Below are 144,179 nucleotides of genomic sequence, written 5' to 3'. Positions count from 1 at the left end.
GGATGCTGCCTTTCCCACTCTCATCACTGCCCTCCCCACCATTCCTCTTTCTTCTCTGATAAAGAGGATATTCAGTATGAACATAAGTTCAGGTCATGTGTATAAACTAGGACCTAGGAATTGATCTACTTGTTCAGCCAGCCCTACTGGATCTTTTATTAGTGATTTCAACTCCTTTTTGAAGGTTCTTACTTAAGTACTTGTCAGTGGGGCATTTACATAGCCAATCTCCCCTGGCCCCATTGGTACTTCTCTCAGTGGATACAAAGACTCAGTGGAATTTTGTTCTTTCACTCTCTTCTCCTCAGATGCTCTGGGGAATGGAAAATTTTGTGTATCTTTCTTACACTGTTCCAATTCTTTTCTCAGATGTTGGGGGGTTGTAACCCATGGGGCTGTTGGCCCTGCTTGATTCTCTGGTTCCCCAGGGTTTACAGTGGGTTCTATTGGGCCCTCCAAGTCTAAAGGCCCTTCTCCTGGGAGGGGAGGGGGAACTTAAGGAGTAGGGAGATTAGACAGGGGCCCCAGGGTTTAGTTTCTACAGCTTTTGCTTTTGCAGCCTTAGTTTCTATAAGCCTAGTCTCAGGTCTAGATTTTCAGCTTTTATTGGATAGAAAGTGGCCCCCTTTCCCTTTAACCAGCACATGGCACAGTCAGACTCTTCTTTGGAGAAGGGTGTTTTTCCACTAACATACAGTACAAGGTCAGCACAAAGCCAATCCTCATTTGCCCAGTATTTTGGCCAGAATATGTCAGGTGGTAAAATACTTCCCTTGGTCCAGATATAACATCAGTATTCAATCATTTTCTTCTTGTCTTTTCCCTTGATCTCATCATTGTCAGTCCAATGCCTTAACATTCTCCCTAATGGACTATCTGAAGGAATGTCTCCATCTTCCCTAATGGACTATATGGAGGAATGTCCCCTTATTCTTTTTCCCAGTCAACTGACTGCCTCTATTTCCCATTCTGAATCTTGTCTGGGTCTCTTTTTCTTGAATCTTTTGCTTTGTCTATCTCTGGCCTTTTCCCTCACGGGAGAAGGAAAATGTGAACTGGGACTCTGCACTCACTTCTCATCATATGTCAGGTGTCTCATGCATGCACAGTTAACCTCAGACTCATCAGAATTCCTGACCACCAAGGTAATACTTAATAGCTTTTGTTCTTACTTTGATCCGTGCATGGAGTCATCTGGTCAACAAGAGGCAGATTTTCCCTTCACTTTTTCTCATCCATAATCAGCAGATCTAAGCATCTGTTCTCGGGTCTCTTGGCTGTCAGAGGCAAGGCCCCAGCCGGTAGAGTCAAAGACCGCTTAAACAGTGGGGCATGCCTCCCTATCTTCCACCCCTGAAGCTTCAGAATCCTGGGTGAGCCCCAAAGGTGTAAGAAAGAAATCTTCTTCTGGAAGAAAATAAGGTTCACCCAATTGTGGGGAAGAAAAAAATTTATTCTCAATCTTATAAGAAGGGGTGCACAACCAGAAAACATGGCTGGCACCCGGAACAAAGAAGAATGACACAATTTATACCTGAAAGCCTAGCAGACAAGCCCTTTCTCTGTTTCTCCATAGACTGGATACTTCAGAGGTTACAACGTATCTGAGAAGATCTAACTTTCCTGTGCAAAAGTTTGTGATTAACCACTTCCCCCATTACATTCCAACCATTTCAGTTTTTCCCTGCTTCCCTTTTCCAAATAAGGAATGGAATTTAGTCCTGAATTGGTATTGACTTAGCTCTTTCTTGGGCGTCTTTTGGACTGCCTATAGGACTGGCTTAAGCTGGTTTCCTTTATTCCTATTTAACCTGGGAGTGGGAGACTGAGACAGTAGGCTGCCAGGTTACATTAATTAATATTTTCTTCCTTTATGTGAAAACTAGACTAACTGTTTTTTACAATTAGCTAATCTGTTGGCATGCAGTTTTTCTTAATATCTTCTAAGAGTCCTTATTTATTTCTGTGTTAATGGTGGTGGTGATGCCCCCCTTTTTAATTCTGATGTGAGTTATTTGTGCTTTCTCTATTTTATTCTTAATCAGTCTAGCTAAAGTTTGTCATCATTACTTAGTCTTTTCAAAGAACAACCTTTAGTTTATATTGATTTTATCTATTTTTAAATTCTATTTCACTTATCTCTGCTCAAATCTTTGTTATTTTGTTACTTCTACTTGCTTTGTGGTTAATTTCCTATTCATTTTCTTGTTTCTCCAGTTCATTTTGTAAAAATATTGATTGATTGGTTGATTTTTGAAGATGCTTTAGATGACATATTACATCAAAAATACAGAGGATTCCCATATAACCAGCCCCATAGTTCTCATACAATTTTCCCATTTACAACAGCTTTCATTAGTGTGATACATTTGTTACAATTGATTAACACATAGTAAATTATTGTTCTACCAGGTATTATAGCTTACATTATGATTAACACTTTGCCCTTCATAATTTTATGGGCTTTGACAAAATGTATAATAGTCTGTATCCATCATTGCAATGTCATGCAGGACAATTCCAATGTCCAAAAAATGCACCCATGTCACACGTATTCTTCCCTCTCTCTCCCCTCAGAAACTCAGTTGGCCACTGCCTTTGGAACAATGATATCAGTTCTTCCCTTGCTAGAATAATAAGTCTACTTAAGTCCATATTTCCTTCCCACCCTTATGTATGGTCATTTTTCAATCTTGAGGAATTTGGGATGTTGATGCCCTTCCTGTCTCTGACTATGAGAGCACTTAAATCCCATGGGGCAGATGGATGGAACTATCTGGCTTGCAGTTGTAGATACTCTCTGTTTTTTCAGACAGGTATTTTCCATCATCATTCTTTTATTAGTTTTCCTGAGCAAGTCCAATGAACTGGAGAGTAGGTGTTTCTACTTTGCTGAGATTCAGAGCTCAACCAGCATATGAAGAGACTGAAGATTTAAGACTTTGTGACATGTATTTAACAAGTATAGTGCTAATTATTCCTTAGATTGTCAGCCCTGTCTATATTGTCTAGATGTTTCTAGAGTCCTCAGGAGCCCTGCTTTTTAAGACAGTGTTTATTATAGCAGTTAATCATATCCTGCTGACATGTGCATAAGCATAACCTCTGGAATTACCTCCTAACTCACTTTGACGTCTCTTAGCCAGAAAAATTCCTTTGTATTTAATATTATTCTAGCAATACAAGAACTCCTATTACTGATATAAATGCAGTGGCCACTGGAGTATCTGAGGGCTAGGAGAGGGAAGAATAGGTGTAATATGGTGTCATTTTTGGGACATTGGAATTGTCCTGCATGGCATTCTTCCATTGCTAGAAAATTAATGTCTGTAGTAGAACAATAATGTCTACTTTAGTCCATTGTTCAATCTCCAATCGTGAGGATTTGGGGATGGTGATACCCACTCTGTTTCTGATTGAGAAGGAACTTAGCTCCCTTAGGGCAGATGGATGGAATTATCTTCCTTCAGTTACAGACACTGTCTGTTCTTTGGGATGGGCATTGTCCCTCATCTCCTTGTTACCCATCTTGGGTTAGTCCAAAGTTTTGTAACAAGTTTTTTATTTAAAGTCCATTTCATGTGATATGAAATGGCTACCCCAGGTGTCATTTTATTTCTACTTGCAAGGTATATATTTTTCCTCATCATTTTATTTACAACCTCTTATATCTTTGAATTTTAGGTGAGGGTTATAAACAGTATATATTTGATATATGATTTTTATATACTCTGGAAATCTGACTCCTTTGGATGCAGGGTTTAATTATTTTTGCATTCAAAGTACTGATAATGCAGGACATTCTTCTTCCATTTTGCTATTTATTCTTTGTAATCCATAATTTTTGAACTTCAAATTTCCCCTTAATGCCTAACTTTATAGTTATTTAATTTTTGTATTATACTATATTGAATATATTTTCACTTCTTTCTGGACATATTTTTCATATATTTTCTAAGTGTTTTCTATGGAATTAAAATATAACAACTTAATTGTATCTACTTTTATTTAATAACACCTTAATTTTAATGGCATACTCATACACTCCACTTACACTCTGCTATCCCAGCACCTTTTTGGGTACTTGTTTCAAATTATATCTTTGTATCTTTTATGTACAAAAGCCTAGATTTATCATTATATTTTATAAGAATCAAGAAGTGGAGTTATATAAAACCAAACATACATACAATATTAATTGCATTTATAATTACCCAAATGGTTAACTTTAACACAGTTCTTTACTTATTAATGCCACTTTGATCCTTTTCTATTGGTCTGAAGAACTCCCTTTAGTATTGCTTGTAGGACATACTTAATGTTAAAAATCTTCCCAGGGTTTTTTTTTTTTTTCTTTCTGTTATTACCTTAATCTCTCCTAATTTTTTTAAAAGGAAGACTTACAGGATATGAAATTCTTGATTTACAATTTTTTTTAAAGGCTTTAAATATTTCCACCTACTGCCTCCTTGCTTCCATTGTTTCTGATAATAAACTGGTACCTAATGTTGGGGAATCTTTTGTTTGGGACAATTGCTTTAATCTTTCAGCTTTAAGTACTCACTTTTGTCTTTTGTATTTGACAGTTCTGAAGAGAAGTATATTTCTCTTCAAGCTTATCTAATTTAGTCCTTGATGAGCTTTAAACACTAAATTAGATAAATATTGGTCACATATTTTACCAAATTTCAGAACTTTATGTCATTTCTTTGAATATTCCTTCTGCTCCTTTCTGTTTCTTTTCTCTTTGGTACTCCCATAGTACACATATTGGTATGCTTGATGGTGTCCCACAGGTCTTTTAGGCTATTTGAGATTTTTATACTTCTTTTACTTTTTTGTTCCTCACTTTTGTCTTTGAGATCACTCTTTTTTCTTTCAGCTCCAATCTGGTGTTAAGTTTCTCCTGGGAGTTTTCAATTCAATTATTATAGTCTTCACCTCCAATATTTGTTTGTCTTTTTTAAAAAGGAACTCAAATCAGTCATTCCTAGCCAGAACAAGGCCAAGGTTTCACAAAGGGAGCATTATCTTGTTCCAAACTGCCCTGGGAAAGGAATGAGGGAGAGACCAAGAAGGGTTTTAGGATCCTGTCATATCATTTTTTGAAGATGCATTTTCTTGTTTCCACACTTCTCCAATACATGCAGCTCTTTAAGTGTATTCTGTGGTATTGAAGAAGTGTACTTTCTTTAAGTCTCTCCTGCTACTTTTGCCTGAGGTTTAATTTGTAAAAGCACCTGACCTCAGAGGCATTCTGCCAGTGATCTGAATTAGATAATTAAAAGCAGTGATCAGTGATATGACTTCACATCCCTATTCTTAGAACTAAATCTGCATATCCCATTCTAGCATCAGCAAGCTTCAACAGGAGATGGAATTGAGTACCTCACTGCTGCATGCCAGAGGTTAAAGGGATGAGTGACAGTGGCCAATGCACTGTAAATACAATACATTGGTATTTACTGCAGTTAACTAGTTCTTCTCCCACTCTTTTGGGGCTTATGTAGTGTTCTACTAGACTCTGCAGTTATAAAAATAATTTATTCTTTGAATTCCTGGCTAATTAATAGTCATTCTGGTGGCGGATGATTCTTATTCCATTATCTTCCATCAATTCTCTGCACAAAACCTTTCTCAAATTTTACTTATATACTAAATATGTATGTTAAAGTACTAGTGAATGTTAAACATAGCTTATATTATTTTGTATTTGTATAGAATATGGTAATTTAAGAATAGTTTTTTAAATTATCATGTGCAAGTTGAGCTGCATATTTCCAAAAGTTAAGCAGATAAAGATATATAGCTTGTATTGATGAGAAAAATAGATTTCAGAGAAAGTGTAAAGCAAGAGCACATTCAAAATGAGCATAGGAATAGAACCAGAGGCCATATATACTAGATTACAATTTTTAAAAAATTAACTTTCTCATTTCATTGTCTCCACATATGCACCTTCCCATAATTTACTAGCCTTTGCCAATTGAAAAAATAGGCAATATGAAGAAAACTGTGAAAAATGGCCACAACTAATCCACCTATGTAGAATGTACACAATAAGCATATAACATCTTATACTCTTTTGAGCACAAAATTTATATATTTATGTTCATTTACAAAACAAGATAATTTTCTGAACATAACAAAGAAAAATAATTGTTTTCCTAGAAATGATAAAAAAAATACTGACACAAACAGCAGTATGAATATGAAAATTAAAATTGACCATAAATCCAATGCTTACAGGCACTAGTAAAAACAATTTGGTTTATTTTTCATGGTCTTTTTAAACATGCCTCTTTTCTATTGGATCTATGGAGAGTGATAGTTTTACTTCTTCCCTGTCATTTTTGATAACTTCTATTTGATTTATTTATTTATTTCTCTCCCCTCCCCGCCCCTCCCCCCTCCCAGTTTTCTGCTCTCTGTGTCAATTTGCTGTGTATTCTTCTGTGTTCGCTTGTGTCAGCAGCACCTGGAATCTGTGTTTCTTATATTGTGGCATCTGTCATCTTGCCGCATAAGCTCTCTGTCTGTGGTGCCATTCCTGGGCAGGCTGCACTTTTTTTGCTCTGGGCAGCTCTCCTTATGGGGCACACCCCTTGTGCATGGGGCTCCCCTATGCAGGGGACACCCCTGTGTGGCATGGCACTCCTTGTGTGCATCAACATTGTGAGTGGGCCAGCTCATCACATGGGTCAGGAGGCCCTGGGTTTGAAACTTGGACCTCCCATGTGGTAGGTAGATGCCCTATCCATTGGACCAAATCTGCTTCTATTTGTTTTTATTCCCTAATTGCCATCAGTAAATCATCTAGTGCAACAGTTAATAGAAGTGTTGATAATTGTCACCCTTGTCTTATTCCTGATCAAAGGTGGTAAGCTTTATATATTTCACAATCAAATATAAGAGCAGCTGTGCATATTGCATACATGACTTTTGTCAGGTTTAGGAAGTTTCATCTGTCCCTAGTTTGTGAAGTGCTTTCATAATGAAAGAGTATTGAATTTTGACAAATGTTTTTTCTGCGTCGATTGAGATAACCATGCTTTTCCATTTATTTTAAGAATGTGATGTGTGATTATATTTTGAGTGATTCTTATATATTAAAACTCCCTTGAGGGAAGCAGACTTGGCCCAATGGATAGGGCATCTGCCTACCACATAGGAGGTATGGGGTTATGTTTATGTGTGCAAGGAGTGCCATGCCACACAGGGGTGTCCCGCACATAGGGTAGCCCATGCGCAAGAAATGTGCCCAATAAAGAGAGCCGCCCAGGGTGAAAGAAAGTGCAGCCTGCCCAGGAATGGCACCGCACACAGAGAGAGCTGATGCAGCAAGATGATGCAACAAAAAGAAACACAGATTCCTGGTGCCGCTGATAAGGATAGAAGCAATCACAGAAGAACACACAGCAAATGGAAAGAAATAAAAAATATATCTTAAAAAAACACAACTCCCTTGAATTCCTGGAATAAATCCAAAATCATCATGGTATATAATCATTTTAATAAGTCACTGAATTCAGTTTCCTAGTATTTGTTGTGGAATTTTGCTTTAGATTAATATGGATATTTTTCTCTAATTTACTTTTCTTCTCATATAATTATCTTGTTTGGGTATCAGGATAGAATCAGCCTTACAGGATGGGTTAGGAAAAGATTCCCTTTCAATTTTTTGGAAGAGCTTGAGAAGGGTTGACATTAATACTTCTTTAAACATTTGATAGAATTCAGTAAAATTAATTGTCCTTGGATTATCTTTTGGGAAGGTTTTTGGTCACAGATTCAATCTCCTTTTTCCCTTGACTTGGTTTTGGGAGTTTGTATTTTCTAGGAATTATCCATATCATCTAGGTTTCCTAATTAGCTTTCATAAAATTCCTCACACTATCCACTTATAATACTTTTTATTTCTTTAAAGTCAGTGGTAGCACCCTAATTAATTTCTGATTTTACTTATTAGAGGCTTCTCTTTTTTCTTTCTTTTTTCTTATCAGTTTAGCTGACAGTTGAAGAAATAAATAATTTTGTTTATATTTTCTGTCTCTTTGTTATCTATTTATATCTCCATTAATATTTAGGTCTTTTCTTTTATTTTGATTTCTGCAAATTATGTAGTTAATATTCAGTTAAAACTGGAATGTTTTCCATGTAAATTAAAGGCAAGTCAAAAATTATGCATTTCAAAATTTGTATTCAACATTTTATTGCATATTCTATTTAGCACAGTAAAGAAAGTAAGGATAAGAGATGAAACTAGATTCAACAATATAGAAACAACTTCATATTTTTTTCACAGAGAACATTAATATTTAAGAATCCCTGGAATATAGAAATAAACTATTACAAGTAGTGTGAGTTTAGCAAGTTTATAGGCCACATGATCAATGTACAAATAATAAGCATATATGCTAACAAAAAATCAGAATTTGATATTAATAAAAACAATATAACTTATATTAGACCAAATCTGATGGAAAGAAACAGCAGTAAAACTGACAAAATATGAGGTAGAACTTTCTTCTGAAAACCAAAAATATTGTTAAGACAAACTAAAGAAGACAAAAATATATTGATGGATAGAACTTGTCATGAGTTGTAAGACTCAATGTATTTAAAATCTCAGTATTCCTTAAATGACTAGATACTTATCCCAATTCTAATTAAATTCTGAACAAGTTGGTTTTTGGGGAAGGGAATTGACAAGTTAATTCCAAAATTCATATAAAAATGCAAAAAGATTAATATAGCTAAAGTCATTTCTACAAATACATTCAAGTTAGATGATTTAAAGAATCTCACTTAAAAAGCTTTTATTATAAAGGTATTGTATTGAAGGAAATATGGCACTAGCATTGGTGATGGACAAATAAATTAATGGAAGCCAAATGAGAGCCCAGAAAGAGAATTACATTTATGTGGTCAATTGATTCCCAACAAAGGAGCAAAGGCAAAAATGGAGCAAAAGTAGTCATTTAGCAAATGGTGCTTAAACAACTGCTAAAGCCTCATGTATAGGAAGAAATTTGGTCCATACTTTATACTATATAAAATTTTTCAAAATGAATTTTAGACTTACATTTAAAACCTAAAATTTTTGAACTTCTTTAAATATACATACAGTATAGTAAACATGGTTTATACCAGAGTTTGGAAAATTAAGACTCATGAGCCAAACCTTGACTATAAACTAAGTTATTTTGGATTTCACCCATGTAGACATCAGCTCACAACCTTCTTCTTCCCACCAATTTCCTGTAAGCCTATCATCCAGTCTCTAGCTCTCTGAGAAAGCTGGGTTTCCTTACATCATATCATAGAGGTCATGTACTAGTTGTCCTTTAATACCTGGCTTACTTCACTCAAAATAAGGTCCTGAAGATTCTAGAGCTGCAGGGTGCCTAAGAGTTACCTTCTGAGAATCTCCATGTTGCTCAAAACTTAAAGTACTTACTCTCTGGCCCTTTGTAAAAAATGTTTTCCAAACTTGGGTACAATAAATATTCCTGATATATTACATGAAAATTATTACTTAAAATTTTTGATAAATTGGATATTGAAAAATATTTAAATAATCTGCATTACAAAAGATACATTTAACAGATAAAAATAGTCATTGACTAAGAGAAAATTTTTGTATATTATATATGTGATAAAAGTTTTGTAGCTGGAATACAATTGTTTCTTCAGACTCAATAATACAACAATATCTGCCTAATTAAAAGTGGACAAAATATTTTATTATAAATTTCTTTAGAGAAGATGTACAGATGGAAACAGAACACATTAAAAGATATTCAACATGAAATAATTTTACAAAAAGTATCTACAACTGCAAACAAGACAGTTCCAACCATCTGTCTATTGGATGAATGTGCCACAATGATGAAAGACGTTTTTGGTGTGGGAGGAAGCAGAGTGGGCATCACCCTCCCCAAATTCTCATGATAGAGGATTAAACAAACATAAGGAGGAAATGTAGCTATGAACTAAAATAGACTTATTCTAGTAATAGTAAAATATGCAACATTGATATAAAGGCAGTGGTTCCCAGAGGTTCTGAGGGGAGGGAGAGGGAAGAAACAGTGCAACATGGGGTATTTTTGGGACAATGCAATTGTACAGTATTATATTGCAATGATGAATACAGGCTGTAGCACTTTGGTAGTGTGTATGAATTCCAAAAATAGGTACTAGATTATGTTTGTAAACTGTTCTGTTCTTTGGGTGTATCATATTATATTGGTATTCAGTGGTTTCACTTTTATTTAATTAAACAATTATTAAGGCTTTGATTAGACCACATTGGTAGGACATTGATTCCCACCCCCTTGGTTGGTGGGGACTCGCAGGAAACTACATGGCAGATATGTGAGTAGGTGTTTTGATATTGGATCCCTTGGAGGTTGATTCGGAAAAGCAGAAATGTGAGGAAAGAAAGAAATCTCCATTGAACATGGCAGGGGCCCTAGAAAGAGAGATGAGCTCTTTGCCTGATAATATACAGCCTGTCTTATGGAGAAAGCAGAGCAAATGAACCTGAACAGAATTGAGCCCTGGGAAAGAGATGAAAATTATCCTAGCCTAAAGTGGATATTGGAAGAAGGTGGGACCATGTAGTGTTAAGAGGAAGAGAAAGAGGAAGCCTGAAATCTTGCACATGTCAGTAGCCATCTTGTTCCAACATATGACAATTGACTTTGGTGAAGGAAGTAACTTATGCTTTATGGCCTGGTAACTGTAACCTTCTACACCAAATAAATACCCTTTATAAAAGACTAGAGATATCTGGTATTTTTTATCAGCACCACTTTAGCTGACTAATACACAGGATTTGATATATTTTGTCAAAACCTATAAAATTGTGCTGGGCAAAGTATAAACCATGTGTAAAGTATAGATCATGGTTAGTGGCAATACTTCAATATTTGTTCATCAATTGTAGCAAACATATCACACTAATGAAAGATATTAATTTGCCTTGAATGTCAAGGTATTTGGATGCATATGTACAAGGTTAGAGCCTAACAAAATGTACACTTTAAATAAGTGCTGTGTGTAGTAGTTCTGTTATATTGAATAGAATTTTTAAAACAAATCAGGGAAGTAAAAGTACATAGTACATTCAAAGAGCTATAATAATACATATTACATGTATTATAATGTAACTCTTCAACAGACACAAAGAAAAGCAGAATATAATAAACTAGAGATTTGAAGTGAGTAATGTCCCTCACATTTAAAGGTAATATTAAAATATTTTTGGATACAAAAGCAAGATAAAATTTCATTAATAATTCCCAATTGTGCCTAGCAGCAATGATGATATCACCTTACAGCTGCTAAAAGGGACTGAGTGTGAGTGTGCACCCTGGAATTTTACAATAACCTGCCAGTAATAAGATGGTAGCCTCTTCCCTTACTAGAACAGCATTTAAATAAGCCATTTAAATCAGGTTTAAATAACATCTAGAGACTCATAATAAATTATTGAAAATGTCCACATTTCTTTTTAAAATCACTCACTATGCCAAGAACTGTGAAGATCTCAAACTGAAACTTTTGGAGAAAATACAGCACTTACTGGGACAAGGAGACTGATTTTGCTATAGATAAGGAATGTACTGAGAAGCTCTCCCAATGGAGGGGGACTGAAGAACAGACTTCAGCCCCCCCCCCCCCGAACAGTGTGGTGGGTGTCTCAAGAGAGACTTCAGCCCACTCCTGGAAGGGGGGAATTTGAACTTATACAGAAGTATCCTAGGTGGGGAAATGATAATTGGTGGGAGGGGTTGAGGGTCTGAGGGGGGACAGGGACCAATAGGAAGCACTAGAAGTGAAAACTTTCCCTGATAGTGATGAGAAGATAGTGGGTTAGGGAGTTATGGTTTCTTGGAATGCTGCAGGAGCAGAAGTTTCTTTGATCTGTAGGGATTTTATCTCCCTCTGATATTCAGCTAGGAAAGGTTTTCATTTCCCTTTACTCCCGTCTCTCTGTGGTTTCTTTGTTTAACTTGTGGGGAAGTGCCTTGCCCTTGGACATGTAGCCTTATGGGGGATATCTACTAAGCTACAGCTTGTTAATTATTGTAAGCCTCTAACAGAAGCATAAATACAATCAATACATATCAGCTTTGAGATGACAGAAATAATATTGTCTGAAATAGGTTTTGATGAAGCCATCATAGCAATGTTACAATGAAACATTATTAGCAAGCATAAAAGAAATATATTTTTAAAGAATAGTTTTAGCAAATAAATTGAAAATATCATCTTAGAATTAGAATATATGTAGAAGAACCAAGTGGAAATTTTAGGAGTGAAAAATACACTAATCTAATAAAAATCAATAGAACAGAGGACAAACAAAAATGTATCAGTGAACATGAAAAAAGGAAAAACAGCAAATATTTAAAACAGAAAGTTTATAGGCTCAAAAGAAAATTGAGAATCTTATGAGCCTGTGGAATTAAAACAAGAGTAGAGATTTGTATCATCAGAGTAATGAAAGGAGAGGAGGAGGAAGAAGAGCTAATAAAGAATTCAAAGGAATAATGCCTGGCAAATTCCAAAATCTGGATAAAACATTACATCAAAAGATTCAAGTAGGATAGTAAATGTGAACAGAAAAATGCAAAAGAAGTTCACACAAACACCATATCCAAAACAATATTCTGAAAAATAAGAAAAAAATTGAACTCATTGCCTCCTCTTGATACAGATGTGGAGTGGATATAACCATTCCAGGGTCCACAGGATGGAGGAATACAGTATGGATTAAAGTGGACTTACTGATATTCTATTCATGAACTATTGTGATTAATAATCAAAGAAAATGTAGCATTGATGTGGAGAAAGTGTGGCCAGGATAGCTGCTGAGGGTAGGGTGTGGGGAGAAGAAATGTGATGTGGGGCATTTTCAGGACTTGGAGTTGTCCTGGGTGGTACTGCAGGGACAGTTACTGGACATTGTATGTTCTCCCATGGCCCACTGGGTGGACTGGCAGAAAGTATAAACTATAATGTGGACCATTGACCATGTAGTGCAGCAGTGCTCAGAGATGTACTCAGCAAGTGCAATGAATGTCCCATAATGATGTAGGAGGTTTTGGTTATGGGAGGAGTGGGGTGAGGTTGGTGGGGGTATATGGGGACCTCATATTTTTTAATGTAACATTAAAAAATAAATAAATAAAGACAAAAAAGATAACAGAAAAAAATTCTCATGCCTGTGAATTCCTCTATAGAAACAATGGAACTTTGAAAATGTGTCACAATACATTTTGAATGCTGAAATTTAATAAATTAACTCCAGATCCTATGAACACTGAAATGAACCTTCAACCATAAATGAATATCAAGATTCTGAAATGAGGAAACTAATGAGAATTATTCAACAGCAAACTACAGTAACAGAGTAGCTAAACAAAATTCTTTAATAAGATAAACAATAAAAGAAGTAATCTTAGAACAGGAAAGACAGGGAGGAGGAAAAACCAAGATACTATAATACAGGTAAATAAAATATAATTTCATTCTCTTCTTGAGTTTATAAATTTAAGTTTATGTAGAAGAAATCCTTAAGGATACTATTTTTTTTAAGATCTTAACTAAATTAATTATCTGAGATCTGCTTAATAGGTATGCAAGGAGAATTTTGGTTAAAAAAAAAAGAAAGTATTTTGTCCTAAAGTAAATAGACTGATTGTTGCATTGTTAAAAACAGGGAAGTAGAAGATAAAACCTGAATATATATAAAATTGTAGATGACTTGTGGAAATCCATCTTGGTCAATGCTGACTAAGATTTGATATGTTTATTTATGAGATATTTAAAGAGATTTCATGTCAAACGTATTTGCATAAAACTAGAATTTGGTTTTCTGTTAAAATGAAATTTTCTTCGATTATTGGTATTATCTTAGCCAAAAGTCAGAAAAGGGTTTCCATAATCATCAGAGGAATCTGCCTAGAAAACAAAGATTCTATGTCTTGTCAGAATAATATCCTCTGTTACTTATATTGACCTCATCATTTTTATTCTTTATGAGAACAAGTATTTTCATTTTAAAAAAATAATTTTTGTTTCCTTTTGTATAAAATCATGTTAACTCCTATATTTTCATTACATATCTTTTATTGTCACTTTAGCTAAAGATGTAACCAATTGTTTTTATCAGTGACCTATGATCCTAGTTGACCAGGTGTTCAAACCATCTGAGAAATTTTCAAATTTTGCTTTAACAAATTCATACATGAGATGATATATATTTTTAAATTACAGACTGTTTTTCGGGTTCTCCAGAGGTCCATAGGAAAATCACAAAGCATTTTTCTTTCTCCCATAACAACAAAAGTTATATATATATGTAGTCAGTTTCATTGGATGAGTCGCATGAGAAGTGTTTTCAAATTAAAGGCAATTTTTTAACTTTCTTTTGGTTAAATTTAAATGACTATAATTTTATAAATTATATAAAATTTCTGGAGATTTGACAGTATTTTCATTGTCCATGACATGTTCTGGTACTGATATGCATATTAATAGAAAATACTATAATGTTATTGGTCAGTAATTTTTGTTATTTTTTAAATGTTACATTCCATAAAACAATCAAATTTCCTTGTCAGTTACATTGGTTTATTCTAATGTTTCTCTGAAAGTATTTGCAATCAACAAGTCAGAACTTCATCTTCACCAAGAAAAGGAATGGAGGAATTGAATGAGAATAAATAAGACTTTATAAGTAATGACCCACCTGTCAATTAACATAACATTTGTAAAACTGTAAAAGTGGGATATGGTCAAATACATCAACTGAAAGGGCCTATTTGGATATCTTCAAATGAACTTTATACAGCCACCCTCTCTTATGATATATGTATATGAACTTAATTTCTATTAGTATGGTGAAAAAGTAATTGCGGTTTTGCCTTGTTGAAACTTGCTGTTTGAGATTAGAATACATTCTTAAGTAAATGTGGTTATGTTATACATCATTTTAATGTACATTTCTCATTTATGCTTTTTTGCTAGTGGCTTATTACTTGCTCTTTATTTTATATTTATTTTAGTCTATGGGAATGATGTTAGAGAAAAAGAAATTCAAGCAATTTTCTTATCTGAGTTCAAAATGGATAAAAAAAGCAGTGGAGACAATTCACAACATCAACAAAATATTTGGTCAGGCACTGCTAATGAGTGTACAGTGCAATGGTGGTTCAAGAAGTTTTGCAAAGGAGACTAGAGCCTTGATGATGAGGAGCATAGTGGTTTGCTATCTGTAAGTTGAAAATGACAAATAGAGAGCAATCATCAAAGCTGATCCTCTTACAACTACAAGAGAAGTTGCCAAAGAACTCAACGTCAACCATTTTGCAGTCATTTGGCATTTGAAGCAAACTGGAAAGGTAAAAAAGCTCAATAACTGAGAACCTTATGAGCTGACCAAAAATTTAAAAAAAATTGTTGTTTTGAAGTGTCATCTCCTCTTATTCTATACAGCAACAACGAACTATTTCTCAACTGGATTGTGATGTGTGATGAAAATTGAATTTTATGTGACAACCAGTGATGACCACCTTAGTGGTGGGAACAAGAAGATGCTCCAAAGCACTTCCCAAAGCCAAACTTGCAACATAAAATGTTATGATCTCTGTTTGGTGATCTACTGACTGTCTGATCCACTCCAGCTTTCCAAATCCCAGTGAAACCATTGCATCTGTGAAGTATGTTCAACAAATCAGTGAGATGTGCTGAAAACAGTAATGCCTGCAGCCAGCATTAGTCAACAGAAAGGGTCCAATTCTCCACAACAATGGCCAACCACATGTCACAAAAAAAAAAAAACACATCAAAAGTTGAAGAAATTGGACTATGAAGTTTTTCCTTATCTTCTATATTCACCTGATGTCTCACCAACTTACTACCACTTCTTCAAGCATCTTGACAACTTTTTACAAGGAAAACACTTCCACAACCAGGAGGATGCAGAAAATGCTTTCCAAGAGTATGTCAAATCTGGAAGCATGGATTTTTATATTACAGGAATAAACAAACTTATTTCTCATTAGCAAAAGTGTGTTGATTGTAATGGTTCCTATTTTGATTAATAAAAATTTGTTTGAGCTTAGTAGTAAAGATTTAAAATTCATGGTCTGAAACTGCAATTCTTTTTCATTTTTTTGGATGGATAGAGACTTTTGTTTAATCAAAGCTACTGCCATCACAGTAACTTAAAAAAAAAAAAGTAATACTATTAGACTTTGTTTTGCTTTGCCACCTGGGAATTCTTGCTATTTTCTCAAGTGATAGAGGATCCCAGGGAATTTTTGTTATTTTCTCAATTGATAGAGGATCCCAGTTCTTAGAACTTTAATTAAGGAACTATGCAAGGTCTAACAAAGCAATAAAAATTTCACTGTCTTTTACATTCTTCATTGTGAGGAAAGGCAGGAAGAACAAATGGTATAATATAACTTTTACTAAATATCTGTATCCCTCTCTCAACCTATGCCTACACTTCTTCCTTTATTCTTTACATGGTTTACATAATATTTAGCCCTTTGTGAAAACACCTACTAACCTCCTATGAAATCATAATAGAAGACCCATGAGGCTTATTACTTGGCCTACTTTACTGAACTTCATCTTATTAAAATGTGAAATTATTGTAAGGAACCAATTTCATATACCCACTTCCATCATTCATAGAAATAAGCAGCCTTTCCTGTGATTCTTGTACAACTTTATCTACAAGACCTTCAACCCAGAATTTAATATTATGGAAGAGACATCAGCATAGTCTGCTTTAGGTCCTAGATTGAAAGGACCTTCTCATCTTATTGACCAACACTATGACAGTGAAAATACAGAGATTTGTTCTCTGAGTCTACCTACCAAAAATAAAAGGTGCTCAAAATACTTGAAGGTTACTCCAATTTCTGACCATAAGCTAAAATTGACATGAGGATTCCAGAAGCAGATTGTATCTGATACAGACAGCTTAGCTTCTGTACCAGATGTTGGAAGAAATAGATAGTGCCCGAGATCATGGATCAAGACACACATTAATATCCTTATCATATTCAATATCCCTTCCTTTATATCATCTATTTAACATTCTGTTTTTCATCCTATGTATCTTAAAATGCCCAAGCTCTATTCCCCAAACTCTATCCCTGATATCCTACATTCAACATGACTTTCCTTTATCTCCTCTTTACCCTATTCTGTCCTATTTACCCCTCCCTTGAACAAATTTCCTTTGTCCTTCTATCACACCATACAACAAATAAAACCAATGAGACTAACTTCTGGGAGTGTGACTATATGCCACTTAATCCCAAAGCAAGTACTCCCCCCTACACATATATAATGGGCCCTGACAGGAAACATCAGATATACCTAATCAAAAAGATATCTTTTTGATGTTTTGCCTTTCATCACTGCTATAGGTGTTTGTACAGCGATAAGGCAATTTCTTTCATTTTTTCCCTCAATGTCTACATCATTTCTTTATTCTTTTTTTTCTAATTTTTAATTTTGTTTTCACAAAAGTTTTAGATCATAGTAATTCACATATACAATATAGGGGACTCCCATTTATCCAACATCAACCCTTTTCCCCCTTCCCAGCAATGATCTTTTTACTTGTTCATGTTAAATTTGCTGCAGCTGATGTGCAGATATAGAAACAAAGCTTTCAAACATGGTTCCATTTTCGTTTATGTTATGATTTATATTTTATACCGTACAATTTTCTAAATTTTTAGTTACCTTATATTTTACATTATAGTTTACATTTTAGCCTATAGACTTTTATATATTTTTGGTGTAATTTATCATGTCTTATTTCCATCATTGCATGATCTTGTGGAACACTTCCATCACCCCTCAGTTACACTGATTCCATCTATTCTATACCTCTCTCCCCCTCCCCACAGGTCCCATAGTGACAATCAATCTTCACTCCCTTAAGGACCAGATTCACAGATACTTGCAACAATGCTGAGGGCTTGACATACTAGACTGCCCTAACCCATTGGGAGCCACCAGTTCTCTCTCGAGACACACTTTCCTCTGTTTGAGAACATCAAGCCTCCCCAGGAGCTGGAAACACCTTCACACTCATTGTATGGTTTTCCATTCAATAATATAACACTCTGACAAAATGAGTACTCACACAGTCTATAGAATCCTGCCCCTATGCCAGATGCACCCCCTTAATCACCTTAAACAGATAATCCTTCCTTATTATATTTTCTAAAGAATTTTCTCAAAGTTATAATTTCAAACACATACCTAACAATCTCTCCTGTTCAACTGTTCCCCCCAACCTTCTCCCCAAATCCTTGGACAATCTGATCCATCCTCCTAACCCTAGACCCTTCAAGCTCACAAAACCCCAGCAAAAGTATCCCTATGCCCCCATTTTATCACTTCCCTGTACAAATACTTACCTCCAGCTTATCATAGATTTCACCCATGTAGGCATCAGCTCAGAACCGTCCTCTCCAGTCAACTTCCTATCAGCCTATCATCCAGTCTCTAGCTCTCTGAGACAGCTTGGTTTACTTATTTCATATCACAGAGCTCCTGTAGTATTTGTTCTTCAATGCTTGCCTTGCTTAAATCAACATAAGGTCCCCAAGATTCATCCATGTTATTCCATTTGTTTGTACTCTATTCCTTCTTATAGCTAAATAGTCTTCCATTGTATGTATATACCACATTTCATTTATCCATCCATCTCTTGATGGGCATTTGGGTTGATTCCAACTTTTGGCAATAGTGAATACTGTTACTATGAACATTGGTGTGCATATATTGGTTTGTGTCCTTGTTTTCAATTCTCCTGGGTATATACCCAGCAGTGGAATTGCTGGGTCACATGGCAAATATATAACTAGTTTTTTGTTTTTTTTTTTTTTTTTTTTGAGAAAACACCAAACTCTCCTTCAGAATGGCTGGATCCCAGAGACAGCCAAAGTAGATACAACGCCGTGTACTGGTTTTCCTGAGGGCAAAAGAGATCTACAAGTTCTATGGTCATGGCAGATGGCTCTGGAGTTCAGTGCCATGTCAGTGGGCCCTGCTTTGGAATTTGTGTTTCTGAGTGTGATGGTGTTGGACTCAGATGTGACCTTTAGCCACATGCATTTTCTGTCACTTTTATTGAATGTGCGTTTGGCGGTAGGGTTGGTGTATGCTGAGGAGATTTTAATTTCTGGACTGTCCATGTGCCAGCTGGGCTCTGAGCCTCAGCAGAATTGCAACTCCTACCCTCTGGTTCATTGGACTTACCCAGGTCAGCTAACAAGGTGATGAAGATGGTCAACCTCCACACCAGGGAACTGAGAGTGATTACTACTGCAAGCAGGAGAATTGCATCCATAATACATGTGGAATCTAAGCCCCCTCTTGATATAGAGGTGGAACAGATATCACCATCCCAGGGACCACAGCATGGAGGAACAAAATATGGGTTAGAGTGGACTTACTGATATTGTACTATGGAACTATTGTTCCATAGAAGAAATTGCTGGGGGCAAGGAGAGAGAGAAAGAGGTGTGGTGTGGGAGTGTTTTCAGAACCTGAGTTGTCCTGGGTGGTTTTGCAGGGACAGATGTTGGACATTGTGTATCCTGCCATGGCCCACTTGGGGAGAATGTGGGCTGCAGTGTTGGCTGTTTTCCATGTGGTACAGTAGTGCTCTGGTGTGTTCACCAGGTGCAAAGAATGTGTCATGATGGGGGAGGTTGTTGATGTGGGAGTTGTGGGGTGAGGGGGGTATGGGGTGTATGGGAACTTCTTATATTTTTTTAATATGACATTTTCTGTGATATATTAATTTTCAAAAATACAATTAAAAATTGATGAGGGTGGGGTGGTGAGGAGTGATGTATATGGAGCCTCTTACGGTTTTTTTGTGTGAAATATTGACTTTAAAAAAGATAATTAAAAATGAAAATAAAATAGATTTTAGCAAATGTTAAAAAAAGATATGTTTTAAGATATTATTCTGGGCTTCATCTTAAGAGTCTCTGAGACTGGGGATAAGTGCAGACTCTCTGACCTAAGGGATATGGTGCTTTTATGAGAAAGAAAATAGTTTAAAAAAATGACAAACTTATAGAGTATAGTAAATGTTCAGTTTCTGCATGTCAAGTATCCTTTTACTTTCAGGAGACAAGACTATATTGTTGCGGTGAGAGTCCCCTTTAGAAGTACATTTTCCTCAAGCACCTTAAGATTTTAATAAAATAAGTAATTATTCTACTCAAGGTACCAATTTCTGGAGGCTGAAAAGCCAGGCAAAGGATAATGTTGGTTAAGTGGGACTAAGAGGGAAAGGCGGGGTAAGATGGCATCTGAGTGAGGCCACCTCATAATCTCTCCTGCAAAGAAGTGGCTAAGTAAGGTTAGAGTCCTGCTGGACAGGGCTGTTTTGGGTGTTTGCAGGGCAGGAAGTGTCTGGATGTCGATTTGGTGGGATGGTGACAGAGGAGATTCTTGCAAGAGGTAGAATTTTGGGTCTCTTGCATGGAGGTCAGAGGTTTTGGGTGGGACCCTTCCCCCTGGGGCTAGTGGCCCAGATGTGGTGATTCCTGAAGGCTTTGTTGTGCTGGAGTGTTCCCCAGCCCTGAGCGGGCTGTTTGGGGGGCCTGCAGGGTGGGAGGTGTCTGGATGTCGATTTGGTGAGACAGTGATGGAGGAGAGTGTTGTGAGAGGTGGAATTTTGGGTTTCTGATACAGAGGTCAGAAGGTGTAGGTGGAACCCTCCACCTAGGGCTGGCAGCCCAGCCACCATGATCCCTGAAAACTTTGCTGTGCTGGGGTGTTCCCAAACCCTGAGTGGGCTGTTTCAGGGGCTTATAGGGTGGGAGATGTTTGGATGTTGATTTGTGAGACAGTGACAGAAGAGATTCTTGTGAGAGGTGGAATTTTGGGTTTCTGACATGGAGGTCAGAGGTTGTGGAAGGGACCCCTCCCCCTAGGACTGGTGGCCTGGCTGCAGGGATCCCTGAAGGCTTTGTTGTGCTGTGGTGTTCCCAGGCCCTGTGTTAACCAGATGCGTAGTTCCCAGGCCTGTGTCCCCTAACCCCTGGTAGCCCATGCTCCAGAGACTCACATAATTTGAGTCTCATGGACTTCCCATCCCTGAATCCACCACACCCTGAGGTCCATCTGAGGTTCTTGTTTGCCTTAGCCCTCCAAGTTTTTTGTTGTTGTTTTTTTTCTCTTTCTCTCCTCGAGCTTGGAAGAGTGTACCAGTTGACTTGGGGAGAGTCTGGGAAGAAAGGAGAGGCAAATCTGCTGAGAAAACCCAATTTACCTAAACATCCTGGGATCAGAAACTTGGTCTTGGAGAAGGGGGAGTCAGAAATCAATTAGACCTCCCCTAGCACACCTAAGGGGGAGGGACTGTAGGAGGTGCTATCCAAGCTTCCAATAGCATATCTGGGGTTTCTGGTGAGGTGTAGGTGCTCTCACACTGGAAATAAAGAGTCAATCTTCTGTGTTAAGTTGGTTCAACAAGGACCTACTTGTATCTCCTACCGGACCTCTCAGGCAGCTTTCCTGAGCCTCTGGGAGAGAGAGAAGTGAGGAATGGAGAAAGGGGGAAGGTCAGATCCCTAAGCATATTATTTAACTGCAAATTTGGTCTTTTCTCCCATTTTCTCCCCCAAGGTCCTTTTTCATTTATTTAGGTTTTTATTTCTCTTTTTCTTTTTCTTGCTTGTTCCCCCCTTTTCTTTGCCCCCTTCTTTTTCTCTTCTATTTTTTTCTTTTCTCTCTTTTTCTTCTTTTTTATTTTACTTTACTTTTTTTATATAATAGGTGCTGCAGGGAGGACTTCACATTTGCTGTGTTTTTCATCCTCCATTTCCTCTTTTCTGTGTGTATTGATTTTGGCCACCTACACTATCCCCTTTCCCCTACATCTTTCTATCCTCCATCATCTACTGTTTCACTTACATTCCACCTCCCTATTTTTGGCCCCCAGATTGTCTGACATTTTATTCTAATACATTTGTTCTGTTTTCTGTCTTTAATCCACTCTTGACATTATTGTCTTTCATTTCTCTTTCCCTCTCTCATGAAAACACTGACCTTTTAATTCATACTATATTCCTCCCCATATTCAGTTGACTGTCTCATTATAGATACTCTACTTACTGCTATAACTCTAAGACAACTTACATGAGTCTAATATCCATTCTCCTAGATCTCACATTGTTGCTCTGTTAGCATTTATTACCAATAATACTTTATTGATTTTCTTTTCTTGCTCATCTTGCTTCCCCTGGCCCTAATATTTTCCTTCAAAGTGAAATTAGCCAGCAGCAAGAAAATAGAGTAAGAAGAACAAAGTGACAAAGAGAAGACATAACACACATGAAAAACAACTAATTAATCCCCAAGACTAGACAAAGAAGCTAAGGAACTGATTAAACCCTTCAAGATAAAATGATGACCAGACAGCAACAAAAAACTACATACCAAACCAATAATCAGGAAAATATGGCTGAATACAATGATCAAACTAAAAACCAGGAAAAGGAGCAGAACATCAGACAAGAAATGAAAGATCTCAAAACATATATTAGAGACCAATTTAATGAAGTAAAGGAAGAGATTAACAATATGAAGAAAACACTTGGAGAGGAAATTGCAGACATATGCAAAAAGATAACAGATATAATGGTGATGAGCACAACAGTTCAAGAAATAAAAAACACATTCTCAGCAAATAGCAGCAGATTAGAAGAGGCAGAGGAGAGAATTAGCAACATGGAAGACAGTACATCTGAAATCAAACAGATAGTAGAACTGATAGGTAAAGAGAAAGAAAAAATCCAGCTAGGACTTAGGGACATGAATGACAATGCAAAATGCACAATCATATGTATTATTGGCATCCAGAAGGAGAAGAGAAGGGGAAGTGGACAGAAGGTGTATTGGAGGAAATAATGGCTGAAAACTTCCCAAATCTACTGAGAGAGATGGATGTACATGTCCTGGAAGCACAACACACCCCAAACACCATAAAAACCAACAGGTTTACCTCAAGACATATACTTGTCAAATTATCCAATGCTCAAGACAAAGAGAAAATTCTAAAAGCAGCAAGAGAAATGAGAACCATCACATACAAGGGAGCCTCCATAAGATTAAGTGCTGATTTCTCATCTGAAACATGGAGGCATGAAGGCAGGTGTTTGACATATTCAAGGTACTAAAAGAAAAAAAAAATTCCAAACAAGAATACTCTACTCAGCTAAGCTAGCATTCAAAAATGATGGAGAGCTCAAAATAATCACAGATAAATAGAAATTAAAAGAGTATGCCAACAAGAACCCTACCCTTCAAGAAATACTAAATAAAGGGAGTTCTGCAGGAAGAAAGAAAAAAACAGGAGAGGCAGAGTTGGAGGAGAGTGTAAGAGCAACAAAAAAGACAAAAGAGAAGGAAATAAACTAACAAAATATGACAAACACAAGTCCAAACAAAATATGGCTAACATCAATAATTCCTTGAAAGTAATAACACTGAATGTCAATGGATTAAACTCACCTGTCAAAAGATTCAAACTGGAAGATTGGATAAGGAAATATTTATGCTCCTAACAAGGGTGCCTCCAAACACATGAGGCAGACACTGGAAAAACTAAGTGAAAGAATAGATGCCTCTACAATTATAGTGGGAGATTTTATTACAACATTATCAACTTTGGACAGAATATCTCAAAAGAGAATCAACAAAGAAACAAAATTTTGAAAAGTATATTTAGAGGAGCTGGATCTAATAGACATATACAGATGATTATCTCCAAATACAGCAGGATATACATTTTTCTCAAGTGCACATGGATCATTCTCCAAGATAGACCATATGCTAGGCCACAAAGAAAGGCTCAATGAATTTAGAAAGATCAAATCATACAAAAAAAAAATCTCTGAACATGGTGGAGAGAAGCTGGAATTCTGCAAGGGCCAGAGGGTCAGATTTCACACCAAAATATGGAAATTAAGCAGGACAGTCTTAGAAAAGCAGTGGGTCAAAGAGGAAATCTCAAAAGAAATTAATAACTACCTTGAAACTAATGCAAATGAAAACACAACATTTCAAAATTTATGGGACATAGCAAAAACAGTCCTGAGAGGGAAATTTATAGCCATAAATTCATAAATCAAAAAGAAGAAAAAGCCAAAATTGAAGAACTAACTGCACGTTTGGAGGAATTAGTAAAAAAACAATAAAATAACCTAACAGGAAGAAGAAAGAACAAAGATAAGAGCAGAACTAAGTGAAATAGAAACTTAGAAAGCACTTGAAAATGTGAACAAAACCAAGAGCTAGTTCTTTGAGAAGATCAATAAAATTGACAAACCCTTAACGAGACTAACAAAGAAAAAAAGAGAGAAGATGCAAATACACAAAATAAGATATGAGAAAGATATCACCACTGACCCCACAGAAATAAAGACTATCATAAGAGGATACTTAGAAAAACTGTATTCCAAAAAAAAAAGACAATTCAGAGGAAATGGATAAATTCCTAGAAACACATAAGCAGCCTATATTGACGAAAGAAGAAATTGATGATCTCAACAAACCAATCACAAGTAAAGAGATAGAATCAGTCATTAAAACCTCCCAACTAAGAAGAGCCCAGGGCCAGACGGCTTCACAGGTGAATTCTACAAAACATTCTGGAAAGAACTAATGCCAATCCTGTTGAAACTCTTCCTAAATATCAAAACAGAAGGAACATTACCTAACTCATTCTATTATGCCAACAATACCCTAGTACCAAAGCCAAACAAAGACACCACAAGAAAGGAAAATTACAGACAAATCTCTCTAATGAACCTAGACGCAAAAATCCTCAAGAAAATACTTGTTAACCATATTCAACAACACATTAAATGAATTATACACCATGACCAAGTGGGATTCATTCTGGGTATGCAAGGATGGTTCAACATAAGAAAATCAATCAATGTAATACACCATATAAACAGATTGAAGGACAAAAAGCACATGCAGAAAAAGCATTTGGCAAAATACATCACCGTTTCTTGATAAAAACACTGAAAATGATTGGAATACAAGGACATTTTCTGAACATGATAAAGAGTATATATGAAAAACACACAACTAACATCATTTACAATGATGAAATCCTAAAATCTCTACCTCTAATATCAGGAACAAGAAAAGGATCACCTCTTCTAATTAACATAGTCTTCTATCACCTCTTCTAATTAACATAGTCTTAAAAGTACTTGCTCGAGAACTGAGGCAAGAACCAGATATAAAAGGCATTCAAATTGGAAAGGAAGAAGTCAAAATTTCATTATTTGCAGATGACATCATCCTATACATAGAAAACCCTAAGAAGTCTACAAGAAAGCTTCTAGAACTCATAAATGAGTTTAGGGAAGTCGCAGGTTATAAGATCAATGCACAAAAATCAGTAGCATTTCTGTACACCAATAATGAGCAAGCTCAGGAGGAAATCAAGAAACAAATACCATTTACAATAGTAAATGAAAAAAATCAAATACCTAGGAATAAATTTAACTAAAGATGTAAAAAACTTATACACAGAGCACTACACAACCCTGTTTAAGGAAATCAAAGAAGACCTAAATAAATGGAAGAATATTCCCTATTGATGGATAGGAAGACTAAATATTATTACAATGTCTATCCTACCACAACTGATCTACACATTCAATGCAATCCCAATAAAAATCAACACAGCATTCTTTAAGGAACTAGAAAAAGTAGCTATGAAATTTATTTGGAAAGGAACGAGGACCTGAATAGCCAAATACATATTGAAAAAGAAAAATGAAATTGGAGGAATCACACTACCTGACTTCAAAACATACTACAAAGCTACAGTAGTGAAAACAGCATGGTATTGGCACAAGGAGAGACACACAGACCAATGGAAGCGAATTGAGAGTTCGGATATAGATCCTCATATATATAATCATAGAATATTTGATAAAGCCACCAAACCCTCTCAACTGGGAGAAAATGGTCTATTCAACAAATGGTGCCTGGAGAACTGGATAGCCATATGTAAAAGAATGAAAGAGAATTACCAACTACAAATTATACAAAAATCAACTCAAGATGGATTAAAGACCTAAATATAAGAGCCAAGACCATAAAGACTTTGGAAAGCAGTGTAGGGGAGCATCTAGAGGACCTTGTAATGGGAAATGGCTTCATGAACTTCACACCAAAAGCACGAGCAGCAAAAGAACAAATAGATAAATGGGACTTCCTCAAAATTAAAGACTTCTGCACCTCAAAGGAGTTTGTCAAGGAAGTGAAAGGAGATTCTACCCAATGGGAGAAAATATTTGGTAAGCATATATCTAATTGGAGACTTATCGCCTGCAAATATAAAGAACTCCTATACCTCGAAAATAAAAAGACAAACAACCTATTTTAAAAATGAGAAAAAGATTTAAACAGACACTTCTCCAAAGAAGAAATACAAATGGCCAAAATGCACATGAAAAAATCCTCCAAATCTTTAGCTATTATGGTAATACAAATCAAAACTACAATGAGAAACCATCTTACTCCCATAAGATTGGCAGCTATGAATAAAACAGAAGACTACAAATGCTGGAGAGGATGTGGGGGAATAGGAATACTCATCCACTACTGGTGGGAATGCAGAAGGATCCAGCCATTCTGGAGGACAGTTTGGTGGTTTCTCAAAAAACTAGGTACAAAGTTTCCATGTGACCCAGCATTTCCACTGCTTGGTATACACCCAGCAGAACTGAAAACAAGGACACAAACTGATATATGCGCACCGATGTTCATAGCAGCATTGTTTACTATCACCAAAAGTTGGAATCAACCCAAATGCCCATCAACAGACGAATGGATATATAAAATGTGGTATATACATACAATGGAATACTACTCAGCTTTAAGAATGAATACACTACAAACACACGTGATCACATGGATGAATCTTGAGAATTTTATGTTGAATGTAGTAACACAGGCACTGAAGGACAAACACTACATGACCTCAATGATATGAAATAAGTAAACCAAGCTGCCTCAGAGAGCTAGAGACTGGATGATAGGCTTAAAGAAAATTGGGGAGTAGAGGAAGGATGTAAGCTGACACCTACATGGGTGAAATCTATGATAAGCTGGAGGTAAGTATTTGTACAAGAAAGGGATAAAATTGGGGAATAGGGTTAACTTTGGGTGGGGATTTGTGGTCTTGAGGGGGGCTAGGGATGGGAGGATGGGTAATATTGCCCAAGAAATTGGGGGGAGGGTGGGGCAACATACAAATATAGGAGATTGTCAGGTATTTGGTTGAGAGTATAATGCTAAGAAAACTTTTTCAAAAATATATTGAGGAATGTTACCTGTTTAAGATGCTTAAAGGGGATAATCCGACTCAGGACAGGCTCCTAGGGAGTATGTGAGTGCTCATTTTGCCATAGTGGGTTATATCATTGGATAGAGACCTATATAATGAGAGTGAACGTGTACCCACATTCTGGAGAGGACTGATGTTCTCAGATATAGGGAATTGTATCTTTAGAGAGAAATGGTGGCTCCCAATGCATTATGGCAGTTAAGTATGTCAAGCCCTCAACACTGTTGCAAGTATCTCTGAACATGGGCCCTCAACAATGAAGATTGACTTTCACAGTGGGCCCTAAGGGGAGGGAAAAGAGGTATTGAATAGATGGAATCAATGTAACTGTGTGGGCAATAGAAGTGTTCCACAAGATTATGCAAGGATGAATATAAAACACGTTAAAATACACCAAAAATATATAGGGGCTGATAGGCTAAAATGTAAATCATAATGTAAAACATAAGATAACTAAAAATTTAGAAAATTGTATAGTCTAAAATATAAACCACAATGTAAACACAAACGTTACCTTGTTTGAAAGCTACTGTCTCAAAACCTGCACATCAGTTTCAGTAAATATAGTATGAACATTTAAAAAGATTATTGCCTTGGAAGGGAAAAGGATTTTATGTTGGATATGTGGGAGTACTGTATATTGTATATATTAAATACTGTGATCTAAAACTTTTGTGAAGATAAGCTTAATAATTAGGGGAAAAAAAAGAAAAAGAAAGGATGTAGACACTGAGGAAAAGACAGAAGAAGTTGCCTTGCCAATTTGCATACAGGGCAACACTTATTGCTGTGATGGAAGGCATATTATCAAAAACAAAGATTTGATTTTTAAATTTTTTGATACCCCAATGTATTTTTCCCTTAATTTTCTAAATTAGTATGTATTCTATATCTAACCTTTAAACTCATCACTATATTCCATTTTACTACTAATGGAACCTGGCAATATATTTGGGCTTCATTTTTGAAGAAGTTTTGGATCACAGAGAAGTTCAACAAAGGCAGGGGAGTAATACTGGTGTGGGATGTTATTGACAGGGGAGTTCTTCAGGGCATATATCCAGGGTACATAAAAAGGTCTGGATATTTTCATAGTGGATACGATTGAAAACAGCAACTGAAGGGAGTGTTGAGTTCCTAGCCAGGTCAACTCTATCACAGTCACTAAAGGAACAACAAAAATCCCCCAAGTGCAATGGCAAAGAACAAAAAAGAAGGAAAGTCCAACAATGAGCCCTTGAAACTAATGACTATGCTTATAAGCCTGTGCACCTGAAATAAGAACAAGGCCTAGAGCTGCAGGGTGCCTAAGATTTACCTCTTGAGAGACTCCATGATGCTCAAATGTGGCCAGTCTTGAAGCCAAACTCAGCATGTATGGCTTCCCCCCAGCGTGGGACATGACTCCTGGGATGAGCCTCCCTGGAGCCAAGGGTTTACTACCAACTACCAGCTGATGTTGTAACTAGAAAATGACCTTGAATAAAAGGGTCAACTCAGACCAGCAGAATATCTCAGTCTACATATAATACCAGGAGTTAAAATGCTTTTTGACCTGAACAAAAGGGGAAATGGAAAAGACAAATGATTTTATATGGCTATGAGTCTTCAAAAAGTGCTAGGAGGTAATCAGAGGGGTTACACTTATGCACACCTCAGAAGAGTCCCAGAGACAGATAAAGTAGATGTAACCCCTGGTATTGGTTCTTCTGAGGGCTACAGAGACCCACAGGTTCTATGGTCATGGCAGATGGAGTTCAGTGCCATGTCAGTTGGCCCTACTTTGGAGTTTGTGTTTCTGTGTGATGGAGCTGGACGTAGATGTGATCTTTGTCCACAAGTCTCTCCTGTTAATTTTACCAGAACTGTAGTTGGTGCTGGGGTTTAATGTATACCCAGGGGATCTGAATCTCTGGACTGAGCATGTGATAGCCAGACCCTGAGTAGAATTGCATCCAGCATCCATGTGGAATCTAAGCCTTGTCTTGATATAGATGTGGAGTGGGCACAAACATTCTAAGGTCCACAGGATGGAGGAATAGAGTATGGATTAGAGTGGACTGATATTCTATTCATGAACTCTTGTGATTAGTAATCGAAGAAAATGAGGCATTGGCATGGAAAAAGCAGCCATGGTGCCTGCTGGGGGTAGGGAGTGGGAGGAAGAGATGAGATGTGGGGGCATTTTCGGGACTTGGCATTGTCCTGGGTGGTGCTTCAGGGACAGTTACTGGTCATTGTATGTCCCCCTTAGCCCACTGTGTGGACTGTCCGAGAGTGTGGGCTGTGATGTGGACCACTGACAATGATGTGCAGCTGTGCTCAGAAATGTATTCACCAAATGCAATGAATGTCTCATGGTGATTGAGGAGGTTGTTGTTATGGGGGGAGGAGTGGGTTGAAGGGGATGGGGGGTTTATGGGGACTTCATATTTTTTAATGTAACATTAAAAAATAAAGACAAAAAAATCTTTAAAAAAATAAAAAATAAAACCCTCCGAACTAAGAGCCCATTACCAGATGGATTCACAGGTGAATTCTATCAATCATTCCAGAAAGAACTAAAACCACTCTTGCTTAAAATTTCCAAAAAACAGAAATGCAAAGAATATTGTCTAACTCTTTTTATGATGCCAACATCATTCTTATACCAAAGGCATATATAGATGCCAACAAAAAAGGAAAACTAGAGACTAATCTCTCTAATGAACCTGGATGCAATATACTTGATAAAATACATTCTATTCATACTCAACAACACTGAATAAATTATACACCATGATCAGGTGGTTTTCATCATTGGTATCCAAGGACGGTTCAACAGTAGAAAACCAATCAATATAACAAAACACATTACAATTCAAAAGAAAAGAAATATGATCATCTGCATTGATGTAGAAAAATCATCTCGATAAAGACACTTTAAAAGATAGTGTAATAGAAGGAAATTTCCTCTACATAATAAAGGGTATATATGAAAAACCCACAGCTAACCTCTTATTCAACTGTGAATGCTAAATTCTGTCTCTCTAAGATCTGGAACATGACAAGGCTGCAATTGTGACCACTCCTATTTAACAATGTGTTAGAATGACTTGCTCAAGCACTTTGTCAAGAAAAAGATATAAATGGCATCCTAACTGGAAAGGAAGAAGTAAAAAATTCACTATTTGCAGATGACATGATCCTACACATAGAAAGCCCTGGGAAACCTACCACAAAGCTCTTAGAAGTGATAAATGAGTTAATTAATGGGACAATATATAAGAGCAACATGCAAAAATCCATAGCACATCTGTACACAAATAATGAACAATCTGAAAGGAAATCAAGAAAAAATTCCGTTTACAATAGCAACTAAAGAATCAAATACCAAGAAAGGAACTTAACTGAAGATGTGAAGGACTTGTAGTCAGAAAACTACACAATAATGTTAAAGAAAATTAAAAAAAGAACTAAATAAATAGAAGAATATTCTGTGTACATGGATTGGAACACTGAATATCATTATGATGTCTGTCCTACCCAAATCAATTTACAGATTTAATGTTATCCCAACAAAAAAGTGCAAAAACATTTTTTAATAAATAGGAAAAGGTAATTATGAAATTTATTTCAAAGTCAAAGTACCCCAAATAACCAAAAACAAACTGAAAAATAAAAAAATTGGAGGAATAGTGCAACTTGACTTTATAGCAAAATACAAATATATAGTGCTTAAATCTGCATGGTATTGACACAAGGATAGACATACTTACGAATTGAACAGAATTGGGAGTTTTGATATACATACTTATATATACAGTCAAGTGGTATTCAGCAAGGTCATCAAGAACATTTGTCTGGACCCGAAGGGTCTCCAGCTATGTTCTCAATTGGAGGGGCAGAAGTCTCTCGTGACCATAGGCAGTGCCTTAAAAGGAAGGACAGGCCAATAAGCCAAGTCCTCAAAGTTGTTGAGAGTAACTATGAATCTTGTTGTTCAAGGACTGAAGCTTGGTGGTTGCCATGTGTCCCAAAGATAGGACGGAGGAATAGAATAGATGGAACATGGGGAATATCTGGGGTGATGGATGTGCGCTACATGATCTTATAATGATAGATCCAGACCATGTTAAATTTCACCAAAATTAAGAAAATTTTATGACACAAAATGTACACCAAAATGTAAATCATTGACCATGATTTGTAGCAATGTTTCAATACTTATACATCAACTGAAACAAGTGTACCATCCACATGTAAAATCTTATTAATAGGGGGATGGTGGAAAAGGGGAGAATCCTCTAATTCTGTACATGCCTTTTCTGTAACATAAAGCCTCTTTGAAGACAAAAAAAAAAAAAAGACACTGGGGGAATAAGCAGAATAAAATGTCATTGTATATACAAGAAAACAGATCTTACAGTGATGAAAGATATAATATCAATATTTAATTTTACATTTTAAAATTATTGCAATTATTTTTAATTTTTTGTATTTTTAAAACAATCATTTTTATTTAATTTTCTTATTAAATGTGTCTGGCTATTTTCTTATCTTCATTTTTTAAAAACTTGGATCACAGAAGGTTTACAACTATGACAGGGATTGATCACTGGTGCAAGGTGTCAGTGAAAGGGGATGCATGAAATGAAGTTCACCTGGGGCATACCTATAAGGCATATAAAAGTTTTTAAGCATCCATGGGACATTGTCACAATGGGCAGAGATTCACACAACAGAAAAAATATCAAAATCCTATCTTTGGGGCGGCGGACTTGGCCCAGTGGTGAGGGCATCCGTCTACCACATGGGAGGTCCGTGGTTCAAACCCCAGGTCTCCTTGACCCATGTGCAGCTGGCCCATGTGCAGTGCTGATGAGCGCAAGGAGTGCCATGCCACGCAGGAGTGTCCCCCAAATAGGGGAGCCCCACGTGCAAGGAGTGCGCCCCGTAAGGAGAGGTGCCCAGTGAGAAAGAAAGTGCAGCCTGCCTAAGAATGGCACCGTCCACACGGATAGCTGACACAAGATGACGTAACCAAAAGAAACACAGATTCCCATGCCTCTGACAACAGAAGTGGACAAAGAAGACACAGCAAATAGACACAGAGGACAGACAACTGGGATGGGGGGGAAGGGGAGAGAAATAAATAAATAAATCTTTTTAAAAAAAAATCCCATCCTTGGGAGCTCTGCCACTTTCTCTGATGGGACAGCAAGAGTCCCCCAAGTACAGGGCAATGACTAGTGAAGGAAGATGACCATTTATGGACCCATGATATTGATGACTGTACTTATGAACCTTTACTATTGAAATTGAAACTTATCCTAGTATTATAGGATGCCTAAGAATTACCTCCTGAGAGTCTCCTTGCTTTGCAAATGTGGCCTCTCTCAAAGCTGAACTTAGCATATAAAAATGCATTACCTTCCTCTCAATGTGGGGCATGATTCCCAGGGATGAGTCTCCCTGGCACCAAGGGATTACTACCAAGTACCAACTAGCAATGCAACTGAAAAAGACATTGACCAAAAGTGGGAAAGGATAAATACAAATGCATTTATATGGCTAAGAGATTTCAAAGTGAAGCTGGAGGTCATTCCAGAGAGTATGCTTATGCATATTTCAGCACTATCTCTTTGACTGTCAAAGTAAATTCTCCCTCAAATAGTGAAGACATTCAGAAACTATAGGCAAGGTTGACAGCTCAGGGGTTCTGTGCCTTGCCAGTGGGCCCTAGTTGGGAATTTATGCTTTCCAGTGTGGCAAAGCTGGACTCACTTGTGGTTTCCCTACACATGGTTCTTCTGCCCCTTCTATTTGAACCAATGTTAGTGCTAGAGTTGATAGGTGTATGTAAAAGAGACATATAACTTTGTGCTGACCATGTGTCAGCTAGGCCCTGCATTTCAATGGAGTTGCAACACCTACTCTCTAGTTCTTTGGATTCACCCATGATAACAAGGAGATGAAAATGGACAACAAATATCTCAAGGAGCAGAGAGAGAGTCTGCAATTGCAAGCAAGGTCTTCCTATTCTTCTGCCCTATGGGATCAAAGCCTCCTCTCAATTAGAGGTGGCGTGGGCATCATCACCCCAGAATCCTCAAGATTTGGGAATGTATGATGGACTAGAGTAGACTTATTGATAATCCAGTCAAGGTGCTTTTGTGATTCTAACAATGGAAGTATTTTTTTGATGTGGAGGCAGTTGTCACTGGAAGTTCTGAAGGGAGGAAGAGGGAAAAACATGTGTAATATAGGGATATTTTTGGGACTTGGAGATTGTCCTGAATGACACTGAAATGACAGATACAAGCCATTATATATCTTGTCATAACTTACAAAATTATATGAAAGAGAATATAAACTACAATGTAAATGATAATCCATGCTTAGTGGCAATGATCCACAATGTGTTCATCAATTTTAACAAGTGTACCACAATACTGTAGGATGTTGTTAATGTGGGAAAATGTGGTATGGTAGGGAGTGGGGTATATGAGAAACCCTAATATTTTTATGTAGAATCTATGCAATTTAAGTATCTTTTTTTAAAATAAAAAATTTATATTAAAAATGGTTCTTGGAGAACTAGAAATCCATATTTGAAAGAATGACAGAGGATCACCATTTCACACCCTATACAAAAATTAACTCAAGGGAAGCAGGTGCAGATCAACTGATAGAGCAGGGTGCAGGGTTCAATACCCAGGGCATCCTGACCCATGTGGTAAGCTGGCCCATGTGCAGTGCTGCCACACACAAGGAGTACCATACCATGCAGGGGCACCCCATGTAGGGGAGCTCCATGAGCAAGAACTGTGCCCCACAAGGAGAGATACCACACATGAAAAAAAGTGCAGCTTGTCCAGGAGTGGCAACACACACATTGAGAGCTGATGTGGCAAGATAAAGCAATAATAAAAAGACAGTTTTCCAGTGCCACCTGACAATTCAAGAAGATGCAGAAGAACAACAGCAAATGGACACAGAAAGCAGAAAGTGTGTGTGGGGGGGAAGGGGAGATAAATAAATAAATTAAATCTTTAAGATGGAGCAAAGACATAAATAGAAGAGCAAAGACCATAAAATTCCTAGAAGATAATGTAGGGAAACATCTACAAGGTCTTTTAGTAGGAAATGGTTTCATAAACTTTAAACCCAATGCAGAAGCAATGAAAAATAAAATAGATAAATGGGAACTCCCCAAAATTAGAAATATTTTTCCTTAAAGGAATTTGCGGAAAGGGAAAAGGCAGCCTACTCAGTTTGAGAAAAATTTGGTAACCATCTATCCAATAAAGTCCTAATATCCAGCATATATTAAGAAAGCCTATATCCTGGAAATAAAAAGACAAAACAAAAAACAAAAAAAAAAAAAAACAAAAAAACCAACAACACTAAAAATGGGCAAGAGATATGAATAAACAAGTATCCAAAGAAGAAATGTAGATGGCTAAAATACACATGAAATGATGATCAACATCACTAGCTATTAGGGAAATGTAAATCAAAACTTCAGTGAGGTATCATTTTATGCCTATTAGACTGGTGGCTATTAATGAAGCAGAGGCTTAAAAATTTTGGAGAGGATGTGGAGGAATGGGAACCCTGAACCACTGCTGGTGGGAATATAGAATGGCGGCCAGTGAGGCAAGTCCTCAAGAAACTAACCATAGAACTGCAATAAAATCAGCAATCCCAGTTTTGGGTATATACACAGAAAAATTAAAAGCAAGGACACAAAACGATTTATGTACAACAATATCATAGTGGCATCATATAATATTGCCAAAAGTTAGAAGCAGACAAAGTGTCCATTAACAGATGAATGGATAATCAAATTATGGTATTTACATACAATGGAATATTACTCAGCTCTAAGAAGGAATGGACTATTCACACATGAGACAATGTGGTTGAACCTTGAAGACCTTATATTGAGTGAAGTAAGCCAGTCACAGAAGCACAAATATTGCATGACCTCAATTATATGACTTAAGCAAATTAAGCAGATGAGCTAGAGTCTGGAAATAAGTTTACAGGAGACAGAAAAGGGGTAGAAGGTGGTGGGCAAATAATACAGACAAAATCTGTGATTAGGTGGGAAAGGGTGGTTGGGCAGTAAACTGGGGTGATAGTAGTGCAGTGATATGATTGAGTTTAAGAGTGCAAGAATGTGAGGGATAAAAGATGGGGCTTGGGTTTTACTCTCCATGGAACTGTGGGTATGGTTGTAGGAAAGAGCAGACAAGCTCTGGGGTTTTGTATGTCTGCTGTCAAAACTGCAGTTGTGAGAATACTCTTTTGGGAAATAAGGCAGGGGAAGGTTACTGGAGCAGGAAGTTGGGGTGGGGGCATATGTGGGATAGGGCACCTGGGGCAAACCTCTGTGGAATATGAAAGTGCTACCCTTGTCATAAGGTGTTATCTCATTGGTTGGAGACCTATACAATAAACAAGAATATATACTCCTACCCTGGGTAGTCCTATGTTCCAAAGTAGGGGGGCATGAGCCTCTTGAGAAAATTGGCAGTGCCTGATAAAAGAAAACACACCAATAGGTCAAGACTCAATATTTTTGCATGTAGCTATAAATCTTATTCTTCACAAATTGAAACTTAGTGGATATCATAGTTTCTAAGGGGAATGGGAGGGAAGAATAGAATAGATGGAACATAGAGCATTTTTAGGGCATTGGAATTGTTCTGAGTAATCTTGCAATGATGGATACAGGCCATTTTAAATTTTTTCAAAACCCATAAAAGTGTACTGATTAAATGTAAACCATAATATAAACCACAGACCATTGTTAATAGCAATGCTTCAATATTTGTACATCAATTGCAACAAATGCATTATAAACATGTAAAATTTTATTAATAGGGGTGTGCCAAGGATTTGGATATAAGGGAATTCTGTATATTTTTTTTGTGACTTTTCTATAACCTAAGATTCTTTGAATATGAAGTTCAAAAAAAAAAAGAAGCTTGGGGAATATATAGAAAAAAATATCACTATACATAAAAGATACCAGACCTTAGAGCAATAAATGATGCAATATTTTTCAATTTATTATTATTTTTCTTTTTAATTTTGTTATTTTAATTATTTTATTTCCTTATTACTCATTATTGTTTACTTTTTGGCTTTGTTTTGGGCGATGTTTTTGATTACAGAAGTATCACAACTGTGGCAGAGGAGCAACACTGGTGGGGTGTGTCAGTGATGGGGGAATATCTGGGGAGTAATGTAACTGGGGCATGCCTCTAGGGCCTATGAATATGTTCAAGTGATCTTGGGGCATTGTTTTGGTGAGTGGAGTACCTACACAATAACCAAAAGCATATTTAATTCCCATACTGGGAATTCATGCCACATTATCTAATAGAAGATCAAGAATTTACAAATGCATGGGCAATGCCTAGTGAAGGAAGATAAACCATTACACCCAGCCCTTGATATTGATGATGGTACTTAAGAATCTTTTCATGTGAAATTGAAACATAGCCCAGTATTATATATTGCCTATGTGTTACCTCCTGAAAGGCCCCTTGTTGCTCAAATGAGGCCTCTCTCTAAACCAAACTCAGCAAATAAATTCACTACATTCTCCTTATCATGGTTCATGTCTCCTGTGAGTAAACCTCCCTGGCACAAAGGGATTATTACCAAGTACCAAGTATCAACTAGTGATGCATTTGGTAAAAGACCTAAATCTAAAAGGGAAATGTTAAATACAAATTATTTTCATGGCTAAGAGGTTTTTAACTGATTCAGGTCTTTCCAGAGGTTAGCCCATGCATATCTCAAGAGCATCTCATTGACTGCCACAGTAAATAGTGTACAAAGCAAGGGAGCTCCTGAGAGCTTTAGAGACATCTAGATACTATAGGACGAGCAAACAATTTCAGGAATTTGACCCCCTCTCAATGGAACTTATTTTGGAATATATGCTCCCCAGTGTATCAGAGTTAGACTTATTATAATTGCCCTACACAGGGCTCTCCTGGCCCTTTTATTTGAAACTATAGTAACACTATACTTGCTAAATATATGCCCCAGAGACCTAAATTTTTAGTCTGTTCTTATGTCAATTGAGCAGAGTTGCAATACCTACACTTTAATTCAGTGGACTCATTCAGGACAACTAAAACAAAAAAGGATGATGATGGATAATACCCATCCTGGAAGTGGAGAATGTTTTCAACTGCAAGCAATACAGTTCTATCTATCTGCCCCATCAAATCTAAGCTCACTGTCACTTGGAGGAAGGGTGTTCATCACCATTCCAAAGTCCTCAAGATTAAGGAATGAACATTTTTGCAATCAGCATGCTAAATTCACAAGTTTCTCTGGTCTAAATATACCATATATATTCTAATTCAGAGTGCATCATGATATTTAAATGCAAGCCTTTAGTGATACAGGGAGAGAGAGAGAGTTCATTATTTGTCCCTGCTCCTTATTAATTCAGGGATATTTAGCAATTACTTCACAATTTTACATACAGTAAAAAACCAGAAAGATTGGGCTACCGATTTCTCTTTAATTGTTAAATATATGAAATGCAAGTGCATATTATCAATCTTCATAGAGAGTAGGTATTTTCTAATACCTTGCAAACAAATAAAAGAGATTGTTCATAGTAAAAAAATCATTGGACATCTTGAGGTATGTGTTCATATTATAAGAACTATTTTTGCTTAAAAGGATTGATTTCCATGAAATTCTTTGGTCACTCACAGTTGCCTTTGAATTTCTTATTTGTCCTTTACAATCTTCAAGTAATATTTAATTCCTAGTGCTTATGCTACTTCAATTTCTTGGTAATGTCTGTATCTTTATATTTTCAGTATTGGAATATAGTCAATGGATTGCATTTGTAGCATCAGGTACCATTTTTAAAACTAATCACCTATAATAAAACAGAAACTTTCAGACTCTCTGTAACTATCAATTTATAATATGGCACAGAAAGAGCTAAGTGTACTAAAAGTCTTCAGAACTATAACTGTTATGTCAGTGATTTTTCATTAGTCCTTTTAAAGAAACACAAATCAAAGCACAAAAAAGTACCTGAAATATTAGTAAACATGTTTATCTTCTGAAAGTGAATATGTCCTTTGCATAAATATAGACATTTTATAAAATCTCCACTTCTGCTTCACACTTTGAGGAGTCACTTCCCTAGGAAATGCATATTTACCCATAATCATAGTTACAATTGTGATTCTATATTCTTTATAAATATTGTTATTCTTTAGGGGGAACATGTATGGTCATACTTCTCAGGAGCCCCAGGGAAAACCTGATTACACCATCTTGAAAGGCCAGTTTTCTTCTAGCTTCTGAAGGCCAAAGATTCTTTAAGTATACTCTTGAGATTAGTTAAATTTGTAATAGTGTTATTAGCAATAAGATTTCCAAATGAGTTTTTTTTTAACCTGAAACATGAGACGTATTCAAAACATTACATATTCACCGTTTATTCAATATATTTTCAATTTTATGTCAGATTATAAATATAATTTATTCACATTAGAGTAAATCCATAAGGTCATTCAACCCCTATAAAATTTTATTTTTAAGGTATGTCATGAAGGAAAATCATATAATGTAAAAAGCTAGCAAGAAAAATAAATTGGCCAGTAGTTACTAAATTCAATAAAAAATAGGATTCATTCTAGAATTTATTATAAAACAAAAGCAAGGAAAAGTAGTTGTGGCATACAGTAGAACTCTTACCAAAAGAGCTTTAAAGTGATCTTGAATGTGGAAGAGAACAATGATTTTAGGTAAATCTTAGATTGTGAATTATTGCCCCTACAAGCAGGTCAGAGCAAAGTTGCCCATTTATCATTATTCATAAAATATTTATTAACTATTGCCAGTCAAGAGAGTATCAGAACATGGCAGAGGTTAAGAAGAAATAAATAACATCGATTCTATGCTTTGGATAGATAATATGGAATGTGAATATATCTCAATAAAATGCTTAATGAATAAACAATTGTGCAAAAATAAGCAGAAGTAGCAACTATCTACAGAAGAGGAAGCATAGAGAGTTTGACAGGTGAAGGATTTTCTTGTTTGTCTGTTTTATTGCTAACTATTATTATTGAAACAATGAAAATTCTCTAATGATGATTGAAGTGATGAATGCACAACTATGTGATTATTCCAAATACTATTGATTGCACATTTTGGATGAATTGTTTGTTTCATTAAAATCTATCAATAAAATTGATTTGCTTAAAAAAGAATGTCTTAGAAATGAATGCTCTAAAATACAAGTCTGGGGTGTGCATAGGGGAAAGTGTAAACTATAATGTAAACCATCATCTATGTGGTGCAGTGGTGCTCCAAAATGTATTCACCAAATGCAATGAATGTCCCATGATGATAAAAGAGGTTGTTGATATGGGAGGAGAGGGGTGAAGAGGGTGGGGGTTGCATGGTGACCTCATATTTTTTTAATGTAACATTTAAAAAAAATAAAGAGAAAAAAATTAAAAAAAAGAAAAAGCATGTATAAGAAAAAATTAATAAATAAAATAAAATACAAGTCCAGGGAGTGGTTGTGACTCAAGCAGTTGTGCACCTGCTTCCCACATTGGAGGTGCCCAGTTTGCTTCCAGTGCCTTCTAATAACAAAGACAAACAACTAGCAAACAAATGAAAAAATCAAAGGGAAGTTGATGTGTCTCAGTGTTTGAGCACTGGCTTCCCACTTACAAGGTCCTTGTTTCATTACCCAACCCTGTTACCTCACACACACAAAAATGGAGTCTCCACAAAGAGCTACAATTTGTCATTACAGTTACAAAAGTTTTTGGGGTAAGTTTGGTGAGTGGAGGTAAAACGTCAATTCTATGAAAGCAGGAATCTCCCTTGACTTAGTGTAGGACATTTTTCTCTTCATCAAAAACACTCACAAAGGGTTTCAAAAACCACAAGCTCATCTTCACCAACTTTCATATTACTCCATGTTCTCAGTCTTTATATGTGAATTTTTGGCAAAAAAGCAAATTTATGAAAGATTGCTCAGCTTAACAGAGGCTACAGAAAATGTCCTGATATGGCAAGGATATTCAATGTGAAACAAAACAGAGCTGGGATGTTTTGCCATCTGGAGATCACTGAGGAAAAGTGATAACTAGCATTTAAGGAAGCCATAGTACTATTTTATGAAATATAGCACTCAGAAAAGAGTAATTATAGGAAAAATACACACAAAAGTATATTATTTGAGCTTACTTGAAATTTAGCAGAACCTAATTTAACTGAATTTACATAATCATCTGGTCTTATGTTTCTGTTTTGTTTTGTTTTGTTTTTTTTGTTTCAGGGTTGCTTTTTACTATAAAGATTATTGAAAACCTAAATAATTTTAAAGTATATAGTGTATATCCATGGAGAATTACCATCTTATTAATTAAAGCATACATACATAAATATATTGAAATTATTTTAAAAATAATAATAAATCTTTTAATGCTACACTACAATTAAAATATGCTAATTTGCAAATAAAAATGATTTTTTTGAGATGGAAGAGATTATTTCATCCTTTTGAAAATCTATTTTATTTGAGCTTACTGGGAAATAGCTGAATTCTCATATCTGCATTTTCATTTATTTCAATCAAATTCTGGTTTGATTGCAGAATATAAAGAAAATATGGCCTCACACAGATATACAGTTTGAAAAGAGAAAGTATTTAATAAGAGCTTTAAGACAATCATTAATATTCTTCTTTAATAATAATATTCTGCAGTAAAAATCCACAAATTGTGGTTTCTTGAAAAATAGGTTCAATTTGGAACCTGAAAACTTATTAATAAACCTTTCCTCATCTGCTAGATTTAGATATATTATTTATTTTGCAATGGCAATGTGTTTTGCCCTTGCATAATGTTGTAACATTAAAAAGTGTTTATCTGGAAAATATAGGTTCATGGAATTATGCAGATATGACAAAATTTATGTTTCATTTCAAAAATAAATAGTGTATTAAATCACCAACAATCGTGCCAAATACATATTGAGAATCTCAAGTTCATTTTTTTAATTAAAAATTTTAAAGTACTTTTTAAATCTATTTGTTACTTGGAATGCAAATTTTAACAACTAATTTTACTAGTTGTTTACATTATAGTCATGTTATTTATTGGGACAGTTGTTGGTTTACATATAGTAAATAGTTCTCATATACCCCTATATGCAGTTCTCCCTACTTTTAGCATTTTACATTAGTTTATTATTTGTCCTCTATTTCTCTATAGACCATCAGTCTAGATGTTCTATCCATTACTGAAAGTGTCTTATTGATGTCTCCTACTATTATTGCATAACCATCTATTTGTCCCTTCAATTCTGCCAATATCTTCTTCTCATATTTTGTGGCTCTGCTCTTAGATACACATATAATTATAATTGCTGTATTCTTATTTAATTGAATATTTAGCAGTGTGTAGTGTTGTTATTTGTCACAGTGAGCAGTTTTTTTCTAATTAGAGCAGTTATGGATTACAGAAAAATCATGCAGGAATAACAGTTCCCATATAATCCCTTCACTCATAAACTCTTTTTTTTTAAATTTTTTATTGACTTTGTAATAATATTACATTAAAAATATATATATATGAGGTCCCATTCAACCCCACCCCCCCACCCCACCTCTCCCCACCCCAGCAACACTCGTTCCCATCATCATGACACATCCATTGCATTTGGTAAGGACATCTTTGGGCACCTCTGCACCTCATGGTCAATGGCCCACATCATGGCCCATACTCTCCCCCACTCCATCCAGTGGGCCCATCCAGTGGGCCCTGTGAGGATTTACAATGTCTGGTGATTGCCCCTGAAGCACCATCCAGGGCAGCTCCACATCCCAAAGATGCCTCCACCTCTCATCTCTTCCTGTATTTCCCCATACCCATCAGCCACCATGTCCACTTTTCCCAATCCAATGCCACCTCTTCTATGTGGACATTGGATTGGTTGTGTCCATTGCACCTCTATGTCAAGAGGAGGCTCAGATTCCACATGGATGCTGGATGCAGTCCTCCCACTTTCAGTTATAATCACTCTAGGCTCCATGGTGTGGTGGTTGTCCTTCTTCAACTCCATCTTAGCTGAGTGTGGTGAGCCCTCAAAGGAACCAATATCTGGGGGTTGTATCTGCTTTATCTGTCTCTCTGACTCTGCTCAGTTGTGCATAAGGGCAATCTTTCTGCCAGCCTCCAGACTCTTTTTTAGAGACACGTAGCCATATAAACTCATTTCTCCTTTCCATTTCCCCCTTACATTAGGTCAAACAGCATTTTAAAGTCATGTTATTTTATGTAGACAGGGATATTCTGCTGATCCACATTGAACCTTCCGTATAAGGTCATTTTCCAGTTGCATCATCAGTTGGTAGTTGATAGTGGTCCCTCGGTGCCAGGGAGGCTCATCCCTGGGTGTCATGTCCCACGCTGGGGGGAAGGCATTGCATTTACATGCTGAGACTGGCCACATTTGAGTAACATGAAGGCTGACAGGAGGAAATTCCCAGGCACAATGTTGCTCTAGGCCTTGTTCTTATTTTAGGCTTATCAGCTCACAAGCATAGTCATTAGCGTCAGGGGCTCACTGTTGAACCCTCACTCCCTCCCGGTCCCCGCCGCTGCACCTGGGAGACTGTCGCTGCTCCCCTAGGGACCACAACAGAGCACCACTGGCCAGGAACCCAGTACCCCCCTTGCTGTGGTTTTTAATTGTTGCCACTTTGAGTATATCCAAACATTACCATGCACCCTGGACATATGTTCTGTACAGCTCCCTGTCAGCCATATATCACCTGTCAATGGCATCCCATACCCGTATCCCTCCATTGCCATTGTTGAAACACTCTGTGATCCAGAACTCCCCGAAATTTGAAGCCCAATATAATGTCAGGGTCCCTTACTAGGGAATGGCATATAGCGATGGGTTTAAAGGTTAGATAAAGAATACGTGTTGACTTGGAAAAAATTCTACATCCTATCTTTTTCTTTTTTTTTCCCTAATTATTCAGCTTCTCTTCACAGGAGCCCTAGACCACAGCAATGCATATATATAATATACAGCACTCCCATACATCCACCACAAAACCTTTTCCCTTCCACAGTGATATTCTTACACCCTATTCACATCATATTTACTTAACGTGATATACAGAGTCTGAGACACTAGCTTTCTAACAAGGTGACATCTGTGAATATTATGAATAAGCAGCATCAATTTGAATTTTTGCAAAATTATAATTATAGTTTTAAATATTTTTATTTTTAAAAGGCTTTAGATTATATAAATGCTACATAAAGAATATAGCAGATTTCCATATCCTTCACCCATTCTATTCCCACATTAAAATCATTCATTAGTATGGTGCATTTGTTACAATTGGTGAACATATATTGAAGCATTGCTACTAACCATGGACTATAGTTCATAGTTTACATTCTGCCTGCACAGTTTTATAGGTTATGACAAAACATATAATTGCCTGTATTTGTCATTGTTATATCATGCAGGATAATTCCAATGTCCCAGAAATGATGCCATTTTACACATACTACTCCCTCTCCCTCTCCTCAGAACCTCTGGTGGTCACTGCTTTTATATCACTGATAAAAGTTCTTCCATTGCTAGAATAATAAGTCTATAATAGAATAACAGTAAGCCTACTTAAGTCCATTGTTCATTCCCCAATCTTGAGGATTTGGGGACGGTGATGCTCACTGTGTTTCTAATTGAGAAGGGCTTAGATCCCGTGGAGCAGGTGGAGGGAACTATCTTGCTTACAGTTGAAGGTACCTTCAGATCCTTCGGATGGGCATTGTCCATCATCATCTCCTTGTTTGTTGTCCTGAGTGGGTCCAATAAACAGGAGAGTAGGTGTTGCAACTCTGTTGAGATTCAGGGCTTAACCAGCAGATGAATAGACCAAAGATTTAAGTCTTTGGAACATATATTTAATAAGTATATTGCAAGTTATAGGTTCAAATAGAAGGGTCATAAGAGCCATATGTAGGGAAATTATAAATGAGTCCAATTCTGTTACACTTGGAAGCATAAATTCCAAAGTATGGCCCACTGATAGGGTGCTGAATTCCTTAACTCATCTGCCCTCTATAGTGTCTAGGTGCCTCTAATGCCCTCAGAAGCCTGGCTGTTTGAGGCACTGTTTACTGTGGTAGGCAATGATATCCTGCTGAGAGGTGCATAAGCCTAACCACTGGAATGACTTCCATTCACTTGGCAATCTCTTAGTCATAAAAACTGAAGTGTATTTAATATTTCTAATTTATGCAAACACTGTCCTTATACCTTTCACCTGCATTTTTGTCATACTTGTTACATAATGTGTCTTCATACACTGAATAGCCAAAACAATAGATTTGTCAATCTCTTAGCCATAAAAACTGAAGTGTATTTAATATTTCTCAATTATACAAACACTGTCCTTATAAATTTCACCTGCATTTTTGTCATACTTGCTACATATTGTGTCTTCATACATTGAACATCCAAAACAATAGATTTGTCATTACTTTTCATTTACTCAAATTTTAGACTTGTAAGTAGTAAAAAGTGGAGTTAAAACCAAAAATACCATATAATATTACTGGTATTTACAATTACACCAAAGGTTACCCTTACTGGAAATCTTGATTTTTTGTATGCCAATTTGAACCACTATACTTTCCTCTCAGTCAAAAGAACTCACTTTACAATTGTATGGCAGATTTTGTGCTGACCAACTCCTCCCTTAGCACTGAAAAAAAAATTGGGAATGCCTTATTAATTTTCCCTTATTTTTGGAAGACTATTTCACCAGGCATAATATTATTAGTATTTTTTAAAATATTATTAGTATTGTAGTCCTTAATATCAAGTATTTTCTTTCAACACTGTAAGAATTTCATGCCTGTGTTTTTTTACTTCCATGATTTCTGAGTGTCACTTTTTTCTTTTTGAACTTGCTTGTATGAAATGCATTGCTTTAATCCTGCAGCTTTCAGAACTCTTTCCTTATCTTTGCCATTCAATGGGATGATTACCATGTGTCTGTACACATTCCTCTATGATTTTATCTTGTATGAGTTTCTTTGAGCTCTTCTAAGGTGTATAGATATTGTTGATTAATTTTGGAAGTTTCTATGCCATTATTTGTTTGACTATTCCTCCTGCCCCTTTCTCTTACTTTTCCTTCTGTAAACACAGTGTGTTTTTTGGTGTGCTTGCTATCAGCTTGTTTGTAACATGGGCTCTGTTCAGTCCTTTTTCATTACTTTTTTCCTGTTCTTTAGTCTAAATTGTTTCATTTGTCTTATATTCCAGCTCCTTGGCTCTTTATTCTGCCAGCTTTAATCTGCTTTTGATACGGTCTGGAGATGTTTTATTTCTGTTATTTTGGTATTCAACTACAGTTTTCTGTTTGCATCCTTCTCATTTGGTTCATTCTTCATATTGTGAGAACTTGTAGTGTTTTTTTCCAGAATATTTAGAATATTTTGAAGCCTACTTGGTTTTTTTTGTTTGTTGCTTTGTTGATTATTTCTTAAGTTTTATCTTTTTCTTTGGATGGAATATTTCCTTGTAAGCATAATGTGAGCTTTTATTGTATACTGTACATTTTCATATTTCATCTTGTTACTTCTTGGATACATTCCTTCAGAATCTGTCCAGCCTCCTTACCAAGAAGGTCAGCCTTAGATAAAACACTGGCACCTCTCAGTCTTTCTGAGTCTGTTTCTCATCCTTGGCATACGCTCATGGCCTTAGCAATTTCCTGTACACTGAAAACTCTCATTAACTTCATTTTTGACAGAATGTCTGTCAGGCATGTAAATTTCAGTAGCATTAGTCTTTTTTTCAATAAAAATTATTTAAATCTTGAAACTGGAAAAAAATTTTCAATCATTTTTTTGAAGATTTATTTATTTACCTCGCCTTTGCCGCTTGATTGCTGTCTGCTCGCTGTGTCCATTCACTGTGTATTCTTCTGTGTCTCCTTGTCTCCCTTTGTGACATCATCTTGTTACATCAGCACTCTGCAGGTGTGGGCTGTTAGCTCTCCACGGGCACAAGCTGTCAGCTCTCTGAAGGCATGGGCCATCAGTTCTCTTGGCCTCAAGCCAGCTTGCCTTCACAGGGCAGCCCTGGGAAGCAGACCCAGGACCTCCCATGTGGTAGATAGGAGCTCAATTAGTTGAGACACATCTGCTTCCCTGATATCGGAAATTTTAAATTATCCTCTATTATTGATAAAAATAAGTTGAAGTTATCATTTTGATATTCTAAGAAAACTTTTGCTCAATCACTTTATACCTTTGCTTTTCTATTTTCTGTATCTCCATTTTATGCTCTTTTCTTTAGTATTGACTTATTTTTTATAGCTGGGGATCACTTTGCTCTTATTTTCCTGGCTTCTTCTGTTTGAAATCCAAGAATGTAGGTCATTTTTCTTTAGGTTTTTCTCATTTTTAATATAATCACCTAAAGTCTTAAACTCTCAGTGCTGTACTTTATTCTATTCCATCACCGTCATTCACTATCATGCAAATCAAAATATTTTTAAATTGTCTTCTAATTTCTTTTTATTCAGTTGTTTAAAAATGCTATGCTTAATTTTAAAAATTGCTGTTGCTGGTATCTAATTTATTTGCATTATAGTTAGACAATATGCATTAAATATTTTCTAAATTATGGAGCCTAGATTCACATTTTAGTATACCATTCCTATTGGAATATTCTCAAGGAAAATGACAATTAAAACTACAATGCTTGTGACTACATGTCTCCAGAATTTAAAAATTAACAATTATGAGAATTTTGCTCAACCTAAACTCTCATGCATTTTGTGGCTAGTGTGATATTTTTAGTGTTTTGCAAATGATAAACATTTTCTCATAAAAAAAAAAAGATCATCTATCCTGTGTTCAAACCAGCAATTTCAGCCTTCATTATTTATCCAAAAATTAAAGCTTATTTCCAAAGGAACATGTTCCAGATTGTTCATAGCAGTTTTTCTTTTAAGATTTATTTATTTATTTATTTCTCTCCTTTCCCCCCTGCCCTGGTTGTCTGTTCTCTGTGTCTATTTGTCCTGTCATCTTCTCTTGTCCGCTTCTGTTGTTGTCAGCGGCATGGTAATCTGTGTCTCTTTTTGTTGCATCATCTTGTTGTGTCAGCTCTCCGTGTGTGTGGCACCATTCCTGGGCAGGCTGCACTTTCTTTCACATTGGGCAGCTCTCCTTATGGGGCACACTCCTTGCGCGTGGGGCTCCCTACGCGGGGGACACCCCTTTGTGGCACGGCACTCTTTGCACGCATCAGCACTGCACATGGGCCAGCTCCACATGGGTCAAGGAGGTGCAGGGTTTGAACTGTGGACCTCCCATGTGGTAGGTGGACACCCTAGCCACTGGGCCAAGTCCGCTTCCCCTGTTCATAGTAGTTTTATTCTTAAAAACTAAAATGTGGATAAATCACAGGTATCCACCCAAGGAAAATTTATAAGCAAGCAGTCAAATATTTAAAATATATACCATTACTCACAATTTAAAACCAAAAAAAAAAAAATACTTGTAGATTCAGTAACATGGATATCAAGAAACATTTAATGTTTGAAAAAAGAGCCTTGATCAGAAGATTGACCATTTCATTACATAAATCCTATAAAGGCTTAGAGCAGGAAAATTAAACCTATGGCAATTAAATGAATAAATGGATAGACTAGCAGTAGTTTCTTAGAAAGGAGCACAGTGACAATTTATTAAGAACAATGGACATATACTACACATTGTAAAATTTGCATATAGGAGTTTTATACTTGAAAAATTTATTGAATAAAATGAATTAAATTTTGTTTCTTGTATTAAATGTTGTAAAAAAAATAAAAGAACCACACTGAAATAATTAATTCAGCAGCCTGAAGTGTTTAAAGGAATACTGTTGTTTTTTCCAAATTGCATAAAAATGTAAAGTTTAGAGAGGAAAAGAAAATATTTTTGGATTGATATAAAGAAGGATTGAGGTTAAATATATATACAATAGAATGAATATAGTAAAGTGTTCATAGTACATGAGCTAATTTCATTTGTATATGTGTGTTCACTGTAATTCTTCCATCTTTAATATTTACAAATATTTCTTCTTAAAATTGTTTCTCAAATAGGAAAAAATTAACATTTTAAACAAATATGAGAAGTGCACAACATATTTTGAGAATTTTTTATTAATTTTCAAAGTTATGAATGGCACATTGTTTATGCCATATTAAGGTATCAATAATACGAATTCTACCTAACACACAATTGGGAAATATATTGAATTTCTCTTTGGAAGATTGTAACATTTAAAAATTACAGACATACACAAAAATATGTAGAGAAAAAAACATGAATTGAGAAGAAATTAAAGAGAAAAATACTCAGATTTACAAATATGATATTTGAAATAAATCAAATGCAGGAGAGGAAATTATTGTGGAAAATATTTACAGAACTAAAGATAATAAAAGGCAGGAAAATAGAAGATAATAGAGATTTACTGTAACATTGAAATAGAATTGCCCATATCTGAAAACAATAAGAAAATGGAGGAAATGGGGAGAATATTGCAAATAAATATCAATAGTATATTTGTAAGAAAGACATATTCTTCCTTTTGAATACATATACATAAACAAAACAATGAAGTATAATTACTTACACAAGTAATTATTATAATACAGGCAGTAAATGATTAAAATATGTTAAAGGGTAGATCTCAAATAGGAAGTAGATGAGAGGACCTAGAATTTCAGAAATGTCAAGTATCCCACTCCCTAATGCCCACTTACAAGTCCTTTCTCTACTATGTGAACGAAACGACTAGGATGATCTCTTTTAAATGAATATTTATGGAAAGAATTAGCGTGATAGATATACATAAATGATATAATGTAACAATTTAAACCTAGAAGAGGAGGATAGAAAGATTTGGGAGGCAGTTTGGTAGATAAACAGAACTTAATACAAAAGAAGAGGATATGTGAACGAAATTAGATACTTCAACAATATACAGGCATGTTTCTAAACATTCTATAAAAATACCTGAGTGATGAAAAATACAATATATCATGATCAAGGTATATTTATCTCATTAATATAAGTACTTTAACGTTAGAAAATTAAACATAATAATTTCTCAAAGTTGAGGTATGAATAAACATAGATGGGGAGTGTAACCACAGACAAAAGTAGTTTATTGTTATTGTAGTTATTATCTTGTGATAACAGAGTAACATATATTATTGACAGAAACACAGTGGTTTCCAGAGGTTCAGAGGGGAGAAGGAAGAATGAAAATGTGGAACACAGAGTATTTAGGGCAGTGGAAATATTTTGTATAACATTGTAATGAAGGATCCATGACATTATACATTTGTCAAAGCCTATAAAACTGTACAGTTAAAGTCTAAAACATAATTAAAAATTATAGACTTTGGTTAGTTAAAAAAAGAAAGATAATTTAACATACTAATTCAACACTAGAGAAATTAAAATTTAATTACTGCGTGACAATTCCTTTTTTGCAAATTGATTTGTTTCAATAAAATACTTATTCATTATGAAGTCTATTATCAAAGATTTAGAACGAAAATTCTTACTTTGAAAAAGGTAATTATTGAAAACTCCTCATTCAGACATCATAGAACTTAAAACATATGCATAAGGGATGCATCCTTTTATACAGAACAAAAGAAATAAACACAATTTCAGAAAAGAAATTAAGTATGTAAGAATCAGTAAAGATGTATCATTTACATTAGCACTGGATTATCTGTGAATGTGAAAGTGAAAGAGAACCAAGGATGATATTTGAATATGATGTCAGAAGAAAAATTGGATGAAAAAACTCAATAAAGATATATAAATCACCTATAAAATAGTAACAATATGTAAAATGGATTCTAAATGAAATATAGGAAATATGTAACATGGATATACAAGATCTTACAGAGAAAATTTTAATAGAGAAATTAAATAAAAACAAACTAATGGAGAGACTGACCACATTTATTGATTGGAGGGCAGGATATTATAACTTTTTTAACAATAGCAATTAATAAGATGATACCAGAATTTTTCAAAAGACACATTAAATTTTCTTAATAAGTTAGCAAATTGGCCTGAAAATCCCTATTATGAAAAACTCCAATAATATATTTATTCATAAAGGAAAAAAAGTTATGAAGATTAACTTAACAAATATAAAGTCTTGCTGTATCATAGTGATTAAACATTGTAGCTTAGGAACAGAGCAGACAACAAATCACTGCAACAGTATAAAAGATACATATAGGAGACTCAACAAATTACAGATGTAACATTTTACTGTGGGGGAATTTTATGTACATTTCAGTTAATGGTGCCAAGAATTGGGCAAAAGTATTTGAGAAATGAAATTGCATTTATATTTTTTGAACATATACAAAACAAATAGAAGTGGAATAAGAAAAAAATATATGAAGAAAAATATCATAAATTTATGAAGATATCTTCACAACCATGAATAGGGAAATGATTTTTATGAGAGGAGGGAAGATAAAAGATATAAAAATAAATAAAATGAAAATATTGTTTTTGAAATTGATTACAATTAAATGAAGAATTCTTGTCTCTAGCCCCAGGACAAGAACATAAATATGCAGACCATGAAGTGAGCAAAATACATGTAACTCATAATACTTAAAAAAGAGTTTCTGAAAAGGAGACGCTTAAACATTTCACTCATATATGACAGCTTATACTGCACCATTAGAACTAAAAGAAAATAAACTGTATATCCAAAATGAGATATTGGCACAAATTCAGTAGATTAGAGAATACAAATCAGGAAGTACCAATTGTTGGTGTGGATGTGAGGAAAAGAATATGTTTTTTATATTACTGCTGTGTGTGCTTAAGTCATATAGTTGCTTTGAAAAGTTATTTGATTTCCTAGCTCACTTGCTCATAAATGAATGTAATTTTGTTTAAAGTTAGTAAGGGAGAATGTAGTCTTAAGGAGATAAAGTTTTATCCTCTACCACATCAGAGTTCCCTTACAGGAGTTACCAACAAGACAGCAATGGCAGAGAATGAAGGGCAATGGCTACAGCAGAGGTGACCCCATCAGAGTTTAGCAAGGGGTTGCAGTTCATACAGATGTGCACTCTCAGCACTGTACTATATGATGTGGGGATGTTGAATTTCCTTGGGTTTAGACACCCAAAATTACCAGAAATCCCTGCCTCCAAGATTAAAGAGCACAGAGAGAGATGAGCTGCCTAAAACTGACTCCATCCAATCAAGAAACTCTCCAGGAAGGAAAGGTGTCCATGTCACCTGGTTGCAGCTTTGTAGAAGCCTATGTCTCCACTGAGAGAGGACTGAGAGCTGCACAAAACCAGTAGAATGCACCTTGGGAGCCTGAGCTGGGAAACAGCTCTTCTGCCTTCGCACAAACTGGTGTGGTCCCCACCATGTTCGCTCCTGTGACTGACATGAGGGTGGTGTTTCCCTGTGTCCCTTCATATAAACCTTGGGATGGGTCAGAAGGCACAACAGTACTTTTACCTGGACTTCCACTCCAGAGGTCTCTCTATCTCCAGGGGTGCAAAGGCACTATATTAAGGTTACAGGTCAATGGGAGAGTGGGGGGAAATTTTTCATTCTTAGACCTTTTAGATACCTGTGTACTGTGGATCTAACTCTTGAGAGCAAGATGAGGGTAAATCAGATAATGCTCTTTGATTTTAGTATGAAGGCACCACCACTGAGACACTTGCCAAGCCCAATTATGGAGGGTGGAGGGTCCATGATGGACGCTGCAAACCTCCACTGTATAATGCCAATTACTGGTTTACTAAATTCATTCTTGGTATTGATCTATTCCATGTGCACCCTAGCTAAACTTCAGACCCAAACTCAGATGGGAATTGAAGTAGTTAAGGACATTCTGGTGGGGGCATAGAGTGACTATTAAACTCACTGACTCATTGGCTTGGCCATTATGTCTGGTCACTGGAAAGCCTTGGGCAAGCATATAATATAGGGTTCTTTATGGGGATGCTGCATTTGGATGAGTCAGCTCTTCTTCTAATATGTTTTTTTACTAGAATTTTTTTCTTTCTAATGTTTTTCTTCCTTTTTTAAAAATGTTACTTTCAAAAAATATAAGAGGTCCCCATATACCCTCCCCACCCCTCACCCCACTCCTCCCATATCAACAACATCTTTCATTATCATTGCACATTCATTGCATTTGGTGAATACATTTTGGAGCACTGCTGCACCACATGGAGAGTGGCTTACATTGTAGTTTACACTCCCCTTCAGTTCACCCAGTGGGCCATGGCAGGACATACAATGTCCAGCATCTGTCCCTGCAGTACCACCCAGGGCAACACCAAATCCTGAAAATGACCCCACTGCATGTCTCTTCTTCCCTCAGAAGCTACCATGGCCACTTTCTCCACATCAATGCTACATTTTCTTCCATTATTAATCACAATAGTTCCATAGTAGAATATCAGTATGGGATATTATGGGATCGTTATGTCCATTCCACCTCTATATCAAGAGGGGACTTAGATTCCACATGGATGATGGATGCAATTCTCCTGCTTGCCGTTGTAGGCACTCTTGACTCCCTGGTGTGGTGGCTGACCTTCTTCACCTCCCTATTAGTTGACCAGAGTAAGTCCAATAAAACAGAGGGTAGGATTCACAAGTCTGCTGAGGGTCAGGTCCTGGCTGTCACATGGACAGCCCAGAGATTCAGGTCTCCTGAGTAAACACAAACCCCAGTGTCAACCACAGGTCCAGTAAAAGTGACAGAAGAGGCATGTGTATAAAGGTCACATCTGAGTCCAACTCCATCACACTCAGGAACACAAACTCCAAAGTAGGGACACCTGACATGGCACTGAACTCCAGAGCCATCTGCCATGACCATAGAACTTGTGGGTCTCTGTAGTCCTCAGGAGAACCAGTACCAGGGGTTGTATCTACTTTGGCTGTCTCAGGGACCCTGCTGAGGTGTGCATAAGTGTGACCCCTCTGATGACCTCCCAACCCTTTTTTGCAGACTCATAGCCATATAAAGTCATTTGCCCTTTCAATTTCTCCCTTTTATTCAAGGTCAAAAAGCAGTTTTTAACACCTGATACTATATGTAGGTTGAGACATTCTGCTGGTCTGAGTTGACCCTTTTATTCAATGTCTTTTTCTAGTTACATTGTCAACTGGTGCTTGGTGGTAATCCCTTGGCACCAGGGAGGCTCATCCCCAGGAGTTACGCCCCATGCTGCAGGGAAGGTAATGCATTTACATGCTGAGTTTGGGTTAGAGAGTGGCCACATTTGAGCAATGTGGAGGCTCTCAGGAGGTAACTCTTAGGCACCCTACAGTAACATTTTTGTTACTCATGTGAGTGTTCCCCAGGAAGGTTCCTTACTGATTAGGGTTACCATAATCCAAGCAAATCTTGAATCTCAGTTGTGGAAACTAAGTAGTTCAGATCAGCAGAGTTTTGGCCAAATAACTCATGGATATAAAATAGAACAGTCTGTGGAAATTCAGACACCATCCTAGACTTGAATGTAATGGTCATCAGAAAACAACTGAACAAAATGAAAATGTTGTCCCGTCTGCCAAACATTAACTAAGGATATAAAAACTGCCTGGAAACTTCCTGAGCCAAATAGCCAGGAGGTTCTGAGCAGGTAGATCTTTGGGTCTGTCATCCTATTTAAAGTGTAGTGTGGGATCCTGGCCATAGAGGATGCTTTCTCCAGGTTGGGTGTAGCCATTTCCATTTGTTCCACTGATTCAGGCCACACTGTTCATGCCCATCAATACCACTTTTGTTTCCTGTTTGATTTTCCTGGCCATATCGCATCTGATAATGGCCCAGATTTGACACAAGCTGCTCATTGGTGGGCCCAAACATGGGACATCCAATGGACATTCCATTCTTTATATCACCTTTGAGCCACAAGGTGATTGAATGATTTATTGAACACTTAAATGATGGATTTAAGTAATTGACAGATGGGGACAATTTAACACAAGTCTGAATTACACATTACAGGTAATCAGTCTGGGATTTCAATGCAGGAATTCCCCAAATGTTGCATTTCTTATTTGCATTATATGTTTGCTCAGACTTTCTGATCCTTCCTTCAATTTACACTTTTCTTTCCAGTTTTTGAAAATTATTCCTGTGAGGTGCCCTGAAAAGGACTTCCATCCCATCTAAACCATAGAAAAGAATTAGACTAGAGAACCAAATGCGTGGCTCCTGTATGCCACATCAAAGATCACCTGGGACTCCTCAGTTCTGTGTTATGCAGAGTTGTCCAAGGAGCCACCTTTTGCCCGAGACCCCATCAGTCCTCCTGGGGGCTATTGCCATAAGGGCCCTCGTCCATGCCTCCCCTCTAGGATTCAGGGCTTTCCCTAAACCAACGGCCTGTTTTCCCACATTGGGGGTAGGGACAGGGGGGCTCCCTATAGGGTTGTGGTTATTTAGGGCAGCCTTTCTTCCAGGCGTCAATCTGTCTATGGTTGAAGCAGGATCTCAAAGCTTTGGAACCTGGGCCAGGGTGACCCCAAGATGGCAGACCAATGCCCATGGTGACTGCCACAAGGAGGTACAGGGGATTGAATCCAGGACCTCATACATGGGAAGCAGGTACTCAACCACTTGAAGTACATCAGCACCCCTTAATCTTCTTTTCTTGAGTGAAAACTAATTACTCAGTAAGCTGCCACTTACTGGCAGAGATCTTTTAGAAGATATTTTAAAATTTACTGGGCCTGTTTTTTGATAGTACATAGGGAACAGTCAGCCTAGCTCAAAATGTCAACTAAGACACTGCTTGTAAACAGAATCATATAACCTGGGACTTATTGAGTTCACAGGAACCAAATAAAGTAACTGCTTTTGAAACAATGGAAAATTAAAATCATAGAATTTTTGGGAACTATTTAAAATCTAGTTTAACAGTTCATGGTACTTTGACATTTTGGCAGGTTACATTGCTGGTTAAAATTTTTCAGTGCTTTATGGGTGAGGAGGAATATATTCACTGAACATTTGGCATGTCCTAGAGAAAGACCCTGTGACCACATTCCCAGAAAGTTTCACTGTAAGTGGTTAATTTGTTGCAGCAAAAGAGATGCTCAAATCCAGAATGAAATTCTCTTAATTTTAGCCTTGCCCCAATGCTTGAGCCTCAGTACAGTTGGTCACGATGACTCTGAACCAACCCTGTTAATACTCCTGTTTTGCCTTTCCCCTGCTTAAAAATCATCCTTAAAATAGTAATTCATGGCATTATCATTTTATAAAAATTAGAAAAGTTTGATAAACAAAAGTAGAAAATGAATATGCCTTATTATCTCATCCCTCCAGGAGCAAACAGGGTTTGGTAACACGGCACATATTTTACCTCTATGCTGATTAGGAAGTCTTCTGTCTTGAAAGTTGTATGTAGCACATCATTTTTTATTGTACAGTGTATCATGATCACCTTTCAACCCAGGAAGTGGTCTTCCTCTGACTCTGAATGCACTCCCTGCACACCCACAGCTTATATAGGAAATTTGCCACCAGACCTATGGAGTGTTCCCAGATTTTTACTTGAATTAATCCTGCAAAGTTTACCCTCCTACCAAATTCTTTTGCACACACTAAGCCATGAAGTCAGAAATGTTTCTTTCCAGGTAGCCCTGGCCATGCTTTAAAAGCTAGTACAAAGCCTCCATTTTCTCACCTTGAGGTCTTTCCTGCCTTTGATTTTCTCCCTAAAACTGCAAACCCCACAAGGGTGAGTCTGGTATGCACTAGGTTTACGGTTCACATATTATCTAGTAGATGTTTCAAGCCAGGATTTTAGCAGTTTAGCAATTATCCAACAATTACTTGACTAGACTTCATAGAACCATTAATGTCCCCAGGACATCCTCAAGCCTCACTCCCTTCTCTCCATTGTGCAGCGGAGCCTCCATGCCCAGGGTCAAGGAGAGGTCAGGTCTTCAGGGAGTCAGGGCAAAGCTCAAAGGCTCCAAGGTAGCTGGGGTTTGGAAAAAGGTCAGGCCTTCCTGCCACTCACAGTTTGTCCATCAGGCCACCCCCACACAATCCCTGGAGTGGAAGGACCAGCATCTTCCACAGGATCCTCTGCTCAGATGTCCCACTGCTTCCCTAGGGTCCTGGGTTTACAGAAGTGCTCTCCTCCCCCTATCCAGCTCCTGGGAGTCAGAGGGGGTGATGTGGGCTACAGAGAGCAGGGGGTGCCCCCACCACGTCACTGTGGACCAAGGAATTTCCTTTTCCAGCCCCTTGTACAAACTAGCATCTCCAGAACCAACCTTGCCTCTGGAGAGTACCTTGGGGTCAAGGGAGTGGGATTTGTTCAAAGTTCATACTTCTTGCTCCCATCACCCCATGCAGGGGTGGGAGTTCAGGGGCTCTGTCCTACTAGCAGCCTACTGAGTTGTGTGTACTTCTGCTTCCACCTCCCAACAGCATCCACTCCCCAGGGCTGGAGTCCAAATGTGTGCTCCTCTTCAGGGCCCTGAGGATATGCCTCCCACCAGCAGGACCCTGGCCTGGCAGATTGCAGGAGTGCTTAGGGTAGGGATATAGAGAGGGTGTTGGAGGGTACACGAGCACAAGTGTATGTGGGCCAGACCCAGTGCCCTTCATCACAGGGTCCAGAAGCTCTTGTAGGAAATTTCCAGCCCCTTCCTGGGTTTAAAGCAATGTCACAGAGCTTTGCAAACTGCCAAGGGGGCCCCCATATCACAAGCACAGGAAGCAGTGCAAATCTTCATTGGGGGGTGGGTTTGCCATCCTGGGCAGGATTGGAGCAGGGGCTTAGCCTACATTTCTAGAGCTAAAGTGCCCGGCCCTTCTCGACTGGGCAGGCAGAGAAATCTGGGGCACCTACTCAGGCCTGAGGGTATAGAAATGGCTAAGCCAGGAGCAGCTGAGCATGGGACCCCTGATTGAGTCTGGGTCGGGGGAGGGGGGCCTGGGAAAATTGCTAGAGGCAGAGGACAAGAAGAAAGCCCCGCAGAGCTGAGAAGTGGGACCCCCACAGCAGGATGTGTAGGGATGCCTGGGCCTTTCCATGCAGCTCAGTGTGCCTGCCTCAGTAGAATTCGAGGTACTGGGCAGGAGGCAGTCCCCTACAGCACAGATGCCCCGCAAGTTTCCTCCACCCATTTCCTTCTTTAAATATGCAGGCCTGGAAAGGCCACCACAATCAATCCATTTCAGGTCTTAAATTCCTGTCTCTGGGTCAGACTGCTCACCTGTAGTGGAAGTCTTGCCTCCAGCTTCCCCTCCCTGTTCTCCCACCTCGTCCAAGGGTCCAGTGGTCAATGGTCTGTGCTGAAGCAAATGGGGGTGGTGAGAGGACACCTCCCCAGTGGAAGTCCCAGAAACAGTTCTTTTGAGGACCTTCTGCAGTGGATGAGGTGTGCAAAACAGCATGGTCACCCCTGGGCTGCCAGTGAAAGTCCAGAGTCAGGGTCTGGGGACAAGTGTGACACTAAGACTGGGAGGTGAAGGTCCTGCAACTAGGAGGAGTCTCCCTGTGGGGAAATGTGCTGGTCGGGGCTAGCAGGAACCAGCCTGAGAATTCCAAGGGCACCTGCCAATGGTCAGCCAGAATGGAGAGAATAAGAAAAACAGAGCAGACAACTGGGCCACGGGGAGAGACTGGCCCAGCCATGTGCCCTTTATGGACTTGTAGGTTGTTGCTGCCCTTTGGAATGCAGTTTGGCCATATCAGTGAATAATTTTGATTTCCATATCCCCCTTCACTTTAACTTCACTCCTGGAAGTCCATCTTATAGAAAAAAAAGTGTTCAGATGCCAACATATTCATTCTGTTTGGAAAGGCAGGTGCTAAGATGTGCTTAAGTGCCCATGGGGGAACACGCTTCAGCAAACTGTAGCCCTCCTTTGATGGAACACGTGGCAGTTCTGAGTATATGGGCAAGGCCATGGGTGTGTTATCAGGCAGGCTCAGGGAACAGAGGGAGTCAGTTTCTCTCTGATTCTGATGTGAAGATAGGTGTATTGCACATTGTGAGGTTTGTATAAACTGAGGAAAATGCAGAAAACCCAGCAGTTCCACCAGCTTGTTCTTAGCTCTGGGGAGAGGAGTAGAGGGTCTGAGTGGGGAGAACCTATGGCTCCCAAGTGGTGGTGTGTCCTCTGGATGTAGATGGGGTTGTTCCCTGGGCATGGAGGCCAGCCTGCTGGTGTCAACTGCTTGGAAACTGTGGAAGTTGCCTGGACTCTGAGCAGAAAGAGGCTTGGTGTGCTCATGCTGACCCCCATGCAGAGGTTCTGCTGCAGGAAAAAGTGTGCATGGGTTGTGGCTTTATGCTTACCACATGGGTCTTCCCCACTACCCAGGGGTTGAGATTGCAGAGCTGGGGATATGGGGCAGGAGAAACTGATGGGCAGGAACAGTCAGAACATTTCACAAGTGTTGCCTTAGCCAGTGTTTCTCCAGCACCCATCATGTGCCATCACTGAGCCAGGGCTGTCACCTGCTCTGCCAGCCAAGGTTGTGGCTGCAAAGGCAAGCCTCTCAGAACAGGGCACCAATGCAGTTCCAGGCCACTCCAGGCCCCCCACCCCCAGGGTCCTGCCCCACTCAGGTCCTGCCTGGAAGCAGCATCCAGGTGCCTCTGTCATGTGGGCTGGACTTGTTCAGTTGCCCAGGACCCAGAGCCACTGTGGTCACTTGGAGGGGTGGTTCTGCCTCAGAGACTCCCATGCTGGGGTCAAGAAGGAAACTCCTGGGGGAGCAGTGAATGAATAGGCCACATAGCCCATCAGGCTGTTCCTCTTCCACAGGACAGAGCTGAATGCCAAGCTTGTGTATGGGGAGTGGGTAGGGTCTTGGGACCCCATAAAAGGGCTGGGTTCAGAAGTGCACCCTGTGAGCATCAGGAGTCCTGTTATGGCTCTAGACCTGTGGCTTTCACCTGGGGTCAGCAGGTGGGCCGGCACCTCTGCCTCTGCACCTCTGAGTCTATGGGGGGCAGCTGGTCACACCTTCTCCCCAGACTGAGGACAGAGAGGTAAGGGGTAGAGAGAATAGCTTGAGCGTTGCTCCCTGGGGGTCCTTGAGGAAGGAGCAGATTTGGGGGTCCCTGTTCTCATTACCTTCCTCTTTGCTATCATTTTCCAGGCATCCACTGCCATTCTCCCTCTGCCTAGAGGGGCTAATGAGCCAGAATTTCTGAGAGGTTCACCAGAAGTGGCAGGATTTTGCCTTGGGTATGGGCACCAGCCCCAACAAGGCCCAAAAGGTGAGAGCAGAGGGTGGGGCTGTTTCCCCCAACTTGTCCCCTCCCTGGGCTGCTCCTCTCCAGGAAGCTCCGTAGAAAACTCTTACCTAGACTGTTCCTCTCCATGATGCTCCTTCTCCTGAAGGATGCTCCCCTTAGCATGCACCCCATGATGCTGCTCCCCAGAATAGAATTCTACCCAGGGGAAGCTCCCCATAAGATTCACCCCAAACCAATCCCACCCAGGAAGCTTCCCCCGTTTCACTCCTGCCCTGAAATTCATCACCACAGGATGTCCCCACAAGCCTTCCTCTCCCCCAGGATGTTCATCCTTCAGGTTACTTCCCCCCCCTAGGCTGTCCCTTTCCTGGGGATTTCCCTTCCAGAAGTCTGAAGCCCAGGATGTTCCCCCAAACTGCCTCTACCCCAGGATACTCCCTTTAGCGTTGTCCTCAACAGGCTGCTCACTCACCCAGGCTGTGCTGCCAGAAGTCTCCCCTGTGGGGGCTGCCGCAGGTATCCTGAGAATTCCCCAACTACTGTGTGCTGGGGGTCCCAGGACAGGGGCTCATTAGCTGATATGCATCATTGGCATGAAGGGACAATCTGTATACACAGAGGCTTTGTTTTGCCATGTGGAGTCAAAACATTGTCAGTCATGTGGCTTCAACCGATGCACCTTAAGCATCTCCTGTGTGCAGGCCCTGATCACTTAAAAAGGGACAGATGGATACCAAACAAGGCATCACCAGGAAAGAAGCCCACACAGGGAACTGTGAGCCCAGCAGATAGGGGTCCTGCCCACCAAGGGCCAGGAAGTGGCCATTGTGCAGGGGCAGGAGTAAGCATGGGGTGGGTAGCCAACACTGGAGGAGAAGGAGGACCCCTGCTGGGACACCCAGGCCTCAGTGCCTGTTTGTTCTGCCCCATCCCAGTTCTCTGAGCTCTGGACCTTCTAAAGCAGAGAAAACTCACCAGAGCAGTTGTGGAGCCCCTGGGAACTAGCCTCACTGGGGGAGATCCACACACAGACAGAAATGCACCCCACTGGGGAAAGTTTGTGGTGTCCAGAGGAGAGTGGCTCTTCCAGCCCCAGGATACTGGGATTTTTAAAATGGCATTTACAGCACTATAAGGAAACCACCCACCTGAATCCTGGCCATTCTCAGGGTCTTTTGCTGGACGTGTGAACCTGGAGTTGCTCTTAGCAGACCTGGTAGGACTTAAGTACATACAGCAGGTTGGAAAGAGTGAGGGCTGGGGTCTCCCTGGTGGAGACCAACTGTCTCCCTGACCTTCCATCCATATGAGGTTCAGAGGGCTACAGGGATGATCCCCACCCCCAGAGACCCTCTGGATGTCATGTGGGAGGTGGGCACCTGGGCAGCAGGGGCTGCTCCATAGACTGCTGATTGCCTGTTCCACACAGCAGGGGCTGTGCCTCTTGTTCACTGCTAACCCCACCTGTGCCTTGTCTAGAAGAATGCTTGGTAGCAAACAGATGATCAAGCAGGTGGCAGCTCTCAGGTACACCCGGGCACTGCCATAGCTGTCCTTCTAGAGACAAGGGTGGACTTGGGCTGACTGGGTATCTCGGTATCCTGGACAGGAATGCCTGGCATTGGAGATGAGCTTGATGTTCAAGTAAGTCTGCAACTGGACTGACAACTTGCAGTGATGGCAAAGAACCCTCATCCTGAGCCTGGTGCAAGGCCTGCCAGGGCCATCAGCTCAACCCCATGTTGACATTCAGTTTAGGAATGGCCTGCATGGTTGGGTGAGTGGCCTGAGAACTCAGGCTTCTCATGGTTTGGGATTGGGCTGCTGGCTTCTGACACACTTCACTTTCTCCCTGGGTCTGGTTATGTAGGGGAACTGTGCCATTTTCAAGTTCCAAGAGTTTTCCCTGTGGTTAGAATTCACCATATTGTGGGGTCAATATGACATCAGGGAATGACAGTGCTGTAGCTGAGGTTGTTGTAAGATTGGGCTCAGAGGCTCCTCAGTGGACAAGTATTGGCCAGGTGGGGCTGTGGCAGCCACTCCGTGTTGAGAAGTTAATATGCAGCCAGGGCCAGGAGTTAGGCAGGAGAAAGGGCCATCATGTGGCCAGAGGGAGGGAGCTGGTGAACCACGTATCATGGTTTGTGGGTGTCCTGCATTCATAATTTTGGAGAGACCAACCAATAAAGAATAGTAGAATATTGGATTGAAGCAGTGCTGATGCCCTCTCCCGACAAGCAGGTGCTGTTATATTCTGGGAAGCTTTTGCTTTTCTGGTGTAAGGATGCTGGGCACTAGATCTCCTAGCCTCGCCTCCTTCTGACTCTGTCTTGCTTTCAGTAGGAAGTCAAGGAATTGATGCCCTGCAGTCACAGAGACCACCTAATGTCTGCAGGAGCCACTGGTTCTGACAACAGAATTCACTGGAAATGAAACCCTCTCAAAGCCACTGGCTCCCAGGTAGTGTCATTTCTCTAGCTAGCAGGACCACTTCACCTGCCCAGCCCCTGCCTTCCTCTAACATCAGGTGAGCTGAGCTGGCAAAGGATGATCAATGGCAAACCACATCATAGACAGCTGTGCCCTGGGATAGAAGGAATCCCCATGACAAAAGGTGGGGGAAGCTTCCTTCTGACAATTGGATAGCCAGACTTAGAAAGAAGTATAAATTGCAGCTGCCATTCTAGTTTATTTCTAGCATTTTTTTTTTCTTTTCAAGTGCCATTGAGTTAGTTACAAGCAATGGTTTCCCAGTTCCTCCTCTGCCCTAGGTGCTCTTTCTGAGAACCATACCTGCACTCTTTGCTCCCCTTTTGAGGAGCATGAAGATGATGGAACAATATGGAGGGTGCTGGCACTGCTCATGGCTGGCCAAGGCAGGGTTGGAACACCAGCCTGGGCAGAGGACACTGTCTTGGTTTCCCCATGCCACTATTGTGCATCTGTTCCTCCATTTCCTTTAAATGTTCTCCCATCGGAATCTCTCATGGCTTCCAGGCTGGTTCACTTGCAGTCCAGGGCCCACCCTGCTGTGTGACCTATGGTAATTTCAGCTGACCTCTGTGCCTCTGTTTTCCAACATGTGAAATGGGGCTAGTGATGTGAACTGCTAAAAGGATTTGCTGCAGAGATTATCTGGAATTAACTAAAGGCTTGGAGCTCAGTCTGACAGACAGTGAACATAGGATGAATATAATTGTGTTAATTATTAGTTACTTGCTGCCTGGTGTTGCTCGAATGAATCATCTTTGTTGACTCTTCTTTGAGGCTGTTGCTAATCCTTCTCAGATTTCAATCTTGTACCAGTGCTCCATTTGCAGCCATTGTAAATACAATTGCTAATGAGTTTCAGGTTTCCAACAACAATATTAATTAAGTGTCCTTGGGACCAGCCCCTCAGGCTCAGTCTCCAGTCTCTCATCTTGCATGCCACAGGAGAAGAGGGGAGCACAGTGTGACCCTGATGTATGGGCCCCACAGCTGGTCAGGGATGAGCCCAGATGGGAATCCCCATTCCAAACATGACTGGAGTCCCTTCCCAGGTGCCAGCCTGCAGGAGTCTCTGTCCACCAAGTAATGGTGTATGTTTGTCCCACAGGCTTCTGTAGGCACTGAGATTTTGGTTAAGGATTTGGGCTTCTGCATTGACTCCTAGCCCCTGATCTGCCCTGGACCTGACCCCTGCCCTCTGATTGCCAGTGGCAACTTGAGGGATCCCACACTGGCCACCTCAGGATTGTGACTGATGTCCCTCACACTGGTGTCCTCCATGGAAGTTTATTTCCAGAGTGGGCAGATGGTCCATGGTCAGGAGATGGACCTCATGATGCCCTATCTTGAAACAAATGCAGCTGTGCCTCACCACCCTGGAGGATCCCAGCCCCACAGGTGGGTCTGCTCTAGACATGACAATTACTTTTGCAACAGATGCCATGATCTTCTTGCCTCTTGTTTCAGGGTGCAGAAGGGTAGAACAGTCAGGATGTTCACTTTCGTCCACTGTTGTCTGATTAGACCCAGAACCTGTGTCACTGGAGCAGAGGCTCTTCCCAAAGTTATTTCTGATTAAATTTATTTTACACAATGAAATATGCATATGGATAAAGAGTAAGAAAGTGTAGAAGTCATTAAAATGAAGGAAACAGCTGCTGCCCTTCTGGTCTCTGCTCCAGTGCCCCCTGACCTCACTTGTTACCACCTGTTGGGCAGAGAAAGAGTGAACTTCTTAGACTCGCCAGCTCTCCTGCCCCCTCATCCCATGGGAGAAATAGAGTTGCTATAGTTTATTTCCTATTTATCATTGTAGTGTTGATGTCCTTAAAATATAGAAAAATCTTCCAGCTTCCCACCTTGTCAGGAAGATACTGGCACTATCAATTCATCCTGTCACCTAAATGCCCTATTATTCTAAGGTTTTATATATGTGTTTATTTTTTTCTCTTCAACCTTTTGTTTTCCTGAAGTTTTTCATTGCCTTTCTTTTATCTTATCTACTATGGTTACATCTTTAATTTCTTTCAGCATTTTGAGCTTTCAATCTGGGCACATGGTTACTAGTAATGCTTCCATACGTATTCATCAATTATAACAAATGTATACTGTAATGAAGGATGTTGTTAATGTGGGAAAGCACAGGAATGGGAGGGAGTGGGGCATATGGAAATTTCCTATGGGATATGAATATGCCTTAGGGGATATCCCTATGAGATAGTTTGGCACTGACATATGTTCACCCCAGTATGCTTATAGAAGCCACATTGCTCCCTCTGGAACAAAGGTATCCAAGTGAGAAAGCCAATGCATTATATCCTGTGTGGTAAAGGAGTGTGGGATGAGCCAGCAAGGGATCCAGGGAGAATTCATAGGCTTTTGTTTTGTTTTATAATTATTTTTTTTATTTTTAAAGGAGCTTTAGATTACATAAATGTTACATAAAAATATAAGGGATTTTTAAGCTTTGGTTTATCAATTCAGAATTTGCCCATTTAATGGAGCACTTTAATATTTTTCATAGTTTGTGAAAGGTTACTGACTTAAAGATTTCTCTCCCACCTTTGTCCAGTGCAGTTTGGAGAACTTGAGAAATATTGAAGAGGATGTGGAGAAGTAGGAACATTCATTCCTTATTGGTGGTTATGTAAAAGAATGCAACCACTGTGAAAGGCAGTTTGGCAGTTGCTCAAAAAGCTAAGTATAGAATTAGTATATATTCAAATATTTCAAAACAGGAATTTAAACAGATATTCACCCAGCAATGTTCATAGCAGCATTATTTGAAATTACCAAAAGATAAAGCAACTCTATTGTCTATCAACCAATGAGTGGCCAAAAATTTGTGGTGTATGCAGAGAATGGATAATTATTCAGCAATAAAAAAGAACAAAGTTCTGATATATGTAACAACATGGATGAACTTTGAAGATTTCATGTTGAGTGAAATAATCCAGGTATAAAAGGAAAAATACTATATGACATCATTGATACGAAATAATTAGAACAAGTAAACTCATAGAATCAGAAACTAGAATATAGATTTCCAGAGGACAGGGTGGAGAAAAGGAATAAGGTGTAATACTTAAGGTGTATAGTGTTTCTGTTTGGTTTATTGTAGTTTGGTAAAAAATGGTGGTGATAATAGCACATTGTTAACATAGTTAACAACACTGAATTATATATGTGAATGTGTTAAAAGAGAAATTTTAGGTTGTTTATAGGGTAATAGAATTTAAAAAATTGAAAAATATCTATGAAATTGCACTATACAATGAACCATAAATTAAACTATTGAATATTGTTAATTGATCAGTCATAAAAATATGGTTCTATTAGTTGTAACAAATGTACTACACTAAGGCAAAGTGCTAATAATAGGGTGGTATGTGGGAACTCTATATTTTATGCATGATTTTCTCTAACCCTACCTTGTCTGTCATAAAAATAGCAGACAGGATAAAAATCAAACTTTGGATAAAATAAAGATTATAATAATAATACTAAAAGAGCAACATTTAAGACAAACATTAATTAAAGCAAAGATGCTTATTTTTTATTAACAAAGAGAAGTCATCATTAAGATATAGTATTCTGGTACATTTAGAGGTTGAATAATATCATGTCAATACATATGAAGAATACGTTTAAATGCTATGGAGAAAGTTATGGAAGCACAATTGTAGGGTGAGTTTTAACTCATTGTCTTGAAATGTCATAGCAAAGGAAGCTGTAATATAGAGGATCTGACTAATATAATATAAAAATTTTTAAAGTTTATTCAATAGAAATAAATGGCTACAAAATTTGTCAGAAAGTCAGTTCTTGACAGAAATAATTTGTTTTAAATGATAACAAATAAAAGGAGAAAATTGGGTATTGTAATAAATTTAATTAGTATATTCAAAGAGGTAAAGAATTATTCCGCATATGTATTATGCTATGAGAAAAATGTATTGTGTGGTAGAGTGAGATAGACTCCTAGATGGAATTATGTGTGTGTCTATGCAAAATTCCAAGCGTTCATCTTTTTAAAAAACTGTTTTCCAGAGGTTTTTAATATTTTTTTAGGAGACACTGGAGATTGAAACCAGGACCTAATAGATGGGAAGCAGACATCCAACCACTGAGCTACATCCACTACCCTAAAATCAAGGTGCCTGATAGATTGAGCCTGGAACCTAATTTCTGGGAGGCAGGAGCTCCACTACTGTACTACATCAGCTCTCCCAAATAGCAAGCCTCCCAGTGATCCCCTGAGAGCTAACAAGAGACAATTGTAAGACATTGCTCTGCAACACCTGTAGGTTTATATTACTTTTTAAAATATTGGCCATTCTAGTAAGTGTGAAATGATATTTCATTGTAGTTTTGATTTGCATTTTGCTAATGGCCAATGATGTTGAATATCTTCTCATGTGTGTTTTCACCACTTGCATTCCTCTTCAGAAAATGTGTATTCAATTATTTTGCCCATGTTTTAATTGGTTAATATTTCCTTTTATAGTTGAGCTGTAAGGTCTCTTGCTGTATCATGGATTTTAATCCCTTGTCAGATGTGTGATTTCCAAATGTTTTCTCCCATTGTGTAGGCTGCTTTATAAAAATATAGACTGACACTTTAATATACTCTGTCAATAATGGATAAAATGACTAGGAGGAAGATGAGCAGGAAAATACAAGACCAGAACAACACTATAAATCAATTTATCATAACAGACATCCAAAGGTAAACCCACCCAATAAGAGTAGAATATACATTCTTCTCAGGTTCACAAGGAACACCCTCAAGAATAAAACACATACTAAGCCACAAAATAAATGGCAATGCATTTAAAAAGTTCAAAAATCATAACATGTTCTCAAACCTCAATGGGATGAAATTAGAAATAAACACCGAAAGAAATTAAGGATTTTTTTTTTTTGGTCATTGTTTTATTTTTTGCCTGTTCTATTAAGCTGCCTTTTTACCTTCTTCAAAAAATCCTTTGAGGTGCAAAAGTGTTTAATTTTGAAGAAGTCCCATATATACTTCATTGTTCATGCTTTCATATAAGGTTTAAGAGATACCTACCACAAGATCAGCAAGTTGCTTCCCTTCATTATCTTCTAGGCATTTTATGGGTTCTGGCTTTTATGTTTAGATCCTTGATCCAATTTTACTTGATTCTTGCATAAGGAGTATAATTGGGGTCTTCTTTCATTCTTCTGGTTATAGATATCTAATTCACCGGCATCAGACAATGTTTCTATCTCTATGCCCAATTCCATGGTGTTTTGAAAAGACAACATTGTAATAAACTTTAAAGTAAGGAAGCATGATTCTTCCAACTTCACCCTTCTTTTAGTAAGATTTTGGGTATTTGTGACTCCTTTGCCTTTCAAATAAATTTTGTAATTGACTTTACTATTTCTGTAAAGCAGACTTTGGGAATTTTGTCTAGGATTGCATTGAATCTATAAATAACTTTAGGGAGAATTAACATCTTCATGATATTTATTCTTCCATTACATGAACATGGAATGTCCTTACATTTGTTTAGTTTCCTTTGATTACTTTAGCAGTATTTTGTTTTGTTTTGTTTTTCCCTGAAAACAGATCCTTTACATCTTTGGGAAAATTAATTCCTAAATATTTGAGTCTTGTTGATATTGTAAATGGAAATTTTTTTATTTTCACCTTTTTATTCATTGTTTGTATAAAAAACAGTATTGCAGTTTGCATGTGGAGCTTTTACCCTGCCAATTTGATGAACTCATATATTCATTCTAGTAGCTTGGTCATAACTATTTCTGAATTTTCTAAATATAAGATTATGTCACTTGTGAATAGAGAGAATTTTACATTCTCTTTTCTGATTCAGGTTCTTTTCTGAATCAACTGAGATGATCATGTGTTGTTTTTCACTCTTCAGATTGTTTATGCGATATATTAATTAATTATCCTTTGTTGAACCACTGTTGCATACAAGGAATAAAAACCACTCGATAGTTTTATATAATTCTTTTAATATGCTGATGATTTCATTTGCACGTATTTTGCTTTGAATTTTTATTTCATTATTATTATTTTTTAAAGATTTATTTATTTATTTATTTATTTCTCTCCCCTTCCACCCTACCCCACCCCGGTTGTCTGTTCTCTGTGTCTATTTGCTGCGTCTTCTTTACTGCTTCTGTTGTCAGTGGCACAGGAATCTGTGTTCCTTTTTGTCGCATCATCTTGTGTTACCTCTCCATATGTGCAGCACCATTCCTGGGCAGGCTCTCCTTACGGGGCACACTCCTTGTGCGTGGGGCTCCCCTACATGGGGGACACCCCTGTGTGGCAGGGCACTCCTTGCGCGCATCAGCACTGCACATGGGCCAGCTCCACACGGGTCAAGGAGGCCCAGGGTTTGAACCACGGACCTCCCATGTGGTAGATGGATGCCCTAACCACTGGGCCAAGTCCACCGCCTTGCTTTGCATTTTTAAAATCTATGTTCATTAGAGAACTTGATCTATAATTTCCTTCAAGTGTAGAATCTTTAACTATCTTTGGTATTAGGGTGATGTTGGCATCATAAAATGTTTTTTATGATGGGTAATTTTCCCATCTCTTCAATTTTGGAAGAGGTTAAACAGTATTAATATTATTTCTTCTTGAAATGTTTTATAGATTTGACCTTTGAAGTCACCTGGTCCTGGACATTTCTTTATTGGAAGATTTATGATGACTGATTCAATGTTTTTACTTCTGATTAATCTGTTAAGGTCTTCTATTTCTTGTAGTGTCAATACAGGCTTTTTGTGCATTTCTAGGAAATTGTTCATTTTGTCTTGGTTGCCCAATTTGTTGGCATATAGCTTCTCAAAATATCCTCTTATGATCCTTTTTATTTCTGTAGTTTGAGTCTTAATGTTCCTTCTTTTATTCCTGATTATATTTACTTACATCTTCTCTCTTTTTTTCTTTGTTAGTCTTCCTAGGGTTTGTTCATTTTATTGATCTCAAAAAACAACAACGAAACAGGCAGCTGATGGCTGTGTAGATATTGTTGATTATGGCTCAGGCAAAGGAAAAAATCGAAGCCCCAGTTGAGACACAGTACTCGAAACAACTAATCATTGATACCTCTATATTAACACCTAGTTCAAACAAATATAAATCAAATCAAGAGTTGAAGGACAATAGGACTACACACATAAAAGACATTAAGAAGACACTGGGTGGCCATAAAGCAGAATTTGAACACTTGAATAGATAAATAATAAAGCTTAAGGGAATGAAAGACCTAAAAGGAGAGATTATGAATACACTAGATGCACACAACAGTATATTTGAATTCACAGAAAAAAGAATCAGTGATGTAGAAGATAGACCAGCAGAAGTTGAAAAGGGAAGACAGAGATAAAAGAATGGATAAAGAAAAACAGAGACTATTAGGGTAGAATGATAACATGAGGCATACCAACGTATTTGCCATGTAGTTCTGAAAGAGAAGGGAAAAGGGACAGAAAGAACATTACAAGAAATAATGGCTGCACATTTCCCAACTGTCATGAAATAGACCTCTTCAAAGACACATCCTATTCAAAACATCAAATACCTGGAAGAAAGAGAAAATTCTGAAAGCAGCAGTAAATAAATGAAACATCACATACAAGGGATGTCCAGTAAGACAATGTGGATTTCTCCTAGAACATATGGATGCAAAAACATACTGGTATAATATAATTAAGATACTGAAAGAGAAAAACTGCCAGCGTAAAATACTTTGCCTGTCAAAATCAACCTTAAAATATAAAGATGAGTTTAAAATATTCATATAAACAGAAACAGAGAGTTCTTAAAACATGCAGTTCTGCATGAAACAGAGTTCTGCAGCCTGAAAAGAAAGGTAAGAAGAGACTTTGAGGACAGTGTAGAAGTGAAGAAGATCAGAAAGAGTTGTCAAAAGGATAACAAGAGAGACATAAATAAGATGACATATGAAAAATAAAAGCTAAAATGATCAAAGTAAATCATACCTCTACAGTAACAACATTGAATATTAGTGGATTAAACTCCTCAATTTAACACCAGGGAATTATTATCAAGGACAAACTATTGATGCAGCTGGAAAACGACTTTGACAGAAAAGGAGAAATATTAAATACAAATGAGTTTTTATTGCTAAGAAATTTCAAAGTAAGATAGGAGGTCATTCATGTCTCCTCATGATTTCACTGATTACCCCCATAAACAACCCCTCAAACACAGGGGATCCTGAGGGATCTAGAGACATCTGGACACTACAAGCAGGTGGACAATATCAGGAATTTTGCACCTTGTTGGTTAGCATTGCTTTGAAATTTATGTTCCTCAATGTTACAGGGTTAGACTCCTTTATAGTTTCACTACACATGGCTCTAGTGTCCTTTTTATCTGAAGCTTTAATTAGCATTGTATTCAATTAATATATGACCAGAGACTAAAATCTTCAGTCACTTCATGTGCTGAATCTCAGCAAAGTTGCAACACCTACCCTCCAGTTCACTGGACTCACCCAGGGTAAATAGCAACAGGAAAGATGATGGACAACACCCATCCAAAGGAACAGAGAGTGCCTCCAACTGCAAGCAAGACAGTTCCATCCATATATCCCATGGGATTTAAACTCCCTTTTAATTAGAATTTATGTGGGCATCACCATCCCAAAATCCTCATGATAGGGGCATGAGCAATCCTAGAAATGAAATAACTTGGATCATTGCTATGAAATCAGTGGCCACAGGAGGATCTGAGGGGAGGGACAGGGAAGAATATGTTTTAAATGGCCATTTTTGGGACATTGGAATTGTTCTGTGTGACATCACACTGATAGATACAGATCATTATACAATTTGTCAAAACATATAAAATTGTGCAGGGCAAAGTGTAAACTGTAATCCATGGAAAGCAGTGCTTCAATAAGTGTTCATCATTTGTAATAAACGTAGCACATTAATGAATGACTTTAATGTAGGAAAGTGTGGGACAGGGAGGGAGTGAGGTATATGGGCATCCCCTCTAATTTTATGTAACATTTATGCAATCTAAAAATGTCTTTTTAAAACATTTAAAAAAGAAACATGAAGGGGCCAAACAACAACCAAAAAGACAAAGACTGGCAGAATGGATCAAAAGGTATCACCTATCTGCATGCTATCTACAAGAGACTCATGTTAGACTCAAGGATAAAAATAGGTTGAGAGTGAAAAGTTGGAAGAAGATATTCCATGCAAAAAGTAACCAAAAAAGAGCAGGAATAGGTATACTAATAATATTTTTTAAACTGACTTTAAAAGCAAATATATTAAAATAGACAAAAGCCATTACATATTAATAAAAGTGACAATACACCAAAAGAAATATCAATTACAAAAATCTATATATTGAATAAGGTGTCCAAAAATATACAAGACAAATAATGACAAAATTGAAGGGTGAAATAGATAACTCTACCATAATAGAGACTTCAATATACCAGTCTCATCAATAGATAGAACTTCTGGTCAAAGGATCAATGAGGAAATAGAAAACCCGAATAATAGAATAAATGAACTAGATCTAACAGACATACAGAGTATTGCACCCCCCCAACACACACACACACACACACACACACTAACAGACTGAAATTTTGTCTTAAGTGCTCACGAATTATTCTCAAGGATAAACAACATGTTGGATTACAAAACATATTCAATAAATTTTTAAAAACTGAAATTACATTCCAGACTTTCCCTGGTTATAATGCAATGAAACTGGAAATCAAGAGGTGGAGAAGTGGATAATTCACAAATATATGGAAGTTAAACAAAACACTCTTAAGCAATCAGTAGGCCAGGGGAGCTCTATCACATTCCCAAATGGAACAGCAACAATCCCCCAAGTGCAATGACAAAGACCAATAAAGAAGGATGGTCCAACAATTAGCCCTTGGTACTGATGACTATGCTTCTGAGCCTGTGCACCTGAAATATGAACTAGGGCTAGACCTACAGGGTGCCTAAGAGTTACCTCCTGACATCATCCATGATGCTCAAATGTGGCCAGTCTCAAAGCCAAACTCAGCATGTAAATGCATTATCTTCCCCCTAGCATTGGACATGACTCCCAGGGATGAGCCTTCCTGGTGTTGAGGGATTACTACCAAGCACCAGCTAATGATGTAACTAGAAAAAGACCTTGAATAAAAGAGTTAACTCAAACAAGCAGAACATGTCAGCCTATATATAATATCAAGTGTTAAAAACTGCTTTTGGGCCTTGAATAAAAGGGGGAAATGGAAAGGACAAATGGGTTTATATGGCTATGAGTCTCCAAAAAAGAGTCAGGAGGTCATCAGAGGGGTCATCCTTATGCATGCCTCAGCAGGGCCCCAGAGACAGCCAAAGTAGATACAACCCCAGGTATTGGTTCTTTTGAGGGATAAAGAGACCCACGGGATCTATGGTCATGGCAGATGGGGTTCACTGCCATGGCAGATGGCCCTTCTTTGGAGCTGGTGTTTCTGCATGATGGAATTGGACTCAGAGGGGATCTCTTTTCACAAGACTTGCATGCTACTTTATTGGAATTGTAGTTGGTGCTGGGGTTTAAGATATATTTAGGGGATTTGAATCTCTGGACTGATAATATGACACCCAGGCCCAGAGCCTCAACAGACTTCAGCTCCTACACTTTGATTTATTGGACTTACCCCACTCAGCTAACATGGAGTTGAAGAAGGTCAACCACCACACCATGGAGCCTAGAGTGTCTACAACTGAAAGCAAGAGGAGTGCATCCAGTATCCATGTGGAATCTAAGCCCCCACTTGACATAGATGTGCAATGGACACAACCAATCCAATGTCCACAGAGAAAATGTGGAATGGGTGTGGGAAGGGTAGCCATGGTGGCTGCTGGGTTTGGGGAATGAGAGGAAGAGATGAGATGTGGAGGCGTTTTTGGGACGTGGAGTTGTCCTGGGTGGTGCTTCAAGGACAATTACGGGACATTGTAGATCCCCCCAGGGCCCACTGGATGGAACGTGGGAGAGTGTGGGCTATGATGTGGACCATTGACTACGGGGTGCAGTGATGCTCAGAGATGTACTTACCAGGTACAATGGATGTGTCGAGATGATGGGAGAGAGAGTTGCTGTGGGGGGAGTGGGCGGTGGGGGCGGTGGGATTGAATGGGACCTCATATTTTTTTAATGTAATTTTTAAAAATAAATAAATAATTTATATAAAAAAAACATGGAGAAAAGAAAGAAGTGACACAATATATTTAAAGTATTAAAAGAAAAACTGTCAGCAAAGAATTCTGTATCTGACAAAGCTGTCCTTCATAAATGAAGGGGAGTTCAAAATCTTCACAGGCAAAGATAAACTGATAGAATATGTTACCAAAGGATGAGAAATAAAAGATATACTAAAGGGATTGCTGCAGCCTGAATGGGAAAACAAGAGAGAGTCTTGAAGAGGAGTGCAGAAATGAAGAATTTTAGAAAGAGTTAAAAGATAAACTATTGTTTATCATATATATACATCATATATCATATAGATATGACAACAGAAAGCCAAAGGACAAAATGGCTGAAGTAAATAATGTCTTTACAGTCATAACATTGAATGTTAATTGCTTGAACTCCTTGATCAAAAGACACAGACTACTAGAATGGATTAAAAAGTATAACCCATAATGAAAGTTTGGAAAAAATATTCCATGCAAATTGTAACCAAAGAAGCTAGAGTAGTGAAACTAGTTGTTGAAATAGATTTTAAATTCAAAACTGTTATAAGTAATGAAGAAGGTCATTATATATTAATAAAAGTGTCAATTCACCAAGAAGAAATAACTATACTAAATATTTAAGCACCTAACCTCAGTGCCACAAAATATATGAGACACACACTGGCAAAGCTAATGGGAGAAATAGATGGCTCTACAATAATAGTTGGAGACTTCAATGCATTTTCAGTACTAGATAGAACATCTGGACAGAGGAGAAATAAAGATCAGAGAACTTGAATAATATAAATGAACTAAAACTAACAGACATCTATAGAGCATTGCACCCCGCAAAAGCAGGTTATACATTCTTCTCAAGTGCTCATGGATCCTTCTCCTAGATAGACCATACACTAGGTCACCAGACAAGTCTCAATAAATTTAAAACAATTAAAATTTTACAAAACACTTTCTCTGATCAAAATGGAATGAAGCTGGAAATCAAAAATGGACAGAAAAAGGGAAAAGTCATAAATATATGGAGATTAAATGACACACTCTTAATCAGTGGACCAAAGAAGAAATTGCAAGAGAATTCAGCAAATATCATGAGATGAATGAAAATGAGAACACAATGTATCAAAACCTATGGGACAGAGTAAAGGCAGTGCTGAGAGGGAAATTGTAGCCCTCAATGCTTACATTAAAAAGGAAGAAAGAACTAAAATTGATTATCTAACTGCACACCTGAAGAGCAGAAAAAGAACAGCAAACTAATCCCAGCCTAAGCTGAAGGAAAGGAATAGTAAAGATCATAGCAGTAATAAATGAGATTGAGAATAACAAAAAAAAAAAGTAAACAATAGAATCAGACAAACCAAATGTTAGTTGTTTGAGAAGATCAACAAAATCAACAAACCATTAGGTAAACTGACAAAAAGTGACTCAAATAAATAAAATCAGAAATGAGAGGAGAGACTTTAACACTGACCCCATAGAAATAAGTGAGTTCATAAGAAGATATTGTTAACTACTGTATGCTGAAAAACTAGGAAATGTACAAGAAATGGACAAATTCCTGGAAACACATGAACCACCAACACTGTCTTTAGAAGACAACCAATCACAAGTGATGAGATTGAAACAGTCATCAAAAACCTCCCAAAGAGGAATAGCCAGGACCAGATGCCTTCACAGGTGCATTCTACCAATCATTCAAAAATGAACTAATACCTACCTTGCTCAAGCTCTTAAAAAAAAAAGAACAGGAAAGAATGCTACTAATCTCATTCTGTGAAGCTAACATCATCCAAATACCAAAACCAGATAAATCTCCTATGACTAAAGAACATTGCTGATCAATATCTCTAATAAATATAGATGCAAAAATCTTCAACAAAGTACTTGCAATCAGAATCCAAAAGCACAGTAAAGAATTATACACTATGATCAAGAATTATGCACTATGATCAAGCATTGTGGTCAAGAATTATATACTCTGTTCAATAAATACGTATCATATCTTGCATATGATACTTGCAAGATCATACAGGTATCATATCCAAGAGGTATCATGCATATGATACCTGCCTAATCAAGGATATGCAGATATCAAATGCAGGATATGATACCTGCATATCCCAGGTATGCAAAGGTAGCTCAACACAAGAATATCAATTAGTGTAACATACCACATTGATAAATTGAAGAAAAACCACATGATCCTCTCGATGCAGGAAATGCATTTGACAAAACACATCATCCTTTATTGGTAAAAACACTCTGAAGGATAGAAACAGAAGGAATCTTTCTCAATATGGTAAAGTACATGTATGAAAAAAACCTACAGCTAGTATTGTACTTAATGGTGAAAGATTGAAAACTTTCCCTCTAAGATCAGGAACAAGACAAGGATGCAAACTGTCACCATTATTGTTCAATATTGCACTAGAATTTCTAGCTAGAAGAATTAGACTAGAAAAAGAAATAAAAGACACCCAAATAGAAAAGGAAGAAATAAATTTTTACTATTCACTAATGGTAAGATCCTATATCTAGGAAATTCTGAAAAATCCACAACAAAGCTACTAGAATTAATAGATGAGTTTAGCAAATGGTGGGATACAAGGTTAATATGCAAAATTCAGAGTTTCTATTACTAATGTTTAATCTGAGGATGAACTCAGAAAATGTCAATTTATAATAGTGACTAAAACAATCAATTATTTAGGAATAAACTTAACCAAGGATATAAAAGATATGTATTCAGCAAGCTACAAGATATTGCTAAGAGAAATCAAAGAAGGCAAAAATAAATGAAAGGGCATTTTGTGTTCAAGGATTGGAAGACTAAGTATCATTAATATGTCAATTATACCAAAACTGATTTATAGATGCAATGCAATCCAATAAAAATCCAAATAGTCTTTTTTTCAGAAATTGAAAAGCCAATAATAAAATTTATTTGGAGGGGTAAGGGGCCCTGAAAAACAAACAAACAAAAACTCTTAACATAGAAGAAAGAAGTTGGAAGACTCTCACTTCCTAACTTTAAAACATATTACTTAGCTACACTAGTAAAAACAGCATGGTACTGGCATAAGGACAGACAGATTGATGAATGGAACTGAACTGAGAACTCAGAAATTGACCCTCACACCTACAGTCAAGAGATTTTTGACAAGGTCGTTAAGCCCACCCAGCTAGGCAAGAACAGTCTATTCAACAAAAGTTGCTGGGAGGAATGGATAGTCATATCTAAAAGGAAGAAAGAAGACCCCTATCTCACATCTTATACAAAAAATGTATTCAAAATGGATCAAGAACTTAATTATAAAACAACAACCATAAATCTCCTAGAAGAAATTGTAGGAAACATCTTCAATATCCTGTGATAGTTGGTAGTTTCTTAAACCTTACCCTCACAGCATGAGTAACAAAAATAAATAAATAAATAAATAAATAAATAAATAAATAAATAAATAATGGGACCTCCTCAAACTTCAATACTTTTGCACCACCAGGGACTTTGTCAAAAGGGTGAAAAGGCAGCTGACACAATGGGAGGAAATATTTTGCAATCACTTATCTGATAAACATTTAAGATCCATGATATTAGTAGATAATACAACTGAATAATAAAAATACAAAATATCTGATTAAAAATGGGCAAAAGACTGAAAAGACAACTGTCTAAAGAAGAAATATACAAATGCGAGAGAAACACATGAAAAACAATGTTCAACATCACTAATAATTTGGGAAATGAAAGAACTACAATGAGATATCATTTTGCACTTATTCGACTGGTCACTATTAAAAAGTCAGAGAATTGTAAATGTTGGAGAGTATGTGGAGAGATAAGAATGCTTATTCACTGTTGGTGGGAATGTAGAATGGTAGTTACTGTGGAGAACTGTTTGACTGTTCCTAAGAAAGTTGAATATAGACTTGCCTTGTGACAGGGCAATATCATTGCTAGGTATATAGCCAGAAGAACTGAGGATATGGACACAAACAGATATCTGCACACTAATGTTCATAGCAGCATTATTCACAATAGCCAAAATTTGGAAACACCCCAGATGTCCATCAACTGATGAATGGATAAACAAATTGTGGAGTATACACACAATGAAATATTATGTAGTGGTAAGAAGAAATGAAGTCATGAAACATATGACAACAGAGATGAACATGTAGGACATTATGTTAAATGAAGTAAGCCAGAAAAAAGGGACAAATATTATATGTTTTCCCTATTATGAACTAAATATATAATATGAAATAGAAATATATTATATGAAATATGTATATGCATGGAATTGCATATATAAGACCATTTTTCTTTGAGGCTGAAAAATGTAGTCAGTAGTATTAAATGTTCACAGATGAAAAAAATATGTACTAAGTGGAGAACAGACACAGACTCATACAATATATTATACAATATATTATACATATTGTATGAGTCCATCTATATAAACTGTAAATATAAATACATTTATGAAGATAAATAGAGATTATTGGTTATGCAGGTCTGAGGAAGGAATGCTAAAGTGTGTGGAGTCTTTCTTATTGGAGTAATGAAATTGTTCTAAAATTTTAGAGATGATGAATGTACTACATTATGATTATACACTTTGGATATAATACCCAGAAGCAGCAGCTATGTACAGTTTGGGAAACATAAATGGATTGAGAGGTAGGGAATTTTCTTGTTTGTTTGTTTGTCTATTTATGTTTATTATTATTATTGAAGTAATGAAAACCCTCATAATGATTGAAATGATGAACAAACAACTGTGTGATTATAGCAAATACCATTGATTGTACAATCTGGATGAACTGTATGTTTATTAATTATGTATTAATAAAATTGAATTGGTATTTAAAAAGAATTAAATCATCAGAAAGCCGGGAAATTCACATCAAGTGATCCAAGTTAATAAATAATTTTCTACATTTTCTATATTTTCTGCATCATATGTATTATATAATTGATCATTTCTCACTTTAATATTTTTAAGAAAAAGTAAAGTATAGTGAATTATAAGAGAAGATAGATACATTTAAAATATTTTTAATTGAAAGTCAGTATTTGGCTGAAAGGGCTAGTCTGTATGTAAATGTCAATTAAAAGGAAGCTAGAATAATATAGGAAATATATAACAGTAATTCTGGTGGTCTTACAAATACAAAGGTTTAAGAACATGGTGATATATGGGAAAATTACAACTAATGGAACTTAAGGAACATAGTAATATTGTAATAGTTTTGTAGCAGTGGTAAAAAAGTTTTCAATTTTAAGGGAGAACAAGAGGGAGGTATAAGGTTGTAGGTATTTTTACATTTAGAGTAATGAACATGTCCCAAAATTTACTAAGGTGATGACAGCATAACTCTGATGAAAATGAGAGCCACTGAGTTTACACTTTAAATGGATTGTGCAAAGCAAGGGACTGTATAACACAGGGCTTCCTGTGGTGGAAGATGCACTGTGATTAACAGAATATGAGAACATTCTCTCCTGAACTATAACAAATATATACCATTAATAAAAGGAATTATTAATTAGGTGGGTTGGTAAAAATACACCAAATGTAAGATATGGGCTATAGTTAATCACTGTTTGTAACAAATGTTTCACAACAATACAGGTGTTGGTGGTGTGGTGACATATGTAGCCCTTAATGATGATATGCATGTTTGTTTTCTAAGTACACAACTTTTACTGTGCAATTGCTGTTTAGGTAGTTTTATATATGTATAATACATTTCAATAAAATTTCCTTTTAAAAAATGCCAAAATATAAAAAATAACTTTAAAAAAACACAGTTGAAGGGCTCACACACAGTTGGAGGGCTCACACAAATCTACAGTGGTCAAAACAGCATGGTACATGCATAAAGATAAACCTATAGTTTGGCTTAGAGACAGGCCACATTTCAGAAACAGGGGAGCTTTCATGAGGGAACTCAGGCAGTATATAATACTAGGCTATTTTTCAATTTCACAAGACAAGATTCATAAGCACAATCTATATCAAGGACCTGGTTTAGTGACCTGTCTTCCTTCACTAGTCACTGAAATTGCACTTGAGGGATTCTTGTGGTCCTATTTATTAGAGAATGTAGCAGGCCCAGATGGGAATTCAATATTCTTTTAGTTATTATATGGATCTGCACCCATCAAGACAATACTCCATGAACACTTGAACATATTAATATGCCTTAGAGGCATGCCCCAGGTGAACCCCTTCCCATGCATCCCCCATCACTGACATCCTGCACCAGTGATCTTCCCCAGCCACTAGTTGTGACCTTTCTGTGATTCAAAACTTCCCCAAAATGATGCAAAGAAAATAACCAAGTGTAATTTATAAGAAAATGAAAAAATTTTTTAAATAAAATATACAAAATGTTTGAAATTAAAAAAATAAAGAATATTTTTAGACATTGTATTTTTCACTACTATAAGGTCTGTTGTCCTGTATGTACAGTGGCATTTTCTTACATATATTTCCCAGTGTCTTTTTTTTTTTCATTTTCTCTTCAAAGAAGTTTTTTTTTATTTTATTTTATTTTTATTTTATTGACTTTGTAATAATATTACATTAAAAATATATATATATGAGGTCCCATTCAACCCCACCACCCCCACCCCACCTCTCCCCCCCAGCAACACTCATTCCCATCATCATGACACATCCATTGCATTTGGTAAGTACATCTCTGGGCACCTCTGCACCTCATGGTCAATTGTCCACATCATGGCCCATACTCTCCCCCATTCCATCCAGTGGGTCCTGTGAGGATTTATAATGTCTGGTGATTGCTGCTGAAGCACCATCCAGGGCAGCTCCATGTCCCAAAGACGGCTCCACATCTCGTCTCTTCCTGCCTTTCCCCATACCCATTAGCCACCATGTCCACTTTTCCCACTCCAATGCCACCTTTTCTCTGTGGACAGTGGATTGGTTGTGTCCATTGCACCTCTATGTCAAGAGGAGGCTCAGATTCCTCATGGATACTGGATGCAATCCTCTTGCTTTCAGTTGTAGGCACTCTAGGCTCCATGGTGTGGTGGTTGTCCTTCTTCAACTCCATCTTAGCTGAGTGAGGTGAGTCCAATAAATCAGATTGTAGGTGCTGGAGTCTGTTGAGGCTCAGGATCTGGCTATCACATTGTCAGTCCAGAGATTCAGATCCCTTAAATATATCTTAAACCCCGACACCAACTACAACTCCAGCACAGTAGCATGAAAGTCTTATGAAGAGAGATCCCATCTGAGTCCAGATTGATGCATGCAGCAACACGGATGAACCTTGAGGATATTCTGTTGAGTGAAATAAGTCAGATACAGAAAGACAAATAATGTATGCTCTCACTAATGTGAACTCAATATAATGAGCAAATTTTTGGAGTTTATATCTAGAATGTTACCAGGAGACAGAATGATGGTAGAGTGGAGTTCTGATCCTTAATTTGTGAAGAATTTTTAATAAGGATGATTGTAGGTGTCTGGTAGCATATCGTGAGTGTAATTAGCAGTGTTGCATTTTGTGTATGATTGTGGTTGAAAGGGGAAATTTTGGATCCTTTATGACACTAGAAGGAAACCTAGAGAATGAAACATGGGAGTATATAACATTGAGCCCTGTTGTGGATGATGAATTTGGTTAATAGTATAAATATATGACTGTTCTTTTTTTGAACTAGAACATATGTAACTATCACAAGGTTTTAATAATAGAGTGGTAATGGGGAAAATACGCCTGATGCAAATTATGCCCTATAGTGAAAAGTAATAATTTAATATTCTTCAATCAATTCCAGCAAATATAAAATTTCAATTCTAAGTGTCAATAAAAGAGGGGATGAGAGTTTTGTTTTGTTTTGTTTTGTTTTTTGAGCAGTGAAAATGTTTGAAAAATGATTTTGGCAATGAAAACCTAACTATGTGATCATACTAACAGCCATTGATTGTACTGTCTGGGTTGAATTTTTTGTGACTAAAACTACTTTTTAAAAAAGTAGGTTAGGAGAATTGAAAGGGGTAATACCAGTGCAGGAGAGTAATAAAGCTAACCAAAACTTCTCTGACCAGAAAGGTGGGTACAGCTATCCAATTCCAGCTATTTTGGGTTTGCTCCATTTAAGGGTGAGACCCTGGACCAGGATACAAGTCCCTCAGTCCCACAGACAGACTTATGCCCTTCCTCTGGCCTCTGCATCTTTCCGGTATTTTGGGTACAATTCTGGTTCTGTTTAGTTTCTGGGTAATGTTCAGTTTCAGTTTAGACCTAACATTGTAAACTAACTTTGAAATATAAACAAGACGATTTACTTAGGATATTTAATTTTCACTAAACCAATTGTTCAATATAAGCCTGCTATTGTAAAGTTAATAGTATTGGTATTTGTGAAAACAGGGAGTATCAGTAGTATCCCAGAAAGCAGTCCATTAGACTGTATTTTACACAATTAGACAACATTTAGTTACAAGCCCATGAAACAAAACATAAACTGATTATATTGTGTAATACAGCCTGTCCTCAATATAAATTAGAATCAGGAGCAATGACTAGAAAATTGTTTTCTTAATTATATTACCATATTACAAGATTTTTACTGTAAAAGGGAAGAGAAAAAGAATGAAAATCAAATGTTCAATCTTTTATATATTTGTATCAGAATAAGATTTTACGAAAAAATAAGTGCACTTATTTTGTTCAAATCAGCAAGTTTTGTATTGTTCTAACTTAAGTTCTAACTTAAAGATTTTAATTGAAGCTATAGGCTTTTTCTTTGTGTCCCTCTTGTAATTTGATATATATTCTCCTATCCCTGATGGTAATATTAAAAATTTTCAAATAAAAATTCATAAAAGAGCTCTATAAAATTAGTTTAAATGTAAATAAGTACATTTATATCCTTGAGTTCCAGAAGGTGGGAAAGTCAAGCTTCTACTGCTCTTGGAACTTCCCCTGTCTCCCCACTTAGTGTTCTGGCTTAGCCTACCTCCCATTTCTACTCAGCTTATTTCACAAAAAAAATTTCAATCTTATTTCAATCTTATGAGATTGAATACTCAGATTTTGTCAATTCATTTATAGAATCGCTGGTGAAGGTCATGCAGAAACCTGGAAAGAAAATCATTTGTAAGAAAAAAAACTGAAAAAAAAAATCCTCCCAAGGTAAAGCTACAGCTCAAAAACTCCTCCAAAAAACTACAGCAACAAATTCTATTCCTATTATTGTTTCTATGATAGTTATTGAAACAAATAACTTTATTACAAAAAAGACTGAATAAAAAATATTGGTTGCTTTTATTAGTCTGCAATTAAATTATGGCTTTAAATTAGCTCTTCCTGTTTATGCCCAAAAAAACCTTTCAGAAATTTGTCCTTGTAAATCTTTCATAATATCTCACTGAAATACTGATAAAACATTGAACTGAAGAAAGCAATATTTTTGAAAACCATCTTGTAGGCATTATCAATGTTAAATACAAACACACAATTTTATTTTACTGAGGTATGTTCTTCCTAAATGTATACAAGTTTAGTTATCCAAATATTACTATTACATCTACAAGATGGTAAAATGATAAAATTATGTTTGCATTTAAACAAATTGTGTCATTATGCTGAAAAGTTTGACTTTGACAGAAATTGAATGTTGAAAGATGTTTGCTTGAAGACATTTTACAAAATAACTTTGGTAATTAATTATGCAAGGTATACAAGGTGTATTTTTATTTAACAAAAGGAAAGTAATTTTGTCCTAAAATAAAATGAATGGTTTCTATAAAATGAAAAAGAGGAAAATGTAGGATGAAACATGAATAGATATAGAATTGTGCAGATGGTTTGTGGGAAAAAATTTCTTGTTTTCAAAGTTAGGTAAGATATGATGGTCTGTCTATAAAAACTTCTACTTGGTTTTATTTTATTTTTGTTATTTTTTTATTTTTAAAGCAGCTTTAAATTACATAAATGTTGCATTAAAAATGGAAGATATTTTGATATGCCCCACCCCCTCCCCTTCTCACACTTTCCCACATCAACAGCATCCCTCATTAGTGTGGTACATTTGTTACAACTGATGAACATATATTATGTATTGCTAGTAACCATGGATTATATTTTACATTAAATTTAAATTGTCCTGCACAATTTTGTATGTTATGACAATATATACAATGGCCTGTATCCATCACTGAAATGTCATGCAGAACAACTGCCATGCCCCCAAATGCCCCCATATAACACCCACTCTTCCCTCTCCCATCCCTCAGAACCTCTGATGGACACCGCCTTTATATCCATAATAAGATTTCTTCCTTTGCTGGAATAATATTGTTTATAATAGATCAATAATGTCTACGTTAGTCCATTGTTCATTTCCCAATATTGAGAAATTTGTGTTGGTGATGCCCAGTCTGCTTGTAATTGATAGGGAGATGAGATCTGATGGGGCAGATGGATGGAACTATCTTGCTTGCAGTTGCACAGACTCTGTTCCTTGGAATGAGCGTTGTCCATCATCATCTCCTTTTTAGTTGTCCTGAGTGAGTCCAATGAACTCGAGAGTAAGTTTTGCAATTCTGCTGAAATTCAGGGCCCAAATGGCATGAGGACAGAGAAAAGATAAAAGTCTCTGGGACATATAGTTTGTCTACAAATCTTTTAAGAGCCTTAGTATCAAATAATATATGGATCCTAATCTAGAAATTAGTTTTTTCTCTCTGTTAAAGTGGTTTCATTTTCTTGGATTTTTGGTCTTCTTTTAGTAAGAGACTACAAAGGGTTTTTTTCCTGAGGAATCAATGTAAATTTCAGAAAGTCTGTCTTTTATAAGAATTTATTTACTTTATGATAGCTTGATCTAGACTTTGGTTATTTAAGAAAAATAAATCTCATTGTAAAAAGAACTAGGTTTTTTCTTAGCTTTGATTAAATAGGGAGCCAAATATTTTTTCACTATAACCCATTTTCTTGTTTAACATAATGTTCAAATCTTACTGTTTTTGACATTTTGCCTTCTCATGTAAAACACTAAAGAATACATTTATATTTCAAAATGCCTTGGGCTCTTCCAGTAGTTCCATGGAAAATCACAAAAGATTTGTTCTTTCAACTTTTTTTTAAAAAACAAAAAGGTGCTAAAAGTAATTGAGTTCATTTGATGTGTAAGGAATTGTATGAGAAATATTATAAAAATTAAAAGAAATTTTCTAACCTGTCGGTTAAATTTGTATGGATAAAATATTCATATAAACGTTTAAAGTGTATACAAAATATCTAGAGCCTTGAAAAAATTCAGAATGTTCACTTGATGTTCTGATACTGATCTAGGTGATATTAGACAATTGCATAAAGATATAGGCAATAGATTTATTTATTTATTAGAATACATTATATATTACAGAAACAACCAAGTTTCCTTGTCACTTGCACTCTTAGTCTTATGCTTCTCTAAAAGTACATGTAGTTGGTTGCAGGTTAAAGCTTCATCTTCAGTAAAAGTCTCTAAACAAGAAGCAATACAAATTTTTAAATTATATTCTACCTGTCAATTAATGTAACCCTTGTAAAAATGTAAAAGTGAGATAGGAAAAACCTTCTGCTATGGTTTATTATTGATTATCTCAATATGTTAATTTTTAAATGTTTTGTTTCTAGAAATGGCTTTGAAAAATACTAATGAAAAGAATTTAGGCTGATATTGTAAGCTATTGCAGCAGTCACATTTATTCCTGGACTTTATTATTTCTAAATTTTAAGGTGCACTTTTCATGTAATCTGTTTGCAACCTGAAGCTGAGTGTTTGTGAGATGCCTGACACCTGAAGTTGCAATTCACAATCTCTGGAGATACTGAAAGAGCTGATGAAGAGACCAAACTTAAATTAAAGATATGAGTGGGATTGACCTTGCTAAAACTAATGCATATCAAAATGAAGGGTTGACAGTAATATTGCCAGTATTTTGTGACTTTAATTTCTATATGAAACCAAAGGGGGACAGATTAACTTATCTAAGATTTAAAATCAAGCAGGCAGGGACTCAAAATCCTATTGATGTGAATGAATCAAAATGCCAATCTTACTTTAAACAAGTAAAAGTGAAACCTCTGAACCTAATACATTGTAATATGCTCAGAGGAACAAACCAGTTTACAAATATAATCTAATATCTATTTTTGGAATTCATAAAAAATATCATATTGCTCCGCAATTTATCTTAAAAATTAGCTTTAAAAATCCCTTACCCTACAACTCAGGGAGAGAGATTTGAGCTTTACCTCCTGTCTCTTTACTTGGCAACTTGTAATAAAGCTTTTTTTCTCTAGAGTAGTAGTATATCACAAAACTGGAATTTTGTACATCAGGCAGGGAGCCCATTTAGATATGCAATATTATCTCATTATATTCAGAAAGTGTTTACTTCACAATTTTCTTGTGTGAATTAAACATAGTAAAATACCGAGCAGGGTTGTTATTTTCTCATCTATTGCTATGTAGGACTGGGGAAGGCATGCTAAGGGTATGGAGGTTTTCTTTTTGGAATAATGAAACAGTTTAATTTTTTGTGGTCATGAATGCATAACATTATGATTATACTAAAAGCCATTGATTAAACACTTTGTTTTAATTAATTCATTAATTTGTGTGTATGTCTTTTTTGAAAGATCCATAGATCACAAAAAATGTTACATTAAAAAGTATAAGAGCTTCCCATATATCCACACTCCACCCCATCACTATCCTTCCACATCTACAACCACTTTCATTACTGTGGCATATTCATTGCATTTGGTGAATACAGTTTGGAGCACTGCTGCAGTGCATGAATTATAGTTACATTATAGTTTACACTCTCCCCCAGTCCATTCAGTGGGTTATGGCAAGATATATAATGTCCAGCATCTGTCCCTGCAATATCATTTAGGACAACTCCAAGTCCTGAAAATACACCCACATCATATCTCTTCTTCCCTCTTCCTGCCCTCTCGTGGCCACTGGGGCGGCCTGATGTTCTCAACGTAAGGAATTGTGTCTCTTGAGAGAATTGGTGAATCCCATGGGGGAGGACAGGCTAGTGTGCCAAGTTCTCGGCATTGTTGTAAGTATCTGTGAATCTGGTCCTTCAAGCAGTTAAGCTTGGTTGTCACTGTGGAACCTTAAGGGAGGAGAAGAGTGGAATCGAATAGATGGAAGCAGGGTAACTGGGGGACAATTGAAGTGTTCAAAAGATCATGCAATGATGAATATAAGACATGTTAAATTTCACCAAAAATGTATAAAAGTGTATAGTCTTAAATGTAAACCATAATGTAAACCATAATGTAACAGAAAATTTAGAAAATTGTACAGTCAAAAATATAAACCACAATGTAAACCAAAATGGACCCATGTTTGGTAGCTATGTTTCAATATCTGTACATCAGCTGCAGCAAATATAACATGAACATGTAAAAAGATCATTACTGGGTAAGGGGGAAAAGGATAGGATGTTGGATATATAGGAGTCCCCTATAATGTATATGTGACTTTACTGTGATCTAAAACTTTTTTGAAGACAAAATTCAAATTTAAAAAATTAATAAGATGTAGACACTGAGGAAGGTTTGAAAGAAATTGCCTTGCCACTGTATATACAGCGTAATACTTAAAACAGTGATGAAAAGCAAAACATCAAACACAAATTTTTATGATTTTTTCATTCTTTAATACCTCAATTTATATTTTAATTTATTTTAGTTTTTCTAAATTAGTATGTATTCTATTTCTAATCTTTAAACCTATCATTACTGTTTCATTTTCTTACTAATTGAATTTGGCAATTAAAATTTTTTAAAATTTATTTTTAATGTTACATTAAAAAATATAAGGCCCCCACATACCTCCACCCCCCTCACCCCACTTCTCCCATAACCACAACCTCCTCCATCATCATGGGACATTCATTGCACTTGGTGAATACATCTCTGAGCACTGCTGCACCACATGGTCAATGGTCTACATTACTGTTTACACTCTCACCCAGTCCACCCAGTGGGCCATGGAAGTACATATAATGTCCAGTAACTGTCCCTTCAGTACCACCCAGGACACCTCTAAGTCCTGAAAATGCCCCCACTTCACATCTCTTCTTCCCATTCCCATTCTCAGCAGCTACCATGTCCACTTTCTCCATCTCAGTGTTACATTTACTTCCACTACTAATCACATTAGTTCCAGAACAGAGTATCAGTAAATCCACTCTAATCCATACTCTATTCCTCCATTCTGTGAACCCTGAGATGGCTATGTCTACTCCGCCCCTCTATTGAGAGGGTGCCTCAACTCCACTTTGATGATGGATGCAATTCTCCTGTTTGCAGTTGTAGGCACTCTTGGCTCCCTGGTGTGGTGGTTGACCTTCTTCACCTCCCTGTTAGCTGGCTGGGGTAAGTCCAATAAACTGGAGGGTAGGAGTTGCAAGTCTGTTGAGACTCAGGGACTGGCTATCACATGGACAGTCCAGAGATTCAGGTCCCCCAAGTATACACTAAACGTGAGCACCAACCACAGGTCCAGTAAAAGTGACAGAGAGGCTTGTGAACAAAGATGACACCTGAGTCCTACTCCATCACACTCAGGCCTACAAACTCCAAAGTAGAGCCAACTGACATGGCACTGAAGTCTCTCTGCCATGACCATAGAACCTGTGGGTCTCTGTAGCCCTCAGAAGAACCAATACCTGGGGTTGTATCTACTTTAGCTGTTTCTGGGACTCTGCTGAGGTGTGCATAAGGGCAACCCAACTGATGACCTTCTGGCTCTTTTTTGGAGACTCATAGCCATATAAACTCATTTGTCCTTTCCATTTCCCCCTTTTATTCAGGGTCAAAAAGCATTTTTAACTCCTGATATTGCATGTAGTCTGAGATATTCTGCTGGTCTGAGTTGACCCTTTTAATCAAGGTCATTCTCCAGCCATATCATCAGCTGGTACTTGGTAGTAATCCCTTGGTGACAGAGAGGCTCATCCCCAGGAGTTATGTCCCATGCTGGGGGGAATTTACATGCTGAGTTTAGTTTTAAGGCTGGCCACATTTGAGCAACATGGAGGCTCTCAGGAGGTAACTCTTACACACCCTGCAGCTCTAGGGCTAGTTCTTATTTCAGGCACACAGTCCCAAAAGCATAGTCATTAGCATCAAGGGCTCATTGTTGGACCATCCTTCCTTATTGGTCTTAGCCATTGCACTCAGAAGATTGTTGCTGTTCCATTGGGGAATGTGACAGCACTCCCCCAGCCAGGAATTCGGCACTCCCCCAGCCATCATTCTCAACTGTAACCATTATGAAAATATCCAAACATTTCTATGCACCCCACATATATGTCCTGGAGAACTCCCTCCCAAACATATGCCCCCCACCAATAACACCCCACACCAGTATTCCTCCCCTACCACCATCGAACCCCTCTGTGATCCAAAACATCCCTGAAAATGAAGTCCAATATATTGCCAGGCTCCATTAATAGTAAAATGGGATATAGTGATGGGTTTAGAGGTCAGATATAGAATATATACTAATTTAGAAAAATTAAAGTAAAAATAAATTGGGATATAAAAAAATTAAAAAATTAAAAAGCTTTATTTTTGAGGTTTTGCCTTCTATCACTACAATAAGCATTGCCCTGTATGCACATTGGCAAGACACCTTCCATCTCTTCCTCAGGGTCTAGGTCCTTTCTTTTTCTGTTTCTGTTCTTTTTTTTCTAATTATTAAGCTTGTCTTAACAAAAGTTTTAGACCACAGTAATTCATATATACAATATACAGTACCCCCACATATTCAACATCAGACACTTTGTCCCTTGCCCAGCAATAATCTTTTTACATGTTCTTACTATATTTACTGCAACTAATGTACAGATATTGAGACAATAGCTTTCAAACAAGGTTACACTTGGGTTTGCATTGTGGTCTATATTTTGGACTATACAATTTTCTCAATTTTTAGTTATCTTGTGTTTTACATTATGATTTACATCTTAGCCGATAGGCCCATATACATTTTTGATATAATTTAACATGTCCTATATCCATCCTTGCATAATCTTGTGGAACACTTCCATTGCCCCACAGTTACACTGATTCCACCTATTCAATACCTCTTTCCCCATCCTCTCAGGGCCCACAGTGACAATCATTCTTCATTGCTTGAAGAGCCATGTTCAGAGATACTTACAACAACGTTGAGGGCTTGACATGCTCGACTGTCCTAATGCATTGGGAGCCACCATTTCTCTCGAGAGATACAATTCCCTCTTTTTGAGAATATCAGTCCTCCCCAGGATGTGGGTATACCTTCACTCTGATTGTACGGATTTCCATCCAATGATATAACCCACTATGACAAAATGAGCACTCGCACACTCCCTATAAGCCAGCCCCGGGTCAGATTCTCCCTTTTAAGCATCTTAAACAGGTAACCTTCCTTATTATTTTTTTGAAAAAGTTTTCTCAACAATATACTCTAAAACACATACCTGACAATCTCCTATGTTCATATGTACCCCCACACTCCCCCCAATTTCTTGGGACATATTACCCATCCTCCCATCCCTTGCCCCCCTCAAGCCCACAAAGCCCGACCCAAAGGTAACCCTATGCCCCCATTTTATCCCTGTACAAATACTTACCTCCAGCTTATCATAGATTTCACCTAGGTAGGTGTCAGCTTGCAACCTTCCTCTACTCCCCAAATTCCTTTAAGCCTGTCATAGAGTCTCTAGCTTTCTGAGGCAGCTTGGTTTACTTATTTCATATCATTGAGGTCATGTAGTATTTGTCCTTCCATGCCTGGGTTGCTTCACTCAACATAAGGTTCTCAAGTTTCATCAGTTTTATCGCATGTGTTTGCAGTGTATTTGTACTTAAAGCTGAGTAGTATTGCATTGTATGTATATATCACATTTTATTTATCCATTCATCTGTTGATGGGCTTTTGGGTTGATTCCAACTTTTGGCAAGAGTAAACTGCTGCTATGAACATTGGTGTGCATATATCGGTTTGTGTCCTTGTTTTCAGTTCTACTGGGGATATACCAAGCAGAGGATTTGCTGGATCATATGGCAAATCTATAGCTAGTTTTTGAGAAACTGCCAAACTGTCCTCCAGAATGGCTGGATCCTTCTGCATTCCCACCAGCAGTGAGGAGAGTTCCCATTCCTCCACATCCTCTCCAGCACATGTAGTCTTCTGTTTTTTTCATAGCTGCAAATCCTATGGGAGTAAGATGGTATCTTATTGTAGTTTTGATTTGCATTTCCCTAATAGTCAGAGATTAGAGCTTTTTTTTTTCCATGCGCTTTTTAGCCATTTGTATTTCTTCTTTGGAGAAGTGTCTGTTTAAATCTTTTTCCCATTTTTTAAATGGGTTGTCTTTTCATTTCTAAATATAGGAGTTCTTTATATATGCAGGATATAAGTCTACTATCAGATACATGGTTACCAAATATTTTCTCCCATTGTGTAGGCTCTCTTTTCACTTTCTTGACAAACTACTTTGAGGTGCAGAAGGTTTCAATTTTGAGGAAGTCCCATTTATCTATTTGTTCTTTTTCTGCTCGTGCTTTGGGTGTGAAGTTCATGAAGCCATTTCCTATTACAAGGTCCTGTAGATGATTCCCAACATTGCTTTCCAAAGTCTTTATGGTCTTAGTTCTTATATTTAGGTCTCTGATCCATCTTGAGATGATTTTTGTATAAGGTGTGAGCTGGTAATCCTCTTTCATTCTTTTATATATGGATATCCAGTTCTCCATGCACCACATGTTCAAGAGGTCATTCTCTCCCAGCTGAGAGGATTTGGTGGCCTTATCAAATATTATATGACTGTATATATAAGGATCTATATCACAAATCTCAATTTGGTTCCATTGGGTTGTGGGTCAATCCTTGTGCCAAACCATGTTGTTTTCACTACTGTAGGTTTGTAGAGTGTTTTGAAGTCAGCTAGCATGATTCCTCCAATTTCATTTTTCTTTTTAAATAAGTCTTTGGCTATTTGGGGCCTCTTTCCTTTCCAAATAAATTTAATAGCTTGTTTTTCTAGTTCCTTAATGAATGCTGTGTTGATTTTTATTGGGATTGCATTGAACGTGTATATCAGTTTTGGTAGGATAGACATCTTAATAATATTTAGTCTTCCTATCCATGAACAGGGAATGTACTTCCATTTATTTAGGTCTTCTTTGACCCTTTTTCCTTGGACAGTGTTGTGTAGTTCTTGATGTATAAGTTTTTTTCATCTTTAGTTAAATTTATTCCTAGGTATTTGATTTTTTAATTTACTATCGTAAATGGTATTTGTTTCTTGATTTCCTCCTCAGATAGCTCCTTATTGGTGTACAGAAATGCTACTGATATTTGCGCATTGAGCTTATAACCTGTGACTGTACTGAACTCATTTATGAGTTCTAGAAGCTTTCTTGAGGACTTCTAAGGGTTTTCTATGTATAGGATCATGCCATCTGCAAATAATGAAATTTTGACTTCTTCCTTTCCAATTTGGATGCCTTTTATATCTGGTGCCTGCCTCAGAGCTCGAGCAAGTACTTCTAACACAATGTTAAATAGAAGGTATGATAGTGGGCATCCTTGTCTTGTTCCTGATCTTAGAGGGAAAGATTTTAGGATTTCTCCATTGTAAATGATGTTGTTTTGGGTTTTTCAAATATATCCTTTATCATGTTCAGAAAATTTTCTTGTATTTCAATCTTTTGCAGTGTTTTTATCAAGAAAGTGTGCTGTATTTTATGAAATGCTTTTTCTGCATCTATAGATATAATCATGTGATTTTTTTTCCTTCAATCTGTTTATAAGGTGTATTACATTAATTGATTTTCTTATGTAGAGCCATCCTTGCATACCCGGAATGAATCCCACTTGGTCATGGTGTATAATTCATTTAATGTATTGTTGAATATGATTAGCAAGTATTTTGTTGAGGATTTTTGCATCTAGGTTCATTAGAGAAATTGGTCTGTAATTTTCCTTTCTTGTGGTGTATTTGGCTTTGGTACTAGGGTAATGTTGGCATCATAGAATGAGTTAGGCAATATTCCTTCTGTTTCAATTTTTTGGAAGAGTTTAAGCAAGACTGGCATCAGTTCTTTCCTGAATGTTTAGTAGAATTCACCCGTGAACCCTCTGGCCCAGGACTCTTCTTAGTTGGGAGGTTTTTAATGACTGATTCTATCTCTTTACTTGTGATTGTTTTGTTGAGATCATCAATTTCTTCTTTCATCAATAGAGGCTGCTTATGTATTTCTGGGAATTTGTCCATTTCCTCTAAATTGTCATTCTTGTTGGAATATAGTTTTTCAAAATATCCTCTTATGATATTCTTTATTATTGTGGGATAATGGTGATAACTCCTTTCTGATTTCTTATTTTGTGTATTTGCATCTTCTCTCTTTTTTTCTTTGTTAGTCTAGCTAAGGGTTTGTCAATTTTATTAATCTTCTCAAAGAACCAGCTCTTGGTTTTGTTTCTCTTTTCAAGTGCTTTCTTATTTTCCACTTCATTTAGTTCTGCTCATATCTTTATTTCTTTCTTCTTCCTTTGGCATGTCTTTGTTGTTTTATTACTAATTCCTCCAAGTGTGCAGTTAGTTCTTCAATTTTAGCTCTTCTTTTTTGATGTATGAATTTATGGCTATAATTTTCTCTCTCAGTACTGCTTTTGCTGCATCCCATAAGTTTTGGTATGTTGTGTTATTATTTTCATTACTTTCAAGGTAGTTATAAATTTCTTTTGAGATTTCCTCCTTGCCCCATTGTTTTTCTAAGAATATTCTGTTTAATTTCCATATCTTGGTGTAAAATCTGGTCATCTGGCCCATGCACTTTTCCAGTGTTTGTCTCACGTATTTGCAGGCACCCTTGTTAGGAGCATAAATGTTTATGATTGTTCATTCTTCTTGAAAGATTATCCCTTTCACTAATATGTAGTGTCCATCTTTGTCTCTCACAATTGTTTTGCATTTAAAGTCTATTTTGTCTGATATTAATACAGCTACTCCTGTCCTTTTGTGGTTATTGTTTGCTTGTAAGATTGTTTTCCAGGAATTCACATTCAATCTCCTTGAATCCATGGATCTAAGATGAGTTTTTGTAGACAACATATAGATGGGTCATATTTCCTTATCCAGTCTCCCAATCTGTGTCTCTTAACAGGTGAGCTTAATCCATTGACATTTAGTGTTATTACTTTCAAGGAATTATTTATATTAGCCATGTTTTCTTTACGTTTGTGTTTGTCTTATGTTGTTTGATTTCTTTTTGTAGTTTTAGTTGCTCTTACACTCTCCTCCAACTCTGTATTTCCTGTTTGTTTCTTTCTTCCTGCAGAACTCTCTTTAGTATTTCTTGAAGGGCAGGTTTCTTGTTGGCATACTCTCTTACTTTATGTTTATCTGTGAATATTTTGAACTCTCCATTATTTTTGAATGCTAGCTTTGCTGGATAGAATATTCTTGGTTGAAAATTCTTTTCTTTTAGTACTTTGACTATGTCATACCACTGCCTTCTTGCCTCCATGGTTTCAGATGAGAGATCAGCACTTAATCTTATGGAGCCTCCTTTGTATGTAATGGTTCTCTATTCTCTTGCTGCTTTTAGTATTTTCTCTTTGTCTTGAGTGTTGGATAATTTGACAAGCATAGGTCTTGGGGTGGGCCTGTTGGGATTTATGCTGTTCGGGGTGCAGTGTGCTTCCTGGACATGTACATCCTTCTCCCTCAATAGGTTTTTGAAATTTTCAGCCATTATTTCCTCCAACACCCCATCTGTCCCCTTTTCCTTCTCTTCTCCTTCTGGGATGTCCACAATGTGTATGTTTGTGTGTTTTGCATTGTCATTCAGGTCCCTAAGTCCCTGCTGGGTTTTTTCTATCTTTTTATCAATTAATTCTACTATCTGTTTGATTTCAGGTATATTCTCTTCCACATCACTACTTCTTTCCTCTGCCTCTTCAAATCTGCTGTTATTCACTGAGAGTGTATTTTTGATTTCTTGGATTGTGCTATTGATCCCCATCATCTCTGTGATTTTTTGTGCATGATCACAATGTCTTCTGTGTGCTCTCCAAGTGTTTTCTTTTTTTTAATTCATTAAAAAAATATGAGGTCCCCATTCACCTCCACAGCCCCCAACCCACTATTTCTGCCACAGTAACACTATCCCCCATCATCATGACATATCCATTGCATTTGGTGAGTACATCTCTGGGCTTCGCTGCACCCCATGGCCAATGGGCCACACCATAGCCCACACTCTCCCATGTTCCATCCAGTGGGCCATGGGAGGACATACAATGTTCAGTAATTGTCCCTGCAGCACCACCCAGGACAACTCCAAGTCCCAAAAATGCTTCCACATTTCATCTCCTCCTACCATTCCCCGTACCCATCAGCCATCAAGTCCACTTTTTCCACACCAATTCCACATTTTCTCGATAACTAACCACAATAGTTCATGAATAGAATATCAGTAAGTCCACTCTAATCATTACTGTATTCCTCCTTCCTGTGGACCTTGGTTTGGTTGTGTCCATCCCACATCTATGTCAAGAGAGGGCTTAGATTTCACATGGATACTGGATGCAATCCTCCTGCTTTCAGTTGTAGGCACTCTTGGCTCCATGTTATGGTGGTTGACCTTTTTCAAATCCATATTAGCTGAGTGGGGTAAGTCCAATAAACCAGAGTGTAGGAGCTGAGGTCTGTTGAGGTTCAGGGCCTTGCTATCATATGGTCAGTCCAGAGATTCAGATCCCCTGGGTATATATTAAACCCCAGCACCAACTACAATTCCAGTAAAGTAGCAGGAAAGGCTTGTGAAAAGAGATCCCATCTGAGTCCAGCTCCATCACGCAGAAACACCAACTCCAAAGAAGGGCCAACTGACATGGCAGTGAACTCCATCTGCCATGACCATAGAAACTGTGGGTCTCTTTAACCCTCAAAAGAACCAATACCTGGGGTTGTATCTACTTTATCTGTCTCTGAGACTCTGCTCAGGTGTGCATAAGGGCAATCCTTCTGACAACCTCCACACTCTTTTTTAGAGACTCATAGGCATATAAACACATTTGTCCTTTCCATTTCCCCCTTAATTTAGGTCAGACAGCATTTTTAACTCCTGTTATTATATGTAGACAGGGATATTCTGCTGGTCCACGTTGAACCTTTAATTCAAGGTCATTTTCTAGTTACATCATCAGCTGGTACTTGGTAGTGACCCCTCAGAGCCAGGGAGGCTCATCCCCAGGTGTCATGTCCCATGCTGGGGGAAAGGCAGTGCATTTACATGCTGAGTTTGGCTTCAAGACTGGCCACATTTGAGTAACATGGAGGCTGTCAGGAGGGAACTCTTAGGCACAGTGCTGCTCTAGGCCTTGTTCTTATTTCAGGAGTATAGGCTCACAAGCATAGTCATTAGTATCAGGGGCTCACTGTTGGACCTTCATTCCTTCCTGGTCCTTGCTGTTGCACCTGGGGGACTGCTGCTGCTCCCCTAGTGACCATGACAGAGCCATCCCAGGCCAGTAACACAGTACCCCCCCAGCTGTTGTTTTTAATTGTTTCCACTACGAGTATATCCAAACATTTCCATGCACACTAGACACATGCCCTGTATAACTCCCTGTCAACCATATGTCCCCTGTCAATAACATCCCATACCAGTATTCCTCTGCTGCCATTGTTGAACCATTCTGTGATCCAAAACTTCCTGAAAAGTGAAGTCCAATATAATGCCAGGTTCCCTTGATAGTAAAATGGAATATAACGATGAGTTTAAAGATTAGATATAGAATACATATTGATTTGGAAAAATTCTACATACTAACTTTTTCTTTTCTTTTTTCCTAATTATTGAGCTTCTCTTCACAAGAGCCATAGATCACAGTAATTCATATATACAATATACAGTACTCTCACATATCCAATATAAAACCTTTTCCTTTCCACAGAGATAATCTTTTAACATATTCATACCATATTTACTGAAACTCATGTACAGATATTGAGACAATAGCTTTCAAACAAGGTAACATTTTTGTTTACATTGTGGTTTATACTTTAGGCTATACAGTTTTCTAAATTTTTGGTTATCCTATGTTTTACATTATGGTTTACGTTATTAGTCTGTTGGCCCCTATATGTTTTTGGTGTAATATTACATGTTTTATATTCATCCTTGCGTAATCTTGTGGAACACTTCTATTGCCCACACAGTTACATTGATTCCATCTATTCAATACCTCTTTTCCCTCCCCTTAGGGCCCACTGTGAAAGTCAATCTTCATTGTTGAGGGCCCATGTTCAGAGATACTTGCAACAGTGTTGAGGGCTTGACATGCTTAACTGCCCTAATGCCCTGGGAGCCACCATTTCTCTTGAGAGATACAGTTCCCTCTATTTGACGGTATTAGTCCTCCCCAGGATGTGGGTCTACCTTCACTCTCATTATATGGGTCTCTACCCAATGGTATAACCCACTCTGGCAAAATGAGCTTTCAGATATTCCCTAGAAGTCTGTCCAGTGTCAGATTATCCCCTTGAGTATTTTAAACAGGTAACTTTCCTTATTATATTTTGAAAAGATTTTCTCAGCATTATACTCTGAACCAACACTTGACAATCTCCTATGTTCATGTGTTGCCCCACCCTCTCGCCAATTTCTTGGGCAATATTACCCATCTGCCCATCCCTAGCCCCCCTCAAGCCTGCAAAGCCCCACCCAAAGGAAACCCTAAGCCCTCATTTTATCCCTTACTTGTACACATACTTACCCCCCAGCTTATCATAGATTTCACCAATGTAGATGTCAGCTTACGTCCTTCCTCTACCCCCAGGTTTCCTGTAAGCCTATCTTCCAGTCTCTAGCTCTTTGAGGCAGCTTGCTTATTTCATATCATTGAGATTATGTAGTATTTGTCCTTCAATGCCTGGGTTGCTTCACTCAACATAAGGTTCTCAAGATTCATCCATGTTATCACGTGTGTTTGTAGTGTATTTGTTCTTAAAGCTGAGTAGTATTCCTTTGTATGTATATACCACATTTTTTTGATCCACTCATCTGTTGATTGGCATTTGCATTGATTCCAACTTTTGGCGATAGTGAACAATGCTGCTATGAACATTGGTGTGCATATATCGGTTTGTGTCCTTGTTTGCAGTTCTGCTGGGTATATACCCAGCAGTGGTATTGCTGGGTCATATGGCAAATCTATGGTTAGTTTTTTGAGAAACCACCAAACTGTCCTTCAGAATGGTTGTATCCTTCTGCATTCCCACCAGCAGTGGATGAGTGTTCCCATTTCTTCACATCCTCTCCAGCATTTGTATTCTTTGGTTTTTTTTCATAGCTGCCAATCTTATGGGAGTAAAATGGTATCTCATTGTAGTTTTGATTTGCATTTCCCTGATAGCTAGAGATTTGGAGCATTTTTTTATGTACTTTTTAGCCATTTGTATTTCTTCTTTGGAGAAGTGTCTGTTTAAATCTTTTTTCCATTTCTTAAATGGGTTGTTTATCTTTTTATTTTCAAGATATAGGAGTTCTTTATAAATGCAAGTTATAAGTCTCTTATCGGCTATATGGTTGCCAAATATTTTCTGCCATTGTGTAGGCTCCCTTTTTAATTTCTTGACAAATTCCTTTGAGGTGAGGAAGGCTTTAATTTTGAGGAAGTTCCATTTATCTATTTGTTCTTTTGCTGCTTGTGCTTTTGGTGTCATGTTCATGAAGCCATTTCCTATTACAAGGTTTTGTAGATGTTTCCCTACACTGCTTTCCAAGGTCTTTATGGCATTGGCTCTTATATTTAGGTCTTTGTTCCATCTTGAGTTGATATTTGTATAAGGTGTGAGATGGTAATCCTCTTTCATTCTTCTACATATGGATATCCAGTTCTCCAGGCACCATTTGTTGGATAGGCCATTCTCTCCCAGTTGAGAGGGTTTGGTGGCTTTATCGAATATTATATCACTATATATGTGAGGTTCTATATCAGAACTTTCAATTCAATTCCATTGGTCTGTGTGTCTCTCCTTATGCCAATACCATGCTGTTTTCACTACTGTAGCTTTGTAGTATGTTCTGAAGTCAAGTAGTGTGATTCCTCCAATTTCATTTTTCTTTTTCAATATGTCTTTGGCTATTCGGGCCTCTTTCCTGTCCAAATAAATTTCATAGTTAGTTTTTCTAGTTCCTTAAAGAAGGCTGTGTTGATTTTTATTGGCATTGCATTGAATGTGTAGATCATTTGGTAGGATTGACCTCTTAATAATATTTAATCTTCCTATCCATGAACAGGGAATATTCTTCCATTTATTTAGGTCTGCTTTGATTTCCTTGAATAGTCTTGTATAGTTCTTGGTGTATAAGTTTTTTACATCTTTAGTTAAATTTATTCCTAAATATTTGATTTTTTTATTTACTATTGTAAATGGTATTTGTTTCTTGATTTCCTCCTGATCTTGCTCATTATTGGTATACAGAAATGCTACTGATTTTTGTGCATTGATCTTATAACCCGTGACTTTACTAAACTAATTTATGAGTTCTAGAAGCTTTGTTATAGACCTCTCAGGGTTTTCTATGTATAGGATCATGTCATCGGCAAATAATGAAATTTTGACTTCTTCCTTTCCAATTTGAATGCCTTGTATATCTGATTCTTGCCTCAGTGCTCGAGCAAGTACTTCTAAGACAATGTTAAATAGAAGGGGATAGAGTGGGCATCCTTGTATTGTTCCTGACTTCAGAGGGAAGAATTCTAGGATTTCTCCATTGTAAACAATGTTGGCTGTGGGTTTTTCATATATACTCTTTATCATGTTCAAAAAATGTCCTTGTATTCTGATCTATTGGAGTGTTTTTATCAAGAAAGGGTGCTGTATTTTGTCAAATATTTTTCTGCATCTATAGATATTACCATGTGATTTTTTCCCTTCAATCTGTTTATATGGTATATTACATTGTTTGATTTTCTTATATTGTACCATCCTTGCATATCTGGAATGAATCCCACTACTTTGTGGTGTATAATTCATTTAATGTGTTGTTAAATATTGTTAGAAAGTATTTTGTTAAGTATATTTCCATCTAGGTTCATTAGAGAAATTGGTCTGTAATTTTCCTTTCTTGTGGTTCTTTGTTTGGCTTCGGTACTAGGGTAATGTTGGCATTACAGAATGAGTTAGGCAATGTTCCTTCTGTTTCAATTTTTTGGAAGAGTTTCAGGAGGATTGGTGTTAATTCTTTCTGGAATGTTTTGTAGAATTCACCTGTGAAGCCATCTGGCCCTGGACTCTTCCTATTTGGTAGGTATTTAATGACTGATTCTATCTCTTTACTTGTGATTGGTTTGTTGAGATCATCAATTTCTTCTTTCATCAATATAGGCTGCTTTGTGTTTCTACGAATTTGTCCATTTCCTCTGAATTGTCAGTTTTGTTGGAATATAGTTTTTCAAAATATCCTCTTATGATAGTCTTTATTTCTGTGGGTTCAGTGGTGATATCTCCTTTCTAATTTCTTATTTTGTGTATTTGCATCTTCTCTCTTTTTTTCATTGCTAGCCTCACTAAAGGTTTGTCAATTTTGTTGAACTTCTCAAAAAACCAACTCTTGGTCTTGTTTATCTTTTCAAGTGCTTTCTTATTTTCTATTTCATTTAGTTCTGCTCTTATCTTTGTTATTTTTTTCTTTCTTCTTCCTGTGGGATTACTTCGTTGTTTTTTTACTAATTCCTTCAAATGTGCAGTTAGTTCTTTAATTTTTGCACTTTCTTCTCTTTTGATGTATGAATTTATGGCTATAAATTTCCATCTCATTACTGCTTTTGCTGCATCCCATAAATTTCGGTATGTTGTGTTATCATTATCATTTGTTTCAAGGTAGTCATTGATTTCTTTTGAGATTTCCTCTTTGACCCACTGTTTTTCTAAGAGTGTGCTGTTTAATTTCCATATCTTGGTGTGAAATCTGGGCCTCTGGCCCTTGCAGATTTCCAGCTTCACTCCACTGTGGTCAGAGATATCATTTTGTATGATTTCAATCTTTCTGAATTCATTAAGCCTTTCTTTGTGGCCTAGCATATGGTCTATCTTAGAGAATGATCCATGTGCTCTTGAGAAAAATTTATATCCTGCTGTGTTTGGGTGTAATGATCTATATATGTCTATTAGATCCAGCTCCTCTAATATACTGTTCAAATATTTTGTTTCTTTATGGATTCTCTTTTGAGATGTTCTGTCCAGAGTTGATAGTGGTGTATTAAAATCTCCCACTGTAATTGTAGATGCATCTATTCTTTCACCTAGTTTTTCCTGCATTTGCCTCACGTATTTAGAGGTTCCCTTGTTATGAGCATAAATATTTATGATTCCTCGTTCTTCTTGAGAGAGTGTCCCTTTCACTAATATGTAGTATCCTTCTTTGTCTCTCACAATTGTTTGGCATTTAAAGTCTATTTTGTCTGATATTAATATAGCTACTCCTCCCTTTTTATGGTTATTGTTTACTTGTAAGATTGTTTTCCAAGCATTCACTTTCAGCATCCATGAATCTCTGGGTCTCTGATGTGTCTCTTGTAGACAGCATATAGATGGGTCATATTTCCTTATCCAGTGTCCCAGTCTGAATCTTTTGATAGGTGAGTTTAATCCATTGACATTCAGTGTTATTACTTTCAAGGAATTATTGATGTTAGCCATATTTTGATTGAACTTGTATTTGTCATATTTTGTTTGTTTGTTTTTCTTCTCTTTTTGTCTTTTTTGTTGCTCTTACACTTTCCTTGAACTCTGCCTGTCTTGTTTTTTCCTTTCTTCCTGCAGAACTCCCTTTTGAATTTCTTGAATGGGAGTTTTCTTGTTGGCATACTCTTTCAATTTCTGTTTATCTGTGAATATTTTAAATTCTCCATCATTTTTGAATGCTAGTTTAGATGGATCGAGTATTGTTGGTTTGAATTTTTTTTCTTTTAGTACCTTGACTATATCAAACCACTGCCTTCTTGCCTTCAAGGTTTCAGATGAGAAATCAGCACTTAATCATATGGAGCTTCCCTTGTACGTGATGGTTTTCTTTTCTCTTGCTGCTTTTAGAATTTTCTTTTTGTCTTGAGCGTTGGATAATTTGAGAAGTATATGTCCCGTGGCCTTGTTTGGGTTGATGAGTAGTGGAGTGCGCTGTGCTTCTTGGATATGTACATCTGTCTCTTTCAGTAGATTTGGGAAGTTTTCAGCCATTATTTCCTGCAACACTCCTTCTGACCCCTTTCCCTTCTCTTCCCCTTCTGGGATGCCTATAATATGTATGTTTGTGTGTTTTTCATTGTCATACAGGTCCCTAAGCCCTAGCTGGATTTTTTCTATCTTTTTATTGATCAATGCTACTCTCTCTTTGATTTCCAATGTACTGTCTTCCACATCATTAATTTTCTCCTCTGCCTCTTCTAATCTGCTGCTATTTGCTGCAAGTATATTTTTGATTTCTTGAACTGTGGTGTTCATTCCCATCATATCTGTTATCTTTTTGCATATGTCTGCAATTTCCTTTCCAAGTGTTTTCTTCATATTGTTAAACTTTTCCTTTACTTCATTTTGTCTCTGATATATGTTCTGAGATCTTTAATTACTTGTGCAAAGTTCTGCTCCCCTTCCTGATTTTTATTTTTTTCATTGGATTCAGCCATGTTTTCCTGATTACTGGTTTGGTTTGTAAATTTTTGTTGCTGTCTGGTCATCATTTTATCTTGATGGGTTTAATGAGTTCCTTAGCTTCTTTGTCTAGTCTTGGGGATTAATTAGCTGTTGTTTTTGTGTAAGTGTTATATCTTCTCTTTGTCACTTTGTTCTTCTCATTCTAATTTCTTATTGCTGGTTGAGTTCACTTTAAAGGAAAATATTAGGGCCAGGGAAAGGCAATTGTTTAAGCAAGGAAAAAGTGTAAAGTAGTATTGGTGATAAACATTAAATGAGCAACAATATGAGATCTGGGAGGATGGATATTAGATTCATGTAAGTTGTGTAGAGTTATAGCAGTAGGTATAGTACCTATAATGATGTAGTTGACTGAATATGGTAGGAATATGGTATGAATTAAAAAGCTAGTGTTTTCATGAGAAAGGGAAAGAGAAAAAAAAGCAATAGTTTCAAGAGTGGATAAAAGACAGAAAACAAAACAAAGGTAGTAGAAATTAAGAGTTAGACAGTTTGGGGATCAAAGAAAGGGAGGTGGAGTATAGAAGAGACAGTAGATGATGGAGGATATCAAGATGTGGGGGAAAGGGTATAGTGTAGGTAGCGAAAATCAATTCACACGGAAATGAGGTAACAGAGCATGAGGAAACCCAGCAAATGTGAGGTGTTCCCTGCAGCACCTATTGTATAATTAAGATAAAATAAAATAAGAAGAAAATGAGGGACAAGAGGAAAAAAAAGAGAAGAAAGAAAGAAAGAGAAAAGGAAGAGTGGGTAAAGAAAAGGGAGGGGAACAATTAAGGAAAAGAAAAGAAGATAGAGAACAACAACAATAACAAAAAAAAAAAAACCCTAAATAAATGAAAAAAAAAGACCTTGGGGGATACAATGGGAGAAAAGACTAGGAGATAATGCAATATTACCAACCAGGACAGTAAGAAATAAAAAAATAAAAACAAAAAAAAAGAAAGACAAAAGAGTAAAAGGAAGAAAACTGCAAACTTTGAGGGCTAGGACAATCAAGGACCTCAGATGGACCTCAGGGCAAGGTGGATTCAGGGATGGGAAGTCTGTGATATTGCAGACTCAAGAGGTGTGAGTCTCTGTGTTGTGGACCACCAGGGTTTAGGGGACACAGACTTTGCAACCTCAAATCTGATTAACAGGGAGCCTGGGAGCACCGCAGTGCAACACAGCCTTCAGGGATCCCTGCAGCTGGGTGCCAGCCCTATGGGGTGGGGGGTCACATCTGCAAACTCTGACCTATGTATCAGAAACCCGCAATTCCCCCTCTCACTAGAGTCTCTTATGTCGCTGTATCACCAATTCAACTTCAGGACACTTCCCACCCTGCAAACCCCCGAAACAGCCAGTTGGGGATGACTCTATATTGCAGTCAATTTAAGGATGCTGTAGATCAGCAGCCAGGCCTAGGGGGCGGGGCTCTAGCCGGAAGCACTGATACCAGTGTCAGAAACCAAAAATCCCACGCCTTGCAAAAGTTTCACTTAACCAGCTTCCAGATGCCTCCCATCCTACAAACCCCCGAAACAGCCTCCTGGTGATGCCTCTTTATTGTGAGTGATTTAAGGATGCTGCAGATGGGCAGCCAGGCCTAGGGGGTGGGGCTCTAGCTGGAAGTACTATTACTCATGTCAGAAATCCAAAATTCCCCATCTCGCAAAAAACTCCGTTTGTCTCACAAAATTGTTTTCTGAAGCCCTCCTGCCCTTCAAGCCCCTGAATAGCCCGCTCAGGGCTTATCAATTCCCCAGCACCACCAAGCCTCCAGAAATTGCCACCGCAGTGCCAGTGCCTTGGTGCAGCCTGCCCCAGGGGGGAGTGTCCCGTGTGCAGCCCCTAACGCCATGTAAGAGAGCCTCAAAATACCTTTTACACGAATCTTCTCTGTTACCGTCCCACCAAATCAATGTCCAGACACCTCCTGCCCTGCAAAATCCTGAAACAGCCTGGTCCTGAAGAATTTCTAACACTGCCCAGCCACTTCTTTGCAGGAGAGACTATAAGGTGCACTCATTCAGCCACCATCTTGCTCTGCCCTCTCCAAGTGTTTTCTTAATATGCTTAATCTCTGCCTTCACTTCATTGAATTGGTCCATGATACATGTTTTGAGAGCTTTAATTACTCATTAGGTGTTCCACTTCTCTTCCTCATTTTTAGTTTGTTCATTGTATTGGGCCATATTTCCCTGATTATTGGTATGGTCTCTAGGGTTTTTTTGCTGTCTGGTCATCATTTTATCTTGTTGGGTTTATTCTGTTGATTATCTTCTTATTCTAGCCTTGGGGTTTAGTTATTTGTTTTTGTGTGTGTGTTACATCTTCTCTTTGTCACTTTTTTCTTCTTATTCTATTTTCTTGTTGTTGGCTAACTTCCCTTGAAGGAAAATATTAGGTCCAGAGAAAGCAAAAGCAGTAAGAAAAGAAAAATATAATAATAATATTGATAGTGAGTGTTAGCAGAAGAACCATATGAGATCTAGGAGAATGGATATAGAACTCATGCAACCTGTGTATAGTTTTAATCATAAAAAATTGGATTACCTGTAATGAGGTGTTGAACTGAATATGATGAGGAATATATTATGAATTAAAAGGTCAGTTTGATCAGGAGAGAGGCCAAAAGAAAAGAGAGGATAATAACATAAAGAGTGAATAAATGATAGAAAACAGATTAGAGGTATTAGAGATAAAAAGTCTGAAATATTGGGGGTTAAACAGAGAGAAGTGGAATGTAAGAGAAACAATAAATTGATGGGGGAGAGAATGATGTAAAGGAAAGGGGATAATATTAGAAGCCAAAATCAGTACACCCAGAAAAGAGAAAATTGAGGATGAGGAAGCCCAGCAAATAAGAAATGTTGCCTGCAGCATTAATATAAAAAAAAGAAAAAAGAGGGGAAGGAGAAAGAAAGAGAGAAGAAAAACAAAGACAGAGAAGGGGAGAAAAAAGAAAAAGAAAAAAAAAAGTTCAGTGGGGGGATAATGAGGAAGGAAAACAAGAAAACAGTCCAACAAAAAAAGACCAGACAAGGCCTCAGGCAAAGAATCCTCTTTGCAATTCAATAAACTGCTCAGGAGCCTGACCTTCCTTCTTTCTTCCTTCCTGACTTCCTTCTCTCCCAAGGCATCAGGAAGGCTGCATGAGGGCTCCTGTAGGAAATTCAAATGGGTCCCTGGTGAACCAACTCACCTGAGGAAATAATGACTCTTAATTTCTTGAGAAAGCACCCATCCCTTGTCAGAAACCCTAAATATGCTATTGGAAGTCTGTAAAGTGTGTCCTACAGTCCCTCTCCCTTAGGTGTGCTACAAGAGGGCTGGTTAATTTTCTGACTCCACCTTCTCCCAGACCAAGTTTCGTATCCCAGGGCATTAAGAAAAATTGGGCTCTCTCACCAGATTCGCCTCTTCTCTGCTAGGCTCTCCCCAAGTCAGCTAATATCTCCTCCAAACTCAGTAAAACAGGGGGAACCAGAAAATTGAACCTACACTCCTTGGCCCCTCTGCACCTCTCACGTAAAGTCTCCCACTTCTGGAGTTAGTCTGCATCTGGAGGGGTAGGGCAATGCCGGATTTCCAGGCGTGCTGGGCTTGAGAAACAGACCTGGGAGCATGTGGACTCGGGATATTTAGCATGGGCTGCGGGTGTTCAGGGGTCAGAGGCTTGGGGTTCACACATTTGGGGGCATGGGGTTTGGAGACTCTGCCCCACGACTGGCAGTTCTCAGTGAAAGCCGCAGCTCTTAGCCCTAGGGGGGGAGGGATTTACCTTCCCATGGCTTCTGCATTCAGTGTTAGAAACCCACAGTTCTACCTTGAGCAAACACCAATTCTGTTGCAGTCTCTCCAGATCAATGTCCAGACACCTCCCACCCTGCAGGTTCCTGAAATAGCCTGCTCCAGTAGAACTCCATCACCACATAGCCAGGTCTTTTGTAAGAGAGATGATGACGGTGTACTTACTCAGATGCCATCTTGAATTTGGCAATATATTAGGCTTCATTTTTGAAGAAGTTTTGGACCACAGAGGGGTTCAACTATGGCAGTGGAGATACACTGGCATGTGGAATTATTGATGGTGGACACATGGTTGGGAGCATCTCCAGGGCATCTATATAGGGTATATAAAAATGTTCAGATATTCATTAGGTATTTTCATAGTAGTTGCAGTTACAAATAACAACTGAGGGAGTGCTGATTTCCTAGCCAGGGGAGCTTTGTCACATTCCCCAGTGGGACAGCAACAATCCCCTAAGAGCAAGTGCAAAGACCAATGAAGAAGGATGGTCTAACGATGAGCCATTGATATTGATGACTGTGCTTATGAACTTATGTGCCTGAAATTTCAACTAGGCCTATAGCTGCAAGATGTCTAAGAGTTTCCTACTGAGAGCCCTCATGTTGCTCATATGTGGTCACTCTCTAAGCCAAACTCAGCAAGTAAAAGCATTACCTTTCCTCAGCATGGGACATGACTCCCAGGGATGAGTCTCCCAGGTGCCAAGGGATTGCTACCAATCACCAGCTGGTGATGCAACTAGAAAAAGACCTTGGATAAAAGGGGGAAATTGTAAGGAAAAATGAACTTATGTGTCCAAGAGACTTCAAAAAGTGTTAGGTTTTCAGAGGGGCTGCAATTATGAATGTTTCAATAGGATCCCAGAGATAGCTAAAGTAGATTCAATCCCAGGTACTAGTGCTCCTGAGGGCTACAGAGACACACAGGTTCTACAGTTATGGCAGATGACTCTGGAGTTCAGTGCCTTGGCAGTGGGCCCTACTTCGAAATTTGTGTTCCTGAATGTGATGGAGTTGGACTCAGATGTGACCTTTCTGCACATGCCTCTTCTGTCACTTTTACTGAACCACTGATGATGTATATTAAGGAGACTTAAATCTTTGGACTGGCCATAAGAGTGTCCAAATGGACAATGAACCTCAGCAGAGTTGCAACTCCTACTCTCTGCTTCATTGGACTTATCCAGGTCAGCTAACAGGGAAGTGAGGATGGCCAACCACCATAACAGGGAACTGAGAGTGCCTACAAGTACAAGTAGGAGAATCACATTCATTAGCCACGTAGGACCTCTCAATTTAAACCTGGAGTGAACATCACCATCCCAGGGTCCACAGGATGAAGAAATAAAATATGGATTATAGTGGACTTACTGAAATTCCCCTATAGAATTATTGTGACTAGCAATGGAAGAAACTGTATCATTGATGTGGAGAAATTGGCCATGGAAGTTGATTATACATTTTGTATAGATCATATGGTATGTGCATGGATCTCAGTAAAACTGCTGGATAAATAAGTAAATAATTGTGCAAACATAGCCAGAAATAGCAGCTATGTACAGCAGAAGAAACAGAGATTGAGTGGTGAATAATATTCTTGTTTACTTCTTTGTTATTATTATTATTATTGAAATAATGAATATGCTCTTATAATGATTAAACTGATGAATGCATATCTATGTGATTATACCAAATACCATTGATTTTAAATTTTGGATGAATTGTATGCTTTATTAATATGTAGAATAAAATTGATTTGTTTAAAATGTCACAAAAGAGATGTTAGGTAATATTTTTAATATATTAGTATATCTTAAAATACACAGGAAGTATAGCTAGTTTATTGTGTTCAGTTTAACATATCAGAAATTGTTCATCACATGTACTACATTGATGTTTTAAGGCCTATATTTATTTTTATTTTTAGATTTCTAAGAAATGATATAACTTTCTCTTGCTTATAAATTTCTTAGCTATCCTTCAAAATCAAGTTTGATAAATATCTTATTATTACCTACACTAGATAACTTATTTATACATTACACTTCCAATATTTTGAGTTCAGATTTTGTATTCACAAACAGATCTTCAGGTACTCGTGAATAGCAAATTACTGGCAATAAACACCAGATTTAGACATATTAATGCCATCCTATGGGCATAAATTTATAATATGGGACAATAGTATGTATGCTACTGTTTTATGGATGTATCCCTTCTGTTTCTTTGAATTATTAATTAGTAATATCAAAGAAACAAATCAACTATAATATACAAATATACCTGAAAAATTAGCTAATAAGTTTATCATTCTTATGATGAATATATAATTTGGATTATGAGAAGAGATTGGCAAAATCCACGACCTAGACTCTTCTTTCACTGAACAAAATTCATGGAGTCACTTCCCTGATAGACACTCACTTAAGTGCCATTTTGCTTTTGGATATTTTTATAAACGCTTTTTTCTTTAGAAATTATACGTATGCATCATACTTCTAATGAACCCTGGTTAACTGGTGAATTCAACCTCATGACAACCAGCATTCCTTCCACTCCTCTTGAGAGTGATTCCTTCTTGCATATCCTCTTGAGATTAATTAAATTTGTAGTGGGTTTTTTTTGCAATAAACTTAGTAAAAATTATTTGGTCATACTGAACAAAAGAGAAGTATTTAATAATGCTTCCCAATTAAAATAATTGAATGTCTACCACATCCTGAGCCCACTTGGTCCCAGCATGCTGAATTAAAAGATTTTAGTACAGCCTGTCATTTAACTAAATTAAAGCTGTTAATATTTCATTGACAGTAGATTTGCATTTGTTGTAGTTCATGATTTGAGACTTCATAAAATGATTAGGGATTCTTAACCTCATCAGGAACCCAGTAAATGTGGTAAGAAATTATCTGAATAATTAGAAGCATTATTAGCACATAAAATATTTGCTGTGATACAAACAAAAACTCACATTGGCAAAACCAAGTCAAAATATAAGGAAAAGGCAATAATTGCAGTGCAGCTCAACAAATTGTGCCATAACAAAGATTTGTACCTTGAATAAAATGATTTATAAAACATTTTCAAATTAATTAGTTAATAGTCAAAAATATTTCTGAATTTAAAAAAGACTAATGATAACACAAGTTTATTAAAGAAATTTTGGAATTGGAGTCTCAGGAGTCTCAGGTGGTTGCCTTTTTGCCCCAGTGTACCTTAAAGAACCTATATAAGAGCACTCTATGAGTCAATTATCAAGGAATAAAAAAATGAAAGAGTTTATGGCACAATCCTGGTGGGAATCTTTGATAAAGTAGTTCAAATACTCTACAAAAAATTCAATAAATGCGAGACTCATAATCCAGACAAAATATTTAAGGTTTTATCACCAAATACTTTGCCTCACCCAATTGGACCATTTAAACCTTGGCAGACATGCTTTATTAACTTCTGATTTGAGAAAACTAACCTACTGTAAGTCAACATGGATACCAGGCTAAAAGTCGTAGTGAAAAGGCAATCCTGATTGTTGGAGTAGAGTTGAAAAAATCATAGCTATGAGGGAGGAAAATTTTCATAAAAATAATGAGAAAATGGGAAGAGCCCAGGACACCTGGAGAATAAACAAGGAAAGAAAATCTTCTCTTGGAGGGGAAAGAGTTGCACATAATATGTTAATCATAATAATTGCTCTAATGCCCTGGGCAAAAGGCAGGTGCAGAAAGCCCTGAGAAAACCTGAACAGTTAAACCCAGACTGCTCTAAAGGTTCGCTATAAGCTCTACCAAGTTTTGAAGAGGAGTTTTAATGCACAGCCAATCTGTATTACATCCCTAGACAAAAGGGGGAAACTGACACCCAGAGTTTGCATATCAGCATAATCAAATGCCCAGATAGCAAAAAAGGATCACAAATCATAAAAAGAAAATGGAATAAATGGCTCATTAATGGGTATAAGCTAAAGCTATTGAGGGAACAGAGACATTGGAACAATTAAACAAAGATGTTTGATTACGTTTTCTAACTCAAATCAAGGACTTAAAGGAAAACATTGATAGAACTAAACTAAATAATGTTAAAGAGCTAAAGGAAATTAAGAAGGCAACAAGTGGACTAAAGGTAGAATTTGAAAGCATAAAAATGAAAAATGTGTGTAAAAACAAGTGGGATCACACATGACTGGTGGATGGGACTCTCATGCCTGAGCTGTAGACTCTCTTGGTTCCTTGTGGTGGTTGTCCATCATCACTTGCCTGTCAGCTGACCTGGGTAAATCCAACAAACTGGAGAGTAGATGCTACAATACCACTGAGTCTCAGGGACCAGCTGGCACATGGACAACCCAGAGTTTCAAGTCTCCTGGGCATACACCAACCCCAGCACCAACCACAGGTTCAATTAAACATACAGAAGAGTTATGTGTAGAGAAGTCATATCTGTGTCCAACTCCATCACACAGAGGAGCAAAAATTCCAAAGTACAGCCCACTGGCCAGGTATGGAACTCCAGAAACATCTGCCACGACCATAGGACTTGGATGGGCCCTCAGGATGGAGGAATAAAATATGGATTAGAGTGTACTTACTGTTATTCTACTATAGAATTATTGTGATTCTAAAAATGGAAGAAATTTTATCATTGATGTGAATACAGTGGCCTTTGGAGTTACTGAAGGCAGGGAGAGGGAAAATGTAGTGTAATATGGGGGCATTTTCAGAACTTGGAGTTGTCCTGAATGATATTGCAGGGACAGATGCAGGACATTATATATCCAGTCATAGCCCACTGAATGGACTGGGAGAGAGTGTAATCTACAATGTAAACTATAATCCATGCTGTATAGCAGTGCTCCAAAATGTATTCAGAAATTGCAATGAATGTACCATGCTAATGAAATAAGTTGTTGATGTGGGAAAAGTGGGGGATGTGGGCAGTGGTGAATATGGAAACTTCCTATATTTTTAATGTAACATATTGTGTTACATTATATCATTTAAAAATAAATAAAATATATATTAAAAAACAAGTAGGAGGAGATGTAGCTCATTGGTTAGGCACTTGCTTCTGATGAACAAGGTCCTATGTTCTATCCTCATTATCTCCCAAAAATACTAGCATGACAAAATGTACAGGGATGATAAAATCAATAGTGGAGAATAAAAATATTTTAACAACAGAAAAAAATAGTTGAGGAAATAATCATTGGAAATATCCCATTTCTTCCAGAAGACATAAATATGTGTATGGAAGAATAAATAGGATAAAGCATAATAGATTGATCTCATGACACATACTAAAAGAAAAAAAAATATTAAGGGCCAAGGAAGAGAGAATTCTGAAACCATCAGAGAAGTGATTCATCACATATAAGTTAAGTTGTGACCTTCCTCAATCATCAAAATTATATGACAGATAAATAGGTCCTAAATAGCCAAACCCATCTTGAAAAAGTGAAAATTTGGAGGACCCAGTTTTCCTGATTTAAAAATTAATTATAATGTCACAATAATCAAAACAACCTAGTATTGGCACAAGAAAAGATATATAGACTAGATAAAATTGAGAGTTCAGAAATAAACTTTACAACAGCACCTGAATTTTGACAAGGTTTCAAAGACAACTTAACTGAGAAAGAATAGTCTCTTCAACAGTTAGTGCTATGAAACTGGATTTCCCTATGTAGAAGAATGAAAGAGGACCCCTACCTCACACCATATATAAAAATCAACTTAAAATGGTTCTAAGATCTTAATATAAGAGTCAAAACCATTGACTTTCTAGAAGAAAACTTAGGGAATCATCTTCAGGAACTTGTTTTATGCAATGGTCTCTTACACTTTAGGCAAAAAAATAATAACAAAAGGAAAAAATAAACATATGGGATCTCACAAGAATTAAAACTTTTGTCTCTCAAAGTACTGGTATAACACTTTGCTGGTACAATAAAATACTCTTTCAAGTTGAAAACTTTTATCATTTATAAAGGAGTGAAAATCTTGGCTATGAAATAAATAACTTTGAAAAGGATGTTCTCCTAGGTTAAATGATGCAAATCAAAATATGCATGCTGGAAGCATCCCTTGATAGGGAATCAGACAAATAAGTTCACCTACAACACATTCATTAAACAGCATAGTGTGGCTACACAAACAAAGGGAAATATATAAGAATTTGAAAAAAAATACTGACATCAGCAGCAGATATGATTATTAGTGTGATAGGTAAAATTAAGCCACAACCATTTTGATAATATTATTTGATAAGGATTAAGGAGGAAATAGTATGCAAAAAAATCAACAAGGAAATATCAAGTATGTATAAAGCAGTAAGCAAAAATTTAAATGGGACTTTTAATGAAACAAATGACAATAGCTTGATATATATACTAGGTAGATACTGGAGACACATTTCAACCAACACATTTCAATATACTGTGGTAGGCAGCAGTGAGGACTGCAGCCCAAGATTCAAGTTTGCTTGTGCCAATTTGGGATATAAAATCTTATCTTCCAAACTTTAGTGATGGTTGATGCGAGCTTATCACTGCTTTTGATCAGCTATATCCGATCACTGGGGTTGTCTGTGACATAGTCATTGTTCCAAACCCCTTCAGATTAAATGAGAACATGCCAAAGCAAGAAAACTCAGCTCCAGAAGCCATAGGAGTAGCTCCCAGGATCCTTACATTTTCTTATGAATGCTAATTTTACCCAATGAAAAGTGGAGCCAAACTTAGTTTCCATTGTGGATCCCTGGCAATTTCCAGGAAAAGCAGAGTAATCTATGCACAAATTAAGGTCTCTGTATGTAATTATCCATCTACTGGGTGGGAGTATGGAAGACTGAACCAGGAAACTGACCTCAAGCTCAAGCTCCCAGAATTTGTAATGAAGGCAGAGATGCACTTTAGAGAGCACTAAAACAAATTGAAAACAATTAAGTTACAGTGGCTGGGGGCAAAGGACTATCTATATTTTCACAAAATTGAATACCTACAAAGGGGTAAATATCAATTTCACAGTGAGTAGAGGAGGCATTTGAACTATAAACGGGAATTCCTAAGGACACCAGCAAGGACAAGCTCAGGATAAAAGCATTCCTCATGGTTCCATACACACTCAGATAAGAGAAAGATGGCCCTGCATGTCATGTACATTTCAGATGATCTTCTTGATAGAAGGATGATCTCTAAATGAGGCCAATAGCCGAAGCAGTGCCAATTTATAAAGAATGTGAATGAGCTTTTTGCTCTTTGTTTTGATTGAATCCTGGCATTCAAGATAATCTTTGTCATATCACTATCTGGATGCAAACTTAAAGAACAGATAGCTCAGGTATTAAATCCCTGAGTTCACACATTAAAATATTAAAATTTACAGTGAGGAATGAAATATTTCAAGAATAAAAGAGTAGCAAATGATGGACCACCATTAAAATTCAGAAATCATCAACAAAGAAAGCAAGACTTTAGACATACTGGAAATAAGATTTTGAGGAAAATGACCCTCATTCTGTTCAACATGAAAAAGGGAAAAACAGGGAAAAATTAATGATATCAAGAAAAAAGAGTGAGGAAAAAATATTAGAATTTCAATAGAGAATGACAAAAAGTAGCAAGCAGGAACCCCAGAAATAAAGACACTCATAATAGGAATGATAAATTTCCTAGAGAGTTTCAACAGCACATTGGATCTGGTAGAAGAAAGAGCCAGTAAACAAGAAAATTTAGATGATTCAGAACAAGAAACAACAACAAAAAAAAGAATTAAGAAAATAAAGCCTAAAGTACATATGGGACACAATCCCAATATCTGCATTATGGAAGTCTAAGAAGAAGGAAAGAAATGAACAGAAGGAATAGTCAAGGGAATAATGGCATAAAACAACAAATATAATGAAATACATGAGTATTCACATTGAAGAATCCCAAAGAACAGCTAAAAGGATAAACCCAAAGTAACATAGTCCAATGTCCATGAAAAGAGAAATTTCTGAAAGCTGCAAAGAAATGCAATTAGTTATATGAAGGGGATCCCAATAAGATTACATGATGATTTCTCATCAGAAACAATAGAGGCCAGAAAGTGGTGGGGCAAAATATTTAAAAATACTTAAAGAAGACAGTTTTCAACCAATAATTTTATATTGTGATACTTTTCAAAAATAACGCACAGATTAAGACCTCCTCAGATACACAAAAGCCAAGGTACCACTATACCTGTTTGAAAAGCAATGGTAACAGTACTTCTTTGGAATGAAAGGAAAAAACACCAAATAATGAATCAAAAAAGAAGGCTCTATCTACATCACCTTTAGGGTCTCAGGTAACCAGAAAAGCACCATGTACCATCTTTGGAAGGACATGAGGAAGGTGGCCATCTGTGATGAAGATTAATGAATAGAGCCCTTCATGTCATGGACACTGGTGCTCATTCCCCACTGGCAGTGCAGGCCACTTTGGGAGCCAATCTTTTGATGGAGTTTGAAGCTCCATTTCCTAAAACATGGGTTGGAGGAGAAGGATGGGTACTGATTTCAGCTACTCCTTAGCAAATTCAACCGGTTAATGTTCAATTCTACATACAGTTAAACTTTGAACACATACTTGCCTTAAAGAAGTTGCTAGCTTTACTTTAACACTGACCCTAGTAGGAATAGAAAAAGGGTTGATTGAAAAATCACAGTGACTTTCTGGAGAGGTATGGATCAGCTTCTATCTGCCCAGGTCAGATTATTTTCCCAGCTTGAGCTCCAGTTCTGACTCTGGCAGGACACAAGGGTGAGCAGAGCTTTATCAATCTTTGGGCAACAAAATCAGTCCCAGTCAACACTGCATAGATTGCTGCTCACTCCTGTGGCTCCACAACCATCCCGAGCAGAGGAGGAAGGAGGGCAAACCTTCAAGAGTTACCCCAAGCAACTGGGAACACTTTCAGCCTGCACAGTTTAAACTACTGCCTGCACCCTCAACTTCAATTCTGTCTCTGGAAGTAAAGGAATATGGTGGAGCTTCAAAAGTCTCCCTGGGCAATTGTGAACAATTTCAGCCTCAGACTGCTTGTTTAAATTACCACTTGCACCCTGAACACCAAGACTGCCCCTGGCAGGAGAGGAAGATATTGGAGCATCAATTTCTGGGCAATGCAGTTATTTTCAAACTTCATGGTTCAGGTTACACATTTAGTTTCAACCTGGTTCCCTGTAGGGAATTACGGGCAAGAAAAAAATCAATAATAGCTGAAATAATCTGCTTGACTAAATACAAGCTATTATAAAAGTCCAAAATAAGTTGAACCAAGTGTCAAAGGGGAGCTTTAGCACAAGCCAATCAATAGGAAATCCCTAACTTAAAGAGAAAAACTGAGCCCAGAATGAATGCCTCAAGAAAGCTCCTTAAAGAATTCAATGATATGTCTGAAGTGAATAATGGTATGAAGAAGATACTAGGTCACCAAATGCAATGAATGTGTCTCACTGATGAAAGGGGACTTTTATGTGGGAGGAGCAGGGGTGGAGTGGGGAGTGGGGCATATGGGTACCTCTTATGTTCTTTAATGTAACATTTTGTGTGATATATTTCTCTTTAATAAAAAGACAATAAAAAGAAAAAGGACACTTGGTGAAAACAATGAAGAATTTGAAAGTATGCAAAGAAAAGTAACAGAACTTATAGGAATGAAAACCATAATAAATTATATTAAAAATACACTGGAGGTGCACAACAGCAGTTTTGAAGAGGCACAAGAAAGGACCAGGGAGCTAGAAGATAAGCTTTCTAAAATGGAACATATAGAACAGATAGAGAAAAAAAAATGTAAAAAAAAAAATTGAACAGGGTCTCAGGGAAATGAATGACAACACAAGGTGCTCAAACATATGCATCGTGAGAATCCCAGTAGAAGATAATAAGGGAAAAGCAGAAGGAACATTTGAGGAAATAATGGTAGACAATCCCTCAACTCTTTTGACATACATAGATACCCATGTCTAAGAAATACAACATATTCCAATCTGATTCTAATAGATACACTCTGAGACATATACTAACCAGAATTCAAATACCAAAAATAAAGAATGTTGAAAGTAACAGAAAAAAAGTGAATTGACACATACAAGGGATCTGCAATAAGATTAAGTGGTTGTTAGAGTCTTACGATAATTAACAAGCTGTAGCTCAGTTTCCCCTGATATGCATTGGGAAAAGGCTAACCCCATCCACCTAAGCATACATGTCCAAGGGCACAGAATTTCCCCACAGATTAAACAAAGAAACCACATAGAAACAGGAGTAAAGAGAAATGGAAACCTTTCCTACCTGCATATCAGAGGGAGATAAAATCCCTACCGATCAAAGAAACATCTGCTCCTGGAGCATTCCAAGAAACCATAACTCCCTAACCCACTATCTTCTAGTTACTATCAGGGAAAGTGTTCATCTGTAGAGCTTCCTATTGGTCCCTGCACCTCACTCAGACCCTCAACCCCCTCCCACCAACTATCATTCCCCTGCCTAGGAAAATTCTATATAAATTCAAGGAGTGGGCTGAAGTCTCTCTTCAGACCCCCACGATGCTGGTGGGGGGACTGAAATCTGTTCTTCAGACCCCTCTGTTGGGAGAGCTTCTCAATAAATCCATGTCCCGGTAACTGCCGTATTTTCTCCAACAGTGGTGATTTTTCATCAGAAACAATGGAGGTGAGAAAGCCTTGGTACAATATATTTAAGATATGGAAACAGAAGAACTGTCCTATCAAGCAAGAACTCTATATCTGGCTAATTGACCTTCAAAAAGCAGGGTTAAATTTTTAAAAAATACAATCTGAGTAATCACAGATAGAAACAAAGAGTGTTCATCACAAATAAGCTGGCTTTACAGGAAATCCTAAAGAGAGTCTTGCAGCCTGAAACATAAAGACAAGAGAGAGAGATTTGGAAGAGAGTCTAGAAGTGAATATTTTCATTAAAATTAACTAAATGTATAAAATAATGTGAAAATAAGATATGACATATAAAAGACAAATGACAAAAATCAGTGAAATTACTGCATTTAAAGTAATATTGCTGAATTTTAATGGATTAAATTGCCTAATCAAATGATGCTTGCTGTCACAATGGATAAAGAAAAACCATATATATGCTGTTGACAAAAGAATCATCTTTGATTCCAGGATACAAACAGGTTGAAAGTGAAAAGCTAGAAAATGATATTTCACAAATACAATAACAAAAATAATATGGTTTATCTATAATAATATCAGACAAAGTAGATTTCAAAAGTAAATCTGTGGCAGGGAATTGTGGAAAGATGGCATCAAACTAACAAGCAGAGCTCAGTGCTCTCACAAAAACAATGGAAAAAATGCCGAAACCTGTCTGAGGGACCTACATTGGGGGTCAGCAGACCAGGACAGTTTTACACAACTCCAAGTAGAGTGAAGGACAGAAAGGCAAAGGAGCTGAAACAACAAATATGAGTTACAAAACCCCATGGCAAATGAAAAAGGCTACCCTCCCCCAACCCCAAGATATCAAGCTGGGATAAAACTACTGGTTCACTGCAGCTGACAGAAGGGACCAGACATCTTCCTCCCAGCCAACTGTTTCAAGGAATAATGAAGGCAGTGTCTGGGGGCTTTTATTCAGTGCATTTTCCTAACAAAGACTGCTTTGACCCCCCATTTGGAGATTCAACACAGGAACACAGGAAAACTCAGACTGAAACATCTCCCAGAAAAGTGTGCTGGCAAATGCCATCTAGTGGTCAGTATGGAAATTGCATGCACAAAAACAATTCTTGGTTCTATCTGTACCCTAACCTCTGGGAGAAAATCTGTACATCACTATTGAGTCCCTGGCCTGATTTTGATAACTTAAACCAGAAATTTTAAAGACTTAAAATAAGTTGAACCAATAATCAAAGAAGAGGTGTGAAAAAATAGACAATCAGAGTAAATTCATCAACATATTCAGATGTCTAGACATCAGCTAAAATATTACTGGTCATACTAGAAAACAAGAAGAGAAATCCCAACCAAAAGACCTAATCAGATATCTTTAAGAGTTACAGCATTTAAGACGATCAGTGATAAACACACAACTCTCCTGAATCATTAAAAATAATTTAAAGAAAATATGACTAAACAAATAAAGGATATTAAGAAGACACTGGGTGAGCCTGAAGAACAATTTGAAAGCCAGCAATGAAAAATAACAATTCTTATGGGAATGGAAAACATGAGATAAAAAATACATTAGAGGCACGTGAGAGCAGTTTTGAATTGCTAGAAGACAGAACTGGAGAATTTGAAGGCAGAACATCTCAACTGGAAAAGACAGGAGAAGAGAAAGAGAAGAGAATGGAAAAATGGAACGGATTCACAGGGAATTGAATTGCAAAGAGAAATGCACAAATATTTGCATTGTCAGTGTCCCAGAATGAGAAGAGACTGGAAAAGGGGCAAAGAGAATATTTGAAGAAATAATGCCTGGAAACTTCTCAACACTTAAAGTCATAAATACCAATACCCAAGAAGGACAATACACCCCAAACTGAATAAATCTGAATAGATCTAACCTGAGACACCTACTATTCAGAATGAAAAATATCAGAGAGGATTCTGAAAGCAGCAAAAAAAAAAAAAAAAAAAAAAAAAAGCATCACATATAAGGGAAGATTGTGCTGGGCTCTCCAGAAAACATGGAGGTGAGAAGAAAATGGTATAGAGTATTTAAGGTACTGAAAGAGAAAACCTGCCAAACAAGGATTCAGTATACGGAAAAACTGTCTTTCAAAAATGAGGGTGAGTTCAAATTCTTCACAGAGAAGCAGAAACTGATAGAATACATTACCAAAATACTAGAATTACAGGAAATACTAAAGGCAGTGCTGCAACCTGAAAGGAAAATAAACCAGGATGAGACATTTGGAGAACAGTTTAAAAATGAAGATTATAGGAAGAGTAAATTAAAGGATAAGAAGATGGCAATAGAATGATATGACAACAGGGAGCTGAAGGATAAAGTGGATGTACTAATTAATGTATTTGCAGTCATAACATTGAATATTAATGGCTGGAATTCCCCAATCAAAAGGAATAGACCGATAGAAGGGATATATATATATATATATAAGCTATGTATATACTCTCTACAAGAGACCATTTCAGAACTAAGGAAACAAATCAGTTAAAAGTGAAAGTTTGGAAAAAGGCATTCCATGCAAATAAAAACAAAAAAAGAACTCAAGTAGTGATATTAATATTGGACAAAACAGATTTCAAATGTAAAATTTTTATAAGGGATGAAAAATTTGATTTTATTAATAAAAGGGACAATTCACCAAGAAGAAATAAATACTAAATATTTATGCACCTAACCTGAGTGCCCCAAAATACATGAGGAACACACTGGTAAAACTGAGGGAAGAAATAGATATTGCAATAATAGTAGATGAATTCAATACACCATTGGATAAGACATCTAAACAGAGAATAAACAGAGAACTTGAATAATATGATAAATGAACTAAATCTAACAGATATCTATAGAGCATTGTACCCCCCAAAAAGCAGGATATAACTACCTTTCAAGTGCTCATGTATTCTTCTCCAAGATAAACCTAGGTTAAGTCACAAGATAAGTCAATAAATTTTAAAAAGATTGAAATTATACAAAATGCTTTCTGAGATCATAACTGTATGAACTCGGAAATCAATAATGGATGGAAAAAGGAAAAAAATCATAAATATATCAGCATTAAACAGTGCAGTCTTAAATAATCAGTGGGTCAAAAAGAAATTGCAAGTGAATTCTGCAAATATCTTGAGATGAATGAAAATGAGAATACAACATATCAAAAACTTCGGGACAATGCAAAGGCAGTGCTAAGAGGGAAAGTTTTAGCCCTCTATGATTATGTTAGAAAAGGATAAACAGCTAAAATTGAAGATCTAACTGTACAGCTGGAGGAATTAGAAAAAGATCAGAACACTAGTCCCAAATGAAGACAAAGAAAAGAAATAGTAAAGATCAGAGTTGAAATAAATGAAATCAAGAACAATGAAACAATAGAATCAACAAAATCAAAAGTTGGTTCTTTGAGAAGGTCAACAAAATTGACATAGAAAAAAGAGAGAAGACACAAAAATACAAAATCAGAAGTGAGAGGGTGTGCATTGACACTGACCCTGCATAGCTAATACCACTCATAAGAGGATACCTTGGACAACTCTATGCCAAAAATCTAGACAATGTAGAGAAGGCAGACAAATTCTTAGGTAAACAAACCACCTGCACTGACCCTAGAAGAAATAGACAACTTCAGCAAACCAATCACAAGTGAAGAGATTGAAACAGTCTTCATAAACCTCCCAAAGGTGAAAAGCCTGGGACCAGATGGCTTCACAAGCAAATTTAGTACCAGTCTTGCTCAAACTCTTCCAAAAAATTGAACAGGAAAGATTGCTACAAAACACAGTCTATGAATCGAACATCACCCTAATACAAAACCAAATAAAATACTACAAAAAAAAGAAAGCTACAGACCAACATCTGTAATGAATATAGATGCAAAAATCCTCAATAAAATACTTGCAAACTGAATCCAGAAGCATATTAAAAGAATTATATGGCATGATCAAGTGGGTTTTATTCCGGTTATACAAAGGTTGTACAACACAATAAAATCATTAGTCTTAAAAACCACATTCATAAATTGAAGAAGAAAAATCTCATGACTCTCCCAATCGATGCAGAGAATGCATTTGACAAAATACACCTTCAAGATATTGTGGTAGGTAATAGTTTCTTAAACATTATAGCCAAAGCATGAGCAACAAAGAAAAAATTGATAAATGGAACATCTTCACAATTGAACAATTTTACACCTCAAAGGACTTTGTCAAATGGATGGAACTGCAATAGAGTCAATGGGAGACAATATTTGGAAACCACATATCTGATATATATATATATACTATAGAAAGAAATCATACTAGTCAACAATAAAAAGACAAACTAACTGATTAAAAATTGGGCAAAGATTTGAAAGGACAATTTTTCAAAGACAAAATGCAAAGGTTGAAGAAATGCATTGAAATATATGTTCAACATCACTATCGATTAGGAAAATGCAAATTAAAGCTACAATGAGATGTCATTTCACACCTATTAGAGTGGCCACTATTAGTTGGAAAACTGTAATTGATGGAGAGAATGTGAAGAGATAGGAAAGTTTCTTCATTGTTGATGGGTGTGTAGGATGTTACAGCCACTGTGGAGGACTCTTTGGCAGAAACTAATGAATATAGATTTGACATGTGTCCTGGCCAAAACTACTAGGAATATGTAAAGAAAACCTAAGAACAGAGACAGAAACAGACACCTGCAAATCAATGATCATAGCAACATTATTCATGATTGCCCAAAATTGGAAACAACCCAGGTGTCCATCAACTGATGAATGAATAAACACCATGGCAGTGCATTTGATCCAGCTGTAAGTAGAAATGAAGTTTTGAAGTTTTTGACAAAATAAATGAACCTGGAGGACATTACGTTGACTGAAGCAAGCAAGACACAAAAGGACTAAAATGTATGTTTGCACTATTATGAACTAAATATAGTGTGTAAACCCAGGAAGTTAATAATCAGAATATAGTTCTCCAGAAAATAGAAGGATGGTAGAGAATGGAAAGCTGTGGGTTAATCTATGCAGAATTGGCAATAAGGATATTTGTAAATCTTTGGAAATGAATAGAAATTTTTAAAGCATATCATAGTATTTGTAACTATCAGGACTATTGTGTGGAGATGACAGTGGTTGAAAGGGAAAGTCTAAGTTCATGTATATTACTAGATGGAAAGCTAAAAACTGTAACACGGAACTGTATATGACAGTAAAACCTCATGTAAAACAAGAATATGGCTGATATTGCATAAATAAGACTGTATTTTTGAAACATAAATAGAAATATAATAGAGAAAATGATAAAGAAAGACTACTATGTATGGCAGGGGAGGCATAGAGAGATTGAGAGGTAATGAGTTTTGTTTATTGTTTATTATTACTGGAATAATGAAATTGCTCTTAGAATGATTGAACTGATGAGTGCACCTGTTTGTGATTACACAGAATACCATTGATTGTACACTTTGTATGTATTTATGATTTATTAATATGTACCAATAAAACTGATTTGTTAAAAAAATGAAGATGTTATAAGAGACCAAGAAGCCATTACATATTATTAAAAGGGGCAATTCAATGAGAAGAATAACAATCATAAATATCTATGTACCTAAGCTCAGTACCCCAAAATACATGAAGCAAATGCTGAAGAAATTGGGGGGAGAAATAAACATCTCTACATTAAGAGGTGGATATTTCAATATACTGCTTACATCAAAATATAGAATATCTAGGCAGAAGATAATTGAAGAAATAGAGAATTGAACAATTTGATATATGAACTACACCTAAAAGACATATACAGAACAAAGTAAACCAAAACAATAGTATATACAGTCTTCACAACTGTACATGGATTGACCAGAGGTGAGACATAAAACAGATCTCAATAAATTTTAAAAAGTTGGAAATTATACAAATCATTATTTCTGATCATAATGGAAAGAAGCTGGAAATCAATAACAGATGGAGGATTGGAAAATGCAGAAATTAATAGAATTTAAAACACTCAAACAGCCAGTGCGTCAAAGAAGAAATTTAAATAAAAATCAGTAAGTAAATCAAGACAAATAAATGAAGACATAATATATTAAAACACTTGGGATGCAGCAAATATAAGAAGATATATTTATTGTGCTACAAGAACATGTATAAATAAGTTTTGTTCCTTTACACCAGTAATGAGCATCTGAGGAGGAAATCAAGAAAAACAATTCCATTTTGAATAGCAACTAAAATAATTAAATATTTAGTCATAAACTTAAGCAAGTTTGTAAAGTACCTGTTTTCAGAAAACTAAAATTCATTGCTGAAAGAAATCAAAGACCTAAATAATGGAAGGATTTCCATATTCATATATTGGAAGACAAAATATTTTTAAGATGTCAGCTTTTCTCAAATTGATTTACAGATTTTATGTAGTCCTGATAAAATTGTCAACAATCTCTTTTGCATAAATGGAAAGGGAATTTATCAGATTTTCCTGAATTGGTAAGAGACCCAAAATCAGCAGCAATACGTTTAGAAAGAAGAACAAAGTTGAATGGCTCTCACTTACTGAGTTTAAATTATATTACTTAGCTGTAATGGTAAAAATGGCATTATGCTGGCATAAAGATAGACAGATAAACCAAAAAAATTTAATTGAGTGTTCAGAAATAGACCATCATATCTAAAGTCAAGAGATTTTTACAAGGCTCTCAAGTCAATCATTATGCATCAGAACAATCTATTCAAAAAATGGTGCTGGAAAAACTGGATATCCATATAACAAAGGAAGAAAGAGATACCTATTACACACATTTTACAAAAATTAATTCAAATGGATCAAAGAGGTAAATATATGTTCACTATCGCCAAAAGTTGGAATCAATCCAAATGCCCATCAACAGATGAGTGGATCAATAAAATGTGGTATATACACACAATGGAATACTACTCGGCTGTAAGAACAAATACACTACAAACACACGTGATAACATGGATGAATCTAGAGAATCTTATGTTGAGTGAAGCAACCCAGGCATTGAAGGACAAATACTGCATGACCTCAATGATATGAAATAAGCAAACTGCCTCAGAGAGCTAGAGTCTGGAAAAGAGGCTTACAGGAAAGCGGGGGGTGGAGGAAGGATGTGAGTTAACGTCTGCAGGGGTGGAATCTGTGATGAGCTGGCGGTAAGTATGAGCACAAAGAAGGGACAAAATGGGGGCAAGGGGTTGTCTTTGGGTGGGGCTTTGTGGGTTTGAGGGGGGCTGGGGATGGGAAGAGGGGTAATATTGTCCAAAAATTCGGGGGAGGGAGGGGCAACATACAAACATGGGAGAGTGTCAGGTGTCCGTTGAGAACAAAAAGTTGAGAAAATCGTATCAAAGTATAAGTAGGAGGGACACCTGTTTAGGATGCTCAGGGGGTATGGTCTGATGCGGGATGGACTCCGGGGGAATAGCTGAAGGCTCATTTTGCCAAGGTGGGTGGTACCATTGGGAAGAGACCCAAGAAGTGAGAGTTGGGGTGGACCCACACCCTGGGGAGGACTAATGCCATCAAATAGAGAGAACTGTATCTCTCGAGAGAAAGGATGGCTCCCAGGGCATTAGGGCAGTTTAGAAAGTCAGGCCCTGAATACTGCTGCAAGGATCTATGGACAGGGCTTCTTGGGAAATAGAGATTGGCTAGCGTTGTGGGCCTCAAGGGGAGGGGGGAAATGGATGGGGAATGGAAGGAACCAAGGTGAATATGGGGGCAAGAGAGGAGTTCTGTGAGAGTACACGAGGATGAATATAAAACATGTAATATTACACCAGAAACATATAGGGGACGACAGACTAATAATGTAAACCATAAGGCAAAACATAGGATAACTAAAAAATTTAGAAACCCGTACAATCTAAAGTATGGACCACATAGTAAGCACAGATGTCACCTTGTTTGAAAGCTATTTTACCGGAATCTGTACATCAGTATCAGGAAATATGATATGAATAAGCTAAAAGATTATCGCTATGGAAGGGAAAAGGTTTTATGGTGGATCTGGGGAAGTACTGTATATTGTATATATGAATTTCGGTGATCTAAGACTCTTGTGAAGCTGACATTATGTTGGGATTCACTTTACAGGAAGTTTTGAATCATAGAGTGGTTCAACAATGGCAGCAGAGGAATACTGATATAGGATGTTATTGACAGGATATATATGGCTGACAGGGAGTTATACAGGGCATATGCCCAGGGTATATAGTAATGTCTAGATATACTCATAGTGGAAACAATTAAAAACAACAGCTGGGGGGGTACTGGGCGCCTGGCCGGGGAGTCACGGTCATGGACCCTGGGGAGCAGCGGCAGTCCGCCAGGGGCAACGGCAAGAACCAGGAAGGAAGGAGGGCCCAACAGTGGGTTCCTGATACTAATGGCTATGCTTTTGAGCCTATACATCTGCAATAAGAACAAGGCCTAGAGTAGCACTGTGCCTGGGAGTTTCCTCCTGACAGCCTTCATGTTACTCAAATGTAGCCACTCTCACAGCCAAACTCAGCATGTAGATGCAGTGCATTCCCCCCAACGTGGGACATGACACCCGGGGATGAGCCTCCCTGGCACCGAGGGATCACTACCACATACCAGCTGAAGATGCAACTAGAAAATGACCTGGAATTAAAGGATCAATATGGATCAGCAGAATATCCCTGTCTACATATAATAACATGACTTCAAAATGCTGTTTGACCTAATATAAGGGGAAAATGGAAAGGAGAAATGAGATGATAAGGCTATGAGTCTCTAAAAAAGAGTCTGGAGGTTGTCAGAAGGAATGCCCTTATGCACAACTGAGCAGAGTCTAAGAGACAGATAAAGTAGATACAACCCCAGGTATTGGTTCTTCTGAGGGATAAAGAGACCCACGGGTTCTATGGTCATGGCAGATGGGGTTCACTGCCATGGCAGATGGCCCTTCTTTGGAGCTGGTGTTTCTACATGATGGAATTGAACTCGGAGGGGATCTCTTCCCATAAGACTTGCATGCTACTTTATTGGAATTGTAGTTGGTGCTGGGGTTTATGATATATTTAGGGGATTTGAATCTCTGGACTGATAATAAGACACCCAGGCCCAGAGCCTCAACAGACTTCAGCTCCTACACTTTGATTTATTGGACTGACCCCACTCAGCTAACATGGAGTTGAAGAAGGTCAACCACTACACCATGGAGCCTAGAGTGTCTACAACTGAAAGCAGGAGGAGTGCATCCAGTATCCATGTGGAATCTAAGCCCCCACTTGACATAGATGTGCAATGGACACAACCAATCCAATGTCCACAGAGAAGATGTGGAATGGGTGTGGGAAGGGTAGCCATGGTGGCTGCTGGGTTTGGGGAATGGGAGGAAGAGATGAGATGTGGAGGCATTTTTGGGACGTGGAGTTGTCCTGGGTGGTGCTTCACGGACAATTACAGGACATTGTAGACCCCCCCAGGGCCCACTGGATGGAACAGGGGAGAGTGTGGGCTATGATGTGGACCATTGACTACGGGGTGCAGTGATGTTCAGAGATGTATTTACTGGGTGCAATGGATGTCTCACAATGATGGGAGAGAGTGTTGCTGTGGGGGGAGTGGGGGGTGGGGGCGGTGGGGTTGATTGGGACCTCGTATTTTTTTAATGTAATTCGTAAAAATAAATAATTTTAATTAAAAAAAGAGGTAAATATAAAAGCTAGAACTATAACACTCCTAGAAGAAAATGTAGGGAAATATCCATAAGATCTAACAATAGTGGTAGTTTCTTGAACCAAAAACCCAAAGCAGAAGCAATGAAAGAAAAAAATATTTAAATGAGGCCTCCTCAAATTTAAATACTTTTGTGCTTCCAACAACTTCATCAAGAAGGTAAAAAGGCATAATATTAAAATATTTAAAAATATTTGGAACCAACATATGAGATAAGGGTTTGAATTCCATATTATATAAAGAGATCACAAAACTCAAAAATAAAAAGATAAGCTACCCAACTTAAAAATGAGCAAAATATTGAATATACTTTTTTCCAAAGAGTAAATACAAATGGCCACAAAGCATATGAAAAGATATTTAACACCACTAGATATTAGAAAAATGTAAATCAAAACTAAAATGAGATTTCATTTCACGCCTTACAAAATGACCATTGTTAAAAAAAATCTACAAGTGATGGACAGGATGTAGAGAAATATGAGAACTCCTTCACTGCTGGTTTGAATGAAAATTGGTGCAGCCTCTGAGAAAGCAGTTAGGCTGTTCCTCAGAATGCTTACTTTAGAGCTGCCAACAATTCCACTAGTAGGAAAATATTTAGAAATATTGAAAGCAGTAATGCAAAATGACATTTGCACACTGATGTTTATAGCAGCATAAAAATTTGTTCAATTGTTCATGGGGTATTGTTATGGTAGGTGGAGATTCACACAATAACTGAAAGAATATCAAATTCCCATCCAGGGGAGCTCTGCTACATTCTATAATGGGATAGCAAAATCCCCTGAAAACAGGAGCAGAGACTAGTGAAGGAGGATGGACCAATGATAGGCACTGGATATTGATGACTGTATTTATGAATTTTTTCTTTTGAAATTGAAACTTAGCCTAGCATTATAGGGTGCCTAACAGTTGCCATCTGACAGTCTCCTTGTTGCTCAAATGTAACCTCTCTCTAAGCCAAACTCAGCATATAAATGCATTACCTTCACCCCAGTATGAGGCATGACTCCTGGGGATGAGTCTCCCTGGCACTGGGGGCTTACAACCAAGCGGCAACTAACAATGCACATGTAAGAAGACCTTGGTGAAATGGGGGAAAGGGTAAACACAAACAAATTTGTATAGGTAAGAAACTTCAAAGTGAGTTGGGAGGTCATTCCAGAGGTTATGATTATGAAAGCCTCAGCAGGATCTCATTGACTATGAAAGTGAATTTTGCCTCAAATAGCAGGACTCCTGAGGGCTCTAGAGACATCCAGACACTATAAGCAGGGCAGACAGCTCAGGAGTTTGGTGCCCTGCCATTGGGTCCTACTTTGAAATTTATGCTCCCCAGTGTGACAGAGATGGACTGATTTGTTGTTTCCCGACACATGGCTCTTCTGCTCCTTCTCTTTGAATCTATAGTTAGCATTAGATTTGATAGGCATATGTCCAAAATACTTAAATCTCTGGGCTGTCCATGTGCCAGTTGGCCCTAAATCTCAACAGAGTTGCAATACCTACTTTCCATTTCATTGGACTCATCCAGGACAACTAACAAGGAAATAATGACGGACAATGACCATTCCAAGGAACAGAGAGAGTCTGCAACAGCAAGCAGATAGTCCCATCCATCTGCCTCATGGGATGTTAGGTCCCTCTCAATTGGAGGTGGAGTGGGCATCATCATCCCAGAATCATCAGGATTGGGGAATGAATGATGGATTAAGTAAACTTACTGTTATTCTAATATAGATCTGTGATTCTATCATAGGAAGAATGTTTATCATTGATGTGGAGGTAGTGGCACTGGGGTTTCAGAGAGGAGGTAGAGGGAAAAATAGGTGTAATATGAGAACATTTTGGGATTTGGGAATTTTCCTGAATGTCATTGCAATGACAGAAACAAACCATTATATATCTTGTCATAACTTAGAAAATCATTCAGGAGAAAGGGTAAACTACAATGTAAACTATTATCCAGGCTTATTAGCATTGATCCAAAATGTGTTCATCAAATCTAACCAATGTACCACACTAATGATGGATGTTGTTATTGTAGGAAAATTTGGGAACGGTAGACAGTGGAGCATGTGGGAATGCCCTATTTTTTTCATGCAACTATTTTGCAATCTAAGTATCTTTAAAAAATTAAAATAGTATATATTTTGAAAGTAATGCTATAGGGAAACAGATGTGGCTCAACTAATTGGGCTCTCATCTACCATATACGAGGTCCAGGGTTTGATGCCCAGGGCCTGCTGGTGAAGGCAAATTGGCACACATGGCAAACTGGCCCACGCAGAGTACCAGCCCATGCAGGAATGCAGCCCTGTGCAGGAGTGCCTCCCTTTGTGGGAATACTGCCCCACATGGGAAAGCCACCTTGTGCAGGAGTGCCAGCTGACATGGAGAGTTAGCACACCAAGATGACACAAGAGACACAGAGGAGAGGAAAAAAGAAGACATAGCAGAACAGGGACCTTGGTGGCACGAGAGAGTAATTGCTTCTCTCCCATTCCAGAAGGTCCAAGGATCAGTTCACAGAGTCTCCTAATGAGAACACAAGAAGACACAGAAGAACACAAATGGACACAGACAAGGAAGGGGAAATGGGGGGGAGAAAAGTAATGCTATATATTTTGTTTTGTGCAAAAATACAATTAATTAATTTTTAACAAGTACAAGAAAAATATGTGTGGACAGAGGGATATATGAACAATGTATTTGTACGATATTATTGATAAGTTAATGGGGAAAGTTGGGGGAGCAGAGGGGTGAGATATACAGGAATCCCCCTGTATCATTGGTGTAACAATTATGTAATCTTAAGCTTCTTTCAAAGTAAAATTTTAAAAATACCAAAAAAGAGATGCCATCAAATCAAAGGTTGTTGTTACAAGTATAGAATGTGAAATTTTAGCCCCACAGTAACCACAGTGAAAACATATGAAAAACTTATCCTGAAAGAAATGAGAAGGACATAAAATGTACAATATGAAACATGAAACATATGAAATTTGGTAATAAAGGAAGTATTGAGGGAAAAAATTAAAATGTTTACAAAAAATAGAAAAATAGCAAAAGGAAATAATTTATTATCAATACATAAAAATGTAAATGGACTAAATTCTCCACTCAAATGGCAGGTATTAGCAGAATAGATAAAACAATAATACCCAAATATATGCTCTTTTACAAGAGACTCAAGTTAAACACAAAGACACAACTGTGTTGAGGATGGAAAAATGTACCATGCAGAGTAAACAAAAGAGACCTAAGGTAGATATAATTACATTAGAAAAAGAGGCTTTAAGAAATATACATTTTGAGGAAGGAACAAAGAAGATCAATCAATATATATTGACAAAGGGCTCAAACAAGAAGATACAGCAATTATGAATTTATATGAACCTAATGAGAGAGACCCAAAATATATTAATCAAATAATGATAGATAGGCAGTTCTACATTAATAGAAGGGTACATCAATATACCATTTTCAAAATGGATAGAATATCTAGACAGAAGTAAATAAGGAAATAGGAGTTTTCTACAATTATGTAAAATCACTAGATCTAACAAACATATGGAAACTTCACCGAACAACTGCAGGATATAAATTCCTCTCTGGTGCACATCAGTCCAAGCCTTGAAAATGTTTCCATGTTACACCTGTGTATCCTTTTCCCTGCCCTCAGAATTTCCAGTTGCCACTGCCTCCACATCAATGATATAATTTCATCCATTGTTAGAATCACAATACACCTGTAATAAAATACCAATAGGTCTACATTAGTCCATAGTTCATGCCTCAATCTTGAGGATTCTGGCATGCTGATGTCCATTCCACCTGTAATTGAGAGTGGCTCAAGATCCCATAGGACTGATGGATGTGACTCTTTTCCTTGCAGTTGTAGTGTCTGTCTGTTCCCTGATGTGGTAGCTGTCTATTGTTACCTCTTTGTTAGTTGTCCTGGGTGAGATCAATGAACTGGAGAGTAGGTTTTGCAACTCTATTGAGATTCAGGGCCCTGATGGCACATGCACAGCACAAAGATTTAAGTGTATTGGATGTATACCTGCCAACTCTAGTATTAATTATACATTCAAGTAGAAGGATAAAAACCATGTGTAGGGGAACCACAATTGAATCCAACTCTGTCACACTGGAGAACATAAACTCCAAGGTAGGGTCCACTGTCAAGGCACCAAACTCCTCTGTTATTTGTCCTGCCTATAGTGTCTGGATGTCTCCAGAGCCCTCAAGAACACTGCTATTTGGGTTATTAACTACTTTGGCAGTCAATGACAACCTGCTCATGCGTGCATAAGTATAATCTCTGGAATGACACTTCCAACTCACTTTGAAGACTCTTAGCCATAAAAATTCATTTGTCTTCACCATTTCCCTCTTTTGGTCAAGGTTTTTTTCAAGTTGCGTTGCTAGTTGGTATGTGGTAGCAATCCCTTTGTGCCAGGGAGGTGCATCCCCAGGAGTCATGTCCCATGTTAGGGGGAAAGTAATGTATTTGTATGTTGAGTTTGGCTTAGAGAGGGGCCACCTTTGAGCAACAAGAAGGCTCCCAGTAGGTAACTCTTAGACATCCTAAAATACTATGTTAAGTTTCAATTTCAAAAGTAAAGTTTTATACACAGTCATCAGTATCAAGGGCCCATCAATGGACCATCCTTCTTCACTAGTCTTTGCCCCTATACTTTTGGGATTCTTGCTGATCCATATGCGAATGTGGCAGAGCTCCCCAGGTTGGGAATTTGACATTCATTTTTTTATTATGTGAATCTCCACCCACTGGAACAATGCCCCATGAAAATCTGAACAAAATTTTGTTCCTTATATGTATGCCAAGTTGAGCTTCCTCCCATGCATCCCCCATAACTGACATCCTGCTCCAATGATTCACCCTTGCCTTAGTTGTAAAATTTCTGTGATCCAAAACTTCTTTAAAAATGAAGCTAGTAAAATAACAAGTTAAAGAATCTACTAGTAAGAGAAATCACAGACCAATATGTTTATAGCTGCAAAAATCCTCAAGAAAATTCTAGCAAGCAAATTCAACATAAGATTAAAAGAATATACTATAATGAACCGGGATTTACCTCAGTATGTGAGGATGGTTCAACCCAAGAAAATTAAGTAAGATAATATACAATCCTGAAAGATTTATGGAATTCACATACACATTCATACACAACCACATGTTGTATAAGAAAAGACATTTTAAAAAATCCAGAACCTCTTCTTTATAAAAACAATTAGAAAACTACAAATGGAAGGAATTTTGTTCACAATTATCTGGATCATATATGAAAAATCTATTTCTAACATCAGACTCAATAGCAAAAGTCTGGATGCCTTCTTGATAATTTCAGGAACAAGTCAAGGATGCCCACTGTCTCTAATGTCATTACCATTGCACTGGAAGTTCTTGCCAGGGCAAATAAGAAAGAAAAATTAATAAAATTCATCCAAATTGAAAAAAAGAAAAATTATTCCTATTTCCAAATGTCATGATCCTATACACCTAAAATCTCAAACAATCCACAAGAAAGACACTTAAACAAATATAGAAATTCAGCAAAATTTCAGGGTAAACAACCAGCATGAAACATTTAGTAATGTTTCTAATCATTACTAATGAACAACTTTTAGAGAAAATAAGGAAAAAATTATATAGACAATGTAATTTAAATGAATCAAATACATAGGAATAAATTTTACCAAGTATGAAAGTATTTGTAAAGAGAAAACTATGAATCATTGCTAAGCAAAACCATAGAGGATATAAATAAATGAGTAGAGAGTCTAAGTTCATGTATTAGAAGTCTAAACACTGTTAAATTGTCAATTATATCCAAAGTGATTTACAGAATCAGCACAATGACAAATAAAAAAATTCTAACAGCCTTCTTGGCAGAAGTGTAAAGGCCAGTCATCAAATTTATATGGAAATTTAAGCACCAAGTATACAAAAATTTCTTGACAAAGAACAAAGTTTGTAGACTCTCACATTCTGATCTTAAAACTTATTCCAAAGCCACTGTAATTAATAGTGTCAAGGAAAGCTATATGGACCAATAAAGTTGAACTGAGAGTTCAGAAATCAACCCTCACAATTACAGGCAGCTGATATTTGATGAAAGTAGGAAGTTCACTCTTTGGAACAATGTTCTCCCGAACAGTTAGTACTTTCATTGGCAATTCTGGATGTTGGTATGCAAATAATGCTCATACAACCTTACCCCACTTTATCCATAGACAGAAATCAAATTATAATGGTTGAAGGACCTAAATATAAGAACCACAATGACAAAATTCTTATAAGAAAACAGGGAAGAATCTTCAGGATCTTGTATTAGGCAACGATCTTTTAGATTTTATACCAAAAATATGAGCAACCAAAATAAAATAGATGAATGAGATCTCATCAAAATTATAAACTCGTATACATCAAAGGGCTTCATCATAGAAAAAGGCAACCTACACAATGGGAGAAAATATTTGGAAACAACATAATAAATAAAGGTTTACTATCAAAAATATATAAAGAAACCTACAACTAAACAACAAAACTTTTAAATTGTGCAAAAGAATTTGAGGTGGTTTGGGGCTATGTACTACAAGAAAAAAAATGTTTTTTAAACTTAATCCATTCCTATGGGTGTTAACCTATGGTAAGTAGGAACTTTTGACTAGGTTATTTCAGGTAAGACCTGGTCCAAGTCTATTAATATGGTTCTTAATCCTATTATGGGATTCCTTTAAAATCAGAATGATATTTCAATAGAGAAAGGCAAAACAGAAACTGAAAGCCTAAGGAACCAAAAGAGACTGTTGAGAACAGAAGAGGCTTCCAAATGTGTGGCCATTTGGCAGAGTAAACAAGGAAAATGGATCACCAGCAGCAAGCCCCAGATTATCATTCTTTGGGAAGAAAGTATCACCTTAATGAGGGCTTTAATTGATCTGGATTTGAACTTCTCCTAACCTCAAACCTAGAAGCCACTAAATATCTATTGTTTATTTTTTTTATTATGAGCACTTATTTTTATTGTATTTTTTGAAGATATATATGTTACCCAAAAATTGTTACCTTGAAAAATATGAAGTTACCACATATCTCACATCCCACTCCCCCGACTCCTCCCACATTAACAACTTCCTTCAATATTGCTGTTCATCCTTTGCATTTGATGAATACATCTTGGAGCACTGCTATACCACATGGATAATAGTTCACATTGTAGTTTACACTCTCCCCCAGTCCATTCAGCGGGTTATGGAAGGAGATAAAATATCCAGCATCTGTCCTTGCAATATCATTTAGGACAACTCCAGGTCCTGAAAAAGTCCTCACATCACATCTCTTCTTCCCTCTCCCTGACCTCAGCAACTACCATGGCTACTTTCTCCAGATCAATGCCACAGTTTCTTCCATTACTTATCACAAAGGTTCTATAGTAGAATACCAGTAAGCCCTCTTCTAATCCATATTTTATTCCTACATCCTGTGGACCCTGGGATGGTGATGTCCTCTTCACCACTATATTGAGAAGGAGTTTAGATTCCACATAGTCGATGAATGTGATTCTTCTGCTAGGAATTGTAGGCACTCTCAGTTCCCTTTGTGGTGGATGACCATCTTCATGCCCCTGTTATCTGACCCGGGTAAGTGCAATGAATGAGAAAATAGGAGTTACAACTCTGTTGAGACTCACGGCCCAGCTGGCACATGGCTAGTCTAGAGATTCAAGTCTCCTGGGTATACACCAACCCCAGTGCCAACCACAGGTTCAGAAAAAGTGACAGAAGAGGCATGTGTAGAAAGGTCACATCTGAGTCCAACTCCATCACACTCAGGAACACAAATTCCAAAGTGGGGCCCACTGACACTACAGAGACACACAGGGTCTATGGTCATGGCGGTTGGCTCTGGAGTATCCCTTGTTTAAAACACTTCACATGGTATTTGCTTGAGTAGTCAATGAAAATGAAAGTCTTTAAAATTCATTTCTCCAAAGAAACTTTGCAAATGGCAGAAGTTCATAAAAAAGATGCTCAATGCCATTTGACATTAAGGTAATGGAAATAAAAACCACAATGAGATACAATTTCACATCCCAGAGATTGCCTACTGTTACACAAAACAGAAAATTACAATTGAGAAGATGTGGAGAAAAAGGAACAGACATCCATTGTGTGTAGGAATGTAAAATGGGGCTCCTGCTGTGTACACAAAATGTGGTTCATACACAGAGTGGAATATCGCTCAGCCATAAAAATGAAGTTCTGATATTTATGCTAACATGAATGAACCTTGGAGATAAAATGCTGAGTGAAATATATATATGACAAAACAAAAAAGCATAATGTTCAATGAACATTGCAAACTAAATCAAAGGATATTTCTGTTCACTGAATTATTCTTTCATCTTTACCATAAGTTTTTTCCCTCATGAAACAAGAGTAGTACAAGTAAAATAAAGGAACACTTTTAAATAAATATGGTGTTTTCTTTGCATTTTTATAATACAAATTCTAATGATTATTAAATGGATGAAAGGAAATTTCATATGATGACACTTTTAAGGATTAAAACAGGAGATTCTAAATAGCAAAATCCATAGAATGAATACAAATTTGGCTTTAAAATGTAACACTGTAAACATTTTCCTAATAATTATCTTGTAAGCAAAATGTTAATAAATAATGTTATAAATTTTTTAAAAACTGGAAAAATCTTACTCAGATTTCTAAACTATATGGTGATGATTTTAAAAATAAAATTTTATTACAGAAACTGTGAACTTATGAAACAATCATGCACATGTGTAGAATTTCCATACAAAATGCCTTCACCTACACAACAGACCATTGTGGAATACTTGTTATCAGTTTATGAGACACTCTCTTCAGACTATACCATTAACTATGGTCCTTAGCATACATTTGATATATTTTTCCATACCTTCTATTAACACTGTGTATCTTTGGCATTGGTACAAGACTATTATAGTGTTGCTGTTAACTATAGTCCATAGATTATATTATGTTTTTCCCAATCTTCTCCATATTCCCACCACCCTGCAATAGTGATGTACCTGCATTCTAGGTCACAGAAAGGCATTCTTGCATTTGTACTACTAATCACAGTTCTCATTCATTTCTGGATTCACTGTTTTATTCAGTCCCTAGATTATTCTCTAGCTTTATTTCAGTTGACATTTACAACCCTAGACTAACAATTTCAGTCTCAACCACACTAATAAAGCAGCAGCTAGTCACTGTTTTACCATCAACTCTATCCATTTTCACATATATATGTATGTTAAGTATCAGTCCTCATTCACAGCCCTCCTCTTATGTCCTAGTAAACTATACTCAAGCTTTTAACTCCATATGTTCATTCTCCATATGTAGTTCATATTAGTGAGACAATGTAATGTTTGGTGTCTGGCTTATTTCACTTAGTGTCTGGCTTATTTCACTTAGAATAATTATTCAAGATTCACCCATGTTGTCCATTTATCAGTTAGTGGACTCTAGCGTTGTTTCCATATTTTGGTAAATGTGAATGTTTTTAATGTTGGGAAGAATGTGTTGAGTAAATAAAACAAAGGGCAGGTATAATAATTACTATATTATTTATAATATATTTGTCATTGTACCACATATTAATCATATTAATTTTATATTTTAAGTTATATAGAGTCTTAATTTTATATGCACATTGGAACTGGTCTGTATTAATTATTTATGCATTTCAGTTTACCCCACTTTTTAATTTCTTTGTTATTTTGTATTGCTCATTTAAAAAATTATTACATCGATGTAGAGTAATAAAATTTAATTTCCTATTTTCATGTTGATCCAACAGAAACATATGTATAAAGCCAACTACAATTACTTTGTCATTGGAATACATACTTTTTACATCTATCTTGACAGCTTTCTAGTTGTCTATTATATGTAGGAGTCTATTGATAAGTAAGTTTATGTGTGTATGAAAATGTTTGTGCATGAGGTGATAATGTTTGTGTAGTTACACATTTCAATAATGGACCCATTTTATTTATTTTTCTCTAAAATATTTACCAATGAATAATAGAAGCTTAATGAAAAAGTAGCTGACAATATGGTTAATGTGTGGAGTTCAAAAAAGAAATGCCGATGAGAAACAATTGTGCTTGGCAGAAGATAGAAAATGACTTTATACAGGGATATTAAATAAAAGTAGATTTTGAAAAAGATTCCTTTATTCATTTATCCAACCTCCCTGTCACTTGTGCTTGCTATGTCCATTCGCTGCATATTCTTCTGTGTGTGCTTATCTTCTCTCATCTTTTCTTTGGGAGACACTGGGAACTGATCTTGGGACATTCTGATGTGGGAGAGAGGCATTCAATCACCTAATCTCCCTGGTTTGTTGTGTCACTGTCTCTCCTCTGTGTCTCTTTTTTCATGTCATCTTGTTTTACCAGCTCTCCATGCCATGTGGGCCAGCTCTCTGTGCTGTGCAGGCCAGCTCACTTTCACTAGGAGGCCCTGGGAATCAAACCTAGGTCCCTCCATATGGTAGATGGGAGCCCAATCATTCGAGCTACATCTCCTTCCCTAAATGTAGATTTTTAAAACTGCACAATTTTATTGTTTCAGTCTGAAAATATCCTTAAAGTTTGTACACAGTAAAGTATGTTAAAAACTTATCTCATCAAATAAATAAGTTGAAGAACACTTTGATACCTAATCTTAAACACGTTAATAATTTCATCATCATTCATTCAGTTAAAAGTGAAAACTTTCTTCAGCTAAAAAACAAAATCAAACACAACACCTATTATTTTAGTTCATCTCCTTAGTTCATTTCCAATTTGCAATGCAAATATTTCATTTGGTATTTATTCCCCTAAACTGTAATTCTACATAATAAGGTAATACCATACCATCACAAATCAATACGTAGCATTCCTCCTTGAAGATTTTCCCTACATTACATATTTTAAAAAAGAATATCCCACATAAAACTCTAAGCCATAGATAAATAAGTTCTATATGTTCTCTTTGGAGTATTTCAAGTCAGAAAGAATGTATATGTTTGTTCAACTCAAAATGAAATTTCAAAATATAAATTACATCAATTATATTTGATTATATATAGTAGGAATACAGGAATAAAATGTGCCAATGTATTGGAATAAAGGGCACAGCTACAGATAATTTCTTATATGAATATTTAATATATAAATGTGTAGTATATGATAGTATAATGAAAATAAAACTACCTATATTCCAAGATGACATGATACTTCATTTAGAAAATATGAAAGAATCCACAAGAAAATTACTAGAACCATTCACTGAGTTTAGCAGTGTTGTTCCATGCTACAAGGTAAACATGCAAAAATCAGTTGTGTTCCCATACACTAGCAAATAATATATTGAAATAGAAATTTAAAAAAAAACACTTGGATTCACAATTGTTCTTAAAATGCAAATACATTTAATAAAGGAGGTGAAGGGCATTTTCACTGAAAACTACAAAATGGTGCTGAAAGACATGAACCCCATATTCATGGACAGGAAGACATAATATTATTAAGATGTCAATACTACCCTATGCAATCTATTCATTCAATTCAATACCAGTCAGTTCAGAGCAGTCTTTATCGCATATATGGAAAACAGGTTTTCAAATTCATGTAGAATCACAAAAAGTCCCAAAGAGTTAAAATAATATTTAAAAAAATAAAAAAGAAGAAAGTTGGAAGGATACTCTCAATTTCAAAAATTATAGCAAAGCTACTGTATCAAAACATGTGGTCTGACATAAATATACACATACAGAGTATGAAACTGAATTGAGATTTCAGAAATAAAAACAGATATATCACTGACAATTGCAATAACCTAGAAAAACTGTTTCTGACACAAATAGTTCTAGGAGAAGTAGAGAACAATTTTCAAAAGAATGGATTTGGATCATTATCTCACACTATATATACATATTAAATCTAAATAGATCAGGATATTAAGCCTAAGAATTAAAATTATAAAATTACTGAAAATATGTGGAGAACCTTCATAACATTAGATTTGGAAATGATTTATTTGGTATTCTATGAAAGGCACAAGAAACAAAAGAAAAATATATGAAATTGATTTCATAAAATTATAAAAGAACCTTTATAATCAAAGAGCAATGTCAATAAATTGGAAGACAATAAAGTAAGTGGGAGAAAATAATTGTTAATTTTATGGTAATCTCACTTCTTGATATATGCCCAAATAGAATGAAACAGGAATTCAGATATGTGTACTTCAAAGTTTATAGCTTCCTTATTCACAACAGTAAAAAGTTGGAAGCAGCACAGGTGCCCTTTAAAGATTAATGGAAAAACAAAATGTGTCATTTACAGGAAATGGGATATTATATGCACTGAAATATGATGTTCTGATCCATTTTATAGCATGGATGAATCTCGAAGCCACCACATTGAGTGAAATAGACCAGATAGCAAAGGACAAAATCAAGAAGAATTATGTGATAGCCAGGTCCAGAGTCTGAACAGACTTGCAACTCCTACCCTCTGGTTCATTGGACTTAACCCAGCTAGCTAACAAGGAGGTGATAAAGGTCAACCACCACACAGGGAGCCAAGAGTGCCTACAACTGCAAGCAGGAGAATTGCATCCATCATCCATGTGGAATCTAAGCCCCCTCTCAATATAGTGGTGGAGTGGACATAATTATCCCTGGTCCACAGGATGGAGGAATAGAGTATGGATTAGAGTGGACTTACTGATATTCTATTCATGAACTATTGTGATTAGTAATTGGAAGAAAATGTAGCATTGATGTGGAGAAAATGGCCATGGTAGCTGCTGAGGGTAGGGAGAGGGAAGAAGAGATATGATGTGATGGCAATTTTAGGACTTGGAGATTTCCTGGGTGGTACTGCAGGGAGAGTTACTGGACATTGTATGTCCTCCCATGGCCCACTGGGTGGACTGGGGGGAAGGAGTGTAAACTATAATATAAACCATTATCCATGTGATGCATCAGTGCTCAAAAATGTATTCACCAAATGCAATGAATGTCCCATGATTGCTGATATGGGAGGAGTGGGGTGAGGGGGGTAGGGGATATATGGAAACCTCATATTTTTTAATGTGACATTAAAAAATAAAGAGGAAAATATTTTTTAAAAAGAAGAATCAAATTTCATAGATAAAAAGTGAATATTATAGATTACCATTTTCCAGTGGGGAAAGAGATGAAGACGGAGCTATTTCTTCATGGATGCATAGCTTCTCTCCGAAGTGTAGTACAAGCTGAGTAAGAATTTTGTCAATGGTAGCACAGTTTTAGGAATGTAATTTATCCAATTTAATTTTACAGTTGAAAGTGATTAAAATGGGAAATGTTGGGTTATGTATGTGTTATAAAATAAAAATATAAAAAATAATATATACATTTTAGTAAATGATGCTTAAAATGTTGAATAATTGCACTAGATAATGTGAAATTTTGCCCCCATCTTGCACCATATATGAAAAATATAGATGAAAGCAAAAGCTATAATGGTTTTAGAAACTTACAATGGAGAACATACTAATGATATCAGATAACTATTTCTTTTATAGAAAGAAAACACAAATCATAATGAAAAATATTAATAAAGTTGATATAATTAGAATTGAGATTTATCTTTCTCAAAGATAGGAAAGAGCTCAATTTATACGTAACAAACGGTGGTGAATATATCTGCAGGAATTTAATAAAATCAGATATCTAGATTAAAAGTAAAGTACATTAAAAATTCAAGTTGCAGAAAGATCCAATATGGCGGAGTAGAGAGCAGCAGGTGGGACTTATATTATAGGAATGACTGTGGACTGGCAGACTTGCTGGGCATGAATGATGGGGACCCTAGCTGGCTGTAAGGGTTGGTGGTGGAACCATGAGGAAAACATCATGGGGTAGCCTGCAAGGTGATCTTTCTCCAGGGAAATGGGAGACAGCAGGACCATGGGGCACTTGAGTTTCTAGCCATGTGAAATGGGAAGATTCAGGGATATGGGGCAAGAAGCATGGAAGATGTAGCATAAGTGGCCTCTGTGGGAGGCCTGAATTGCACAGGCAATTACAGGCAGGTGTAAAGGGAAATAACTCAGGAAGGCTTGGACCCAGAGTCCAGTGGAGAATGATACAACAACTTGGAAGGAGCAGAACAGTGAGAACAAGGGAGTCACCATAGAGCCACTGGTTCTTTGGAAATTTTCTGCATGATTTTTGTGGGTCCATATCCTGGTATGAACCAGCTGAAAGCTGGCAATTCAAATGAGAAACTGACCAACAGAGTTAACTCATCAAGATAAAAAATATGCCAAGGTACCAGCAAAAGCCAACAGGCAACACTAAGAAATCAGGATGATATGGCCAAGTCAAAGAACAAATTTTAAAAAGTAAAAATAAAAATTGAGGAGATGGAGAATTTGGAACAACTAATAAAATATGTTCACAGAAATATCCTAAAGCAATTCAATGGGATAAAGGAAGAGATGAAGGCATAGAAAATATACTAGGTAATCATACAGAAAAATTATAAAAATTCATAGAAAAATAACAGATCTATGGCAATAGAAGTGAAAATAGAAGAAATTAAATATACACTAGAATAACAGAACAACAGATTTGAAGAGGCAGAGGAGAGAATGAGTGAATTAGAAGAGAAAACATTGAAAATTGCTGACAGAAGAGAAAAGAAAAAAATAGAAAGATAGGTCAGGATCTCAGCGAATTACATGAAAGTACAAAACACACTAACATAGACATCATGGTTGTCCTTGAGAGAGAAGAGAATGGCAGAGTTAGAAGGAGTGATTGAGAAAGTAATGGCCAAAAATTTACCAATTTTTATGAAGAACATTCATGTATATGTCCAGGAATTGCAGCATATCCCAAAGAGAATAAATTCCAACAGAACTTCCCTGAGTCACATACTACTGAGTTTTCAAACGCCAGAGTTAAAGAAAGAATCATGAAAGCAGCAAGAGACAAGCAATGCCTTATCTACAAGTGATGCTTGATAAAATTGTGTTGATTTCTCATCAGCAAATAATGGAAGTGAGAAGGAAGTGGAATGATATAGTTAAAGAACTGGAAAAGAAAAAAATTTAGCCAAGAATTCTCTATCCAGGAAAATTAATTAAAATATTCAAAAACAGAAATGGAGAGAATTCTTCAACAAGACTCCTGCCTACAATAATTAATAAAGGAAGTTCTGCAAGATGAAAGGAGAGAGAGGTATGGAGGAACGTGTAGAAATGAAGATTATTAGTAAGGGTAACTAAAAGAGTAAAAAGAGAAGCAAAACTAAGATATGACATATAAAAACACTAATTACTTGAAGAAATAATTACCATATTAGCAATCATAACAATGAATGATAATGGATTAACAGACGTGGATTGATTAAAAAAATATGATCTCTCTATAAGTTGTCTAAAAGAGATTCACCTTAAAATATAAGTATACAAGTAGGTTGCAAGTGAATTATGAAAAAATTATTTTCCATGCAAACAGCAACCAAAAAAAGATCAGGGTAACTATAATAATATTTATAATATTATTATATTTTTAAATTTATAGTATATTTCATAATAGATATACTTTAAAAAAAATTTCATAAGGGAAAAATAAAGTCACTGGATATTAATAAAAGTGGCAATCTACCAAGAATAAAGAACAATCATAAATATTTATGCACCTAACCAAGATGAATAACTTTTATAAGTGCCAAAAAAGGTCACTGTCTATATTAATTAAAGTAACAATCTACCAAGAAGAAAGTACAATCATAAATACTTATGCACTTAACCAAGGTGTCTAAAATACATTAGGCAAACACTAGCAAAACAGGGGTGAAATAGATGTCTCTACAGTGATAGTGGAGGACACCAATACATCACTCTCAGCAATACAGAGTGCATCTAGCCAGAAGATCAATAAAGAATAAGATCTTGAATGCTGTGATAAATGAACCAGACCTAAAAGACATATACAGAACTTTGCATTTGAAACTGCAGGATGTACATTCTTCTTGAGTGCTTATGGATGCTTCTCCAGGATATATCACAAGTTAGTTCATAGAGCAAGTCTCAAACAATATAGAAAGATTGAAAATATCATAATCATTTTCTCTTACCACAAGAAATGAAGCCAGAAATCAATAAGAAGCATAGATAAGCAACACATTCTTAAACAAAGTAGTTGGTCAAAAAGGAAATTGCAAGAAAAACCAATAAATAGCTTAAGACAATTAAAAGTGAAATGACAGAACTGATACAAAGTGGCGGAGTAGGGAATTGCAGGCTGCATTCTTCCTCCAGAAACTGGGATGGTAACTAAGCTTGCAACCCAAAAGGTAAGCTGAGGGTTCATGATGGTGGTAGGAGAGGGGTGCTGGAGAAGGGAGGGTCTAGCCGTGCAAGAAGGAAAAGTGGAGCTACCCCGCTGGCATCGCAGAAGAGGAAGGCAGACCGACTGGCCCAGGAGAGGAAAACCACCATGGATTCTTGGGGGGAAAGAAGGGGAATGCTCAGCCAGTTCTGAATAGAAGGCAGCCCTAGGGAAGACTTGGGAACCTCCCAGCAATTGGGAGATGGAGCAGTCCAGCTGGCTTGGGTGAGAGTGGAACAAACCAGCCAACTCCTGAGAAAAGATAAATGGCAGTTGTCCCTGGGAAGAGGGGGAAATCACATAGTCCACTCTGGAGAGAGGAATGCTGCAGAGGAGTGATCTCACAGGTTGGACTGTGCCCAGACTGCTTAGGCTGGGGGGAGTGGGACTGTAATGGGAGAACTGAGGGAACATAACCAGAAGTTTTTTCTTTCCTATTTCCTTTTTCCTTTTTATTTTCTCTTCATCCTGGTACTGGAGGAGAGGACCCTGTGGGATGACTGATTGGCAGGTAAAAGCAGTCAGAAAGAAGAATCGTGAGTCAATGGTGGCCTGTGAGGGAGGCACCCTGATTTTTTCTCTATCTCTCTTCACTCACATATCTGTAGAAGGGGGTTCTGTGGTGATGTATTGACCAAAACATGCAACCTGAGAGTAGAAGCATACTCCTGTTCCTGATGGTCTGTGGAAACCCAGATTTTTTTTGGATTGTTTAATTCTTTATTTTTTCATCTCCTTTTCCTTATTTTCTTTCCTTCTTTTTTTCTTCATTTCTGTATTTTCTTCACATTTATCTTGTATTTTTTCCTTTTTCTTTTCTCCTCCCCCCTTTTTTATTATTTTATGTCATCCCCTTTACTTTTTTCTTCTCTTCCTCTTTATTTTCTTTCTCTTCCCTTTCTTTCAATGTTTCTTCCTCTATTACTTCCATTCTGATTTTCACTGTTTGGTCTTTCTTTTTGCTATTCTCATTTATCTAGTTTTTGCTTCATTATTTTCACTTCTTTTAAATTTTTATTCCTTTTTCCTGCCTTTGTCTCATTATTATTTTTTCTTTTTTTATTATTATTTTTTGGCTCTTTTTTGTTCATTATCCTTCTTTTTTTTTCTTCTTTTTATTTTTCCTCTTC

This window comes from Dasypus novemcinctus, chromosome 22 (genome assembly GCF_030445035.2).
Source record: "Dasypus novemcinctus isolate mDasNov1 chromosome 22, mDasNov1.1.hap2, whole genome shotgun sequence".
In the NCBI taxonomy this organism is placed as follows: domain Eukaryota; kingdom Metazoa; phylum Chordata; class Mammalia; order Cingulata; family Dasypodidae; genus Dasypus; species Dasypus novemcinctus.
The sequence above is the reverse complement of the archived record's forward strand: the minus strand, read 5'-3'. Positions refer to the sequence as shown.